Source organism: Jaculus jaculus, chromosome 16, assembly GCF_020740685.1.
Source record: "Jaculus jaculus isolate mJacJac1 chromosome 16, mJacJac1.mat.Y.cur, whole genome shotgun sequence".
Classification (NCBI taxonomy): Eukaryota; Metazoa; Chordata; class Mammalia; order Rodentia; family Dipodidae; genus Jaculus; species Jaculus jaculus.
In genome coordinates this window covers 64,939,695-65,081,811 of record NC_059117.1, presented here as the reverse complement: position 1 = coordinate 65,081,811, position 142,117 = coordinate 64,939,695, and the positions used below count along the sequence as shown (strand labels likewise).

Genomic DNA, 142,117 nt, shown 5'->3' with positions numbered 1-142,117 from the left:
CCATGCCTCCACAGGCTCCAGCATCTTGTCAACTCGTGCTAGATGTTAACAACTCAAGCCTTGCAGATGTTCTGTTTGTATGCATCCCTACATCACAGCTGGCGAGTATGATACGATGTGTCCCATGACCACTCACAGCCAAAGATGTTCAATTTAAAGGAAACAAATGCTGGGCTGGAGAGATGGCCTGCGAAACCTAAGGACCCAGGTTCGCTTCTCCAGGTCCCATGTTAGCCAGATGCACATTGCAGCATATGCATCTGGAGTTCGTTTTCAGTGGCTAGAGGCCCTGGCAAGCTCATCCCCCCGCCCAACTTCCTCTGTATTAAATAAATAAATAAATAAACAAACAAATAAATAAATAAATAAATAAATAAATAAATAAATGAAACAAATCCTCCTTTCCCTCCATCTAACCCTAATGTTTCTCTCTTTCTCTTCTCTTTACCCCCTCTGTCCGTCTTAAAAGCTTCAATCTCTATAATAACCAAAATTTCCAACTGCTTCTGTTCTCTCCACCTAGTGGAACAGGAAATATTCAGCAAAATGGGGCAGAGGTGTACTGAATAGTAGATTTCTACCAAAATGGCCTTTTCTCAAAGAGAAGGCTTTGGATTGTTGAATTTACATTAGACTGCAGTGCTGCAGACCACCACCTCTCATCACTACAAATGTTTTTCTCATAGGCAATGATGGTCTACACAGGAGCCACAGTAAAATAGCAGCCAGCCTCATTTTCCCATTTTCTTTCATGAGCTCTCAATATGAGACGGAGTTGAGATTCGTTTGTTGTTTGTTCTTATTTGCATGTGTCTGTAAGAGAATGCTCATCTGGTCTTAATGTGTGTGGCTAGGGAATAGAACCTGGGCTATCAGGCTTTGCAAGCAAGTACCTTTAATTGAAAAGCCCAACCCCTCCAATCGTTCTTTGAAAGAGAAATTACGTGTAAGAATATGGCGAGCTTCCTTTACATCACACATAAGATAAGGAACAGAGGGCTGAAGAGATGGCTTAGCAGTTAAGGCGCTTGCCTGTGTAGCCTAAGGACCATTGTTCAACTCTCCAGATCCCAGGTAAGCCAGACACACAAAAGTGAGGCCTTAACCACTGAGATATCTCTCCAGCCCTCACCCATAGACCTTTTTTGTTTGTTTGTTTGTTTTTTTGGGTTTTTGAGGTAGGGTCTCACTCTGACCCAGACTGACCTGGAATTCACTATGGAGTCTCAGGGTGGCCTCAAACTCATGGCGATCCTCCTACCTCTGCCTCCCGAGGGCTGGGATTAAAGGCATACACCACCACACCCGACTTACCCATAGACTTTTGACTAGTTTTCCATAAACAAGCATGTTCTTTTGCTGAAACAACTGGCGTACATGATTGAAAACTTCTTTTTATTATCTTCTTAGCTTCCCAAGATCTGTTCGTACTTGTTTGGAGCAACAAAGGTAGGGTCCTGTCCACCATCTGGTAAAAGAGGCTACATTGTATCATGCTATCCTTTGTTGGTCTTACTGATTAGAAAAACTCCTTGACTATCAAGGACTTTAATTTTAAGAAACCTTCATGACTAGAAAAGAAACTCCAAGAAGTGATAAATTACATTGTTGAATAAAATCCCAATGTCAAGGCTGAGGAAATGTCTTAGCACTTGCAAAGCCTGATGGTCTGGGTTCAATTCCCCAGTGCCCATGTAAATTCAGAGGGACATGCACCTGGAGTTTGGTTGCAGTGGCAAGAGGCCCTGGTATATCCATTCCTTCTCTCTCTCTTTCTCTCTCTCTCTCTCTCTCTCTCTCTCTCTCTCTCTCTCTCTCTCTCATTCTTTCATTCTCGTTCTCTGCTTGCAAAATAAATAAATAACTTAAGTCCTAGTGTAAAGGTATGCTCCTCCCTACAATGTCTCTGAGGTACCACAAACTATAAAGTCTATCATAATTTTTGTTACTAGGGCTCCAGAACTATTATTTGAAATGTGAAGACAAATTTTTCAGGACATGGAGAAATCAAGCTGGAAATGAGTTGGAAGCTCCCTCCCTATCAGCTAGCTTTTTTAATGTTCAAAGGCACCATGCATAACGCAAAAGTGGAGTTGTGCCAGTCCAGCTTGCGTGTAGATCCTGCTATAGTACCAACATGTCAGGCAAGATATGCCCACTGGTGTAATGGTGGCATTACTGTTACAGGTGCAACTCATTGATCTTCAGTTGAGTTTATGGCCCACTCCATAAAAGGAAACTCATGTTTGTTAATGTTTGATAGGATACAGAGGTAATAGAACCCAGTGTTTTGTGACTGTCAAATTTTCTTCTACACATTTGTGTTTATACCCATATATTACTGCCTCTGTCTGCCTTCCTCATGGGAGGAAACATTTTTTGCAATGGGAGGTAGCTAATGCATAGTTTCATTACTTTGATTTTATTTTTTTATTTAAGAGAGAAAGAGGTAGGTAGGTAGGTAGGTAGGTAGGTAGATAGATAGATAGATAGATAGATAGATAGATAGATAGATAGATAGATAGATTGGCAGAGAGAGTGAGAGAGAGAATGAATGGGCATGCCAGGGCCTCTAGCAACTGAAAATGAACTCCAGGCATGTGCACCACCTTGTGCATCTGGCTTTACATTGGGTACTGAGGAATTGAACTTGGGTCCTTTGGCTTTGTCCGTAAATGCCTTAACTGCTAAGCTATCTCTCCAACCCCGTCACTTCCATTTTGTTTAAATTTAAGATAGCATTTCTTCCATTTTAAGTATAAATTGTAACCATCTGTATATGTGCCACCTTTAAATTAAAAATAAATAAATAAATTTGAAACAATTAAAAAATAGTCAGTTAGGGCTGGAGAGATGGCATAGCGGTTAAGCGCTTGCCTGTGAAGCCTAAGGACCCCGGTTCGAGGCTCGGTTCCCCAGGTCCCACGTTAGCCAGATGCACAAGGGGGCGCACGCATCTGGAGTTCATTTGCAGAGGCTGGAAGCCCTGGCGTGCCCATTCTCTCTCTCTCCCTCTACCTGTCTTTCTCTCTGTGTCTGTCACTAAATAAATAAAAAAAAATAGTCAGTTAGCATAGGTATATACTTAAACTTGTATTAATACCTTGAATATTGTGATTAATGGTAAATAAAATATTGCAAATGTCTTTCCAGGACACCAAATATTGTTTTTTTGAAATATATAGAGTAGTATTGAAAGATAATAAAGTAACTTTTGGACAATATCTTCCTAACTCTAGTTCTAAGGAGACTTTCCCATTTTCATGTGATATTCAACAATTTAAATTCCCACAACAAAGTTTCCTTCCTCCACATCTTTCCAGAAACTTATACTTTGATAACAGATATTTTAGTAGGTGATAAGTGACCTCTCATTATGGTATTAATTTGCATTGCTCAAATGATTGAGATCTCTAGCAATTTTTCATATGTTTGCCATTTCCATGACTTCTTTTGAAAAATGTTTACTCAAGTCTTTTGACAATTTAAATAACAATGTTATAACTATTGAGTTATTTGGGTTCCTTGTATGTAATATGTATTTACATCTTGTTAGATATGTGTAGTTTGAAATGATTTCCATCCACCTTGTAGGTTGTAATTGCACTCTGATAATTGTTTCCTTTGCGTGTCAATTTTTTTCTGTTGTCTGTACTTTTTCTGTCTTGTTTAAATGATTCTTTGGGACTTTTCTCACATAGTGTCTCTTATGCAGTTTTTTAGTTTCTGATCTTCCTTTTAGTTGCTTTTTGTTGGGGCGGGAGGTGCTTTTTCAAGGAAGCATCTCACTTTAGTGTTGGCTGACCTGAAACTTACTCTGTAACCCAGATTGGCTTCGACCTCACAGTGATCCTCCTCCTCCTTAGCTTCCTGAGTGCTGGGACTAAAAGGCATGTGTTACCACACCATCCTTAATACATTTTGACTCTAGGTATACTTAGAAATTCTTAGTTACATTTTTCATGTACTACTCTCCAAGCACAGTTAATTGTAGAAACTGTCTTTTCCATAATGTGCGTCACCTCTACCAAAAAATTGGTTGATTGTAAATGTGGGCATCTGCTTGCGGGGTCTCTGTTCAACTCCACTAGCCCTGTATCTGTTATGCCAGTAACATGTGCTGGACTACTATAGCTTGGTGTAGTATGGATGTTAAAAGAGGATTATTTTCCAGCCTTTGAATATAAAATACCTTTTTAAAATTTTTTTTTGTTCATTTTTATTTATTTGAGAGTGACAGAGACAAAAAGAGGCAGATAGATAGAAAGAGAGAGAATGGGTGCGCCAGGGCCTCCAGCCACTGCAAATGAGCTCCAGACGCATGCGCCCCCCCCCCCCCCGTGCATCTGGCTAACGTGGGTCCTGGAGAATCGAGCCTTGAACCGGGGTCCTTGGGCTTCACAGGCAAGCGCCTTAACCACTAAGCCATCTCTCCAGCCCTAAAATACCTTTTTTTAAAAAATGTATTTTACTATGTTTTCGAGGGCTCTGAGGGTATGCACAAGACCTGCTTCCTCTCCATCATCCACCCCCACATGGCTCAGTAGCCATGCCCAACTGAAGTGACCTCGGGGAACCAAGGTCTCCTTTGTCAACCTCCAAGGCTGTGGCCTTGAAATCTGAACACTATCAGGGTGTGATCCCCAAGGCAGGCTCCCCGTGAAGACCTCAGCACCCTCGCGTGCACACGCACAGATCCACTCCTAGCTGAGCTGGCTGTGGTTAGCACGTAAGTCCCGCTGACTTTCCCACACAGGATGGAGCCCAGGCTCAAGCTGAGCTGGTGACTGGCTGACCTTCACTCCTGCCGTCTTGATCAAAGCTCGTGGGTTGGGCTGGAGAGATGGCTTAGTGGTTAAAGCACTTGCCTGCAAAGCAAAAGGACCCAGGTTCGACTCCCTAGGACTCACGTAAGCCAGATGCACAAGGAGGCACATGCATCTGGATTTCATTTGCAGTGGCTAGAGGCCCTGGTGCACCATTCTCTTTCACTCTCTCTACCTGTCTATTTCTGTATCTCTCTCTTAAATAAATAAACAAATCTAACAAAAAAAATGTATTTTTAAAATACAACACCCACATTTAAACAAAAATGATCATGGCTGCTGTGGTGGTTTGATTCAGGTGTCCCCCATAAACTTGGGTGTTCTGAATGCTAGGTTCCCAGCTGATGGAGAATTGGGAATTAATGCCTCCTGGAGGCAGTGTATTGTTGGGGGCGGGCTTATGGGTGTTATAGCCAGTTTCTCCCTGCCAGTGTTTGGCACACTCTCCTGTTGCTATGGTCCACCTGATGTTGGCCAGGGGGTGATGCCCACCCTCTGCTCATGCCATCGTTTTCCCTGCCATCATGGAGCTTCCCCCTCGAGCCTGTAAGCCAAAATAAATACCTTTTTCCCCACAAGCTGCTCTTGGTTGGGTGATTTCTACCAGCAATGCGAACCTGGTTGCAACAGTTGCTCATACCTGTAACCCCAGTGGCGAGGTGAGTAGAGACAGGAATATCACTAAGACTCACTGATCAACTAGTCTTGCCAAAATATAGGCAGTTCTAGGTTTGGTGAGGGCTTTGGTCTCAGGGAAATACGGCAGAAAAGCAAGGTAGAGCATGTGCCACACAGACGGCACAGACATGTGCAAGCACCAAACACACACAACGTACACACAAACACCACATAATGCACACTCACAAAAGAAAAAATAAGATGAAATCAGTTGAGTTGTTTTCAAAAAATTAGTTGAAATAAAATTTAAAACATACCTACTTCTCTTTGTTAGGATTCATACTTTGTTTCATGAGACACTTTACGCACTTTGTGATTTAACACCACGAGGTTCTGGTTCTGTTACAATAAATGAAATGCCAGATGGTGCTGCTGGACTTTCTGGGTTTCTTTCCAAGGACAGAGGCGTTACTAGGTGGAGCTCAATGGCACTCATTCCTGTTCAGAATGGCCATCACCATGAAGCCTCAAAGCCACACCAGAGGGCATACACTGGAAGATTCAAGGCTAACCTTCTGATTGTTTTGAAGTAATTATGAAAATCGGGTGCTTCTCAAGCCTGGGAATCCATCAACGAGTGAATCTAGGCCACCTTCCAGTGTGCATATATAAGCTCTACATTGCTGTGATTTACATGTGGCTCTGCATACTTTTTGCTGGGTAGAAAGTACATTTTTAGCAAACTGGAAAAGAAAAACTTGTGTTTCCTTCAATATATTTCATCAATGGCTCACATCCTTTTCTCCCAGTATAATAATAGTAATATATATATATTCATGAAAAAATAGATATACTTCATTCCTTCTATAATAATGTCCAATATTGATGACCATGGTTTAAAAAAAAAGTTGGAATAATTGGTCCTTTGAGAATCCTTGTAGCTCTGATGGTAAATGAAGTAACTCCTGTGGAGAAAATACCCTTTCTGACTGAGGAAAGTATGTTCTTTATTTGGTATTATTCCCAGGGTATTCCTTCACTCAACTCAATGAGAGTCATTTTAAAACAGAAAGAATATGGGAATCGGTCCATAATTCTATGACAAGACTGCATGAGATCATGATCTGTAGCTGAGGAAACTCACTGAAGGTCACATCATTCTTGCTTATAACTTGATTCTGATGTCTACTGCCTTTTGTACCTGAGCCAGATTTCTATTTCTGTAAGTGCCTTTAATTTGTGCTAATAGATTTTTCTCTGAAGTTCAGAAGAGACAATGTTAGTTAGGTGAACAGAATAAGACTGGTATGATTAGCAGAGATCTCCGTTCCACCCCCAACTGTTTCCTTTAAAATAAGTCCTTTGCTAAGAAGGAGAGTTCTGTGTCCTGTTTCAAAAGGCTTTTATGAAGGCATTTTGGATACAACTCAGTCTGTCTGAAAATTGTGGAATGAGATCATTCATGTTCAAATTCTGCTTCCGTCCACATGTAAACTAGAGCTAGTAGTGTAACCATCCCACAGGCTGGATGCCTTCTTCTTACATAACACAGATATAATTTACGATATGTCATGACTAAAAACATCTCAGACTGTGACTCATACCGTTTAGTTCAGGATGTGGCTCATACAGCTAAGTCAGGGATCTCAATTTCCTAAAAATAGTGTATTTCTCAAATAAAATCATTCCTTCTTTTGAAAAACCTAGCAGAACAGACTTTCCTGGGTGCTCTTATGTTGATCCTCACAATTTTTGACACATCCCTCTTCACGTAATCCAGAGATTTAACACCTTAAGCATTCAAAATAAAAGGGCAGAAAATTTACTCGGAATTTGTTTGGGAGCCTGAAAATATTTTCAGAGGGTTATAAAAGTGTAAGAAGCTTCCACTTTATTTAGATTTGGATTTACTTTCACTGGTTTATCTGAACTGATGTGATTTTGTAAAATCCTAATATGCTGTCATGCTCAAAGACAGTGAAGACATTACCAGAGTTCCTAAGCGGTGTCTTCCTGCTTTATACTATGACCAATGAAGACACGCATGGACAATGTATAATCTTAATGGGTCTTTCTAAACAATATACATTAAGAACATGTTCTTGCTGGGCGTGGTGGCACCTTTAATCCCAGCACCTGGGAGGCAGAGGTAAGAGTATCACCGAGAGTTTGAGGCCACCCTGAGAGTACATAGTTAATTCCAGGTCAGCCTGGACCAGACTGAGACCTTCCCTCGAAAAACCAAAAAGAACATGTTCTCACCCTCTTTGAACTACTTACATATCTTACAGGTCTTTCTTTCCATGTCTTTAAGATTCTTCAATACTGGGGTCTGGGATACATCTAGGTCTAATCACAGTGAGCCGCAGTGGGAAAAAATAGCAGATGCAGGTATTGGACTAAATGCATTCTGTCTCCCTCACAGCTTGGGAACAAAGACAGAAAAATTTATTCCCACACCTTGTATCTAGAAGCTTAGTCTAATCTTGATTCTACCTTTATTCATTTAATAATATTTAAATCTTTCACATACCTCCCTTCTCAATTTATTTGTCTTTTCTTTCTCTTTTATGGTGGGGCCACTTGACTCAAACCTTCTCCCAATAATTCATACGTGTACTAGTGAAATGGCATCCCATGTGTCTCCAGGCTTCAGAAGTGACCTTGTGTGTTCAAGTTGCTAAATTCAACATATACATTTCAGGACAGTCACCTTTATGCTATCTCTGTGGGCATGTTGTGGCTCAACAGATTTATTGAGCTACATTTCACAAAACTTTTAAAAATATTTTATTTCTTTATTGAGAGGGGAACAGGACAAGAGTGGGGCACATACCAGGGTCTCTTGCCACCGAGTGCATCTGAAGAGAAGCCTGTTGGCAGGCTTTGCAAGTAGGCACCTTTAACGCCTGAGCCATCTCCCCATCCCTCACAAACCTCTCTCCCAGTATAAGATTCAGTAGTTTCAGTACATCCACAGGACTGGGCCACAACTGCCTGTGAAGTATTGCTGTTACCTCAAAAGGAAATCCATTACCAATCTGTGCCCCTCTCCCCAGTCCCTAGCAAGCCCTAATATAATTTCTATCTCTATATAGTTGCCCATTCTACACATTTTTATGTAAGCGGAATCAAATTCATGATTACTTGTGGCCTTTGTGACAAGCTTTTTCTGTGCTTTTGCATGATAATTTCATAGCTCATTCATATTTCAGTCTGTGTCATAACATACATTTTGGCAAACATGCCACATTTTGTTTACCCCACGTGCTCACAAGCTACTTTCTTCCCTTTCTATTGTTAAGTAATAACTTTTTATGGACACATCATATGTCGGTACCATCATTCCCCTCACCCCTACCCCCACTCCACCAAGGGCCAACCTTAGTGTAATCACTGGTATTTACCATGGAGGTGCAGGCGATGAGCTGTGAAAGCAGCAGTCACTGCGGGGAAGGCTAAGGCTAAGTCTCTGGATAGTCCTTCCCACCCTGTGGCTCTTACATTCTTTCTACCCCTCTTCTGCAAACGTGGCTGAGCCGTGGCGGGTGTGCTTTAAGTCTACTTCAGTGCTGAGCTCTGAGCAGCTTCTGGATTTCTGCCTTGGTGCATCTTGAGCATCTTCGGTGTCTGTCCGCATCACCCTGGCCCAGGTGATCAGGTTCGCTGTGGAAGCACCTGGTTTGCTCGTCTTGCCAGTTCTCTGTGGTGTCATCTGGGCCCTGGCTGCTGTGTGAGCTGTGGTCCATCTCCTGTCAGGGAGTCAGCTATGTCTTCTTGTCTTGTTGGCAGATTATGGTTGTCAAGTGCTGAAGTGTACTTTGCTGTTAGAAAGAGGGTAGAGAAAGTTGGACCCCTCATCCCATTGCACATAATCTCCAGCTCCAACACCATCCAAGTGCCACCTTTCAAACCTTCGCTGCAGAGAATCAGCTTTTGCCCCGCTGGGTGCTGAGCTCCACAGGGCTCACATGGTTCCTCAGCAAGATCTATTTTCCTCCCGTTAGTTACATCTGCTTTCTAAGATGTAGTCACTTTATTTCCAACATCCCTTCATCATTCCTACTTGGACTTGCTCAGCTCCTCTGAAGCACTTGGTGCCTTCCTTTCATTTTGTCAGGGAGACCATATAGGATGAAAGATAAATGCATGGTGGGAAACTATTGCCTCAGCATTTGAGAATACTTAAAACACAAATTCAGAGTACTGTTTTGAGAAAAGTAAGTAGATATAAAAAAGAAAGATGAAGCTGTTGTTAAGAACTTATTTTCATGTCCAGAAACTTATAAATTTGACCCAAGAGATAAAACAGTGGAAAAATCAACAGTAACTGAAGGGAGCAAACACTATTAAGAGAAAAATACAAACTATGTCCAGTGAGCTAGACTGCCATCAGACATTAGCTTTCAAACTCTAGCTTGTATCAGAATTCCCTAGCATGATGGTTAAAAGGCATCTCTTTGGGGCCCACTCCCAGAGATTGTGGTTTATAGTTCAAGGAGGGGTCCAAACATAGCATTTCCAGCAAGCTTCCAAATGAGGCTGGTTCTTCTGTGTCCAAGGTCACAAAATAAGAACCAATGATGAACCTGGAAAGAGAAAATTGTACGAGAAATCAACTATTTGCTCAAAGTATCAGTGAGAATTGACTAAAAGAAGAGAAGACAGATCATTCACATTGGTTAATAGAAAATTATTTGTAGGGCTGGAGAGATGGCTTAGCAGTTAGGCGCTTGCCTGTGAAGCCTAAGGATCCTGGTTCGAGGCTCAATTCCCCAGGTCACATGTTAGCCAGATGCACAAGGGGGCGCACGCATCTGGAGTTCATTTGCAATGGCTGGAGGCCCTGGCACACCCATTCTCTCTCTCTCTCTATCTGCCTCTTTCTCTTTCTGTCTGTTGCTCTCAAATAAATAAATAAAAATAAATGAAAAAAATTAAAAGAAAAAGAAACTTATTTGTAAAGCTGGGCATGGTGGCACACGCCTTTAATGCCAGCACTCGAGAGGCAGAGGTAGGAGGATCGCCATCAGTCTGAGGCCACCCTCTACATAGTGAACTCCAGGTCAGCCTGAACTAGAGAGATACCCTATCTCAAAAAAAAAAAAAGGAGAAGAAAAGAAAGAAAGTTATTTGCAAAATACTGGTTGTTTAATTTGGTGGTCTGTCATTTGTTTGGTTTCATAGGAACAAGGTGGATTGAAAGGTAGCGTGCAGCTAACACCCACTTAGGAAGTCTGAAGTTTATGGAAGGACATAAGACATAAGACATCAGAATAATGTCCAGATAAGGATAAGGCCATGAGAAATGCTTTTGGGGATAAGAAATCAATGTTGGTCATTGCTCTACATATAATGGATTTAGATGGAGCATGGAATGTCAAAGGGGAAAGTGTGGGAGGGGAGGGAGGGTATTACCATGGGATTTTTTTTATAATCATGAAAAATGTTAATAAAAATTAAATAAAAAAATAACAATGGATTTAGAAAAGGAAATTTTCACTTGCATTCTACAGCGCTACTATGGCCCTTTGTCATACAATGCACATGATATATTCATTTAATCATAGATAATCACCTCCAAGTAGAAGCTGAGCTGCCAGTATTTTTTTCTCAGAGCATATGCACTATTTGTATAAGACCATATTATTATCGTGTGTAGTAATTTGAACAATGAAATTCAAGCTTCAGGAGAGGAAAGGAAAACAAGAAACCCTTGGATTAAGAAGAATGGATTAACAAGAAAAATGTTTAGCTCAAATGATCAGTAAGGTATTTCAATAAAAAACATTGTTAGCATTCACTGAGCACCTAGTTACTAGATGATGAATTGAAAATACAGGGGCAAATTCTGAATTAAATTAATGTGACCTTATAGAGGGATCTCAGATAAGTCCTCTGCTTATAATGGCATTTATAACATGAAACATGTTTTACCAGGGCTCACCAAGGACACCCAACCTGTCATACTGCATGATAACTTCAGGAAGGAAACTTTTTTCCACTGGGACAAAGGGAAAGGAACAGGAAAAGGGGAAGGAACAGGAAATCACTAAGAAGAGAGCAGCTATGTGGGGAAATGCTGGGGACACATGGTTCCTTCCATGTAATTGACGTGACAGCTCACAGGGAATAGGAAGCACAGGGCACTGGGAATCCTCAGGACACCTACATGAAATTCCAGAAGGACTCTGCCTGGGAACTGTGTATCCACTGGAAGCTGTTGCCTTAATTACATTGTTTGCCTAAAGCCCCATGACTCAGTGGGGCAGTTCTACCATGTGACAGAACTATCACAGGAATTTTCTCAGATTATTAACACTTCAGATTTACAAGACATGGGCTTAAATGTTATAACACACGATTCATACGGATCATTCCTATCTTTTCCTGTGTCTTGGATAAATTATCTAATTTTTCTAAGATTGATAAGTTCTTCTCATAAAGTTTGAGTGTAAGTACCAGTGTTTGATATCCATTTCAGGTACTAAAGTTTTGTTTTTGAAAGAGGATGAGGTCATGACTTTCATATGAATATAGACTATGTGTGTTCTGAACTAGTTTTCCCTGTTGAGCCACGCATTTGTGCCCATCTAATCCCTTTCTATCTCTTCCCTTCTCAGAGTCTATTACTCACATTTTTTAAAATTTTTATTTATTTATTTGAGAGCAACAGAGAGAGACAGAATGGGCACGCCAGGGCCTCCAGCCACTGCTAACGAACTTCAGATGCATGTGCCCTCTTATGCATCTGGCTAACGTGGGTCCTGGGGAATCGTGCCTCGAACCAGGGTCCTTAGGCTTCACAGGCAAGCGCTTAACCACTAAACCATCTCTCCAGCCCTGTTACTCACATTTTTTGAGGAAGAATCTCACTCTAGCCATTTTTTTTTTTTAGGAGGGATATTGCTTGAGGGGATTTTTTTTTTGAGGTAGGATCTCACTCTGTCTCAGAGTGGCCTTGAATAAAGGTGTGCACCACCACATCCAGCTTATTACATTTCTACTCTATTTTTTTAAATTTATTTATTTGAGAGTGACAGAGTGAGAAAGAAGCAGAGAGAGAGAAAGAGAATGGGCTTTCCAGGGCTTCCAGCCACTGCAAATGAATTACAGACATGTGGGCCCTCTTGTGCATCTGGCTAAGGTGGGTCCTGGAGAATTGAGCCTTGAACCGGGGTCCTTAGGCTTCACAGGCAAGTGCTTAGCCACTAAGCCATCTCTCCAGACCCATTTCTACTATCTTCTATGACATTTCTTTAGTTTTCATAACTATGAGATGACAGGCTATTTGCCTTTCTATGTCTGGCAAGGTGACTGTATAAAAGTCTACACATTACTTCAAAATAACCGCAAAATATATATCAACATGTTCTCGATCCATAGAACTGTTTGCAGAAATGCATGTCATTATTGTATTTGATCATTATATAATTTATAGACAAAGCCTTATTCATCATATTCTACCTATATGAATGTACAGATGTATGTCCCAATAAAAAGCACATGGACCAATGAGTTTATTTAAATCTTTAGTTACTAAGGTAACTGGAAATGTATTAAAAAAGGTTGAGGTAAGAAATCAAGGTATCACACATACATGGGCAGCTAAAAAAGGATGAAATTTACAAACACGTGTAAGACGAGACTGCAGAACAAGAAGTCAGCTATTACATGATAATATAACTAACGTTTATTCTGTGAATAAGTATAGCTTTCATTAACACTATTAAGCTAATTCTAGAACTGCAAAATAGCTCAAGAAAATAAAATGCAATTTACATAAGATACTATTTTTCCACAGATTATGTTAGGTACTATTTTCTAAATGGGGCTGGGTGTTGAACCAGAGCCTCATGTGTGGTAAATACTCATATGACCATGGGTGTGCATTCACCCTCAGCCTCACATTTCATATCTTGTATGAATTATATAATTGAATTGCAATAATGATCAGATGGAAAAGCTCATTACATAAGTAGAGAAAACTGATGCTTAGATAGTCTATCCAGGTTATAAACTTAATGAATGCCTCAGCTAGGATTTTGATTTGGAACTGATAGCTCAAAAAGTACAACTTTTCTCATATGTAGATATATATATTTTGGTTTTTCAAGGTAAGGTCTCACTCTAGCCCAGGCTGACCTGGAATTCACTATAGAGTCTCAGGGTGGCCTCGAACTCACGGCAATCCTCCTACCTCTGCCTCCCGAGTGCTGGGATTAAAGGTGTGCGCCACCACGCCCAGTTTTCTCTTATATATTTTAATACATACTATAAAAAACTTTATTTGGAACAGGAGTATATTGGGCTTTAATGTACATAAAACTTCCAGGTGGAATATTTGGACTTAACTGGCATACACAGTGTGATCACCAGGATTAAATAAGTTCATAGTCATTTATGCATCCCGACATTAGTTGCACGTGATTACAAATTTTCTCACAGAAATATATGTAAATAGGAGAATAAGCAGCTAAACAAATGGGACCATCAGAGGATGCAGTAAGAGAGAATAATGGGAGGAATGAACACACACAAATTGCAATGGTATACATGTGTGAAAATTCATAAGGAGGCCAGTGTATTGGCATAGTAATAACAACAACAATATTAGCAAACTAATATAGCTTTCTCTGAAAGGAAAAGAGACCAGCACACAGCACTGAAGCATTTTCGGAAAGTTCCTGTTGCTTCCTTCATCTTTTAGAGTAACTGAATAAATGTCTAGAAAAATGGGTAACGTCACCCCCGAGAGCTCCTTCTTCCTCATGGGCTTCTCAGATACCCGAGAGGGTCGGATCATGCACGCCCTGCTCTTCTCAGCAGTTTACCTGATGTCCCTCCTGGGAAACCTGCTCATCATCATTCTCACCGTCGTGGATCGGCAGCTGCACACACCCATGTACTTCTTTCTGAAGAACTTATCCTTGCTTGACCTGTGCCTAATTTCCGTCACTGTTCCCAAGTCTATCACAAACTCTCTGCTGAATAGAAACACCATTTCATTCTCTGGATGTGTTTCCCAGGTTTTTCTCTTCTTTTTCTTAGCCACTACAGAAGTAGCTCTCCTCACAGTCATGTCCTATGACCGCTACGTTGCCATCTGCCATCCACTCAGGTATGACATCATCATGAGCCACCAAGCCTGCATGCAGATGGCTGCCTCCTCATGGGCCAGTGGATGGGTCAATGCAATTCTGCACACAGCTGCCACGTTTTCTGTCCCAATGTGTGAGTTTCCTGACATTCACCAGTTTTTCTGTGATGTCCCACAGCTACTTTCCCTGGCCTGTTCTTACAACTTAGGAGAATTCACAGTCATTGGGCTCAGCCTGGCATTGGATTTTGTTTGCTTTGTGTTCATTGACATTTCTTACGTTCACATCTTCTCTGCTGTACTAAAGATGCCTTCGAGAGAAAGCAGAACCAAAGCTTTCTCCACGTGTCTCCCTCACCTCACTGTTGTGACTCTTTTTCTCTCGTCTGGGTTTTTTGCCTATTTACATCCACTTCCCAAATCTCCATCAACTATAAGTTTGCTAGTTTCAGTCTTCTACACCGTGGTTCCACCTACCATGAATCCCCTCATTTACAGCCTGAGGAATAAGGATGTGAAGATGGCGCTAAGGAGACTGGGAGTGAGTACGTGTTGTTCTTCAGGTTAGAAGAACTGCTCTCACACACTCTGAGGGCATGAACTATCAGCTGACTTGATGTAGTGATACTGGCTATATAGTAATAATTATATGGTATAGTATAAAATATAGTAAAATATATAGCAATAATGTTCATGAAATTTCTGGTTGTGCTTGTTAAGGTATAATCAGAAGAATGTGGTTTAAGGGCTAGAGAGATGGCTTAGCAGTTAAGGCATTTGCCTGCAAAGCCAAAGGATCCAGGTTTGATTCTCCAGGACCCACATAAGCCAGATGTACAAGGCCATGCATCTGGAGTTCGTTTGCAGTGGCTGGGGGCCCTGGCATGCCCATTATTTTTCTCTCTCTCTCACCCTCCTCTCTCAAATAAATAAACAAAATATATTTTACAAAAGAAAAAAATAATGTGGTTAAAATGATTTTATATTATATAAATTTTTCCCTATAAGCAAACCAAAACTATTCCATTTTTGGCTGGAAATAGTTCTCATTTGTTCTCTAAACATACTATACGATGTGTTTTTCTGTATGTATGTACATGTGTATGCACACACACACACACACACACACACACACACACACACATGCATGCATGTGAAGGTCATAGGAGAACACTGGGTGTTATTCCTCCAAAAACTACATTATTTGAGATAGGGTCTCACATTGCCCTGCAGCCTACCAATTAGACTAGAATGACTGGCCAGAGAGCCTCAGCTTGTCTCCCCAAAGTCTAGCTTTTTGGCATTGATTCTTAAAATTGAACCCAGGTCCTTGTGTTTACAAAGCAGGCATTTTGCTGAGTTATCTCCTCAGCACTACTGCATGAATTTTTCTGACACAGTGTGTAAATGAAAAGAGAGAATTATGTGCAAGTGCAATATTTCTATATGAAATAAAAGTCACCAATATTTCCATATGAAATAAAAATCATTGAACACAGTTGACTTTATAATGACTGGTTACAGATAGACAGTGTAGTTGTTTTTAAAAGGGAATACCTAAGCTTTACATTAAGGGATGGAAAAGATTGTTGTAGTCAGCTCCAAGTTGTTAGGATGAACATCTACCAGGTACAGTTAATGGAGAAAGGGGTTTGTTTCAAGCTTACAAATCCATGGGAAGTTCTATCAATAGAGGAAGAAGCTGGCTCCCATTCACAGATCCAAGCAGACAGGAAAAAAAAAAAAAAAAGGCAGCAAACACTCAAAACAAGCAAGCAGCATGAATGCCAAAATTCAAACTCCTTTCCATACACCTTTGGGCAAAAATTCAGATCCATTCCCAGTGACACACCACTTATAGCAGAAATCTGCCTTTTGGGGGCTGGAGTTGCAAACTCCATTTTAATAAAACACTCAGTTTTTTGGGCCATAATTCACAACTACTACAAGGATAAATAAAAAATTATTCTAAAAGCTGGGTGTGGTGGCACATGCCTTTAATCCCAGGGTTTGGGAAGCTAATGTGGGAGAATCACCATAAATTTGAGAGCAGCCTGGGGCTACAGAGTGAATTCCAGGTCAGACTGGACTAGTGAGGCCCTGCTTTGGAAAATAAAAAGTATGGTGAAAGAAGTGGCAGGGTAAAGGACAAAAACATGGCAAACAAAATCCAGCAAAGACAAAGAGAACATAGCGGGGGTGGTTTCTAAGCAATATCATTGTTGCAAAACACAGCTCTTGCTCCGAAGGAAATGAAAGGTACTTTATTCTAAGCCAAATATGAATATTAATTAATTATGGGGACTAGAGTGACGGCTCAACAGTTAAAGACACTGCTAGCAAAGCCTGAAAGCAGAGGTTTGATTCCCATATGCAACACACATAAAGCCAGATGCACAAAGCGGCACATGTGTATGGAGTTCATTTGAAATGGCAAAAGTCCCTGGTGTACCAACACTCACTCTACTTTCTTTCAAATAAAAATATCAGAAAGAAAACATTGGGCTGGATAAATGGCTTAGTGGTTAAGGCAAATGCCTGTGACGCCTAAGAACTAATGTTCAAATCTCCAGGTCCCACATAGCCAGATGCACAATGACACAAGCATGCAATGTCTCATACGCACCACAAGGGGGTGCACACATTTGGCATTCATTCTCAGCAGGCTGAAGGTTCTGGCATACCCATTCTCTCTGCCCCATCTCAAAAGTAAAGAAAAGTAAACATTATGGCTCAAAAAAGTAAACATAGCAGATGAAGGAAATATGTATCCTAACCAACAAAAATCTCCTGCTTGCATCATCATATTATATGTTTCCCCTGGTGTCTGCAGCCATGCATATTCTATGAAACAACTAATTTATATTTGGAGTATTTGAAATAAATTATCTTTCAATTTAGGTTTTGCTTCTGAGAACTTTGATTCATATGAAATGAATAGTTTCAATTTTTTGAAAGACTGGTCTTTAATGTCCAAATTATTTTAATTCTTATTGATGGCTAATTTTGTTTACTTTTATTGTGACTTTTCACCACATCTTAGTTTGAAGAAGTAAGTGGATAGTCTCATCAGAGAAGAAATCAGATAATCCCATGGTATCATTTTAAATCTCTTCCCAAGAAAGTCATCCTTGACCTATATAATAAATATTATTAGGGTTAGGAGTAGAAGCAAGAGAATAGACTTGAGAGAAACAGGGTCACATAACTTCATAAAAATATGACTCTGTATTTCCTAATCAGAAAGAGAAACAGAACTCTAATAGGAGTCATTTTATAATACTAACCACCTACTTCTCTAGAATAAATTTCTAGTCCAATGCATATACACCCAGTGAAACCACTGTTTTTAATATATTCTCCTTGCTTTCTTTGAAGTAGTAATATGGCCAAATAAGAAAGAAAAGGAATACTGAGGCAAAACTCTCTGCCTTCTAGTCTTAGATATGCTCATTTACTTACACATAAATAGACAGATGCTGTAGCTACCTTCTCATTGATGGGGTAAACCACCTGACCAAAAGCAGCTATTGGAGGAAAGTTTTTATTTTGTCTTACAGTCTCTCAAGGGGAAGTTCCCTGATGCCAGGCAAAAGCATAGTATGAACAAAAGCTGGAAATCACCTGTGCCACAGCAGGTGGAAGACAGTAGCAGGAGAGTGAGTTGATGTCTGACAAGGGGAGCTGGCTAAAGCACCTCCGAGCCTGCCCCAAACAACACACCTCCAATCAAGGCTCCATCTCAAAAGTTACTGCCAGCTTGGGACCAGGCATCAAAAACACCACCACAACATATAGCACACATAGTTACAGAGCAATATACACAAGCTAAGAGCTAGGCTATTTTATTGATAATTTCCATAAACGCAAACAGTATATCATGATCCTCATCCCTCCTATTATGCTCCATCCCACATGCCCCTTCCACTGAATCCCTTCCTCTTTCAAACTAGTCTTCTATTTTGATGTCACCATTTTTTCCCAATAGTATGCGAGGCTGTGGAGGTGGCATCAGCCTATGGTAGGTCAGGGATATCAGGCTGCTTTGGGTCTGGCCGACAGTACTGCAACCACTCTTCCCCTACCTTTGGTGCTAACATTCTTTTTCACTACCTCTTCCACAATGGCCCATGAGACTTGGAGGGTGTGATAGAGATGCCTCATTTAGTGCTGAACACTCCACTGTCACTTCTCAGCACTTTGGTGAGTTTTGAGTCACCCCAGTGGTCACCACCATCTGAAGTGAAAACCTCTAACCAAAAGTCAGAGCAGCATTACTATATGGGCATAAACTTAAGTGTGTAGAGGAAGTTTGGTGGGCAGAATGGATCTATTCAACCAGATAGCCATAGTAGTCGGGAGGTCATAAACCCTACGGGGACAACCACTTACTAGGTTTTCAGTACCAGACATGAATTCCTTTCTGTGGAACGGGCCTCAAATCCAATCAGTGAATAATTGGATTCCCCCATAACAGGCATGTCACTATTCTGCCCGCTGATACATTTATCCTGGCTGGTCAACTGTGAAGCTTATAGGATCCACTGCTGGTTAATACCATTAGTGACTTTTCTTCCCCAATAGGCTGCATAGGTCTTCTGAGCATCCTGTCAGCTAGTAATTTTTATACATATATAATGTATATTGATCAAAATCTTCTGCCATTACTTTCTCTTGTCCACAACTCCCCACCACCTTGTACTGAACCTTCCTGTGTTCTAAGTAGACCTCTTCTACTTTGATTTTTTTTTCCTTCGTATTTGTATGATCTACTGAGCTTAATTTGGGTTACCTGCATGAAAGTGGGTGGGTTATTATTTCAGAGCACATGTAATTTACAGGTGGCTACACCAATGCAGAAAATATCCCCCACATTCACAGCAACCAGGTTATTATCATCTACTTATACCTCATTAATTTTTTAATAATTTTTTAAAGATTTTATTTTTATTTATTAATTAGAGACAGAGAGAGGAAGAGAGTGAGAGAGTGTGTGAGAATGGACACATCAGGCCTCTAGGCACTGCAAATGAACTCCAGATGCATGTGCCACCATGTGCATCTGGCTTACATGGGACCTGGAGAATCAAACCAGGGTCCTTAGGCTTCACAGGCATGTGCCTTAACCACTAAGCCATCTCTCCAGCCCTCATTAATATTTTAAAGCACTTAAATACCACATTTCTTCCCACAGCCTTCTGGACCACCTACAGTTCCCTAAAATATTTCCTCAATCCATGCTCTGCACTTTTAAATAGCTTTAAAGTCATACATAAAATGACACTATCTGGCATGTATTAGTAATTATTGAATGATTTTAGAGAAGGATAACATTGAGTGTTATGATTGGGAGTCTCAATTTATTGATTTTATGCTTTCAATATTTCTTTTATTAGGGAAATCCTAAAAGGTGCCATTTATTTTGCTATTTTGTGAAAGATATTTACATTAGACTATTTAATTTATATCCTTGTGAACCTTTGAAAGATTTTGGCTTCTACTGCACAGAAAATTGGCGGAAGAACTTGAGAGATGGCTTAGCAGTTAAGGCATTTGACCACATAGCCTAATGACCTGGGTTCAATTCCCCAGAACCCACATAAAGCCAGATGCACAAAGTAGTGCATTTGTCTAGAGTTCATTTTCAGTGACTAAGCCCCTGGCATACCCATTCTCTCTCCTCTCTCTCTCTCTCTCACACACACACACACACTCACTCACTCTCTCTCTCTCCCTTGCAAATAAATAAATAAAAATAGTTAATAAATAAATAAATAGCAAATAAATACATAAAAATAGTCTCAGAGTGGATATACTTTGACAAAAACTTGATAGAACTGTATATGATCTGAAGCATAGGACATAACATTGCAGATGATGGCCTTCAAAACACTCTGGTCCCTAAGGGATCAGAAATAATGAGTCTCATAGTCCCTTTGCCTCAGGTCATTATAGGCATATTGGCCTAAGCAAAAATAACACTTCTATCAAGGCCATAGTAGTGGTGGATTGCAGACAAGTGACTTGTGAAGGATGTGGGCTACCGCAGTGCTCCTTTGAGGACTGACTTGTCCAAAGTACTTAGTGGATCTCTGAAAGGCTTACTAAGTTATCTTTAGTCAGCCATGCTCTCATGAGTATTTATGTGACCAGTATTTCTTCTTGCCTGGGGATTGTGATCCAAGGCTATTGAGTGGAGGACTCATGGGTGATTAGCAAAAGAACAGCTGTCTGACGTACAAGTCCCCAACAAAATGAAAAGATAGTGTCCCTTTTCCCTAAAGTAGGAAAGTTGCAGTCAAGGCACAATTCAAGGAAAACTTAATTAAACCCTTGAGATTGAACCTACTTTATCTGCTTTCACTTGACTTGCTTTAAGTTGACTACAAAAATCACACTTTTAAAAGTCAAGTAGCTAAGTGATAAACTATTAGACTCTCACCAGCTCAGATACAGATAACAAACAACTCTTACAGGAGAGGAGTGATAGTAATGACCGAAGTTGTTCCTAGGGACTTCAGGCCACTTTTGGTTATCTCAAACCAGTTGAAACCACTGACCTTCCATTTGCACGTGCAAAAGTGTCCTGCTTAAGTATAGCTCACATAGCCTCTTTCTTGGGCTGGTTTTTCTCACTCCTGGCAGTGTGCTTTGGCAAACATTCCACAATCCTTGAAATTTCGGTTTCCTTGTATCTCTATTGCACTGTGGGCATCACACTCACAGTTTTATGCATTAAACCTTGGGGTGGGGGGATCTGAGGGCTGAAAACCCTGATCTCAATCACACTAACATTTCTGAACAGACCTGCTATGAAGAGTCATGTGGCTTGATTACACATGTACAAACCATTGACATGACTTTGCCTTACCTCTAGTCAGATGTCCCCTCGTCTTAGACACCATGTTTCTTTGTCCATGAATAGCCCTAAATAATATATTCAGGGAAGCATATTTGAGACTCGGAGTCCTGTCTTCTTACTTAGTTCCTCTACTTTTCACAAAACGCTGTCTCAGTGATTGTCACTCACAATGAATAAACGAGTCAGGTTCAATAAGAAAGGTTCTAATTTAGGGCTGGTCATGCTAGATCCAGCAGAATTGAAGGAACCATCTAGATATTTCATGGACAACTGCACAGATCCAGATGAACACCAGAACTCCAAGGCCCTCAGTTACTTCCCTAGACCCAAAGATGTGGGTACAAACTCAGGAGCTCTGCATATAGCTGGGCTCCAACCCAAGGTTGAAGCCCACTACTAGTAAGACATTAAAGCCTTAAGACTCACATCATACTCTAGACGTGTGAGACAAACCTCACACTCTTCCAGTTCTAAGAAGGTACTTTCTGATGTCAAGTCTTCATTTCATATCGGATTTTCCTTGACAAGATAGATATGCTAATGCTGTGCCTATTTTAGCTCAAAATCTGTATTGTTCTATCACTAATAAACTATCCCCAATATGTGTATACACAGGCACAGAAATAACAGCCTCTATCACTAATGAAATCATTCCTGATATGGGCATCCACAGGCACAGAGATAAAAGGAAAGTCAGTCAGCCTTCTGGGGCAATATGAAATGATACTGCTTCCAGATTTATGCAGAAAATCATAGAGGAACAACTCACGAAGTGTTCTGGTCTAAGTGCTTCATTGGTTTCAGAAAAAAAAATCAACATGACAAAAAGAATCATTATGTTTCCTTTTTTAAGAAAACTATCAACAAATTAGAAATAAGACTGTCCTTTCTCTAGTATTTTTGCCAAATCACTGAGTTACAGATGTGTGAATTTTTTAGGAACTATTCTTTTGCATTGGTCTGTATCTTGTTTTCTAATACCTTGATTTTGGTCACTATCATTCTCTCTTATGTCTTAAACTCATGCAGGATAATCCATCCCACTATCTGATATTGTTCAATATTATTCTGTATATTTATGATATTTTGTGTTTCCACATGAATTTTCATGTTACATTTCTTTGAAGAATGTCATTGTAATATTAATTTTATAAAATGAAATAAGAAAAAACAAAAATGGAAAGTTGTGGACAGTGAAAACTAATAAAACCTCACAGTCACTTAAATAGACCTATAACAAGTATGGAGATCCAAGCAGTTATAAAAAAATCTCCCAACTAAAAAAGCCCAGGCCCAGATGGATTTACTGGTGAATTTTACCAGACCTCAGGGAAGAACTAACACCATTGCTTCTTAAGCTTTTCCATAAAATAGAAAAAGAAGGAATCCTACAAAACTCCTTCTACAAAGCCAGCATCACCCTGATACCAAAACCAGGCAAAGTAGAACAAAAAAAAAAAAAAAAAGAAAAGAAAATTACAGACCAATCTCCCTCATGAACATAGATGCAAAAATTCCCAACAAGGGCTGGAGAGATGGCTTAGCGGTTAAGTGCTTGCCTGTGAAGCCTAAGCACCCCAGTTCAAGGCTCGGTTCCCCAGGTCCCATGTTAGCCAGATGCACAAGGGGGCGCACGTGTCTGGAGTTCGTTTGCAGTGGCTGGAAGCCCTGGTATGCCCATTCTCTCTCTCCCTCTATCTGTCTTTCTCTGTGTGTCTGTCACTCTCAAATAAATAAATAAAAAATGAAAAAAAAATTCTCAACAAAATATTGGCAAACAGAATACAAGAATATATCAGAGAGATCATTCACCCCCAACCAAGTAGACTTTATCCCAGAGATTCAGGGATGGTTCGACATATGCAAATTGATAAATGTAATACATTATATAAATGGACTGAAGGACAAAAATCACATGATCATCTCATCAGATGCAGAGAAAACATTTGACAAAATCCAACATCCCTTCATGATAAAAGTACTGCAAAAACTAGAAATAGAAGGAACATATCTCAATATAGTAAAGCCTATTTATGACAAGCCAAAAGCCAACATATTACTAAATGGGGAAAATCTGGAAGTTCTGGAAGCTTTTCCACTAAAATCAGGAAAAAGACAAGGGTGTCCACTGTCCCAACTTTTATTTAATATAGTACTGGAAGTCTTAGCCATATCAATAAGGCAAGAGACACACATAAAAAGGATACAAATTGGAAAACAAGAGACCTAGTTATCATTATTTGCAGATGACATGATTCTATACATAAAGAATCCTAAAGACTCTACCAGCAAACTGTTAGAGCTGATAAGCACCTACATCCATGCATCAGGATATAAAATAAATACACAGAAATCAGTAGCCTTCCTATATGCTAACAACAAACACAAAGAGGATGAACTCAGAGAATCACTCCCATTCACGATTGCACCAAAAAATAAAATAAAATAAAATACTTTGGAATAAACCTAACCAAGGAAGTAAAGGATCTCTACAATGAAAACTTTAAAACTGTCAAGCAATAAATTGCAAAAGAAACTAGGAAATGGAAAAACATCCCTTGTTCCTGGATCAGAAGAATTAATATTGTGAAAATGGCAATCTTACCAAAAGCAATCTACACATTTAATGCAATACCCATTAAAATTCCAATGGCATTCTTCACTAAAATAGAAAAAATAATCCAAAAATTCATTTGGAATCACAAAAAATCTCAAATACGTAAAAAAAATACTGAGCAACAAAAATAAGGCTAGTGGTATCACCATACCTGATTTTAACCTGTATTACAGAGCCATAGTAACAAAAACAGCATGGTACTGGCACAAAAGGAGACATGTAGACCAACGGAACAGAATAGAGGACCCAGATGTAAGTCCAGGTAGCTATAGCCACCTGATGCTTGACAAAAATGCCATAAATACTCATTGGAGAAAAGACAGTCTGTTCAGCAAATGGTGCTGGGAAAACTGGATATGTATCTGTAGAAGGATGAAAATAGATTCTTCTCTCTCTCCATGCACAAGAATTAAATCCAAATGTACTAAAGATCTTAACATCAGGCCTGAAACTCTGAAACTGCTAGAGGAAAAAGTAGGGGAAACCCTTAAACACATTGGTCTTGGCAATTGGTCTTGGAGGGGAAGCTCCACGATGGCAAGGGGAAAAAAATGGCATGAGCAGAGGGTGAATATCACCCCCTGGCCAACATAAGATGGGACACAGCAACAGGAGGGTGTGCCAAACACTGGCATGGGAAAAAACTGGCTTTAATACCCATAAGGCCTCCCCCAACAATACACTCCCTCCAGGAGGCATTAATTCCCAAATCTCCATCAGCTGGGAACCTAGCATTCAGAACACCTAAGTTTATGTGGGACACCTGAATCAACCACCACATTTCGCCCCTGACCCCCATAAACTGATATCCATACATGATGTAAAATACAATGCATTCAGTCTGACTTTAAAAGTCCCCATACTTTTTATCAATTCCAATGATGTTCATACATCCCCATAGTCCAAGATCTTTTAACTGAGTCATAATACCAACAAATAACCTCAAAAAACCCATAATGACACAGAATAAATATTCACACTGCAAAAGATGGCATTTGGCATAGCAAAGAAACATTCAACCAATACAAGATTTAAAACAACCAGGGCAAAAAAAAAAAAAAAAATTTAAAAAAAAAAAAAACCAGGGCAAATATCAAACTCTGTAGCTTCAAGTCCAGCAACTCTAACCAGTGACAAATCTTCCAGTCTGATAATTCTAACCAGCAACAAGTCTCTGGTATGCCAATTCCGCCCCTCCAGCTAGGCTACTTACAGTCCTGGGAAACTTCATCGGGGCCGGCAGCTCCTCGACAGCCATCTCATGGCCCCGGCATCTCCTCTGGGTCTCCACTGCAAGCCACGGTTCATCCTCATGGCCCCATGGGGTCTCTATGCAAGCAACCAGCAAACCCGCTTCACACTGTCCATGGCCATTTCCAAAACACAAGACCATGTTGCAAACTCAATGACCCTCTTTCCAGCATTTCTTATACTCCACGATACCAGGTAGGGTGCCAATTTGTTAATCCAGTGGGGAATAAAGCAGACTTTGAAGAACAGGACACTCCTTGAGCACTCAGGCCCCTTCAAAAGAGTCTACATTCTTCTTGTTGCCCCAGCGCAGGTCAGCTAGCCCAGTCTCAGTTGCAGCTGAACGGGCAGCAGTTCACCCAAAGATTTTTCTTTCTGTGCCATATCCCTCTGCACACACTAGTTCATTTCTATGCAAAGCAACCCTGCACAACTTTTCAGGACACAGGCATAACATCAAGCTTTTCACACAAACTGCTAGCCCAGTCCAAGCAAAGTTCTTTCTCACCCTCATAAGCCAAACCTCACAGTCCATAGTTCTTACTGCATTCAGGTCTTGCAACTCAGACCAGAACAGTCCATCAAGCTGTACTTACAACACTGCAAGGCATCTCTTAGGCCAAGGTTTCAACTCTTTCCACATTCATCTTGAAAATCAGCTCCAAAAGTCCGAAACCACATAGTCAGGTGTCTAGCAGCAACCCCACTCCTCGGTACCACTTTACTCTTGCAGTCCGGTTTTGGCTTAAAGGCTCGAGGGGAAGTTCCATGATGGCAGGGGAAAACAATGGCCAACATAAGGTGGGACACAGCAACAGGAGGGTGTGCCAAACATTGGCATGGGGAAACTGGCTTTAATACCCATAAGCCCGCCCCCAACAATACACTCCCTCCAGGAGGCATTAATTCCCAAATCTCCATCAGCTGGGAACCTAGCATTCAGAACACCTAAGTTTATGGGGGACACCTGAATCAAACCACCACAGGCTGCAAGGCCACTGAGAAATCCTGCTGGAACTGAGCTGATAACCTCCTCCATGTAGACCAGCTGACAGAAAGCTGGAAGAAGCCATTCTGCATGCAGTTCAATGGGAGAAAGAGAAAACACCAGTGAAGACTCTCAACAGTGGACACTGCAAGCCTTATATTTGGCCAGCCAGGCCAAATGAGCCAATGAGTGCAATAGTGGCACGTCTGTCATGGTGGAAATCAACTGCCCTCTAATTGGACTGGAGGTCTGCTCCATGGGAGGGAATACATCCCTGATACCGAAAACTTAAAACAGGGAAGTCAGGAGCCCTAGGGGTGTAACATCTGCTGCTGTCTGGTTAAATATATAAACTATGCTTATCAAACTGTCCAGTAAGCACTTCTCTTAATGTTCATACCCTTATATTAATGCTACTCTCACTTTTGGTCGAGAATCTTCTCTTTTCAGATGGCAGTGACCTTGGGATGACTCAAAAGGCATCATGGTGCTGGAAAGAAGTGACCAGAGTGTTCAGCACTGCAATACCTCTATCACAGCTTCCAAGACCCAGGGTCTATTGTAGAAGAGGTTTCAGAAAGAATGTAAGAGCCAAAGGAAGGATAGGACTCCTTACATTGTGCTTCCCCCAGACACAAAATGGCCTGGATATCCATGACCTCACAGTGCTTGACACTACATACATAAGACCATCATAATAGGAGGAAAATATCATGACATCAAAATTAGAGAGAGACTGATTGAGAAGGGGAGGGAAGATGATGGAGAATGGAGTTTCAAAGGGGAAAGTGGGGGAAGGGAGGGTATTACCATGGGGTATTTTTTATAATCATGGAAGTTGTTAATAAAAAAATTGAAAAAAAGGAAAAAACTCACAGAAAATAATTAACAAATTATCAAACAAATACACAAGTATTCCTTTGTGGTTGTGGTTACTCAGTGTGATTAGGAGATACCAAAATTGAGAGCTCCCTGGTACCCATATGGAGGCCCTTCCCTACCTCAGCCCAACATGCCTGATGTGCACTGAAAGCTGTGGCCTCTTTGTTTCATCCGAGCATGTTTTCTCCAGGTTTTATGACCAGGCAATAAGAGCATCATCAGTTGGCACGCTGATCACTGAACACAGTGGAAATGTGCAGGAATGTGAGTCCTGAGTGAAGACAGATTTGCATGAGCAGTGGCTACTCTTGGAGGCCAGAGAGTGGGGGGATAAGATACAGTTCACTGTGGTTATGAAGCTACTCCTCTCTTACTGCATGGTGGGGAACAGGCCTTTCTGTAGCTCCCCAGAGTGCTGCTTCACTGTGAGATCCCACAGGCGACTTGCCATTGACAGCTATCCCAGAACCAATGACTGGTGTCTACCGTCCTCTCCCCACATGAGCTCGCCCAGAAGACGTCCCCCTCTGCCTTTCCTGGAGTATCTGCTAGACTTTACAGCACCCTCAGCCATGGAGTCAGTGTTAGTGTCCATGGTTCATCCTGGTTCCAGCAAAAGCCAGATTTCTCCTGGGTACCTCAGAGAAGCATGGGGCCACCATTGCCTCTGTGACTCCCGAGATGCCTCAGCTGATAGAGGCTTCTCTCACCCTTGGGGATTTCCTGAAGAATGAGGTAGACTTTGGCCAGAGTACCTCTTCATGGCCCAGACTTTGGCCTGAGTACCTCTTCATGGAAAATTGTGTATGCGAACACTTGTCTAGGGGAATTTCCTATAACTAAAATCCTCCATACATAGAAGAATAAACAGATAACTTCTGTTTGTAACAGATTTCTACAGATAGGTGAAAGGATACAGTGTGAGGTTATATGATGATTTAAATCAGTTGTCCTCCATAAACTCATGGTTTTTAAATGTTTGGTCCCCAGCTGGTGGCAATTTAACAGGTGGTGCCTAGATGGAGGAGGTGTGTCACTGAAGGCGGGCTTTGGTATGCAGTGGCCCAACTTCCCCCTTGCCAGAGGTCAGCTCATTCTGCCTTGCTGCTGTTTTACATTTGCTGTGGCAAAAGCTGATATCCTGCCTCTTCTTCCAGTCCATCCTTTTCCTGCTGCCGTCAAGCGCCCCTCACGACTGTAAGCAAAAATAAACTCTTTCCTCCCATCAGCTGATTTTGGCCAGGCGTATTGGCCAGGCAGTGCGAAAGGAAGGCTGCAACAGGCTACATACACATCCTGCTGTGTTAGGCTGACAAGAAACACTACTCTCAGCAACAGGAAATTCCGACTGGTACAGCCATGTTCGCTATGGTATTGACTTCAAGGTTGAATTTCCATTAGCGAATAGGAACTTTGTAGAATGATTCTGGACTCCTTCTCGAGAATAATTCTAAAACATCAGGTCAAGGAAAAGCGTAGGAGTACCATACAAAATGGGCTGGGTGATATCTAAGTATCTCCCTGAGACGGAGATGGCAAACCCTGAATGAAGGTGGCCGGAACATTGCAAGCTTGAGACAAAATATTCAAATATAACGTATGACCTGAGAATGAACTATGCAAGTTTTTACTAAATGAAGATATTCTAAACCAATATTTTAGAAAAATTAGTGCTAAAATCTCCATGAGATAGTATATGAAGATGCGGTAAAATGTAGGGCATTTGTTTACTGGCATTCAGCTTTATTTTAGTTACTATAAAATCTCTGCCATTTGTGCCCATTTATTTATATAGCCAAAATGGAGAACTGATACTTTGAAGAAAAAAAATTAATCATCCCCATGTAGTTGAAGGAAGCAATGACCCATTATTTTAGTATACAATGGCATTCACTTGAACTTTTATTATATATGAATTAAGCTATTATATCTATATTCTATGCATCTAAAACCATAATTGTGAGGTGTTATCTTGTATTTAAAACAAGTAATAATGCAATAATGATGCCAAGTTTCATTTAAGCCAAATGACAGTGGATCATTTCATGGTATGAAGAGAAGGAAATATATTGAGTTTTTAGGAAATCATTTCCAAACAAAATTAACTATTTTCAGACAGAGAATTGGAGTGACCCACTCCACTCCAAGCTTTGACTTTATGGCATCTCTTTTATTTGTATTTGGATGATTGCACAATGCCTCCATCTTCATTATCAAGGATGTCATTCTCCAAAGGTCTCTACTGTTTGGGAAGAAATTACTAAGGACATCATTATCAGCTCTTAAAAACTAAAATATCAACTAACTCCCCAAAATTACTTTTGCTTCTAATCCCAAACTCCCTATCTTAAAGTTGTCCATGATGTATACTATTGTGTCATGACAGTAGCCCAACACTTTTCAAGTTCTCGCATCTCTTTGCATACTTCCAGTTCTCAGTAAGTTTCAATCTTATCTTTCTCCCTCCAAGATACGGTCAAGAATTGCAAATGCCATGCTTGTTTACATACTTAGGCAGTAAATAACATATGCTACATATACTTCTGAGCTAGTTTTCACTAAAGTTACACACACACACTTAGATCTGTGCAAATGAAAGGTGGTTGCTTTAGACAGAACTTGCCACCATGGGAGCCGCACCAAATCAATGTGCCGTTGAGACTAAATACACCACATGATAGGGATCATGACAAACTTCTTATGGTGGTTTGAATGTAAAGTGCCACACCCTCCATATCCTCCTGTGTTTGAACATTGCTCCCCAGCAAAATGGCTATTTGAAAAGGCTGTGGAGTCTTGTAGGAGGAAGTGTGTCACTGGGGGAGTGGACCTTGAGGTGTTATAACCTGGCCTCAATTGTTGCTTTCATTCTCTCTCTCTCTCTCTCTCTCTCTCTCTCTCTCTCTCTCTCTCTCTCCCCCTCCTTCCTCCCTGCTGATGTGAGAATGTAACACTGGCTTCCTGCTTTGCCATGCTTTGCTCAACATGATGGACTGCTCCCTCTGGAACTGTAAACTGAAATAAGCACTTTACTTCCCCCAGAACGTAGAAAGCCCCTACACCCAAGCCATTTCTGAGGGAAAATAACAAAACAAAACAAAATAGGCATAACAATATACAAATTCAATACTATAAGTGACAAGAGCAGAGTAAACCTATACCCCTATCTCTCACAATGTACAAACATAAATCAAAATGGATAAGGCACATTATTAAGTGTATGATCAAAAATTCAAACTAGGGCTGGAGAGATGGCTTAGCGGTTAAGTGCTTGCCTGTGAAGCCTAAGGACCCCAGTTCGAGGCTCGGTTCCCCAGGTCCCACGTTAGCCAGATGCACAAGGGGACGATGCGTCTGGAGTTCGTTTGCAGAGGCTGGAAGCCCTGGCACGCCCATTCTCTCTCTCTCCCTCTATCTGTCTTTCTCTCTGTGTCTGTCGCTCTCAAATAAATAAATAAAAAATTAAAAAAAAAATTCAAACTAGAAGAAAACATGGAGGGTATTTTAAAACATTGAGTCCATGCAGACACTCTGCAGGGGTGTGGGAGAGAGGTATCACACCAAAACCACAGTAAACATCAATGGAATTATCCAAGTGAGAATGAGGAGGGTAAGGGAGAAGAAAGTTCAGTGGATGAAATACTCGACACTCATGCAGACCTGAGGTTGATCCCCAGAACCCTTATACATAAAATGCCAGGAGTTTGGTGCTTCCCAGTCATCCCAGCAAAAGGGAGGTGGGGGATCCCTAGGTCTCTCTAACCACCCAGTCTAGCCTAAGTGGTGAGGTCTCTGTGGAGGGTGGGCAAGAGGGGATGATGAGGTGTTAATATGATAAAATCACTGAAAATTTAAAACACTAGATTGATGATGCTGAGAGTTCAGTGCCTTCAACCTATTCCATATGTGATGCTTGGTAAGGCATGATTTTATTGATTGATAATTTTACATTGTTAGAATGACATGGAGCAATTTTCAGAGACCAAGAGAGTGTTTTTCTGGAAGGACTGTGTCATTGGTCCAACCTGCTTGTGTTGAGCACTATCGTTCTAGGATTTTCCAGTCACAGCCCTCACTTGGATTCTATGGAAGGAGGTATGTCTGCCTAGAACTTTCCTGAGAGCAGCAGCCACATCTCTGTTTCTCAAACTGTAAATGACTGGGTTCAGCATGGGAGTGAGGATTGTGTAGAAGGCTGATACGACCTTATCTTTCTCTGGTGTGTGGTAGGAATGAGGCAGTACATTGGTGTAGAAAGCTGCCCCATAGAAAATGCTCACAACCATAATGTGGGAGGAGCACGTGGCAAAGGCTTTACGACGGCCCTCAGCTGAGCTCATCCGGTGGACCGTGATGAGAATGCGCGTGTAAGAGACAGAGATGATGGCTATTGGGATAAGCAGCATCAGCACACAGCATGCATACATCAAGGTCTCATAGAGCGATGTGTCTGTGCAGGACAGCTTCAGCACAGCTGGAATCTCACAGAAAAAGTGATTGATGTCTCGAGACCCACAGTAGGGGAAACTCATGGTGACAGGTGTTAGCATGAGTCCATCCAAGGAGCCACCAGCCCAGGAGCCCAGCACCATGAGCACACAAACCCTACGGCTCATGAGGACTGGGTACCGCAGAGGGTTGCACACAGCCACATACCGGTCATAGGCCATGAGGCCAAGCAGGAAGAATTCACCCCCAATCAAGGTCAGGTAGAGAAATATTTGAAGTGCACAGCCCACAAAGGAAATGGTCTTTTCTTTGGAAAGAAGGTCTTGCAGCATCTTGGGGACAGTAATACAAATGTAGATTGTATCCATGATGGACAATTGGCTGAGCAAGAAGTACATAGGAGTGTGGAGATGGGAATCTATATGAATGAGCATGATCATAGCCACATTGGCTGTAACAGCCACCACAAAGATGGAAAAGATCACTGCGAAGACCAGGCCTGGAGACTTCAGATGGGTGATGAGGCCCAGAAGGACAAAGTCAGTGGAGTTCTGCAGAATGGCCTCCATATCCAAATGCATGGCAACTTCTTGGGCTGTAAAGGGAGAACATTGGTGGGTTAACTAATTGCCCTATGCTTACAAGTGCTCAGCACTAACAGTGTGTCAGAAGCAATGCATGATAAAGGAAAGAATGTTAACCTCAGAGTCCTCTGACTGTTGGCCTTAACATGAATGATAAGACATTATACAAACTAATATCTAACCTCAAGTGCATCATTTGTGAAAGATATCATAGATATAAACTCTAGAGGTTAGATGAGAAGTAAATGTGTAACAATCTTTAAAATACTTCTTATAGTTTCAGAGTTATTCTGATCTTGAACCATTTTTCACATACTTTTTGTAATCTTATTACTCCAGGCTAAAAGTCCTCTGATAAGCCACTGTGCCCACTTCTTATAATTCGTGAACATTGCTTCATTTGCTTAAAATTTCTGTCTGCTGCTAAGATAACAACATTGTTAAGGTTGCTCACACATCCATTTGTGATTTTAATAGCTATAAAATGAACATGTATATAAGTTTTGTAGATAAATTTCATTTTTTGGTGACTAGTATTATTAAACATTTATGTGTAGGTTAAGATATCAAGGGTTGGCAAGGCAATGCTCACTTCAAGGGAAAGTTACCCACATGCTGCCCCATAGTTAGATGTTTGCTCCAAAGAAAGGTAAGGTCTGTTTGTCCTCACAGGAAAATTTGGAAACAGTGCTTGGATTCTGCAATATGGAGGTTTTTCTGGCTGATATGAAATCAGCTGAAGTTTCATGACTATTGTATTTTCACACTCAATAATAACCTATACTTCTTTATATTAGTATCCATGAAAAATATTCACAAGTTTTCCTAGTAGAATAGTATTCCACATAAATTAGAATGTCATATTCAGAATCCATTCCTAGCAGGCACTTTATTATTTCACTCTACTCTTGATCCATGTTTATAAATAAAAATAACTTCAGATGATAACAAAATTCCTAAATCTAAAGTGAAGTATACAAAGGCATTAAAACTTTTTTGAGTTATTTGGATAGATTCTTGTTTTACTTTTCCCTTGAGTAATGCGAATGTGTAATTCTTCAATATGCAGAGGACACTGTGGTATGAAAGGCCAATTTTCATTATTAGACCATAATGTATTTCTCTCCATGGCAATGGCAGAATTTTTCAAAAAGCCTGTTTCTGCAAAATGAGCTAGAAACATGTACTATTAATCTATATTCATTATTTGGTCCTACAATAATCAACTACATAGTCCCTGAAGCACCAAGAAGAAATAAATTTCCTTTAGGTTGAGACAAAATACGAATAATAGCATCAGTACAGAAATGCTTTTACTTAGTATTTATCAAAATAAAGATTTGTTATTCATAATATTACAAATAAATAAGTAGAATTTAAAAGGCAGGAAATAAAATGAGTTTCTATGTTATTCTCTGATCTAATCTAAAATTTTTTGTACAGTGTCCATTGAGGAAGAGAAAACATTCTCTGAGCATTAAATATTAATTCATGACAAGGTTTCTGTTGATAAAATTGGCTACTTTTGCCTTCTTTTATATGTGCACACAGCTCTAAACCAAATTACATATCAAATAAATTATATTTAAATGTATTCTAAACTGAACTGGATTTCCATTTATAGGGTTACTGTAATACCTGGTTGGAAATCAAAATATCCATGCAAGCAGACAGTAACTTTATGTTGCCAATAATATTTGTTTTTCACCTGGATAAACTATAGATTTCATATATTAATTATTGATAGTATTAATTTATCATCTAATCACCCCTTAAAACACACTTTGAAGTGCTGAAATAAGCAAGTTATGAGTCAAGTTTAAAATTAGCTAGGAAAATATTAAATTGCTTTTGAGGATATACCAATTAGGGAGTCTTATTTCACTGAAATACTGATGTTATACATCTCACAGAATCTAGGAGGGCGCTGGTTCTTTTGAATATTGTCTTAAACGCTTGTGGTAGCATACTTGATTAGGATGCACAAGGTCCAGGTTTCAATCCCTAATACCAAAAGTTAAAAAAGAAAAGGGAAAACTGAAGGAATATAAAGCTATGATTTAAGTTACATTTACTTTTTAACAACCAGAGGTTTACTGAGTAAAAGAAGCAGAAATTAAATCCAGTTCACTTACATATAAGTTGTGCATCTGTGCAATGTGTTCACATGTGTGGCAATTGTGTGGTATGCATATTGCACATGAATGTTCTTGTGTGCATGCATATTTGTGTGGTGTGTGTGCTGAATGCTGTTTATTGAATGTTGAGTATGAACATAAAGAACACATATTTGTAAGGAGCTGCATACCTAACTACTTAGCACAAAAAAGTAATGTATGAAAAAAAGAGTAATGTATGTATTCCAATGATTGAAATGTTCCAAACCGAAGTTGAAATGTGTTTAAGCACATAATTCATATTTCTTTGTTTGTTGGGATGTGGGTTCATACAAGTCAGGAGAGCAGTCTTAGCCTTGCTCTGAGTCATTCTAGGTTGTAAAACACCAGCAGCTTCAGGACGTGTCCTGCCCTGAACGACTCCATTTTTGTATATTTTGTGACTTAAAGCCATTAAAATTGATGTAACTGGTGGATTTCTTTCATTTAGTAAATTATGACATTGTGAAAGACACAAATTTGTCTATGTTACTGTGTTACATAGCTTGCTGAAGACAACAAACATTTAAATGTGAGGTTGAGACGCAGGCATGGTGGTGCACGCCTTTAATCCCAGCACTTGTGAGGCGGAAGTAGGAGGGTCACTGTGCATTGAGGCCATGCTGAGACTACATAGTGAATTCCAGGTCAGCCTGCACTAGAGTGAAGCCATACCTCAAAAAAAACTAAAAGAAAAAAAAAAAAAAGGAAAGAAGAAGAAGTTGGGTTGACAGACAAGATGTCCATGGCTAGTGTAATTGACATGTGTCAGCCTGACACACAGACACTGGCAGGCATGGATAGGGGATGTGAGGGAGGGTCACATTCAAAGGGGATATATTACCTTGGAGAACTACAGAACATGCAGAAGAGACGTTCAAAGGATAAGAGACAGTGTCAAAATACCTAGAAACAGTGTACATATGAGTTATTCCTACAGGAAATGACATAGCTACTTAGGTTAGACATATCTGATAGCCTTATAGTCTGGAAAACAGTAACATTGGTATTAAGTACCACAAATGAGTGTTCTATAGACACATGGGCTATATCCACCTATCGTTTCTTCTCCTTTTACCTTTGCTTCTGTGCCTATATTCCTTTGGTTCTGTGTATAAATTAGGAAGCCATGTGGATACTGTTTCTATATTAAATAATCATATTTGATCTCCCTTTCTTTATGAAAATTTATTGCCTGCTGATGTGAGTTGATGTCTTTCGGATTATCTCTAACTTTCATGATTGTAAATTTTCAGAGATATTTTTCACCTCTATTCATTGTGTGCAACCATTTCTTGACTTTCCCTCACAATTCTTGCTGTCTATTTGGAAATTGTCAAAATAGAAAATTTAAGCATAAAAAAAAAACAAGATGCTTGTTTTGCTTTTTGAAAGTTAGCATTTTAGTGGCATGTGGATAATGCTTAATTGGCCAGAAATTAGACCAGTTATAAGGTTATAGGTTTTAGTATCAGATGCCAACTTACCTAAAAATATCAATGAACTGAGAAAGAAAAAAAAAGTGGGGGGGGGACCTCTGAGATCCTGGAGTATTGAGAAAAGGATCTAGATTCCAAACTACCACTTTCAAAGTGCCAGAAATTTGGCTATCATATTGTTCCACAGAGACAAATGCTAAGCAGTGCTATCAGTCTGCATGGTGGAAAATAGAAATCAAAGGATGTGATGTGTGGTCAAGCTAACCCTCCCAAATAATGACATGGCAAAGGAACTGGAAGGTGAGAGGAGAGAAACAAAGAGACCTAGTATTCCACAATACTGTGCCATCTTTGCAAACTACAATTTAAACTTCCAGTCTGTAGCCACCACCCTGTTCTACTTCATTACTCAGTCTAATCGGCCTCTATAAACCATGTCAGGATGCCTTCTCGGGATTTCTTTGTATCACAACGTTTGATCTTGAGCCATGTGGATATGCCACATAGAGTAAGAGAATAAAAAGAGATATAAAAAGTAACCAAAATGAAAAAAAAAATTCAGCATTCAACTTCTGCATTTCCTCTTGAGACTAATTTCTTCCCCGTAGCTAGTTACACACAAGGAAGACAGCGCTCTCACTACAATCACGCAAATGCACATGCTGCTGTATTAATAAATACTAATTTTGCCATCTGTTTGTTATCACCTGAAAATTACCTATAATGAATCCTGTTTACTCTATTAAATGTAAGCTCTTAGGGCTGGAAAGATGGATTAGCAATTAAAGCATTTGCCTGAGAAGCCAAAGGACCCAGGTTCAATTCCCCAGAACCCATGTAAGCCAGATGCACAAGGTGGCACATGTGTCTGGAGTTGGTTTACAGTGGTGGAAGTTCCTGGTATGCCTATTCTCTATCTCTCTCTCTGAAATAAATAAAAATTTTTAAATGTAAGCTCTTACATTTACTTTCCTTTTCAGTAAATCTTTGTATGCCATTATTCTAACTTCCTTTAATCTCAATTTCAAACTAAATATGACTTTTGTAATGGTCTGCTTGCCAAAGATTTTGTATGTATTAACTCTGCTCAATCTGAACAGGCCTCAGTTGTCATCAGGTAAACTTATTCACAAGTGACCTTATAAGGGCTAGAGAATTTGGCCTAAAGATGAAATCCTCCATGTTTTGGTCATCCTCTTTATATTTTCCATGAAAATCGAAGATCCTACCTCAGATGTGTTGAGTCCAGCCCTTAGTAAGACAGCACTTGGGTGAAGACTCATTAAATGCCTGGCTATGGAGAGAAGGCTAAGTCAAAACAAAACCTGCCATTATAGTGGATTTCCACCAACCCCATGAGGAAGCCCTGTGTTATTAATCAATTCAGGTTTACCTGGTTGACCCTATACACTGGAGAGAGCTTTTCCCCACCTGCCAGAAGGTTATTCATTTCCCAAGTGAAAGGCTGGAATTATTTCTCAGTATTTCATCACAAAACTTATTATGTAATTCTGACATCTCTCTAGCATATTGAACTGAGGGTGAGACACAGTAAATTATTAATTTTGAAATTAAGTATTTTTAATTTTCTAAATTCAAATATAATTAAGTGAGAAATCTTTTACTTCCAAGTCATTGGCCCATGTTCCTTGGGGGAAATTATACTTTGAAATATGTCTGAGTATATTATTATATCAACATCATCCTTCCTCATTTGGATTTCATTTGATACTTGTTTTCATTTCTGTAATTTATTTCCTTAAAAAAATTATTAACAGGAGGCAGAGGTAGGAGGATCGCCATGAGTTCAAGGCCACCCTGAAATTACCTAGTAAATTCCAGCCTGGGCTACAGTGAGACCCTACCTCGAAAAACCAAAAAATATATATCTATTAACTTATTTGCAAGCAAGGAGAGAAAGAGATAGAGAGACAGCAATACAGAGACAATGGGAGTACCAGGGCCTCTATCCTCTGCAAAAGAACTCCAGCTATATGCACAAGTTTGTGCATCTAGCTTTACATAAGTACTGGAGAATTGAACCCTGGTTGTTAGGCTTTGCAGGCAAATGCCTTAACTCCTGAGCAATCTCTCCAGCCCTCATTACCATAATTTGTTTGGGCTTCATTTATTATTACAATCTCTTTGCTGAATTTTGCTTATATATTCATGACTTTTTCCTTCAGTTTCTCTGTTTCATTTACTTTAGAGACTCTCCTGTCCAGGCTTTGAATATTTTTTTTTACATCAATCATCTGATTAGTTGACTTGTTTATTATGGTCATTAATTGTTTTTCTTTTCTGGTTTTTTTTTTTTTGGATGTAGGTTCTAAATTTATTCTCTGGCAGTTCAGCTATCTCATTTTCATCTCACATTATGGAGGAGTTGAGAGGTTGGGAGCACCATGATGTCATGGTTTGTTGTGTTTTAGATGTGTGTGGAACTAATGTTTTCCAATTTTATTCATTCCTTTTTTCCATTTCTATTTGGTTGTCTGATTGTGTGTAAGTCTCAGGGAGAGTTGTCTGCACTAGGGCATGCATTTGAAGCTTACACAAGTTCAGAGCTTTTCAGGATTACTCATCTCCCAGAAATGCAGAACAACATCAAGTTCGGTCAGAAAAGAATAAGGCAAAAAAATCTTTCTTTATTTTCTTCACATGAATGTATTGAGATGTAACTCTAGAAAAATTGAACTCTTATATTTATGCTTTTTTATAAATGGAAAATAAAACAGATATCCTTATTGGGAATAGAGCAACTTCAAAGTAATAATAACAACAACAACATGATTGAATAAATTTCATCCACTGAGCCTGGCAATAGGCATATTACTAACATTATTTCTAGTCACTGAAAATCCATTAGACACAGACCTTCTAACTTATACCCCTGTATTATAGACAATATGTCTTCTTCAAAAACCACAAATTCCATAGTAATAGTTACATAGTATTTTTTCTTTGAAGAATGAGAAATACAATTCAGTGGCAGGCTCTTAAAAAAATTTATTACATGGTCTTCCTAACAAAGAAGCTCATAGTTTTTATAATTTTCAACAGAGATCTAAGTAAAATATAAATTGTTGAACTCTTAATATGAAAACTCAACCTAAATAAAATTATATACTAATGGCCTACCTATATGGGTACTAATTTTTCCAATGAACTGAATACGAAGTAAAACAATAAATGTATTAAGTAAAGTTACATATATTAGTCTTGGTAAAATAGTTTCATTAAATATGGTACACAAAATGTTCTTGTTTCATGGACAGAACATGACAGTTTTGAGAGATTCCTACAGAGTAAAAGAAGCCAAAAGCAGGCTTGTTTTACAACATCATAGTCATTCATAGCAATCAGTTTAGACATATAAAGTATATTTTCCAGGGGTATAATCTTGGAAATCCCCCTAAAGACATTTATTTCACACTAGAGCTAGGACAATCTCAATAGCTGGATCTGTGGGTAAATTACTGGGGGTGTTTAGAGAAATAAGTAGGCAGAATATATGATGGAACAAGACTTCTCCATTTTGAAGAGGAGCTTGAGGTCACCTCTGGGCTCAGTGTCATACAGTCTGTGAACAGCTAGTGTATTGGTCAGGGTTCTCTAGAGGAACAAAACGGCTAGAATGATTTTTTTTTTTTCAAGGTAGGGTCTCACTCTAGCTCAGGATGACCTGGAAATCACTATGTAGTCTCAGGGCGGCCTCAAACGCACAGCCATCCTCCTACCTCTGCCTCCCCAGTGCTGGGATTAAAGGCGTGCACCACCACGCCCGCCTTAGAATGAATTATTTTATTTAAAAAAGGAAATTTACTGGATTAGTTTAAGGTAGCCCGATAGCAGTTGCAGGCTGGAGAATCGGGGAACCTGGTAGCTGCTCAGTCCATGCGGCCAGATGCCTCAGCAGTCCCCATCCAGCACCCCAAACGGCGCCAGAAGGTCTGGAGGCTTCCTGAGGAGCCGCTGGATTTTGATCCACCATCCACGTGGGTCTTCAGTCCGCACTGGTCTTCAATCCACACTGGAAGGCACCAGGCAGCTCCCGGGGCCACTTGCTCTAGGGGAAGGGCTCACTCTGGGGGAAGGACTTCCTCCTTCAATTAATCCTTCCTGGAAGCAACCTCCCAGACCCACCCGAGAGGGATTTCTGTAGATTACTAAACAGATCAAGTTGACAATACCTTAACTATTACAGCTAGTATATTGACATGTCATTCCACTGGCAGATTCAGTGTGGAGCTGAGCTTGATTGCAGACAGAAGGATCCGTGACAGGAACTCTGAAAGTTTAATTGTAGTGGAAGTGCTGAAATTAACTTGAAACTGTCCTTTAGAAGGGTGCTGAAGGAATTGTGTTTGTCCTCATAGGTCCTTAAGTAGAGCTGGATCCCTGAAGTTTTAAATCAGGGGAATATTGTGGGGGCATGTTCCTAGCCAGCTCTAAAGTGGGTAGACTGGTTTTCAATGGAGGGCGTTGGATTATGGGGATGTTTGATCATCATTAGGATTGATAAAAACTATGGGGACTTTTAAAGATGGATTGAATTCATTGAATTTTATATTATGTATGGATATCAGTTTATGGGAGCCAGGGGCGGAATGTGGTGGTTTGATTCAGGTGTCCCACATAAACTTAGGTGTTCTGAATGCTAGGTTCCCAGATGATGGAGATTTGGGAATTAACACCTCCTGGACGGAGTGTGTTGTTGGGGATGGGCTTATGGGTGTTATAGCCAGTATCCCCTTGCCAGTGTTTGGCACACTCTCCTGTTACTACTGTCTACCTTATGTTGGCCAGGGGGTGATATCCACCCTCTGTCCATGCCCTCATTTTCCCTGCCCTCATGGAACATCCCCTCAAGCCTGTAAGCCAAAATATCCTCTTTTTCCCCAAAAGCTGCTCTTGGTCGGGTGATTTCTGCCAGCAATGTGAACCTGACTACAACAGTTATAATTGTTTCCATTGTGTGGATGCAAAATTCGGGCTTAGTGTTTCCAGTACCCTCTATAGCACCCTGGTAAGAGTAAAAGGTGAGCTTGAAGTCTGTTCCTCAAAGTAACTAGTCCCAGGCAGGGGTCAATTAGAGGGCTGAACTTAGAGGCTCAGCAGATCCGGGCTTCCTGGAAGGTTGGTAGGTCAGAGCCACCCACTCAGCTGAGAAGTCACTCAGTGGATGGTCACCAAGCTCCTTGGAGCCAAGAGGAAATAAGATGTGCCCAGAACCTAACTCTGACAGACAGTTTCTCCTGCCATTCCTTGGGGTCCCTGGAAATGTCCTATGGAAAATGTCACTGTCTCGGATCTGTCACCTGGAACTTCAGCCTGGACAGGTGGAAGCCAGTGGGGATATTCTCCCAGTTCTTGCTCCTGGAGAAGAGAGGGTTAGAAGCTGGGACCCTTTCTGAGCATGAGGCAGAATTCTGGATGAGAAGGAAGCAGGCTGGGGAAGAGAAGAGGATGTGAGGATGGCACATGCAGCTGGACTTGTATCACCAGTCAGAAGCTTCGGGTGGCAGCCTTGTCGTGGGTCTTTCTCCCTCTCTCTCTCTCTCTCTCTCCATATATATAGTGTGTGTGCACATACCTGCATGAGATATAACACACACACACACACACACACACACACACACACACACACACACACACCCCACATTACCCACACAAGCACAAGCTAAAAAACTTAGACACTGATATAAAGAACATCAGATCCTACAATGTCCTCACTCAAAATTAACCTGTTTGGGGCTGGAGAGAGGGCTTAGTAAGGTGCCTGCCTGCAAAGCCTAAGGACACAGGTTGGATTCTCCAGTACCCACATAAGCCAGATGCACATGATGGTGCATATATCTGGAGTTTGTTTACAGTGGTTAGAGGCCCTGACATACCATTCTTTCTGCCTCCCTCCCTCTCTCTCTCTCTTTTGCTCTCGCTCTCCCTCAAATAAATAAATAAAAATAAAAATACTTTTTAAAATTAACCTGTCCCAACTGAGCCTGAGTTTCCTTGCCTATGAAATGGAGCCAAATCTAAGATGATTCTAGGCAAGAGTTCTCAGAAGGAGGTGTGGCATTTTTCTTCTTCTGTTTTTATGTAAAACCCACTTCTTTTCCTTACCAAAAAAAATAATAATAATAACTAAAACAGAAAGATTGGTACACCTGTGCCTTCTGATTCCCTAATTGTCAAAACTAAGGCACTTTTGCTTCATCTCCTCTTTATCTTTGTGTCTATCACACTTGTTTGCATGTAGCTTTCCCTGAACCACTTGACATCCACCGCAGACACCCTGAAACTTAGTTTGCATTAAGACAATACATTCTCCTGTACAGCTGAAACATTTTCTTATTTTGAAAAAACTTTAAAAATACTCAGTATCTAAGACAGGACAGGATAACAACCTGATCTAATACCCAGTTTTAGAACAGATTAGAGTGTGGATGGCTGTGACCAGAGAGGGCAAGGCAGGTACACCCACTGCCCAATGTCCCTGAGCACCAAGAACCTAAACAGTATTTCAGCATGCAGTCTCCTCACCACTGGTTTGCAGCTATGCCTTAAACCCCCAATTCCTGTTTTTATTCACTTAACTGCTGCTACAAATTATGTTCATACCCCCTTTTTAAAAAGAGAAACAGGGACTCAAGCACCATAGGTTGAAGATGGCCTTGAACTTTTGATACCCCTGCCTCCACCTTCACCAGTTCTTGATTAAAGGTATGCACCATCTTGCCACCAGCCAGGTTTTTGCAGTGTTGTGAATCTAGTGCAGGGCTTTGTGTTTGGGTGGCAAGGACTCTTGCAACTGACCTACATCCAACCACAATAGCTCCAATAGCCTCTGTGTCGCTATCAATCAACCAATCATCAGTCACGTACTGAGTTTTTAGGCAGTGCTTCGTATTGCTCAAGTTGGCTTTGAACTTGCTATGTAGGGCTGGATCAGTGGCTGAGCAGTTAAAAGCAACTGTTGGCAAAGTCTGATAGCCTGAGTTCAATTTCCTAGTACCCATATAAAGCCAGATACACCAAGTGGAGCATGAATCTGGAGTTCTTTTGCAGAGGCAGGTGTCCTCAGAGCACCCATCCATCCTCTCTCTCACACAGTTTCTCTCTCTTTCTCTCTGTGTATTTCAAGTTTTTTTAAAAAAATATTTTTATCACATATTTGTAAGCAGACAGAGAGGGGGGAGAGAGAGAATGGGCATGCTAGGTAGGGTCTCCTGTCACTGCAAACAAACTGCAGACACATGCACCATCCTGTTCATCTGGTTTCATATGGGTACTGTGGAATCATTCAGGCTTTGCAAGCAAGTGCCTTCAATTGCTGAGTGATCACTTCAGCCCAAATAATTTTTTTAAAAAAAAACTTGCTATAGCCAAGTTTTTTTATACGTAGCCAAGGATGGCCTTGAAGTCCTGCTCCTCCTGTCTTCACATCCCAAGCTCCAGGATTACAGGACTGCACCACCAGCAGGCTTGCTTTATTTATTTGTTTGTTTGTTTTGTTTTGTTTTTTAGAGATTGGATCGCACTCTAGTCCGTGCTGACTTGCAACTCATCTGTAGTTCCAGGCTGGCCTAGAAATCACAGGACCCTCCTATCTCTGCCTCCCAAGTGCTGGGATTCAAGGCATGCACCGCCACGCCACGCTGCTTTATATATTTATTTATCAACCCAAGATGCAGTTCCCACGCTGCATGTGGCTGTTGTGATCTTCTGCAGGGAGGACCCAGGAAGAAGAGCGGGGAAAGCAAAGCGCACAGGGCGGGGAACCAAAGCGCGCGTCCCGGGCCAGGTGCAGTCCGGAGCGGTTTGCGGCCGGAAGTCCCCGCCCAGCGCCACGGCCCCGCCCCTCGCAACCGCCCCTCGGCCCTGGAGACGCTGCTGCGGAGACGCCGGTCGTGAGGCGGCCGACTGCGCGGCGACCCGGGCTCGCGGACGCCGCCTCCAGGCCCGCCTTGCCCGCCCTGGTCTGAGTCCCGACGAGCCGTGGCCAAGAGCGCAGGAGGCTTTAAGCTGCCTTGAGGTTAAGTGCTGAACTCAGCCCACCTTTGGGGGGAAATCCTTCCCCCACGCAGAGAACGAGACTCGACCTCGTCCTCCCTCCCTCTCTCCGTCTCTTCCTCCCTCCCTCCCTTCTTTCCTCCCTCCCTCCCTTCTTTCCTCCCTCCCTCCCTTTCCTCCCTCCCTTCCTCCCTTCCTTCCTTCCTCCCTCCCCTTCCTTCCTTCCTTCCTCCCTCCCTCCCCTTCCTTCCTTCCTTCCTCCCTCCCTCCCTCCCTCCCTCCCCTTCCTTCCTTCCTTCCTTCCTTCCTTCCTTCCTTCCTTCCTTCCTTCCTTCCTTCCTTCCTTCCTTCCTTCCTTCCTCCCCTTCCTTCCTTCCTTCCTTCCTCCCTCCCTCCCTCCCTCCCTCCCTTCCTTCCCTTCCTTCCTTCCTCCCACCCCTTCCTCCCTCCCTCCCTCCCTCCCTTCCCTTCCTTCCTTCCTCCCACCCCTTCCTTCCTTCCTCCCTTCCTTCCTCCCTTCCTTTCTCCCTCCCTCCCTCCCTTCCTTCCTTCCTTCCTTCCTTCCTTCCTTCCTCCCTTCCCTCCCTCCCTCCCATCCCCTCCCTCTCTTCCCACCTTTCCTTCTTCCCTTCCTCCCTCCCACCCTTCTTCCCTTCCTTCCTTTTCCCCCTCCACCTGAAGGAAAGAGCAGGAACCCGGTCTTCATCTGCCCCCCCCCATTCTCTCTCCGTATCTGGTTCACAAAGCTGTGACAGAGACCAACCCCGTTCCTTCCTTTACCGTCTGTCTGTCATTTATCAGTTGATCACACAATGATTCAACAAGTGCATTCGGGGCACCTGCTGTGTGCCAAACCCACCGCCCCAGAGATCAATTGTACTTGAAAATTCCCACCCAGAGGGCCAGAGGAGACAGATGTGCAGACGTCATTCCAGATGCTCAGAGTGGTAGGAAGATGTGGGAACAAAGCCAGGCTTCTGCAGGTGACGCACCCAAGGGTAGGGAGAACCCCACCTCCTGGACTGTCTGTCTGGTAGTCCCAGCAAAAGCTGACACTTCCAAATCCCTTGAAGTCGCAGACCTGTTTGTCAGGAGAGAACTCACACAGTACCCTGGGGTATGTGAAACAGAAGCACAGGCCCTCTTGGAATCAGGGTAGGTAGGTGACTTGGAAGGGCCCTTGCTGGGCTCACCCTCAGGCCCCATCATCTGTAAGCTGCCGTGGAGCTGAGTTTCCTGGGGTATAACTGGTGTGGAGCCAGCAAGCATGAAAAGCTCATAGCCTTGTGCCCACATGGGCGAGAGGCAGGCGGGCACAGCAAGCTGGTCTAGGGCACTGCATATACTTCTGGCTGAAAGCCTTTAGGGGAATGTTCACTAAGTGAGCAAGTTGCAGACCTCCCTCCACCATCTTCCCTTGCCAAGAAGCCTTGCTGACTGAAGGAGGGACAGGAGTGGGCAGGGCAGGAGGTGCTGGCGTGTCAGAATCTACAGAGTGAGCTTTCCTCACGTGGCCCATGATTCCATGGGGCTTGTTTCACACATGGGGCTTCCAGGGAAGGCCACTGTCTCTAGTGGACTTCGAGCACTGTTTGTCCTGTTATGTGTTACCTGATGTAAGGAGGCAGCCTAGCCTTCCATGAATCATGGTGCTCCAGGGGCTGAGACAGAGGCTGGAAATAGCCTGAGTGACCCATGTCTTCTCCTAGAATCTCTTCTGAGACAGTCCTAAGGAGCAGCATGGAGCAGCAGGATAAAGAAGAGCCAGGAGGGAGCCCTGAGGACACAGAATGGTGCCCAGCAAAGATCGCTAGAAACCAAGAGTGTAACCAGGAGAGAAGAGTCTACAGACCAGATTATCATATGGGGAGACTTCTTCCAGGCCTTGACCCCAAGCCCTCACCTTCCTCTCTGCCCCAACCCTCAGATGTAGGGCAGCCCCAGAAGTCATTTCTGACGGGCCCTGAAAAGAAGTACCCACAGATAAAGCAGCGCGGTTTCTACTCAGATATCCTCAGCCCTGGAACCTTGGACCAGCTTGGGGTGAGTATGGCAGCTGTCCTCTGCCAGGCTCAATGTCATTGTATCTGTTCGTTTAGCCTTGTGTCTATACATCTATCCATCTGTCTGGCCATCCGCATAAGCCTCCCAACCACCCTTATCAATGCATTTGGCTGTCCATCCCTCTGTCCATTAATTTTTAATCCATTACTGAGCCCTGCTGTGTACCAAGTTCCAGATTTAGCACTGGAAACACAGCAAAGATGAACCATCCATGTCCCTGTTATGGTGGAGAGATGGCTTTTGGGAGAAGTCTCTTCTCCCCAGTTTTGTTAAGGAAGGGTCTGTGGATGCCATACTGCTGGCATTGAAGAGGTAGATACGCTTTTGCGTGGTAATGTAGGGCCTGGGGGAGGTGGACATATGTCAGGGCAGGGGAGCAGCATATGCAAAGGCCCTGGAGCCCTGAGAGAGCATCTGGACCATGTAAAGAATACAGGTAGGTTATGAGGGGAGATCAAGGGATGAGGCTGGAGAGGGTGGGGAGAAAAATTCAAAGAGCCTATGGGTCCCAGGCAGCCTTAGGAAGGTTTCAGCACAGGAAGGTCTAAGACATGGCAAGAACACAGTGGGGTCTCCAGCCCACCCTTGAGAGAGGAGCTACACCTAGAGACCCCTGCTGGCTCTGCGGTACATGTGCAGGAGCACTCTCTGGAAGGAAAGGAGATGTGTTAGACCCAAACCAGGCAGGGAGAGGCATCCCGGGGAGTCTCAGCCTATCACTCACCATGGCCTTTGAGCAAAGTAAAGTACATGATTTCACTGTTTTTATCTCACCCTACACTCCCGAGGTGCTCACCAGTGATCCCTGGCTGGGGAGTCCCTCCACACTCTGACTGTCCCGAGGATGCTTACTCATACTCAGGGCTTTGGGTCTTGATTTCAGAATGTCTGCCGTGGCCCCTGCACGACCCGGAACTTGATGCGTCAAGCTGACCTCAATAAGTTCACACCCAAAGGTCAGTGCCAGGAGGATGGGGCAGGTGGCCCTTGTGAACATTCAGACTCCTCCAGTCTCTGGGAGATGCACTCTTCCCAATAGGAAACCTCAGTTGCCTCGTGTATTCAATGATGCTAGTAAGAGATGAGGAACTTGAGCTAGGCACATGGCTCAGTGTGTAAGGGCACTTGCTGCAAAAGCATGAGGACCTGCGTTCGCTCCTCAGCACCCATGTAAAAATCCACATGTGGTCACACACGCCTATATCCCCAGTGCTGATGGGTGCAGACAGGAGGATCCCTGGTAAGCAGGTCTAGCAAAAACCAGCAAGCTCTAGGTCCAGTGAAGGACCCTGTATCAAGGAAAAACTGCAGAAGAGCAATAGAGGAAATCTGACCTCCTCCACTGGCTTCCGTACATCTGCACGGACCCACACACATCACAAATGTGCACGTGCACACACAAGAAAGCGGGGAGGAACCTTGCGGAGGCCCAGCTCACAGAGGTGCTTGGTCAGAATCTCAGCAGAGCTGTGCCAGGATGCCATGATGATCTGGGACTACTAAGAGACGTCATCTCTCCATTGGTCTGGGCTCATTGCAGTGTGCACTTTTACCTCTGCTGGTATGTGGGCTTGAGAGAGGCCAGTGCTGTGTCTGAGCTGCTCTCTTCTGGGGCTCAGGACCTGGCAGGGGAGGTGCTTAGGAGAGCTCTGCTGAAGAAGCAAACAAGGGCACCAGATCATGACTGGGAAGAAGGACTGGGGCAGGTCTGCAAGCTGGGACAGACCTGAGGCAGAGAGAATAGATGGTTCTAGCACAACCCCAGGTAGTGAGGAGGAAGCTGGCCTCACAGCCGTCCTCCTTTAGCAGACAGGGTGCCCCATTCATCAGGACCAGAAGTCCCATTGTCACAGCTGTCTACCTTCATGTTCAACCCAGGAAAGGCCCAGCTCCTTCCTGGTATGGCCCAAAGCAGCCCTGTCAAATCTCAAGTCTGTGGAACCCTAAACTGCAAAGAAAATATTACAACTGTGTAATCTGTATATCTGTGTAATTATGCAAGGGTGTGACCTTTTCTCAGCTACTTCACAATTACCTATGACCAAGGAAATAGTAACAGGCCACAGATTTCAGTCTGTGGGGATGAGGGGCATGGTGTCCTACAACCCATGGCATAGACCATGAGGAAGGTCACCAGCTTGACAGCCCTCCCCCAGGAGGGTGAGCGGGGTCAGCAGGCCACAGGATGATCTGCTGAAGCTAGAAGGTCTCTTCAGAACCTCCAATGCCCGTCTGGACTTCTGTGGGACTCTAGAGGGCACCCCTACAGAGGGAGGCCCCAGGAGGTGTTCACCAAAGCCTCCTAGAGCCCTTGGAATTCTTTGAACCCTTCCCCCCAGCAGGAGAAAGAAGGGACCACCCAGTGCCCAGTTAGACAATGGGGAAAGTGGGGAGTGGCATTGTGAGGCATCATCCCACAATCCCTTTCCCCACCTGTATGGTCTTAGTTCACCTTGGACTTTCCACTGAGCACCCCATGCCCCAGGATTATCTCATCTGGGCCAGCTGAGATGCTAGGTCAGCCTGTCTGTGGCTCTTCTCTCATCACCGCCCCCCGATCTGGAATGGGAGCCTCTGTCTGACATTGCCTAAGTGGTGGCAAGCATTCATCCCCACCCAGTCCTGCTCCATCCAGGACATCTCAAACCAGGAAATAACCCAGAGAATGGGTGGGGTTCAGACTTCCGTACACTGTGGGCATCTGGCAGGAAAGCATCCCACTTCCACAGCCTGTCCCTCTGTGACCCTCACCAGTATGATTTCAGCAACCAGCCTGAGCAATGGCCACTGGTGCTGGTGTGATTGGTGGCTTAAGACGGGATGATCAAGCATGCTGGACAGCCAGGGCAGCACCCCTTGGCACCGAGTCTTTCATCTCTCTTCTCCCTGACCTATCTGGCCACAGGCAGATCTGAGCATCCCAACACAAAGAGCATCCCACCTGGTTCCTGCCTGGCCGCGTGCCCTTCGGGCTGACTGGGGTGGGGTTGTTGGCCCTGGTCTGAGCTCAGTGCCGCCTGCCTCTGACTTTCCCTGCAGTCGAAACCTTCAAGATTCCTGAGGACTTCCAGGAGCATGTGCAGCAGCAATGCATTGGCTCCACCACAAAGCAGCTCTCCCAGACTGACTTCCCACTGCAGGCCTATGAGCCCAAGGTGCAGGTGCCCTTCCAGGTGCTGCCAGGCCAGTGCCCTCGCAAGACTGAAATTGAGAGGTACACTGGGAAGGCTGAGGGGGCAGGGACTGTCCCAACTAGGCAATGTCTGCCAGACTTAAGGGCAAGGGACTGCACACGATGAAGTGACAAGCCTCAGAGCAGAAAGTGCCAATGCCCTATCTGCTCCTCTAGCCCTTTGGTCTCTGGATAGGAGCACATGGCTTTCTTTGCTGTGGAGTTAGGAAGGTGGCATATGGGTCAGTGAAGTGGGACTACCAGGCTAGGACAGAAGGAAGTTTAGGGCTCTGGTCCCATGATGACACCCATACAGCCACCTCATGAGCCCTTGTCCTAATACGCCTCCTTGCCTGGCCAGGAGGAAGCGACAGTACTTGAGCCTGGACATTGAAGAGCTGTTGGCCAATGAAGGCATCGACTCCAACAAGCTCATGCCCAGACACCCAGACCTGAAGCACCCCCAAACCATTGAACAGGGCCATGACCCACTCTTCCCCATCTATCTTCCACTGAAGGTGAGCCACACTGCATGGATTGCTGATGGACAGGGGGTGGTCACAGCTGAGGCTCAGAAGTCAGACTCCAAAGGCACCTCTACACCACTCGCAAGCACTCTGGTCAGACAGGGCAATGGAAGAACAATAACCCACCCTAGATACCTTGGGCATCCTGGGTTGGAGCAGGAGTCCCAGGTCACCTTGAGCGCTGGTTTCTGCTTCTTGCCTGGGGGACCTGGGCAGCCTGCATGCCTGCTCACTGTCCTCACCCCAGCCACAGACATTGAGAAGCAGCCAGTTCAGGCTGTGGAGAAGTGGACAGACACCCTGCCTGTGGGTGGAGAGCTGCTTCTGGGCTCATGCAATAGGGAGACCAGGGAAGGAGGTTCAAAGAGAATCTATCTGAAGATGAGCAGACCTGGGCTGTGTCTTCCACTGTCTCCTTACTTCCTCTCTGTGGTCCTTCTCCTTGGCCATACCTGTGAGAGGCCAAGTTGAATCAGTCGAGCATCACCTTATTAAGGGTGATGGTGATTCTGAGTCTTGTTTGCCACATGGTATGGGGTACTGAGGAAATGCCTGAGCCAACTGTCCCCTTGAGCCTGAGCTGGCTGTTTCCCTGTAGTAGGCAAGAAAGCCCATATATACCCTCCTCTGAGACCCTGCATAACTCTCAGCCTGAGCCTTGGGTGGGTTGACTGGACAAGGGCTCAGGGTGGCCCCTCTTTCAGATTCTGTGGGTTCTTGGCAACAGTCTACTCCAGGCTGCAGCCCGTCTTCTGGAGAGAGTGCTACTGAAGCCTCTTGACACGCTCCATGGTGCCTGGACTAGGACAGCTGTTCCTCCACCAACTGTCTGCTTTCTCCCAGGTGTTTGACAATGAAGACTTTGACTGCCGGACTCCCAGAGAATGGCTCAACATGGGCTTAGAGCCAGGATCTCAGAACCGGAAACCTGTACCCGGAAAAGCTCTTCTCCCCACTGATGACTTCCTAGGACATGGTGAGCAGGGCTGCCCTTGGGTGGGAGCACCATCTTGTCCCAGCAACAGCCTGGTCAAAACCCTGAGGCTCCCGGGGACCTGGCAGCTATGGGAGGGAATAGATCTTTTGAGATCCCCAGCTAGCATGGAGACAAAGGAGCTGGCCACACGGAGGCAGGAAAGAAATGTGTATATATGTGCATGTGTTCTTATTGGAAATGCTCAGAGGTATTCAAGAGCACAATTGGAAACCAGACTTCATCCTACACCCAGAAGTCACATTGCTCTCGCTGTCATGTGACCTCTCAGCTCTTGCACTTGCAGGAACAGCATACACTGTCACACATTTACTTGCTCACAGACATACAGATATGCACCTTGTCACATTTCCACACACATTCACAATCACACACCACCCCAGTTGCTACCCAGTTGGCATGTCTTGTCTTTCCTTACGTCTGAATTCTCTTGGCCCCTCCTTTGGCCTGCGGTGTTCCCTGATGGCTGTGGAGGCTCTTTCCAGTTGTCTGCTGTCCATGCCCCGCCACACAGCCATGGCCACTGTCCTGCCTGCAGGGTTGGGTCTATGCAGGCTTCCTAGGAAGGCTGGGGGCCTAGGCTTGGGGTTGGTGGTGGCCCTTCCACCATGTGGGGATGAAGCTACTCCTTAAGGATGGACACAAAGCTGTGGAGTGGGGAGTGTACCCAGTTGGGCAGTCCCCATGTGGGAGACAAGGCTGTTAGAGCAATAGCTGATCTTAAGACTATGCAATATCCTGGAGGCCCATGGTGAGTTCATTAAGCAGGCTGCAACTTGATGGTTTTAATATATTATTTAATTATTTGCAAGCACAGAGAGGAGGGGTAGAGAGAGAATGGACACATCAGGGCCTCCAGCTGCTGAAAACCAACTCCAGATGCATGCGCCATCCGGCTTTATGTGGGTACTGGGAAATCGAACCCAAGTTGTTAGGCTTTGCTGGCCAGTGCCTTAACCATGGAGCCATTTCTCCAGCCCACATTTATGTTTTATTTTTAAAATACCTTAGTACTAGAATTAATTTCTCTGAACTAAATTAGTAACCCAGAATATTCTCTCCACTTTGAACTTAATCACACACACACAAAAATAATTAACTAAGCTGTTCCCAGTTCTGCTGTTCCTGGCAATAAGGCCAGAAGGGTTGGGACTGTACTGACTTTGAGAGCACTGAGTGCCAGCCTTCCTGCTTTACCCGGGTCCTGCCACACATCTCTTTTTTTCTGCTGGTGGCTTCTTGTGACATCTTTATTATGTAAGTGGAGCCAAGATGAGGTCAGCATTTTCAAAGAGTAAACTTCCTTGGGAGGGAAGGGAAAAGTAAATCAGAACCAAAACGGGTGGTCTGAAACAGCGACCTCCTTTACTCGCCTGACAGCTGCAGATAGGGGCCACTTCCCTGGAATTCTAGCCCTTCCTCAACCCAGTCTGTAGAACCCACCAGCCTGTGTGGTCACTGCATGTTAAGGCCTCCTTTGCTGGGCCCTGTGCGCATCTTCCTTCTTCAGCACTTTACTGTATACCTGCTATGCACCAGTGTCCACGCTGTCACCAAAATAAGTCCCTGTGTAAAATGGTGGAGTGTTTGGCAGAACCTTCCCACAACCTCCCAGATTATTTGCTTTTAGATCACTTATAATACCTAATAGTATTTGTGCTACGAAGATATTTGCTATCGTGTATTACTTATGGGGGTGGGTAACAAGGGAAAAAGCCTGTGCCTTGAGCTTGCCATCCTCCTTTCTCTGCTCCTGAGTGACTGGGATTGTAGGTGTGCACCACCAGGCCAGGCTCCCAGCCAGTTTCTTATTTGCTTCTGCCTTTCGTGCCTCCTGCTCCAGGCCCCGTGGCAAGAGACACACACTGTCTGCCCTGGTGGAGGTCATGCGGGGAGCCTGGGTCCTTTTAGGTCTTCCCGTGGCAGGACTTCCTGGGAGGCCAGCTCAGCTGGGAAAAAGCAGGGCCCTTTGCTGGAGCCAGAGGGAGTGTCCTGGAGTCATGGAGGGGGAACACCAACCCAGTTACCTTTAAGGCTGATTCCAAGAACCTGTTGCCACACTCAGAGAACCCCCCTGCAGAGAGCACTGATGGGATTTCCCCTCCTGTTTTAGAGGACCCCAAGAGTCCGGAGCTTGACTATAAGTGGTGTGAGGTTGGCGTCCTCGACTACGATGAAGAGAAGAAGCTGTACCTGGTACACAAAACAGACAAGAGAGGCCTGGTGCGAGATGAGATGGGGATGCCCATTCTGAGTGGAGGGGCCACCACCCAAGGTACAAACTCTAGCCACCAAGCTCAAGGCTGTCCAAGCCTGTGACTAAAGCTACCCTCCCCAAGGACACCGCCAGCTCACTTCTGAATTCTACCCTATTCAAGTTTGATCTGTAGCTCTCTATCCCCTGACCACTAAGATTCAGAAGCCCTAAGAGAGAAGGTGGCCATTGTTGGGCATGTCAGCTGTACACACATGATACTGAAAACCTGAGGCCCATGGATTAATGATGTTCCCCCTTGCAGACACATGGAGGGTGGGCACGTGGACAGCCAACTCTCTGTGACTGTAATCTGCACTCTCACATCACCCATGGCACCATGGGCAGAGGGGGAAAGCCTTGTCCATATGGGGAGAGAGGCCAATCACAGAGACATATACAGGCCGCCACGCCTCCATGCAGCTGACCAGGTGTTCCAGCCCAGAGAGCCTGACTGTTAACCTCTTTCTTCCTCCCATCCTGTTCCCAGAAAGGCCACCCCTTCTGTTCTTTCAGTACTGGGTGCCACGGATCCAGCTGCTCTTCTGTGCTGAGGACCCTCGAGTATTCACACAGCGTGTGGTCCAGGCCACTGCCCTGCGCAAGAACACAGAGGCACTGCTGCTGTACAACTTGTATGTGGACTGCATGCCCTCTGAGGGCCAGCAGCTCATCAGTGAACAGAGCCTCAACCGGATCAAGCAGTGGGCCCTGAGCACACCCCGCATGCGCAGGGGACCACAGTGCGTCTAGGGCCTCTGCCTCGAGGGGCCCTTTCTATAGAGCGGTGCTGCAAGGGTTTGGAGCACCTCGGGGACTTGCCTGCTGCATGGAGACTTGGGCCCCAATCATCTCATTGACCTCCAGATATCTGTTAGCAAGACAGACATGGGTTCTTTTTTTTTTTTATTATTTCATTATGGGTTTTTTTGGTTTATTTTTTTTTCTTTTCACAATTTTTATTAACATTTTCCATGATTATAAAAAATACCCCATGGTAATAACCCCCTCTCTCCCCCCCACACTTTCCCCTTTGAAATTCCATTTTCCATCATATTACCTCCCATCTCAATCATTGTACTTACATATATACAATACCAACCTACTAAGTATCCTCCTCCCTTCCTTTCTCTTCCCTTTATATCTCCTTTTTAACTTACTGGCCTCTGCTACTAAGTATTTTCCTTCTCACGCAGAAGCCTAATCATCTGTAGTTAGGGTCCACATATGAGGGAGAATATGTAGCGCTTGGCTTTCTGGGCCTGGATTACCTCACTTAGTATAATCCTTTCCAGATCCATCCATTTTTCTGCAAATTTCATAATTTCATTTTTCTTTACTGCTGAGTAGAGCTCCATTGTATAAATGTACCACATCTTCATTATCCACTCATCAGTTGAGGAACATCTAGGCTGGTTCCATTTCCCAGCTATTATAAATTGAGCAGCAATAAACATGGTTGAGCATGTACTTCTAAGGAAATGAGATGAGTCCTTAGGATATATGCCTAGGAGTGCTATAGCTGGGTCATATGGTAGATCAATCTTTAGCTGTTTTAGGAACCTCCACACTGATTTCCACAATGGCTGGACCAGATTGCATTCCCACCAGCAGTGTAGGAGGGTTCCTCTTTTTCCACATCCCCGCCAACATTTATGATCATTTGTTTTCATGATGGTAGCCAACCTGACAGGAGTGAGATGGAATCTCAATGTAGTTTTAATCTGCATTTCCCTGATAACTAGTGACGTAGAGCATTTTTTTAGATGCTTATATGCCATTCGTATTTCTTCCTTTGAGAACTCTCTATTTAGCTCCATAGCCCATTTTTTGATTGGCTTGTTTGATTCCTTATTATTTGAGTTCTTTGTATATCCTAGATACTAATCCTCTATCAGATATATAGCTGGTGAAAATTTTTTCACTGTCATTTGCACTGCAAAATCTTTGTAATTTCATGAGGTCCCAGTGATTAATCTGTGGTTTTATTGCCTGAGCAGTTGGGGTTGTATTCAGAAAGTCTTTGCCAAGACCAATATGTTGAAAGGTTTCCCCTACTTTTTCCTCTAGCAGTTTCAGAGTTTCAGGTCTGATGTTAAGGTCTTTAATCCATTTGGACTTAATTCTTATGCATGGAGAGAGAGAAGAATCTATTTTCATCCTTCTACAGATATATATCCAGTTTTCCCAACACCACTTGCTGAAGAAGCTGTCTTTTCTCCAATGAGTATTTTTGGCATTTTTATCGAATATCAGGTGGCTATAGCTACCTGGACTTACATCTGGGTCCTCTATTCTGTTCCACTGATCTACATGTCTATTTTTGTACCAATACCATGCTGTTTTTGTTACTATGGCTCTGTAGTATAGGTTAAAATCAGGTATGGTGATACCACCAGCCTTATTTTTGTTGCTCAGTATTATTTTAGATATTCGAGGTTTTTGTGATTCCAAATGAATTTTTGGATTGTTTTTTCTATTTCCATGAAGAATGCCTTTGGAATTTTGATGGGGATTGCATTAAATGTGTAGATTGCTTTTGGTAAGATTGCCATTTTCACAATGTTGATTCTTCCAATCCAGGAACAAGAGATGTTTCTCCACTTTCTAGTGTCTTCTGCAATTTCTCGTTTGAGTGTTTTAAAGTTCTCATTGTAGAGATTCTTTACTTCCTTGGTTAGGTTTATGCCAAGGTACTTTATTTTTTTTTTTGATGCAATTGTGAACGGGAGTGATTCTCTGATTTCATCCTCTGTCTGTGTGTTGTTAGCATATATGAAGGCTACTGACTTCTGTGTATTTATTTTGTATCCTGCTACATGGCTGTAGGTGTTTATCAGCTCTTACAGTTTGCTAGTAGAGTCTTTAGGGTCCTTTATGTATAGAATCATGTCATCTGCAAATGATAACTTGATCTGTTCCTTTCTAATTTGTATCCCTTTTATTTGTATCCCTTATTGCTAAGACGTGGGTTCTTCCTTTGTTAAAAGGCCTACAAGATGTAACTGCTGTGTTTTCTTTTGTTGTTGTTTTGTTTTTTGATGCTCCAAATTGCCCAATAGAGGTCTCTTCAAGCTAATCCCCATGTCTTTCTGCCATGTTTCCATTGTTCTTTCTTCCAGCACAGCATGAATTATCAGTCTTGTGTTATACTTTCCCAGAGCCTGCTTCCAACTCGGCTTTCCTCCAAGCATCCCTGGCTGCCTTCTGTGGGAAACTCAAAAGCCAGGGTGTAGGCTTTAGATGGCATATTGAGACTTTAGGTATCCATGACAGGCTGAACATCTCCAGTGGCAGATCCCAGAATGTCACACACCAGCACACCATGCTGACTTATCTGCCTGCATCTGGGTGAGTCCTTGTAGTTAGCTCACCAAAGCTGGAGACCTTGATGCCAAGAGCTCACCCTGGCAGATCTCCGTGTCTCCCTTACTCTGTGTGCTCCTGTCCCCTTGTTGCAGATTTTCTGAACTGTATGGGAAGGATCTCTGGGACTCAGTAAATATAAAAGGACTTTTCTTCCATAATTGTCATTGATTATATTAGGCAAGTCACCGAGCTTTCACACATGATTATCAGTTTCACAAGCTTATGTCATCAATATAATCAAATGCCACCACCAAAACCAAGTGGTCTGTATTAGCCATTGGTCACCTCTTTAACATAAGTCTTCAGTGTTTTCACAGTCACTTTCCTGTCCTTGGGCATGCCATGCCACAGGTAATGCATGGCCACTCTGGTGCATCATGTGTGTGTGTGACAAGAATAACACTACTTCGCAAATGGCTTCAGTCAGTTCTGGTCTGAGTTTGGGGAGTGCGTAGTTTAAAGGTCCAAGAATATTTCATGGACCAAGAAGTTCTTAGGACAGCTTCCTTTTGGCCATGGGAGTGAGATTCTATTTGATTTTACCAACAATAAGCTCTACTTTTCCTGCTGTGCCCCTAACACTTTGCCCAGAGTTGGATGACCTGCTGACTTGTACAGTGGAATTGTGTTCCCTTGGAGCGCCTCTGCCACCATATTGCTCTGCTACTGTGCAGTGGCCAATGCTTCTGCATGCCACCACCTTTTCCTCACTCTGATTATGTCTACAATCCATGCTCTACTTCCACACTTTTCGTAGGGTATCTGGCTGTACTTAATTCAACCAGATTATCTCTCAGTTCTTTAAAGGCCTGTTTTCTATTCTTCATTGTCATGATGAACAAAACACTGAATCAGGTATGTAGAGTCCTGTGTGGTACTTTAATTTTCCCTTGCCTCAGCTTCTGCAAGTCGATTATCAACTTCAGTCTTTTTCTTTGTCACAATCTTTGCTTCTTAAACTGTGCTTTGCTCCAAGGCACTGTCAACATCGGTCTGCCAGGGAGCTGCCTGCCCCGCTGGCTCTTTTCGTCTTGTTGACGTCATCCTGTTGAGGCTTCTGGGGTTCCATCAGCTGAGAACCTAGCATTCAGAACACCTAAGTTTATGGAGTCACCTGAATAAAACCACTATATGGAGCATTTGCTGTGCAAGCCGGAGGACCTGAGTTTATTCCCAGAACATGTGCACAAAGCCTGTAATTCCAGTGCTGAGGGGACAGAGACAGATGGATCACTGGTACTCCTGGTAGCCTATTTAGCCAGAAAACATGGAGTTCCAGACTCAATGAGAGACTCTTTCTCAAGGAAATAAGACAGAAGAGAAAAAAAAAGTACCTGAAGTCTTCCTTCTGTGTACACACACATGTGTGCACACTCTACACAACATACAGAGGAGTGGGAAGTCAAATGTCAGGAAGCTATGAAAAGAGCAGGGACAAGGGTGAAGGTTGGCTCAGAGCCAACAGGGGTGTGCCCATGGGTCCAGCATGGCAGCAGAGTTGTGGAGCCCCTGACTCTTGGTCTCCCTCTCCTTGGGCAGGGTCCTGGAGTACATCAGCAACCTGTCCAGAGAAGTGAATCTGGACTATGAACGAAGCATGAACAAGATCAACTTTGACCACATTGTATCATCCAATCCTGATACGTTCTCCTATGTGACTCTTCCCAAGAAAGAGGAAGAAAAGGTGCCTGAGTATGGTAAGGGTTGTTGGACCATGACTGCCTTCGTAGCTGGCTCCCTCACCCATCTTCATCCTTATTTCTAGGATTGTCTGTCCAGCTGCTATGGGCCTCATAACCCTGCGTCTCCCTTGTGCCCATCATATCCTTGGCATTGGATGAATTTACTAGCTCCCTAGAAAGCTCTAAGCAAGGAAGCAGGAGGAAACGTCTTTTAAAAAATATATTTTAGGGCTGGAGAGGTGGCTTAGCAGTTAAGGCACTTGCCTGTAAAACCTAAGAACTCAAGTTTGAATCTCCAGGTCCCATGTAAACCAGATGCACAGTGACACAAGTGCACAATGTCACACATGCACACAAGGGGGTGCAGTGTCTGGAGTTTGTTAGCAGTGACTGAAGGCCTTGACATGCCCTTTCTTTCCCTCCCTCCCCCCCCTCTCTCTCTCAAATTTATCTCCCTCCCCCCCCTCAAATTTATATATATATATGTGTATATATGTATGTATATATATGTGTATGTGTGTGTATGTATGTATGTGTATGTATATGTATGCATATATATATGTATATGTATATGTATATGTATATGTATATGTATATGTATATATCCCAGTAATGCAGAAGTCAAGAGGTAAATATGTGTAAGGCAAACAGGGACCCTGATAATTAGGCTTCAAGAACATACAGGCCTTTTTTCCTTCAGTACAAAGCATCAAGTTGGCATTGATACAGCCATATACGTACACATGGCAGGCCAAGAATTGGAGAAGGACCCTTGGTCCCCAATTCTCTCCTTGCTTTGAGCCCACTGATACATGCTAAGTTCACTTCCTGGCCATACGTGGGCTCTGCCCAGGACATAAGCTGGGGTGTGCACAGCAGGCATTCTGTAGCCTACTTCTTCCTTCTTGGCTCCAGGCTGCTCCAGGCTGACCTCAGGCTCTGTGTCCTGTGAACAGAAGATAGAGACAGGGCCCATAGGGACAGTCACAAGAGATTCTAGGGGGAATCCCTTTACCCGTCCTTGAGCAGGCCACTCACTATGGTACTTGGGGATACTCTAGAAGGCTGTAGGAATAAAAGTAGGGGTTCTGGGGATGAGGCTATCTCTTCTGGAGAGAAAGCGGTTGTTTCCCTCCATCAGACACCTTATAGATATATCCTGACCCCTGGTGTATCCCAAGCATGTCTGACACTGTCTCTTGACCACCCCCTCCCCCGCAGGACTTGTGAGTGTCCCCAAGTACCCCTTTCGGGAGCAAAAGGAGGATTTCACCTTTGTGTCCCTGCTCACACGGTCAGAAGTCATCACAGCCCTGAGCAAGGTGCGGGCCGAGTGTAACAAGGTGACCTCCATGTCACTGTTCCACTCAAGCCTCTCCAAGTACAGCCGCCTGGAAGAATTTGAGCAGATCCAGTCACAGACCTTCTCCCAGGTGCCTAGGCATCGGGGCCCCTGGGCTGACAGGCACAGGCCTGCTGGAGTGTGGGGTGGGGCTCATCTTGCAGGGCGAAAGAGAGCTAGGTAGGCTCTTTTCCACTCACTCAATGCCAGCAAAGGCTGCCCAGGGGCAGGCCATTTGTCTCAGAAAGAGGAACAAGAGCCCCATACTCATGTTAACCCGAGGGTCAGGGTGTGAGGAGAGGGGGTGCAGCCTCTCCACTCCATTCTGTCTCTGATTCCTGAGCTCCCTTCTGCCCACCTTCATCTTGTTCTTTCTTTCTCTTCTCTGTGTCTCTGTCTTTCTCCCATCACTGCTTTTGAACCCCATTTTCCTTCCCTCCTCTCTGAGCATCCCTGGGCTCAGAGGTCACATGAATGTTGGCTGGAAAAGCTTGATAGTAAGTTGTGATGGGGAGGTCCCTCCATAGTCACATGAGTCCTGAGGTGGCCACATCAAGAACCCTAGTCCACAGTCCTCAAGCACAGCAGCTGCAGATGATGGGCCCCATCATCTACATGACACCTGTGTCAACTCCAGGTACAGATGTTCCTCAAGGACAGCTGGGTCAGCACCCTGAAGGTGGCCATGCGCAGCAGCCTTCGTGACATGAGCAAAGGCTGGTATAACCTCTATGAGACCAACTGGGAGGTGTACCTCATGTCAAAGCTGCGCAAGCTGATGGAGTTGATCAAGTACATGCTCCAGGACACGCTGCGCTTCCTGGTGCAGGACTCGCTGGCCAGCTTCTCACAGTTCATCAGTGATGCCTGCTACAGCGTGCTCGACTGCACGGACGACATGGTTTGGGGTGACGACTTAATCAACAGTCCCTACAGGTGGACTTGGCTGGGCAGAGGCAGCTGATCCTAGACATCCCTAGTAGCTGGGTTGGGGCAGCCAGGGTCAGTGTGTCCAGCACCACCAGATCCACAACAGCAGGAAGAACATGGATGGCACTTGGATGCTTGCCAGTGTCCCCTCCAGCTCTGGCTTCTGTTCTATGACCTGTCCCTCAATCAGACCTTGAGTTACTCATTCAATAATATTGAGCCCCTGCCATCAGGAGGCATGGTTGTTTTGGAGTCTGATACAGTTCTTGCTGTCATCAGGTTGCAGACAGAAGCCGTTAACTAGGCACTGTCATTACTGATTTGGTGAGGGACTGTGACAGAGACTGGGCATAGACCTTTGCCATAGGGGCAGGGAGGAGGTAGCATCTGATGCAGGAGACACCAGTCACGGACAGACCACTAGGGGGAGGGACAAAACTGGGCAGAAACACCAAGGTGGAAAGGACTTGGAGTGAGGAAAAGACTTGAGGTAGCACAGGAAGGGCAGGCTGGCAGATAGGGCTAGTGGGCAGGGCATGGAGGTTTGGTCAGGATGTAGAGGGAGTGGTCAGAGGAACCATTTGAGATCAACAAAGTCCTCCTGGAGTCATCACTGGAGGACTGGATCTATTATAAGTGAGTCAGAAGCCATCAGTCAGGGGTCCCAGCTAGGCTCCATATTTGGAGGTAATTGATATACCCCTAAGGCTCATGACCTTCCCTGCCATAGGGTTTTGATTAGGTTTTCAGTACCAGGCATGTATTCCTTCCCATAGAGTGGGCCTTCAGTCCAATTAGAGAGAAATTGGTTTGCCTCAGAGCAAACATGCCACTATTGCACTTGTTCAGTCATTTGGCCTGTCTGGCCAAACTTGAGGTTTCCAGTGTCCACTGTTTTCACCACTGATGACTTCAGTCTCCCATAAGACTGCATACAGTGCAGCTTTTTCCAGCTTTCAGTTGGCTGGGCTACAGGGAGAAGGTTTTCTGATCAGAACCACCTTGATTTCTCAATGACTTTGCCTCTCAGGCATGTGAAGTCTTCAGCAATAGGGTCTTACCATCTCTTTCTTACGGAGAACCAAGGACCTTGGCAATAGCCTATAATATTTTGGAGGCAACAGGGACCTCCCTGGCCAATGACTCACTGGAAGGTATCCCATCCCTGGCACTGAAAATTTTCTAATAGCAATCTATGGCTTCTGGATGTGCCATTACTTCAAGAAAGTAGGTTCTCATATGTCTTATTCAGAATATCTTTGAATTTTGATTCACCACCACCCCAACCCCCCGCTGCCCTTCTTTTATACAGTCTCTTCCCCTCCCAGCATTCAGCCCAGTTGTTGTCCTGCAGGCCCCGGAAAAATGCCCTGTTCATCATAGACTTGGTGCTTGACAGCTCAGGGGTACACTATAGCATGCCACTGGAGAATTTCGAGGTGACTCTGCTCAACCTCTTCGATAAGGGCATCTTGGCCACCCATGCTGTGCCCCAGCTGGAGAAGGTATGTACTACAGTCTGGTCAGGACCAGAGCATCTGTTGCCATGACCTCTGAGAGCCACAGCAGGCTGCCACAAATACCAGAGCAGTTGAACTTCATTGTGGACCTTCTGCTTGTGGGCAGTAGGCTTGGCCCCCTCTAATTCTAATATCGTCTTTAACCCTTAATACTTCTGCCTTGCAGACATGGAGACACTAAGCCATGTGACTGCTAAACGTAAGGCTGGCAAGTTGAATCTGGGGCTTGCTGTAAATCTTGTTAGAGACACATCTGTCCTGTATCCTACCCCTGAGCCCATCCAGCTCCTGGTTCCTCCCTCCATGTCAAGAGCAGACACATGCTGATGTCCACATACAGCTAGTGTCCAAGGCCCCAATAAATTGCCACTAGTACATTCATAAGCTGTGCTTCACCCACTCCCCAGTCCCAAGGGCCTTGACAGGTGAAAATCTTTCTTGATGACCTCCACTGCTAGTCTGTCAGAACCATCTGATGCCTGGTTGTCCCAACAGCTCCTTTCTTTAGACTGGGCTGACTTGGTCCAGGCATTATCTTTCAGTGGCTAAGAACGTCACTGAAGCCCTTCCCTCACCCCCATGCTGGCTCTGCTTGGCCTCATTGCTACTTAGTCTTCAGACTCGCTCCCCTCCTCACCCTCTTAGCCTGCTCCCTGAGAGGGTGCTCCCATCTCCAGACCCTCTCCCTACCTGCCCCGTAGCTCATCTAGCTTGGCCCTTCCCATCTCTCCCCTCTAAGCTGGTAATGGAGGACATCTTTATCAGCGGTGACCCCCTACTGGAGTCAGTGGGGCTTCATGAGCCACTGGTGGAGGAGCTACGGGCTGTTATCACAAATGCTGTGCACAAAGCCATGATCCCGCTGCAGGCCTATGCTAAGGAGTACAGAAAGTACCTGGAGCTGAACAACAACGATATTGCCACCTTCCTCAAGTATGTTTAGTCACATCTGTGTGTCTGTCTGTCTGTCTGTCTAGTCTCAATATGTTTGTGCATACATCTCTACTCACCATCCTCTATTCCTGCATATGCACGCTGTCCTCAGGGCCTACCAGACACAGTGTCCATCAGCAACAGAGGTACGAGAGGTGGTGCTTACCCATCTGAAAGAGAAAACAATCCTCGACAACTCATTGCCTGGCAGCATCGTAATTGGGCCCTTCTACATCAACATTGACAATGTCAAGCAGAGCCTGTCCAAAAAGCGCAAGGCCTTGGCCACTTCCATGCTGGAAGTCCTAGCCAAGAACCTGCATAAGGAAGTGGGCAGTGTAAGTGCCCATCCACCTGGAATCAGTAACCATGGCCAGCTGCAAGAAACCTTACACAAACTGTATACTCCCACTAGCAAGATGCATCAGGCAGGGTTGGAGGTGTCTCACACACCCATGGAAGGGGACAGCAGTCACTCTGCCTGCACACCCATGGGAGGGCACAGCGTCACTCTGCCTGCTCCCTGTCTGCCTGAAGGGAATGCCCCAATGAAAAGCTGATACTTCTATCTTTGGACTTCAGAGATCTGGAAAGTCCTCATAAATGGCACCCTTGGATAGACTGTCATGCAGAGCTGAGGGTGTGCAAATGTGTGCCTCAGAAATGTTGAGTGTGGCCTGGAGAGATGGCTAAGTGTGTAAGACCCCTTCCTGTAAAGCCTAAAGACCCATGTTTGACTCCCCAGGTCCCACATAAACCAGACGCACAAGATGACACAAGCACACAAGGTCACACATGTGCACAAGGTGGTGCACACGTCTGGAATTCAATTACAGTAGCTAATGCCCTGGCATACCAATTGTCTCTCTGTCTCACATAAAGGCCAGTCTTTTGGGCTTGCCCCCCACCAAAAAGTGTTGGGTGTATGAGTACCCTCTCAAAGGAGGCTCCTCTGAGAGGGTACAGCATACTGGGTGACACCTTTGTCTCAGGAGAGACCTCAGCATCCCAAGGAGCCTTCATGGAGCATCCCTCTTGGAAAACATGGGAGGGTATGGTCATGGTGGGACAGTTGCCTGTTGGAGGCCCTGGGGACCTTTAAAGAGACACAAGCAAGGCAGGGCACACCACCATCCCCAGCCCATGACTCAACCCTACCCCCCCCCCACCAGATCTGTGAGGAATTCCGCAGCATCAGCCGCAAGATCTACGAAAAGCCCAATAGCATCGAGGAGCTGGCTGAACTGCGAGAGTGGATGAAGGGAATCCCTGAGAAGCTGGTCATACTAGAGGTAAGGAAGGCACACAGACACTGGGGGCCAGTGTCCAGGAGTATGAGAGGACACATGGGGTGTTGGGGACTAGAGAACACTAGTGTCCAGAGACTGAGGGCTCAGACCACCAGTGGCTAGAAGATAAGAGCCAGGAGGTGAGGTAAGGGAGATGCCCTGAGGACTTGTGGAGGCAGGGGGTTATGGGCTGGGAAATTAGCAGAGAATTGGACCTGTGTTCTTTGGGAGGTCAAGAGGATGGATTTAAGGTAGGGATCAGGGGATTGGAGACCAAAGGTGTGGTGACCATGGACTGTGGAGTGTCAAGTCTGCTGCCTCCTTGAACCAGCTGAGGCTTCTTCTCTTGGGAGAAAGCAGCCCTCTCTACACCCCAGGCATTTCAGAGGGACTGGTCCTGGTAAGTCTCTCGCCAGCGCAGCCTCCATCACTCCCTGCCCATGCAGGAACGGATTGTGAAGGTCATGGATGACTACGAGGTCATGGAAGAATTCTTTTACAACCTCAGCACAGATGACTTCAATGACAAGTGAGTGGGAAAATTGTCACCACGCTGGACAGTGGGTGGTAAGAAGAATGTGGAAGAGTGGGTGCTGAGCTGTGGAGACTGTCAGATGTCCTAGATATTACAAGCTATGAAATATCACCAGAAATGCTCTGTCAAGATGCCATAAGCTGCCGGGCGTGGTGGCACACGCCTTGAATCCCAGCACTTGGGAGGCAGAGATAGGAGGATTGCCATGAGTTCAAGGCCACCCTAAGATGACAGAGTTAATTCCAGGTCAGCCTGGACCAGAGTGAGACCCTACCTCGAAAAACCAAAAAAAAAAGAAAGAAAGAAAGAAAGAAAGAAAGAAAGAAAGAAAGAAAGAAAGAAAGAAAGAAAGAAAGAAAGAAGGAAAGAAGGAAAGAAAGGAAGAAAAAAAAAAACCATAAGCTATGCTCTACACAGGTGCCAAGACTAGGCAGGACCAGGTGGTCAATAGGTAGAAAGAAATCATGTGGGAACAAACTCTTAGCCTAGGACTTAAGGGCATCTCTGACCTTGCCTCTGTCCTGTCAGTGTTATGATACACACATTTGTTCTAGACATAGTAAGACTCTGTAGTTAGGGAGTGGTAAGATAGGACAAAGCTAGCCTGTAGGTAGCCCCTGGACCACTGGGAGCCCCTTCCCCAGTCCTGCCTCATAGATAGGGCTATCATACCATCAGGGATCTTCCCAGGGTCCCGAACACACCAACCTGAGAAGGCATTCTGCTTAGGAGGGGCCTCCCCCAAGCATGGCACCCCTAAGGCCAGCTGCAAGCAGAGGTGTTATATCCTTGTGACACCCTGTGTCACCAGAAGATACAGTTGGTCTGATAAGAAGAAGGCTCACCTGGTGACACTAGTAAGCCACCAGGGTTATGCAGGCAAGAGACTTTGCTTTGGCTCATCTGACGTCCCTGGTACCTCAGGGAAAATGTGGCATCACTCTCCCCTCGCCAGTGTGCCTGACATTCATGGACATACTGGAGCTGCATCTTACTGGATGTTGACTGCAGGCCCAGAGGACAGGGTGTGACTCCCCACGGGTGGCAGTGCCTGCCTCCCAACTTACTCATACTTCCCAGGTGCTCAGTTCCCACTGGCATCAGCTACTATCTGTATTCCCCCATCACACTCCCAACCCCATGTGCTCCCTAACTATACAGGTGCTGGCCTAGGCGCCTGGCCTTTCCACCCCATCATTTCACTTGCACTGTTTCCCCCAATCCCAACCCCCATCCCTGGCAGGTGGGCTGCCAGCAATTGGCCATCTAAGATCCTTGGGCAGATAGAGATGGTGCGACAGCAGCATACTGAAGAAGAGGAAAAGTTCCGTAAGATCCAGATCATGGACCAGAACAACTTCCAGGAGAAGCTGGAAGGGCTGCAGGTGGGGCTTGGCCAAGGGCCTTGTTAGGTCCACACCTTCCACTCATGCACAGTGCTGCCAATCTGGGCTTGAGACTTGCATTCAGGGGTGCCATGTCAGTGTGTGATGGGTGAGTGGACGGAAGAATGTAAACAATGGCTGGAAAAATGAACTGAACACTAGAGAGATGGATTAGCAGTTAAGGTGCTTGCCTGCCAGACACACAGGGTAACATGCAAGGTCATGCATGTGCACCAGATGGCACATGCATCTAGAGTTTGAATGCAGTGGCTGGAGCCCCCTGGCATGCCAGTCTCTCTCTCTCTCAAGAAGATTAACTGAAAGGCCAAAAGATGCCTGGACAGAATATTCCAGAAAAACAAAGAGTAGTGGACCCAACTCTTCTGTTAGGTCCTGGTGGACAGTGAGCACAGTGTTTGTGGGCATCATGAGGCTTGGGGGCATCTGACCCTTGATATTTGGCCCACAGCTGGTGGTAGCTGGCTTCTCTACCCATGTGGACATTTTGCGAGCACACGAAATTGCCAATGAGGTGCGGCGGGTCAAGAAGCAACTGAAGGATTGTCAGCAGCTGGCGATGCTCTACAACAACCGCGAGCGCATCTTCGGCTCAGCTGTCACGAATGTATGCTCCTGCGGGTAGCCTGCCCTCTTACTGCCAAGGGCTGAGGAAGCAGCTTGGGTCTGCAGCCACATTGGGGCCCAGCTACTGGGTGGCAGTGCTCAGGCCCCTTGGGGGCATAATTGAGCCAGCTGCAGAGTAGAGATAATTTGCCTTCAGTCTCAGGCTGAGGAGGCCAATAGAACCAACCAAGAGGCTTCTGAGGATAAGCCTAGACCTTATTTAGAAACTTATTGCCTGGGTAGGGCAGGAAGAAGGGAGTCCAGGCTTGGGTCCATCAGGGACAGGAGCAGGAATTGTGGCCAGGAGGGGAGAGGACCTGTGTTGTAGTTATCTTCTCATTTATGTGACAAAACACCCAACCAAAAGCAGCTGATGAGAGGAAAGGCTTGATTTCAGATTGAACTTTTGAAGGGAATTTTCACTGTAGCAGGGAGAGCATGGCAGGGCAGGAAGCTGGCTCACATCTCATCAGCAGGAGGAGCCCCATATGCTGGGCTGATGAACCTCAAGGCCTCACCTCTTCCACCAACCCTTCAGCTGCCAAAAGCTCCACAATTTGCCCAAACTGCCACCAGTTTGTGTCCAAGTATTGAGACCACATGAGGCTATAGAGGACACTTCACATGCACGCCATCACAACCTAGCCCAAGGGGAGGTCAGTGTAGAGATAGCCAAAGGAGCATCCCAAGAGCCCCAGCCTAGTCCTTTGTTGCTGCAGTACGACAAGCTCTCAAGGATGGTGAAGGAATTCCAGCCCTATCTGGACCTGTGGACCACAGCCTCAGACTGGCTACGCTGGTCTGAGAGCTGGATGAATGACCCCCTGTCAGCCATTGATGCCGAGCAGCTGGAAAAGAATGTCATTGAGTCCTTCAAGACTATGCATAAGTGTGTAAAGCAGTTCAAGGACATCCCAGGTAGCTGAGAGTATTTGCCACAGGGACCCACTTGAAGGTCATGGCCCAGCAGGGTCTATTTTTCTCTGGTCAGTGCTGGCCAGGCAGCATAATAACCAGTCCTTCCCAAAGCCTTTCCCTCCTTCCCTCCATGAACAAATTGCTTCTCATGTCCTTCTGCCTACCCGGCAGCTTGCCAGGACGTGGCCTTAGACATCCGAGCCCGCATCGAGGAGTTCAAGCCATACATCCCACTGATCCAGGGACTGCGCAATCCTGGCATGCGGAACCGGCACTGGGAGATACTATCTAATGAGATCAACATCAATGTCAGGCCCAAGGCCAACCTGACCTTTGCCCGCTGCCTTGAGATGAACCTGCAGGACCACATTGAAAGCATCAGCAAGGTGGCTGAAGTGGCTGGCAAGGAGTATGCTATTGAGCAGGTGGGTAGTGACTAGCAAGCCTGCCGCACCTTTCCTCTCTCTCCTGGTCAGCCTGGTCTCCAGCCCCCCTGCAATGATAGCTACTTGAGAGAATCAAGGTAATGGCTCCTCCTGGGGTTAGGATGTCCAGGGAATGGGGGTTGAGGGACATTCTGCTACCTGAGTTGATGACATAAGTAAACTGGCCTAGTGTGAATCATTGCTGTCAGTCCTCAGTTGCCCCTCTAGAACCCAAGCAAGGAGTTAATAGCATCTCTGTCATTCAGCAGATGTGTATAGGACCTAAGAGTGTCAACAGAGGACTTGACTTGACCTACGACTCTGGGTTTGATCCCCTGCACTACAAAATAAATTAACCACTTAAAAAGATGAGCTACAGCCGGGCGTGGTGGCGCACGCCTTTAATCCCAGCACTCAGGAGGCAGTGGTAGGAGGATCACCATGAGTTCAAGGCCACCCTGAGACTACATAGTGAATTCCAGGTCAGCCTGAAGTAGAGTGAGACCAAACCTCGGAAAACCAAAAATAAAAAAGATGAGCTACAGAGTGAGTGCCATGTCAGTCTGGGCTAGATTGAGACCCTACTCCAAGACAAAACAAAAAAGATGTTTAGCTTAAGACTCAGGGAGGTTCAGCTGTGGCCAAGTTAACATGTTCAATAAGTGTGAGAGCTGGGAACAGCGCACACTCCTAAGTGGCACCTAGCTACCTCACACTGTGTATGTTGTACATGTGCAGCACATTATGAGAGTGGACAGCCTGGCATTTAGACAGGCCAGTGAGGGACTTGCTGACTAGCAAGCTGAAAGAATTTGCCAGTGGGACCAGACCAGGCAAATATTATGGCTTGTTAGGCTCTGTGCTGCCCCGCTGGTCAAACAGAATGAGAGACAGCCCTTTCCCGGGATCCAGCCTTGACTGTTCCCCACCACAGGCACTAGACAAGATGGAGAAGGAATGGGCAACCATCCTGTTCAATGTGCTGCCCTACAAGGAGACAGACACCTACATCCTCAAGAGCCCGGATGAAGCCTCACAGTTGCTTGATGACCACATCGTCACAACCCAGAGTATGTCCTTCTCGCCCTACAAAAAGCCCTTTGAGCAACGCATCACATCTTGGGAGAACAAACTAAAGCTGACCCAGGTAGGTCCTCCTCCTCCTCCTCTCTTGCCTTCCCCCTTCCCTGCCCTCAGAATCTCAGTCTTAAAAATGGCACTGTGTCTGGGTGGGGCTCAAAGCATGGAGTGCCTTGCATCTGTTCACCAAGCTGCTAGCTCTCTGACAGGTCTCCATCCATAAGAAGGTAGCCAGCTTGGATGTGGCCATCCAAATAAGAGACCTAGCTAAAGAGGCAGTTAGAGCTGTGGGTGGAGAGGGTGGTATTTAGTTCCAAAATGTTTCTGTCAAGCTTGGGATAGTTCAAGTATTCAAACTTTGTAGGCTGGATACTCCAAGGCACCTCAGTACCCTTCCCCCCCTGTCCTGAGATTCTATTCCCATTTCATTTGGCACTGCCTTGGGGAGATGGCCATGAAGCTTGGAATGGCTGCTGTCTCGGGCTCTCTCAAGGTTAGAGGCAGGGGCTGCCCACAGAGTCTGGGAAGATGGGCCTAAAGGTGTATCCAAAATCCCCTTCTTTGTGCTCTTGGGTACTATACAGAGACCAGCGAATGCCAGGGGTCAGGTGAGAAGGGCTTCTCTGTATGCCCCTGGGCCAGGCAGAGATGCTTGTTCTAGATAGCATTATCCTTGGACCTTCCTCATTTGCTCATACTGGCTGTTCCCTTCACATGAGTTCTAACTCCCTCCCATTTCCCTTCAAGGCTCAGCATAGGTATTTTGTCAACTCCCTTACACTTTTCTAGTAGGTTTTCCACTGAGGCCTTCAGTCAGTGACTCTTACAGAAGCTATCACACAGGTTGGGACCTTAGTGATCCAAGGTATAACAGCCCCTAGTAGTGTGTTGTGGGTTCCTTGAGGGAAGAATCTATGGCCTCTGTTCTTTCTATGCCATTGTGGGCCTGGCACAAGCCTGTTGCAGAGCTAACCAGTACCCTTCTCACAAGCAGAGATGAATGAATGAATTTGCATTGATAAAGATGAAATAAATCCTGCATGGGTAATTGGAAGGTAGAAGAGAAATGACTCAGTTTTAGGATGCTTTACCATTGAACTAGATTTCAGAGAACATTTTAGGTCCCACTGAACCTCAGAGACTTGAGGCAGTAATCCTCTTCAGGAAGAGGAAACTGGCCTACTCCCCCACATGCCATGTGGCTTCTCTGTCACCTCCAGGTTTGCCTCTCAAGGAAGAGCAGCAGGGCCCTTCTAAAGGCATGGGTGTCTGGGCATCTTATAGGGTGGCGCCATTTTTCATGGACACTGGCATCCCTGCTCTTCTGTCTGCCCTGGCATTCTCAGATGAGAGCCATCTGGAGTTCCCCGGGGACACTGGCTGTGCTACCAGTGCTCAGCGTGACCTGCACTCTGCTGGGATGAAGCGTCTCCATCATGGAGGCCCCACTTTGCGCCCTGGGCACTGACAGACTGTGCCCTGCCTTGCCTGCCCAGGAAGTGCTAGAAGAGTGGCTGAACTGTCAGAGATCCTGGCTGTACCTGGAACCCATCTTTAGTTCAGAGGACATTACCCGGCAGCTGCCCGTGGAGAGCAAGCGCTACCAGACCATGGAGCGGATCTGGAGAAAGATCATGAAGAATGCTTATGAGAACCGGGAGGCAAGTTTGTGGGGATGGGAGGTCATCTGGGACCCCAGGGGGCTGGGGACCTCCTGGCCTCTAATCTCCCTCAATAGAAAATATTGGAGAGTAAACCCAAGGCTTTGGTTGTGGCCCATGTTGTTAAGAATGGGACCCCTTGTTCCAGTGGTGCTCCTCAGAAACAGAACAGTTGCGTTTTCTAATAAAGCTCTATAGTCCAAAGTAGCATCTTAAAATATTTTATTTATTGGAGAGAAAGAGAATGGGTGCACCAGGGCCTCTAGGCTCTGCAAACCAATTCCAAACTCATACACCACCTTGTGCATCTGGCTTTACATGGGTACTGGGGAATTGAATCAGGGTCCTTAGGCTTTGCAGACAAACACCTTTACCACTAAGCCATCTCTCCAGCCTCAAACTAGCATTTTAGAGTTCCCAGTAAGTCCAAAGCAAAGTCCTCAGCCTCGTGTGTGTGCACACATGTATGCACAGGTGCATAGAGGCCAGAGAGCAGCCTGGAGTGTTATCCTTCAGGTTTCGTTTGCCTGTTTTGAGATGGGGCCTCTCTCTGGCATGGACTGTGTGCCTGTTTTGAGATGGGGCCTCTCTCTGGCATGGACTGTGTGCCTGTTTTGAGATGGGGCCTCTCTCTGGCATGGACTGTGTGCCTGTTTTGAGATGGGTCCTCTCACTGGCATGGACTGTGTGCCTGTTTTGAGATGGGGCCTCTCTCTGGCATGGACTGTGTGCCTGTTTTGAGATGGGGCCTTTCACTGGCATGGACTGTGTGCCTGTTTTGCGATGGGACCTCTTGCTGGCATGGACTGTGTGCCTGTTTTGAGATGGGTCCTCTCACTGGCATGGACTGTGTGCCTGTTTTGAGATGGGGCCTCTCTCTGGCATGGACTGTGTGCCTGTTTTGAGATGGGTCCTCTCACTGGCATGGACTGTGTGCCTGTTTTGAGATGGGGCCTCTCACTGGCATGGACTGTGTGCCTGTTTTGAGATGGGGCCTCTCACTGACATGGACTGTGTGCCTGTTTTGAGATGGGGCCTCTCACTGGCATGGAACTTGCCTAGCTTGGCTGGCTGGCCTGCATACCCCAGGGATCTTGCCTGTCTCTGCCTCCCCAGCCCTGGGATTACAAGTTTGCCAACACAGTTGGCTTTTTTTATTTTTCACATGGTTTTTGTGGTTTGAGCTAGAAGCTTACAGCTTGTGAGTCAAGCACTTTACCAACAGGGGTATTTCCTCAGCTCTTAACCCTCTTTTAACCATAGAGTTGGTTCTGTCGGGTTGGCAGGGCTGATGGAGGCAGTCGCTGACTCAGGGACAGTTTCCTGCCAGCTCCTTCCCAGGGCTCACTGAAGGTCTCTAATCGGCATGCTTGCTATCTGGCAAGCCTTCCTACCACCTCACAGTTGGCCCACACTCACTACTGCTTTGTAATCCTGGCCTGGTCCCTACAGGTGATCAATGTGTGTGCTGACCAGAGACTGCTGGACAGCCTACGGGACTGCAACAAGCTGCTGGACCTGGTGCAGAAGGGCCTCAGCGAGTACCTGGAGACCAAGAGGAATGCCTTCCCCAGGTGGGCACCATGCCCACACTGACAGTATCAGTACTAGAGACTCTGGCTCCCTGCCAGCCTAGGGCTCAATCCATGTTAGTGGTATTGGCCCTGCTGGCGAGCAAGCTTACTGACCTCCCTCAACCCCTGGCAGATTCTTCTTCCTGTCTGATGATGAACTGCTAGAGATATTGTCACAGACAAAGGACCCTACTGCCGTACAGCCTCACCTACGCAAGTGCTTCGAGAATATTGCTCGGGTGGGTGACCGGGCTAAAGCTTAGGGCCAGGCACTGGGGCACAGCCTAGGAAAGAGGGCACCTCTCCCCTCATGCCACGCCTTCCTGGTGGAGATGAGGTGGCCAGTAATACTCCTGGTCCTCAGGACACCCCCTGGGACTGGCAAGAGGAAAGTCAGCTATAGAAGCTCCTCCCCTCAGTGCTGGGCACCTTGGGCTCCTAACTCACCCGGGAGCTTCTGTCCCCTCAACATACTGAAGCATTGGTTAGGTAGAGATATATGACCCTCCTGATCTTACCTCACCAACAAAAGAGGTCATACAAGTCTGTGGAGGGCCACAACACACTCAGGCTTAGCTTCTTCCCCAGTGTCTGATTCAAGCCAAGCCTGGTTAGGGACAGGCCACATCAGGGAGGAGGCAAGTACCTCCTGGTGAACTGCAGTCAGGAAAGGCCAGGGAAGGCCAACCCTGGAGTGCTCCACAGTGGTGCTAGCGCCTGCTGAGGTAGAGGGACAGCTGAGCCAGCTGGTAGCTGCGGGCAGGCTCTGTGACACACCAGAGTAACCCTCCTGTGTCTCCACTGCCCACAGCTGCTGTTCCAGGAGAACCTGGAGATCACACACATGTATTCAGCAGAGGGTGAGGAGGTGAAGCTATCCTTCTCCATCTACCCCACCAGTAACGTGGAGGAATGGCTGCTGGAGGTAGAGCGTAGCATGAGGGCCAGTGTGCGCGACATCATTGAGAAGGCCATCAAGGCCTACCCCACGGTGAGCTCGGCCTTCCCGCTTGGCCTCCACTGTGGTTCCTCCTCACCCCTCCTCATGCTGTGTTGCCCACCTTCAAAAGGTCCAGCACTCAATGGCTACGTGTGTGGGGGTGTGCATGCATATATGTGCAGATGTGCACACGCCATACTCACACATGTGCAGGACAAAGACACAAAGTGTCCTTTGTAACTTTTCTGCCTTTTTTTTCTCTGAGATGGTCTCTCAGTGTACCTGGAGCTCAGTTTTTTGGTATAATGGCTGTCCGGTGAATCCCAGTAGTCCTCCTGTCTCTACCTTCCTTGGTGCTGGTTTACAGGCATGCCCAGCTTTTTATGTGGGTGCTGAATATCAGACTCAGGTCCTTACTCTTGTATAACAAACACTTACCCAATGAGCCATCTCCTGGCCCCTGGCTGCTCTCCTGAGGAAATGCTAAAGAGTGTGAAAGGCCAAAGCAACATGATGTTCAAGGGCAGAAGATAAGGTCAGAGCTGGTAACACCTTGGTCAGCCTACCTATGTTGTCTTCCCAGATGCCCAGGACCCAGTGGGTTCTGAACTGGCCAGGCCAGGTCACCATCGCTGGCTGCCAGACGTACTGGACCCTGGAGGTTTCCAACGCTCTAGAGGCTAACAACCTGAGTTCTGAGCTGTTCCCCCAACTCTCCCAGCAGGTAGGAGTACCCTATACCCCAGTGCCTCCACCCTGGAAGATTCCAGTTCTCCCAGGAACTTTTTCCTGCACTGAGCATGGAAGATGCCAGGAGTCAGGTCCAAAGAGTAAATTCAGGCTCCCTGCAATGAATGTCTCACAGCAGCCCCCAGAAGGAGGGCCCTGAGTCCCTAAGGATGGCTCTGGGTCCAGGCAGATGTCCCTTTCCCAAAAGTGAGGTGGGTCCCTCTTGTGTTATCCCTTGAATATCCTTGTTTCTCATTTCTCCCCACATTCAAACCTCCAGCAACTAGCCAACTCTATATCCAGCCTTGAAGGCTCAATGACAGTCTACACTGAAAAGGCAGATGCCTTGTGTGTACCTTCATATGCATTTCTTTCCTTTGTCCAATGTCACCACTCCCATCCCAACAGCTCAGTGACCTGGTGGCCTTGGTACGGGGACAGCTGTCCCGCATGCAGCGGGCAGTGCTATCAGCACTCATTGTCATTGAGGTCCATGCCAAGGACGTGGTACAAAACCTGATCAAGGAGGGTGTGGTCAGTGTGAATGACTTCGAGTGGATCTCACAGCTCAGGTGAGGACAGGAGGAGCCACCCCAAAACCAGAGTGCTCACCAGGAGGGGGCAGAGGAGGGGGATAGTGCAAACTACTCTGGCCCCTGTGCTAAAAAAGTGAGACACGGCCTGGAGAGATGGCTTAGCAGTTAAGGCCCCTGCCTGTGAAGCCTAAGGACCCAGGTTCAATTCCCCATTACCCATGTAACCCTGATACACAAGGTGGCACATGTGTCTGGAGTTCATTTGCAGTGGCTGGAGGCCCTGACACACCTATTCTGTCTCTCTATATCTGTGTCTCTTTCTTCCTTTCCCTCTTTCTCTGTCTCTTTCTCAAATGAAATAAATAAAATATTTTTTAAATGAGAAACTAGGAAGAGGTACTTTTGGGCTTTTATTCCCCAAACGAACCCCCTCTTGTTAGCTCCCTCCCTGCCCAGCAGCCTGTGGCCTCACAGCCAGAACCCTATGTCCCTCCCCTGCCAGGTACTACTGGACAAACCGTGACCTGTACATCCGTGCTGTGAACGCTGAGTTCATCTATGGCTATGAATACCTAGGCAACAGTGGGAGGCTGGTAATCACGCCCCTCACTGACAGGTGAAGGTCTCCCCGGCTGGGCTTGGACTAAGGAAAGTGGGTCACCCTGTGTGTTCCTAAGCAAAGCTCCGAAGGGCCACAAAGTGAGACAGGAGGCTCACTGGGCAGGTAGCCATGGGCTCTAACCCTGAAGCCAGCAGTCAGGGTTTAGAGGGGAGCATGGAAGAGCATGTCCCCGTTCCCCAAGAGGATGCTGCTCCCCAGGAACTGTGGAAAAGCCCATGAAGGGGAGCACCCAGGATGCATGTGACTCATGCCTGCTTCCTCATTCCCTCAGGTGCTACCTGACCCTGACTGGAGCCTTGCACCTCAAGTTCGGAGGTGCCCCAGCTGGCCCAGCTGGCACAGGGAAAACAGAGACCACCAAGGATCTTGGCAAGGCCTTGGCCATACAAACAGTTGTGTTCAACTGCTCTGACCAGCTTGACTTCATGGCCATGGGCAAGTTCTTCAAGGGCCTAGCCAGGTGAGGCCGGGTATGACAGTGGAACAGGACAGCAGGGGAAGGCTGAGCTCTTCTGCCAGGGAAGGACCAGCCAAGAAGAGTCTCACAGGATCATCAAGGGGACAGGGTAAAATGACAGGAGTCAAAGGTGTGGCCCCAGTGGGCACGGAGTTGCATGGGAGGTGTGGGATTGTAGTTGAGTTCGTGAGGATTGCCTTCGTTAGCTTCCTCCACAGTAAAGTCAGGCAGCCCTTGGTGGGAGGCACCAGGTAGGCTGTGAGTGTGTGTCCCTACCCATGTCTGGTCTTGCTTAGCTCTGGGGCCTGGGCCTGCTTCGACGAGTTCAATCGGATTGACATTGAGGTGCTGTCCGTGGTGGCACAGCAGATCACCACCATTCAGAAGGCTCAGCAGCAGCGGGTGAGTCCTAGGTGCCCCACACTTACAGGACACCCCCTGTACACTCTCTTACCCCAGCCACAGCTCCATTACCCTAGACTCCTACACTGCAGGGAGACATGGGCACTTCAGCCTGAGTGGGCCAGGCATGGTGCTGCCCCTATGCATTCACAAAGCTGTATCTAGAGGGCTCTTGTGGTCAGTCTGAAATCCCACATCCTTACCTTGTGGGCAGCCCCTAGCCAAGCTATGACTGATTAGGGGACCCCTTTCTATAACCTGGGTCTTAATCAAAGCCCGATGTACTAGTTCTCTCCCCACGCTTGTTCAAAGTAGCCAGGCATCTTGTATCAGGTAGAGGAGCTGAGAGGCTGGCAGATCCCAGCCAGAGTAGAGCCCTGGGTCCTTGTCAGGTGAGATTCTGTGTAATTCTTTGAAATCTGAGTCAGGAGCTGGAGACAAAGAGAGTTGGAGACCCCCCTCAAGGGCAAGAACAGGAGCTGGGACCCCATGGGTGCTCATGAGGACCTGAAGTATTAGGCTACACGTGGAGAGGTCCCAACCCAATATTAGGGGTCCAGGCTGGCTGACTTCTTTTGCCAAACCAGAGCATGAAGGAGCCCATCCAAAGAAGGTGACAGGTCTGGGCTTCTCCTATCCAAAGTAAGACACCCCCATTCCACACACAGGTAGAGCGCTTTGTGTTTGAGGGCGTCGAGATCCCCCTTGTGCCATCCTGTGCCGTGTTCATCACCATGAACCCAGGATATGCTGGCCGCACAGAGCTACCTGACAACCTGAAGGTTAAGTTCAGACCCCGGGTGACCAGAAAGGGACAGAGCTGTAGCCTGGGCTCAGTCACTGATTCGAGAACACAGTTCCCTGACATCAGAAACTGAGATTCCCTACAAAGTATTCCTAAGCCCCACTTCCAGCCACAGAGGAGAGGCCCCAGGTTTCTCCTCAGGGAAAAAGTGAAGTCTGGGATGTGTACTTGTGGAAGATGGGAGGCCCGTCTGATAGGAGCTGTAGGATGGGCCTGCAGGAAATGGGAAGACAGGGGCTGAGGAAGGCTATCTTCTGGGAGGGACATGGGGGCAGGTTCAGATGAATACCAAGGACCTGTTTCTAATGTCCAGAGCTGTCCAGCCACAGAGGAGTGGAGGTCTCAGCATTAGCTAAGGGTCAGCTATTCTGGAGAGTGCCCTGGACAAGAGTAAGGTTTACCCCCCACTCACATGCATGTTGTGTGCCTAGGCTCTCTTCAGGCCTGTGGCCATGATGGTCCCAGATTATGCCATGATTGCTGAGATCTCCCTCTACTCTTTTGGCTTCAATGAGGCCAATGTTCTGGCCAAGAAGATCACCACCACCTTCAAGCTGTCCTCAGAGCAGCTCAGTTCCCAGGTGAGGCCCCAGCCAGTTTCCACAGTTTCAGGTCTGAACACTGCCATTTGCCTCTGCCTCCAGAGCTGCTCCCAGGTCACCTCCTCTGAGTGAGCACAGCACACTTAATAGGTACACCTACAACCTGAAGTTGGGAGGGTGACAGGAAAGGTGCTAAAACTGCCAGAAAGAGGGATAGCTAGAGAGTGCAGCTGGATAGTCACAGAGAGCCCGCAAGGGTGACACTCCAGCTGCAAGCCAGGTGATGAGGCATGTGTGGTCAGCTACCAAGTGGAAGATAGTGTCCAGCAGACAGCCCGCACATGTAGCCTCCTGCATGGGGTCCACAGGATCACTACGACTTTGGGATGAGAGCTGTGAAAACTGTGATCTCAGCTGCAGGGAACCTCAAGAGAGAGAACCCCAGCATGAGTGAGGTGAGTGCCACCTGAAGGGCTTTGCATGCAAGGGACACACAAGAGCCTCGGTGCTGCAGAGGTTCCTGGCCCACTGCCCTGAAGCCCTTGCTGCCCCTACTACAGGAATTGATCTGCCTCAGAGCCATCAGGGATGTGAATGTCCCCAAGTTCCTGCAGGAGGACCTCAAGCTCTTCTCAGGGATCGTGTCTGACCTGTTCCCCACCATCAAGGAGGAGGAAACTGACTATGGCATCCTGGACCAGGCCATCCGTAAAGCCTGTGAGAAGAGCAACCTCAAAGATGTGGAGGGTGAGGTGCCAGCCCCAGATTCCTGCAGACCCATGGTATCCCAGTCTAAAGAGGGCCTGGCCCAACCACCTTGGAGCCCAGGGTTGGAGACAGGGACAAGGGCAGTGCTGCCGGAGGTTCCCTCTCACTAAGATGCTACTGGGATCCCCTTTCTGAGGCCTCAGATTGAGGTCCTCCTGCCCACCCAAGGAGCCATCTCAGCCCGTGGTCCCCTCTCCAGCTTCACTTCATCTGGTGCTGGCTCCTTGCTGACAGAAACCACCATCTCCTGTCCTCATCTACGTAGAGCCTGGTCAAAGAGGAGGACCTCTCAGCCTGGGCACACACATCCATGCATCTTGGGCTCTCATCCCCATAGTCCCTGGCCCAGCTGCTACCTTCTCAGTCCCTCCCAGCAGGTCCTCAGGGGTGGAGGTTCCCCCAGGAAGTTATGTCTGGTCACATCGTCCCTTCTCTGGGGCCTGAGCAGTTGATGCAAGGCCTCAGCCTTGCAGGCCCTTCTCCAGTGCCTCCCACGCTCGCCATTCCATGTGTGTCTCTAATACTCCCTTCTCCGGCCACCTCCTCTTCCTGGTCCCAGCAGCCTCCTCCCTGCCTCACAGCCTCAGGTCACTTTTGCCATTCCTGGATAATTGTACCCTGTCCCTTTGGCAAGGACCCCTAGGCCTACAGTGCCAGAGCCATCCCACTTCACCCACTTGAGCCAAAGCAATGCACTGCTTCCTTCTGTATGGACCCTACAGCTCCTGGCTGACCAGAACTTGCTCAGGCTAGTGCTGTAAGGAGCCTGAGCAGTAGCTTTCATGACAAAGTTGGTTCTGGGGCCTGTGACAGCTGACCAGAGGGTGTTAAGGGCCATTGGTCACAATAGGAACACTGGCTGGCACCTAGAGAGTTCCTATTCTGTACCAAACTCTGTGTAGGGCTTCACCTACCCTACATATGAAGTAGGTACTACTGCCATCCCCATTTTACACATGAGGAAACTGAGGTTCAGAGTGTCAAGTGTCATCCAAGGTCACATAAGCTAGTGGCAAGCCAGGACATAAGCCCATGCTGTGGCCTGATTTCCTGTGCCTTGTCTGCAGGCTTCCTAACAAAGTGCATCCAGTTGTATGAGACCACAGTGGTGCGCCACGGCCTCATGCTCGTTGGCCCCACAGGCTCTGGCAAGAGTAAGGTAAGTGGAGCCAAGGGAGGCAGTCCAGAGCCACCTAGACAGTTTCCTGAGGGGCTTTGCATCACTATCACACACATCAACCTCCACTTGTACATCCCTGGCCTCTTGAATATCCTTCCCACTTGATGTGACCCAGCCCTCGAGAGCCTTACTCTCCATGGAGGAAGCAGGAGATTCACTCTGGGGTGGCATCTCCCCAGTGTTACAGAGTCCTGGCAGCTGCCATGACGATGCTGAAAGGACAGCCCTCCATCAGTGGTGGTGTGTATGAGGCCGTCAACTACTATGTTCTTAACCCCAAGTCCATCACGATGGGCCAGCTGTACGGGGAATTTGACCTGCTCACCCATGAGTGGTGAGTGGCCCCCGAGACTCTCCAGTGACCACTGTGCTCCCAGATCTCTGGTGCTTATGTGGGGGCCATGGCACCTCACGCTCTCAGCCCAAAGCCTGAGATCTACCCACCATTCCACCGGGAGGGTGTCAGTATATATGAAATCATTAAAAGGAAATGCTAAGGAAGGTTCTAGCTAAACTAACCTCACAGGATTCTTGCTGAACCTCTGGAGTCTAAGCCTTTCTGTGGCACAACCTGGCCTCCTCCAGTTCTTTCCACTTTCCAAAGCTGTGTATCTCCACTTCTGTCGTGGCCTCTTCCCCTACATTATGTCCTAAATACCACTATCATCTTCCTTTTGTGTAACCTCTGTGGAGATTCAGGAAAAAGAATATAAATCTGTTCTCATTATTCCATGTTACACCACAACTGCCAACTTTTCTTAGTATAATTATTAAACCAATGAAGACACTGAAAGAGCAGAGAAGGTGGGAGCCGCTGCCCTGCCTCCCGGAGCCGGCAGCTCTCTCTGCTCTGGTGGCTACAGGACAGATGGGATTTTCTCCTCCCTCATCCGGGCCGGGGCCATTGCCGCTGATTCCAACAAGAAATGGTACATGTTTGACGGACCAGTGGATGCCGTCTGGATCGAGAACATGAACACGGTGCTGGACGACAACAAGAAACTGTGCCTCAGCTCTGGAGAGATTATAAAACTCACAGAGGTGAGCTATCTGTCCCGCCAGCCCACTCTTTTCTGTAGCTAGTTGAGTCTGCACTAAGCTGGCCAGGCCATGTCCCACTCCACCCCTGCTTCACCACAGCCCACCCATGGACCTGTCAGATGGCAGGAACTTGAGCATAACCCCCAGCAACCTGCCAGGCCCATTTTCCCTGCCCTAGACAGCTATGCAGAACTGTCCTTCCAACATCCTACTTCTTGTGACTCTCCAGGCCCAGGGCTAGGGCAATTGCCTGGCTGATGGAGTCTTGTGAATCCCAGGCCCTTATTTTTGCCTATTGCAGCCCAGTCCTGGCAATGTACCCAGAGTCTAGGAATAGGGGCGCAAACCTGGCCACGGGAACATGCTGGGTATGGGCGGAACAATTCTTGAGAAAGAGATCTACAACCTGGACACAAGAGCAGATCACAGAATGTACGCTGTGCTGCACATGGGAGAACAGCCAGCAGTCAGTGTAGACTCTGTGTGCGTGGCTAGGGCTTTGGAGCAGAGTACACAGCACACCGTTCTGTCAGAGCTCCCAGAGCGCCAGGGAGTTCCAGGAGTCTTCTGCTCCAGCTCCTCACAGGCTCCCGGGGGGTGGGGGCTATCATCTCCCACCCTAGCCCTACTCGCCCCCTCGACACTCACAGATCCTTCTTGCAAGATAGACAGCCCTCCCTGTGACCCCACTGCGCTTTCTCTGGCGGGGGGCTTGCAGCTGGCATACTCACATGGAACATTTTGGTGCCAGGCAATGACCATGATGTTTGAGGTGCAGGACCTGGCAGTGGCCTCACCAGCCACAGTGTCTCGCTGTGGCATGGTGTACCTGGAGCCCAGCATCCTGGGACTCATGCCCTTCGTTGAGTGCTGGCTAAAAAAAATCCCTGCCTTTATGAAGCCCCATGAAGAACAACTCAGGACCCTCTTTGCCCGATTTCTGGAGGTAAGCGGAGGCCACCAGTACACCTGGGCAGCAGAGTACGGTCACCGTCAGCCTTGAGAGCTGGACACTTGCTCCCCACAGAGCTCCCTCGACTTTGTTCGTGCCTCAGTGAAAGAGGTGATTGCCTCAACAAATAGCAACCTGACCATGAGCTTCCTCAAGCTGCTTGACTGCTTCTTCAAGCCCTTCCTGCCCAGAGAGGTACAGCCCGAGCAGAGGCTGGAAGCCTGCTGTGCCCCCTCCTGCTCCCTGTGCTCCTTGTCTGCTTGTGCTCCTACCTCCGCATTGTCCCCCAGTGGGTCATGGACCCACCCTATATAATCCACGACAGGGAAACAAAGCTTGTGCCCAGCCTGCTTCCTCAGACCACACAGTCCTGCCTCTAGCTTAGCCCTGCTGTCTCCTCTGTCTCCAGGGCCACAAGAAGGCATCCCCTGAGAAGCTGAGTCGCATCCCAGAGCTGATTGAACCCTGGTTTATTTTCTCCCTGGTCTGGAGTGTGGGTGCCACTGGGGACAGCAACAGCCGCACCACCTTCAGCCATTGGCTAAGGATGAAGATAATGTTGGAAAAGGTAAGAGGAGGCAGCACCAGGCCAGGCAACAAGGGCCAATGGTAGGTAAGCCTCCTGAGCCTTACCAGCTGCTTCTCCCGCCCCAACAGCTCACTCTTCCCTTCCCTGAAGAGGGTCTGGTGTTCGATTACAGGCTGGATGACGCTGGGATCAGCAACACAGAGGATGATGACGATGAAGAGGAGGAGGGCAAGCAGGTGGTCACAGGCCTTGAGGGTAGAACCCACTGGGCAGTGGATAGTCTCAACAGAAAATGGCCACCAAGAGAAGGCCACATTGATGATCACTAGGTCTCAGGCTGAGGGTTTTTTTTTTAATTTTAATTTAATTTTTTTTTCTTTTCAAAATTTTTATTAGCATTTTCCATGATTATAAAAAATACCCCATGGTAATACCCTCCCTCCACCCCCCCCCCCGCACTTTCCCCTTTGAAATTCCATTCTCCATCATATTACCTCCCCATCTCAATCATTGTACTTACATATATACAATACCAACCTATTAAGTACCCTCCTCCCTTCCTTTCTCTTCCCTTTATATCTCCTTTTTAACTTACTGGCCTCTGCTACTAAGTATTTTCCTTCTCACGCAGAAGCCCAATCATCTGTAGCTAGGATCCACATATGAGGGAGAACTGTGTCGCTTGGCTTTCTGGGTCTGGGTTACCTCACTTAGTATAATCCTTTCCAGGTCCATCCATTTTTCTGCAAATTTCATAACTTCATTTTTCTTTACCGCTGAGTAGAACTCCATTGTATAAATGTGCCACATCTTCATTATCCACTCATCAGTTGAGGGACATGTAGGCTGGCTCCATTTCCCAGCTATTATTAATTGAGCAGCAATAAGCATGGTTGAGCACGTACTTCTAAGGAAATGAGTCCTTAGGATATATGTCAGGCTAGGTTTTTGACTTCACCTCATGGATCCTCACAGCCCTGCTAGGTGGTTATCATGATGCCCGTCTTAGAGACAAGGAAATTGAGGCACAAGACTGTCATAGTCAGCTAGATGGTGGTAGAAATGCACTTGAATTTGAGCTCAGAGGCATCATAATACCTCCCTTCCAAAACATGTGCTTCCTCTGTGTGTGTGCCGGACCCAGGGACTAGCTGCCTCTGTTCTGTTCAGCCCCGTTTTCCCTGGTACACTGCTTCTTAAGGAGTACCCTTACTACGCTATCCAGCAGCAAGAGCTCCATTAACCCACCCTGTTCCAGGGTCAGGACCCCAGCCCTGGAGGAGGAGACAGAGAGGTGTATAGGACCTCTGTCACCATGTAGAGTACTGCTGAGGGTAAATTTTGGTCTGATAGTGAGCACTGCCCCTGTGGGACATGGATCTGTCATGTGTGAGCCCTTCTTCAGAGGAGTTCTGCCAGCTGGGCCAGGGGAATGGTAGAGGGATTCATGCAGGCAAGGATGGTGGGAACACAGTACCAGGTAGCCTCTTGGCATCTAGATGATACCAGCTCCCTCATACTTCTTGCTTAGGCTAAAATTGAATAGCAGGCACCTCTGCATTGTGCGTTTTCCAATTCCTAGAGCATCATGTTCTTCCAGAAAGTCAGGACTGGCAGTCTCTGGAGTGCCCTCTCTCAAGACACATGTGTAGGGAAGCCCCACCTCAACAGAGGTGCACTGTTCCTGGTGGTTTGTGCTGGGATTTTCCTACTCCGTGCAGAGAGCAGGCCACAGGATTCCTGTCTGTCAGAATTAGCCCTTCCCCTGGACACTATGGCCCAGGCTCAGCACTGCAGGCCCCTCACCCCCCACTGGGCCTGGGAGCAGGACAACAACCAGGAGTCTGGTGAGGAGGGGTTCTGGGCCCACGGTGAGCCAGATGTGATTCCAGGTTGCCTGGGTGAAGTGGATGGACTCCTCAGCCCCATTCACCATGGTGCCAGACACCAACTACTGCAGCATCATTGTACCTACCATGGACACAGTGCAGATGTCCTACCTGCTGGGCATGCTGCTCACCAACAACAAGCCTGTGAGTGCCCCCAATCTGACACTTCCCCAGCCTGCCCAAGGCCCAAGTTGAGGCACAACCAGTCTCTTACATTCACTGGGCTCTTCCAGGTGCTATGTGTCGGACCAACGGGCACAGGGAAGACACTGACCGTGGCGGACAAGCTCCTGAAGAACCTGCCGCTGGAATACATCAGCCACTTCCTCACCTTCTCAGCCCGCACCTCGGCCAACCAGACCCAGGACCTCATTGACAGCAAGCTGGACAAGAGGCAGAGTGCCCAGCTCCTCCCTCAGCACCAGTGTCCCCAGCCTAGCTAACCCTTGTCCCCACCAAATTACACTCTTGTCTTTGCCCAAAGCCTTGCCGGGGGCGCTGAATGCCCCTTAGGGGGACCTTGGTTCCTTCACAGATGCCCCAGAGCCTTCCCTCCATTCATTATTCCTCCAGATCATTTCAGTGGTCTTTTCCTACACTGGTCATGCAGGAAGGTTATTGGCTCTGTCCTGGAAATGACTGTTGTCCATTTCTCTGGAAGGCAAGGTTTCTTTAAGAGAGCCCTTATACTGATTAGCGAGTCTCAGATGTGCTGACACAGAGGTGACCTTGAGGCCTAGCAATTTGGAAGTGGCTGAAATTGAATGAAGTGCCATCCAGTTGTCCCTAGACTCTGAGAAGGTCGAGTGCCCATGGGTGCTTGGCTCACACCACTCCTCCTGCAGGCGGAAGGGTGTGTTTGGGCCACCACTGGGGCGCAACTTCATCTTCTTCATTGATGACCTGAACATGCCAGCCCTGGAGACATACGGCGCACAGCCGCCCATAGAGCTGCTACGCCAGTGGATGGACCATGGCGGCTGGTATGACCGCAAGGTTATTGGTGCGTGCCAGCCTGGGCCAGTGGGGAGTGGGCTCTGTGTGGCGAGTGGGGGTACAGTTGGACCAGGAAAGAACGCCCTACTGCACTTTTATAAGTCCATAAAAATGCTTCAATTTCTCCTAATACTGGAGAAAATGAACTTTTAGGTCAAATAAATATTTCTATGTCTGTTAACACATTTATATAGCATTACATATTCACTATATAACACATTATCTTTATAATAATACTGTTATGATTTCTAAGATATTTTATTTTCATGGGCAAGGAGCCCACAGAAATCATAATGCAGTTCTGGGCAGTGTCCATCCTGACTTCCTTCCCACTCAGGAGCCTTCAAGAACCTGGTGGACATCAACTTTGTCTGTGCCATGGGCCCCCCAGGGGGAGGTAGGAATGCCATCACCCCAAGGCTGACTCGTCACTTCAACTACTTGTCCTTCATTGAGATGGATGAGGTCAGCAAAAAACACATCTTCTCCACCATCCTGAGATGTTGGATGGGTGAGTACCGCATGGAGGCAGGAGAGGCCATGGGCAAGATCAGAGGCCCCAGCTACAGCAGGGCAGCCAGACAGGAGCAAGTGGCTGAACTACAGTGTGACCCTAGCTTTGCCCTTACTCAGCTGGCAAGCTCATGAACCTCTCTGGGGCCTAGTTTCTTTTTTTTTTTTTAATTTATTTATTTATTTTTATTAACATTTTCCATGATTATAAAATATATCCCATGGTAATTCCCTCCCTCCCCACCCCCACACTTTCCCATTTGAAATTCCATTCTCCATCATATTACCTCCCCATTACGATCATTGTAATTACATATATACAATATCAACCTATTAAGTATCCTCCCCCCTTCCTTTCTCTACCCTTTATGTCTGCCTAGTTTCTTCTGTGTAGCAGGTGCTAATATTAGTATGCACCCCTCCAAGTCTTGATATTAAGTAAGATATGTCATACGGAACATCTAGAATCAAGTCTGTAGATAAAGAAGATACATTTCCACAGGTGTGTGTTTACACCATAAACAGTCACACACACATTAGGTGTGCCTAGCCATTAGAGTGCAATGATGCTGCTTTCGTAGACCTGAAAAAGCCGGCAAGACAAAGAAGTCCTCCCCTTCGTGAGGCTTAGGAAGAGCCCACCCAGGTCACTGTTCCCAGTAGCCCACCTTGCACCTGCACCAGTACTCTCTGCCCTTGGAACTCTGCTTAGCACTGTGCCAGGTGAAGAGTAACAGGTCAAACCTTCCTTCCTGTGGCCTGACCCACCTGCCAGGATCCCAGACATTCCTCCATGTGTTGTTGAGTTTCTCTGAGGAAGGGCAGGAGGTAGATGCTTGAGGAGCTTCTCAGCTGGGCATAGCTGGTCAAGGTGGACAGCAAGAGGTCATCTAACTGAGCTCTGTGTCTCCCTCAACCCTCCAGATGGACTGCTTGGAGAAAGAAGTTACCGAGAGCCTGTACGTAAGTATGACCTGAGCAGGAATCTGGAACAACCTGGGAGGAAAGGAATCCTCATCCCCTGGGTGCACCAGACTAGAGTTGTGCTTAGGTGTGCTGAGGCTAGGACAAGGGGCCACAGCAAGCCCTCTTGGGACTCACATTGGCCAGAAAACAAGTTGGCACCAGCACTGAGTTCTCTCCTAGGCTCCTATACCCACTCTTATAGCCAGTCTGTCCCTTGGTGCCTGGGTCAGGGTCACACTGATAGTAGACATTGTAGGAAATTCAAGGTAACTGGATAAGGAAGAGAGCCCAACAAGTCCTCCCTCTATGAGGATCCATGGCTCAAGAGAGCTGTCCTTCTTTGAGGAGGCAGCATCTCTCTAACTCTGTTAGTCATCACCACATCAGGCTCTGTCCTTTCCTCATGACCACTTCTTCTGTTCCCTCTCCCAGCTGGAAGAGCGTCAGACGCCCCCCTTTTAAGCCTCCACATCTCTGTCTCCAGGCATGGCCCTGTCTTCTAGTCTTAACAGGGAAGGTACTTCCTGCTCCAGGGCAGGCCAGGCTCATGCTCATGAGCCTGCTAGAGAATGGGATCCATGTCTCCCCAAGCACCAGTGCTCCTGCTCCACGGGGCCACTCCATCTGCATATAACACAGAAAGACCTCTCCAAGCCAGGCCCCTGCTCTCCTCACTCTTCTCACCTTGAGAGCAAAACTCCTTACGAATGTTCTTCCTACTACTCTCCCACCCCTTAAGTTGCATCTCCCCCCTCCTTGTTACCAGTGGCCTCTATGGTCATATCAGTGATCAGTTATTAGTCTTCATTGGCCCTACACATGGCTCCTCCTTCCAAATGCTCCTCCCATCCTGGGTGAGTTAGCTTGATTCTTGATAAAACAACTTAGGAGCCAGGGAATGGGGACGTAAGTGAAGGGCTTACAGAGCAGAAGAGTCCTCCTGTGAGGTGGGAGCCTCAGGAAGGCCTTGCAGAGGACCAAGCATGTGAGAAGGTGCTAAGAGGTGAGTGGAATCCAAGCTTGAGCTGGGGAAAGGGCATTGGGGAGAATTCCACAGGAGCCAAAGCCACAAGAGGAGGACCTGAGGAGGCTGCATGGGAGCTTGCTGCCTGTATGACCAAAGCCATTCTCACGTCCCACAGCTGGATCCCCCAACATCACCCAATTCAATGAGCCCCTCGTGGAAGCCACCATCAAAGTGTACGCCACTATCACCTCCCAGCTGCTTCCCACTCCAGCCAAGTCCCACTATACCTTCAACCTGAGGGACCTCTCCAAGGTCTTCCAGGGTATTCTCATGGCTGACCCAGCCAAAGTCGAGGTGAGGATCTGGCAGCCGGCGTCCCTGATGCCCTCACTTGCCCTTTCACCCTCCTCCTCCTGGGCCCCTCTCCACTTTGTGCCTTCCTGCCTAAATACTCATAGTCTGCAGTCAGGTTCCTGGGGAGACTAAGACATACAGGTGTCGGGCCTCTAAGAGCCTGGCCTTTGTGCCACTGGGCCCATCTTGTGAGCCAAAATCATGCCAAAAATAGTGGCCATGGTGTGTGTCATACATAAGAGAAAGACAGGATGATAGGGAAGCAACAGTGTCTGTAGTGAAGGCCTTGGATTATACACAAGAGGGAGTCAGAGAAGACAAGAGAACAGTAGTGTTTCTAGTGGAGGTCCTGTATGTGAGAAGACTTGGGCTGGGAGTGAATAGGGTGCTTTGAGAATCAACTATGCCTTGACAGAAGGACCAAGAAGTGGAGTGTGTAGTGGGATGCTAGGTACACAGGAAAGCAGTGTAGCCAGACTGTGCAGCCTGTGGACTCTAGCATGAAGGGTGATGGGGAACCTTGTGGTACCACTAACTAGACAGCCAGAGTATAGACAGCCCGGGGGAGTGGGGTGGACAGGACAGAAGTCAGCCCTGGTATGGCCAGGCTCATAGCCAGAGAGTCGAGTGAAAAGCCCAGCTCTGCCTGAGGGTAGCCCTATCATTCTAGGACAAGAAGGGGAGCTAGAAGAGGGGACGCAGGTTCAGGTACAAGTGAGGCAGATTCCATGATTGCAGGGTTTGCCAAGTTAGATGTCAGCGTCTGGACAGTGTGAGGGGAATATGACCTAATTCCAGGCCTGGGGTTGGAAGTTAAAAGAGATGGAAGTGAGGGCCACTCCTGACTACCTAGTGGTGCTGGATGCCTGGTGGCCACTGCAGCTGGGCTGAAGAGAGCCAGGCAGCACTTGGCAGTTCACTCAGCCCTCAGTCAGCAACAGGCACACCTCCCAGCAAACCGTGCATGAAGTCCTGGCTCTGGGTCAAGGGAGGAAAGCCAGTCCCAGGAGCTGCGGTTTCTTTTCTCCCCACCACTTTCCATCCCTGATGCTTGGAGAGGCGGTTAAGGGCCTGGGGGCAAGGCTTGCGCTGATGCCAGCTGCCCACAGGACCAGGTGCAGTTGCTTCAACTGTGGTACCACGAGAACTGCCGCGTGTTTCGTGACCGACTGGTGAATGAGGAGGACCGCAGCTGGTTTGATGAACTCCTTGAAAGCCACATAGAGCCATGGGAGGTATCCTTCAGCAAAGTCTGCCCCTTCCAGCCCATTCTATATGGGGACTTCATGGCACCTGGCTCAGATGTGAAGTCCTATGAGCTCATCACCAGTGAGACCAAGGTGAGCTGATGTCTTACCCTTCTGGGTCCTCTTCAGTCTACTTTCTAGGATCCAAGGGACCCGGGTTCAGGGCCTAATGAATGATTCTGCAAGTCTCTCTGTTGATGAAAGGAAGACTTAAGTCCCTTCCCCATCGCCACTAATAGGCTACCACATTAGTCAGGACACTCAGGCAAGTGTTTGGCCTCGCTGAGTCTCCACACCCACCCCATCTTCTTTCCCACCCCTCACACACACCCACAGGTTCATCTGAGTGGCCTGTCTCTGAGAACAAGCCTGGGGTTCAGTTGAGATTGACCCGACAAACAGTGGCACATCAGTCCCATTTGTGGGGCTGTCATTCCCAGCACAGAAAAGCAGAGGGACTCTGGGTCCATAGATCAGTTAGGACCCCAGGAAGAAGGGTAGAGGCCACCATCAGTGACCTCGGAGCTTTGTGGCTGCAATGAGCCCCCTGACAGTTTTACTCACACACACACACACACACACACACACCTAGTGTTCCTAACAGGTGTTTTAACACCAGGGTCCAAGGGTGACTACAACCTGGCAGATCCCTTCAGGCCTGGTGTGTGGACGAGCACCAGCATCCCTCCATGAGCAGGAGGAACAGAGCTGGCTGCAGTGAGTGAGCCCTGCCAAGGAGGGCCTGGAACTCATGTAACCCATAAAGCACACGGATAAAGTCACGCAAAAGCAATGGCAGGGCCTTCTTACGAGGATCTGCCACAAACTGCCCAAGTTGGAGCTGGCTGGGGCCAGAGAAGGGAACAGTAGGGGCCTGAGTGAAAGCCAGATGCGGATGCCAGAGAGCTTACTTACAGGACTAAAAGCATTTTTGAATTTTACAGTATGAGGAGATATTGCAGTATGTCCGCAACTGTGGGGCTTATGGAGCTAATGAGAGTATAAGGACTTGGCTAGGAGCAGACCTCGCTTGTGCATGGGACTCTTTTTAGCATGTTACTTAGCAACCTAAGCCAGCTTATCAGTTCCTGAGAATGACCGAGACCCCCGAGGAAAACCTGCAGCCGGGCAGCTCATACTCCTGGTTTCTGGGTCTGGACAGAAAAGGGGGGTGGGAACTGGGAGAGTCCACCATGGACAGGGTCCACCATTTCCACGCTCCTCCTTGTAGATGATGCACGTGATTCAGGAGTACATGGAGGACTACAACCAGATAAACACGGCCAAGCTGAAGCTGGTCCTCTTTGTGGATGCCATGAGCCACATCTGCCGCATCAGCCGCATCCTGCGCCAGGCGCTGGGCAATGCGCTCCTCCTGGGTGTAGGGGGCAGTGGCCGCAGCTCTCTCACCCGGCTTGCCTCGCACATGTAAGGGGGAATGGTGGACAGTGAGTGGCAAGTGGCAGGCTGAGTTTGATGCTTTTCCACCCTCATAGAACCCTGGGTTGGCCTCATGGCAGAGCTGGGAATGAAAAACTGGCAATGGGGCCTGGACCCAGAGACGAGGCAGCGGCAGTACCCTTCATGGCTATGGGGAAGAAGGCTAGAGGTAGGCACCCAGAGAGTTGGCTAGGAGAGGTGTCCATGGACCTGCTCCCAGAATTGGAGCTGAGAAGATGGAAGGGCAGGAACTCCGAGTGAAGGATCCACATCAGCAAATGTCAGGGGGCATGAGAGCTGGTTCTGGGCCTAGAGTGTCTGCAAGTCCTCCTGAGATGGGAGACTTCTATGGGCCCTGGGCATTGCATCTGCATCCACAGGGCTGGGAAGTGTAAGCCCCGCAGCTTTCGGTGCCCAGCCCCAGGCCTGAGCCCAGCTCTGCCCCCAGGGCTGAGTACGAGTGCTTCCAGATCGAGCTGTCCAAGAACTACGGCATGTCCGAGTGGCGTGAAGATGTCAAGAAGGTCCTGCTCAAGGCCGGCCTGCAGAACCTGTCCATCACCTTCCTGTTCTCAGATACCCAGGTGCCATCACATAGCAGTAGGCAGGGCTCAGGGTGGGCTATGCACAGCACTGGCCCCAGATAGCACCCTGGAAGGTAGCCATTCACACATGCACAGCTCGCTGAGTCCGCCAAAGCCAGGTAGAGTCGCACATGAATTAGTCATGTGCATGGGGCCAAACACACCTTTCAGGAATAATGAGACTAAAATCACTACTCAGGCTCCTAGAGCAAAGCATGTTCTTAAGACAATAGCACACCAAGGGCTTCCCGCCTTAAGGACCACAGAATATCTGGCCTTTGTCCCCATAAGGCCTCTCTCCCTTCCTCTTCCTCCCTCTCCCTCCCTCCCCCCCCCCACGCACACATTAGGCCTCTGAATGAACGAGAAGCCATTGCACTAAGGCCACAAAACAACTGTGCAGCACTTAAACCTGGGTGGTGACCCGTTTGGCCCAAGAATCTAAGCTGAGGCCCTAAATGGTGCCTCAAATCTAGATAAGGACCCCTCTGCTCCCCTTCAGTAGTCACTGAGTCAGTCCAGTGCTGTGTGTGAGTAAACTATGGCCTGGAGGCAGTCTCAAAGAGAGCAAGGAGCTGGAGAGATGGCTCAGTTAAGGCAGTTGCCTGCAAAACCTAAGGACCTAGGTTCAATTGTACAGTACCCATGGAAAGCCAGATGCACATGGTGGCACATGTGTCTGGAGTTCGTTTGCAGTGTCAGGAGGCCCTAGCACACTCATTCTGTTTCTCTCTTTCTCTTTCTCTCTCTCTCTCTCAAAAAAAAATAAAAATAAATAAAAAGAGAGAGCAGGAAGATGTAACACACCCCTACCCTGAAACCAGGGCTGCACCACAGCTCAGAGATTATGTTCAGAGCCCTCACAGTGGGGCAGACCTGGGAACAAGTCCTGGCCTAAGATTTATAGGACCACTTTTGTAGTTACTTGAGTGACCACAGGATCCTCTGACCAGTTCTATAAATGGCTCTGTTGTGAAGGCCCATGGAGACTGCCTGTTCCTGGCCTCCAACAGATGAACAAACCCTCACAAAAGCTTAGCTCCCCACCCCTTGTCCTTCTCCAGATCAAGAATGAGTCCTTCCTGGAAGACATCAACAATGTCTTGAACTCGGGTGACATCCCCAACCTCTACAATGCTGAAGAACAGGACCAGATTATCAACACCATGCGGCCCTACATCCAAGAGCAGGGACTGCAGCCCACCAAGGCCAATCTCATGGCCGCCTACACAGGGCGTGTGCGAAGCAACATCCACATGGTGCTGTGCATGAGGTATTGGCAGCTGTTGCCAGGCTAAGCTGGGGCCCCAGGGATGCCAGAAGCATGCCTGAGGTGAGACATGTCCCCAGCCCTACCCACCAATGCCACTGCAACCAAGCGACTGAGTAGTCACCATGCCACAGGGCTGTGGAAGGGCTCTGGGTCCTAGCGTCCTCACACACCCCCACCCTGAAACCAGTGAGTATCCCTGGGCCTCATGTGGACCCCTGTCCTCCAGCCCAATTGGAGAGATCTTCCGAGCTCGCCTGAGGCAGTTCCCCTCCCTTGTCAACTGCTGCACCATTGACTGGTTTAACGAGTGGCCAGCCGAAGCTCTGCAGTCTGTGGCCACCATGTTCTTGAATGAGATCCCAGAACTGGAGTCTTCCTCGGAAATAATTGGAGGATTGGTAAGTGTCTTCAGTCAGCTGTCAGGGAGAACTGTTTTGCTATGAGCATGGGCTCAGGGTCACTGAGGTTTGGGTAAGAGCTCACCATCAGTGGCAAACATTTGATGAGGTAGCTTATCCTGTCTGTGCCTCAGTTTCTCCTTCTGTGAAGGGGGAGTTACACTGGTCATACAGTGATAAGGAATGATCTACACATAGCTAATATCTCCCTATTGCCTGAAGGTTTCATGCCAGGTTTCTTCCAAGAGCCTCTGACACCTCTTTGAACAAGTCAGACAGGATGGGCTGGATTGATCTGGACCAGTGTCAGAAAGTGATATCCTCTAGCATGAACCCAACACTTCCCTGCCCCACTCTGTATATTTCCTCTTCCTAGACCCAGTCTAGGTGGTGGGGGGATAGTACCTCAAGACTGTCAGAGAGAAGCAGTTTAGGGGACCTGTGACAAGGGAACAGGGTCACACCTGGGAAACAGCTGTATCTTGACCCATCTTGACTTCTGTTGGCCTTGGGCTTTTCATCTGCAGAAGAGGTAACCTTGCCAGGTATAGTGGCACATGCCTTTAATCCCAGTACTTGGAAGGCAAAGGTAGGAGGATTGCTGTGAATTCAAGGCCTGAGCTACAGTGAGATCCTACCTCGAAAAATGGAAAAAAAAAAAAAAAAAAAGAGATGACCTTGATGTTAGGGAGCAGTGAGCCTGACTTATGAAGACTGTGTCATAGCCTCTTGTCAGGACCAGGCTGCAGTGTCTTTGTGGGTGCCTGATGTCTGGTCTTTGCTAGGGGTGCCACAAGACCAGCATCTGTGTTCTTCCTCCTCATAGATTCAGGTTTGTGTATACATCCACCAGTCAGTTGCCAAGAAGTGTATCGAGTACTTGGCAGAGCTAGCCCGCCACAACTACGTCACCCCCAAGAGCTATTTGGAGCTACTGAATATTTTCTCCATCCTCATTGAACATAAAAAACAGGAACTGAAAACTGCCAAAAATCGCATGAAGAGTGGTCTTGACAAGGTAGTCCTGGGAGAGAGAGGCCTTGTGGACAGTAGCTGGCTACCTGTGGTTCTGCCTACTGGGAGGAAGCATTCTTAGATGACATGGGGGCCTAGCATTTCACCCTGCAGCTAGAGGTGCTGAAAAGAATGGCTTCGTACCTTAGTGAAAGAATAAAAGTTAGCTATCAAAGAAGGGTACCCCAGAGATTCTCAAGGGACTAGGCCTCCTCCTCCTCTGTTGTCCACTGAGCAACCTGGGAGGCACACATGAGGGCAGCCCCAAAGGGCCCTTTCCTCAGCACTCTACAGGCATCACCTCCCTCTAGTCCCTGACCTACCTGTTTTATTCCCTGGGACTCCCAATCCCCAGCTGCTACGCACTTCTGAGGACGTGGCCAAGATGCAGGAGGAGCTGGAGGTTATGCGCCCCCTGCTGGAGGAGGCTGCCAAGGACACCATGCTCACTATGGACCAAATCAAGGTGGGGGTGCTCTAAGACCCTGTCTGGTGGCAGATACCTGAGGATGCTCAGCATCTCCAGACTTCAAATCTCTACTTACCTGGGCCTCACTAGCCTCTGTATGCCTCATTTCCCTCTTTCGGCAATCATTCATTCATTTGACAAATGTCTGGGCAGAACTACCATTTTTTAAATTTTTTTTGTTCATCTTTATTTATTTACTTGAGAGTGACAGAGAGAGAAAGAGGCAGAGTGAGAGAGTGGGAGAGAGAATGGGCGTGCCAGGGCTTCCAGCCACTGCAAACGAGCTCCAGACGCGTGCGCCACCTTGTGCATCTGGCTAACGTGGGTCCTGGGGAACCGAGCCTCGAACCAGGGTCCTTAGACTTCACAGGCAAGCGCTTAACCGCTAAGCCATCTCTCCAGCCCCCAGAACTACCTTTAAGCCAGGCACTTGCTAGCCAGGGGATCCATGAAGAGCAAGACAGTTAATTCAAAGAGCCCAAACACCGACAGTCGCAAGCCACACTTAAGTGTGGGATGGATGCAAGCGTGTATTCAGCTTCTTTTTGATATTTTTATTGATTTATTTGAAAGAGAAAGAGACTGACAGAAAGAGAATGAGTATGGGCAAGCAAAGGCCTTGTGCCACTGCAAACAGAGTGCAAACATACACACCACTTTATGTGTCTGGCTTTACGTGGGAATCAAACCCAGGCTGTCAGGCTTTGCAAGCAAGAGATTTAATTGCTGAGACATGGCTGCAGCTGGACCCACATGTGAGGCCTTGTCCTCCCAGCACACACCCCAGGCTGCATGTTCATGGTGACAGCTTTTGGCAGAAGTAGTCAAGAGTCCTGTTGCCCAGGGTCAGGGCATTGCAAATGTCCCCAGACAAAAGGGAGAGGAACACCTCTGTGCCACGCACAGGTGGCCATGTGGATTTGGGGCTCTGTCCTCTTGGGTAGGAATGCTCAAACCTGGAAGTCATGTGGTGGGAACTCAGGATATAGAGGGAGCTTCTGGTCCATGGCCTGTTACAACTGGGAGAGCCCTTAAAGAATGGAAGATTCCACCCTTCATCTCCTTCCTTCTGAGGAGACAGAGGTTCAGAAGGGACAAGGGAAGGATGGCTCCCTGTCTCTGCCACTGGCCACCAGCTGTGCCCTCCCCAACTCCGATCCCTAGGTGGACACAACCATAGCCGAGGAGACCCGAAAGTCAGTGCAGGCAGAAGAGGTCAAGGCCAATGAGAAAGCCAAGAAGGCTCAAGCTATTGCTGATGATGCTCAAAAAGATCTGGATGAGGCCCTGCCAGCCCTGGACGCAGCCCTGGCAAGCCTGCGTAATCTCAACAAGAATGATGTGACAGAGGTGGGCAGCTCGGCTCATCAGGGCACGCACTCATGTTCCTGTCTGGTGTCTACTTGTGTCCTAGGCCCTCCCCCTGCCCATATTTATTGACCATGTGCCACGAAGTGAGAGTAGAACTAGGGTTAGACCCTATCTCCCTGCCCACCCTCCTTGTGCCGGTCCCCAAGGAGCCCTAAGAAGGTTAAGGCCCAACCTCAGAGACAGTGAAGATGCCCTGAGACCTGTGCCAGTAAGAATGAGGTTGAGCCAAGCATGGTAATGTACACCATTATTCCCAACACTTGGGAGGCTGAGGTAGGATCACCACGAGTTCAAGGAGAGCCAGGGTTACAGTGAGACCCTGCCTCGAAAAAGAGAAAAATTTGGTTGACAGGGCCCACCCTTCCTAAGAATAGACATCCAATGATGGACTTCACGGCCTGGCCCACAGGTGCGCGCCATGCAGCGCCCTCCCCCGGGTGTGAAACTAGTCATCGAAGCTGTGTGCATCATGAAGGGCATCAAGCCCAAGAAGGTGCCTGGAGAGAAGCCAGGCTCCAAGGTGGATGATTACTGGGAACCAGGCAAGGGCTTGCTGCAGGACCCAGGTCGCTTCCTTGAGAGCCTGTTCAAGTTTGACAAAGTAAGCATGCAGGCACCGGGCCAGCTGGTGATGAAGGGTAGGGCACGGCGGGATGGTTGCTGGGGAGGTGCCTGCCGCAGCCCATGGACAGGTGCAGTGGTTCCTGTCCTGCCATCAACAGGCACAGGCCTGACCCAAGGAGCTTTCTGGTAGGATGATAGCGCCCCCACAGGCAAGAGTTGACTAGGACCAGAATAGTTTCCTATGCCCACAAGATGCCACCCACAGTCACTCTAAGGCTGTGAAGCCTGGAGAGTCTCACACTGGCCCTGGACAAGATGCATACCTTGCGTTCTTCACCTCATTCAGTCTTAGTCCCTGAGGCGGAGCTTCCTCCGAGTGTGTCTTGGATTTTTTGTGTGTGTGGCAGTTTGTCCATCTGGGGTTCTCAATGTCTGCAGACATACATTTCTGGGATTGTATGTCATGTTTAGGTCAGCCTGATGCCCACAGCCCCTTCAGGTGACCCCTCTTCATCCCAGAAGTTGGACAAGAGGCAGATACCTGTCCCCCATGGGCCACTTCTGTCAACATGTGTCAGTGTGAGGAACTAGACACCTCCCCCTGATGAGCTGAGAGTGGGAATAGTGGCTGGTCTCAGAAGCCTCTGAACCCCTCTGGGCTTTCCTATCCCTCTCCTGCTCCTGTAGTTAGTTAACTAGTAACACCCTTCTGAGGAGCCACTCTAGCCAGGAGGGCTCAGGGCCTGTGCTCAGGCTCCCCCAGGCCCTCCTCAGCTGTGACCTCTGGGAGCTTGCTAGCAGTGCAGCTTCTCAGGCCTTTCACTCACAGCAGGGTTGGACTCTGTGGTAGATTGTCACACAGCACAGAAGCAATCAGGGCACCCCCCACCCAGAGGCCACAAATACCCAACCCCATTGGAAAGCAGTGTGCAGAGAGCCATGGTTCCCACCCCAGGACAACATTGGTGAGGCAGTGATCAAAGCCATCCAACCATACATCGACAATGAGGAGTTCCAGCCAGCTGCTATAGCCAAGGTGTCCAAGGCCTGCACGTCTATCTGCCAGTGGGTGCGCGCCATGCACAAGTACCACTTCGTGGCCAAAGCTGTGGAGCCCAAGAGGGTGAGGCCTGGTAGAGCTGGTGGGAGCAGGCTTCCTTCCCCGAGTACTGGCTGCAAGCTGGACCTCCTTCTGCCTGCAGCAAGCCCTGCGAGAGGCCCAGGACGACCTGGAGGTGACACAGAGGATCTTGGAGGAGGCAAAGCAGCACCTGCAGGAGGTGGAGGACGGCATCACCACATTGCAGGCCAAGTACCGGGAGTGCATCTCCAAGAAGGAGGAGCTGGAGCTAAAGTGCCAGCAGTGTGAGCAGCGCCTGGGCCGCGCTGACAAGGTGGGCCCCTCCACAGGCCCCACAGGCAGGCTGCCCAGCGGAATGAAGGAAGGGGGTGGCTCTCCATACCCCTCCATAACAACCTCAAGGGTCTCTGGTGGGCAGGACCAGCCCCAGCCTCCAACCTGGCCTTCCAGAGCCCACTCCATGAGCCTACCCCTACAGCTCATCAATGGGCTGTCCGATGAGAAAGTGCGCTGGCAGGAGACAGTGGAGAACCTGGAGAACATGCTTGACAACATCTCCGGTGACGTGTTGCTGGCATCAGGCTTTGTAGCCTACCTGGGCCCCTTCACAGTAAGTGTCTCCACACCGCTCCCAACCACTTCGCCCCAGAGGGCCTTCCTTGAGGCCTCCCCTCTTCAGGGGCATCCTGCAGGGCACTTCTGTCCCTCCCTCCCTCCAGCAAGCATGCCTCAGGTCCTCAGTGATCAGGTTGAGGAAGGCAGTGCACACAGCAGTGACCTGACAGCCCAGAAGAGCCACACTTGGGAGTATATGAGAGCTAACACTTAAGCACTTGTGCAGACACATCTCTGAATGTCTCCTTATGTATCCTGTTTAATCCCTACAGCCGTCCTACAGGCAAACATTGTTACATGATCCTTGTTTCACAGACCAGGGCCTGAGGGTCATAGACTAGGCAGTTCAACTGAAGTGGCAGTAAAGGCATCCAGCTCCACATATGAGCTGTGACAAATATGCACAGCCACCAAACAGATGTGTGGCAAAAGGTGGAAAGGGCACTGCAAGTATCTGGTATGGTGGTCTTAAGTCTCGCATCTCCCCAGGGCCAGTACCGCACAGCACTCTATGACCAGTGGGTCACCCAGCTCACCGTCCACCACGTTCCACACACCTTGAAGCCCACACTAATCGGAACACTGGGAAACCCCGTGAAGATCCGCTCGTGGCAGGTACCTACTCCACAAACAGGAGAGACCAAGATGGAGCACAGTGTGGTCCAGGCTGTGCTCAGAGATTCCTGCCTCTTTTCTGCTCGTTTCTTTCTGCAGAGTAGCTTACAAATGGCTTCCCTAAACCCTGCTGGGCACAGCTAGAGGGTATGAAAGGAGGAGGGAGCTGGGTGAGCTGGGCACAGACGCTAGATAAATGTGGAAAGAGGGCTTAGAGGGGTTCCTCTAAGAATATGAATTAGGGGGGCTGGAGAGATGGCTCAGCACTTAAGGCACTTGCTTGCAAAGCCTAGCAACCTGGGTTCGGTTTGCTAGGACCCACATTAAAGCCAGGTGCACAAAGTGGTGCGTGCATCTAGAGTTTGTTTACAGTAGCTGGAGGCCCTGGCATGCTCTCATTCTCTCCCCCCTCCCCACACACACACTTGATCTTAGCCAGACACAACCCCCCTAAGCTCTTCTTGCAAATAAATAAATAGTTGGTTGTTTTTTAGTTATTAAGCTGAGCATGGTGGCACACACCTTTAATCCCAGTGCTCAGGAAACTGAGGTAGGAGGCTCACTGTAAGTTTAAGGGCAATCTGAGACCACATAGTTAATTCCAGGTCAGCCTGGGCTACAGTGAGACCCTACCTTGTAAAACAAACAAAACAAAAAAACTATTAAAATAAGATGATGTAGGGGAGAGAACCAGTGGCCAGGGTGAAGGCTAAGCAAGGTTTCCTAAAGAAGTCATGTCTAAGCAAGGTTCCAAAGGTTAAAGAGGGAATGGAGATGATAGGCAGAGGTCCATGCATTAGGGATACTGTCAAGGTAGTGTTACCAAGCAAGGACTCAGTAAGCAGAAGTGCCCAGCAGAAGACGGCATCAGAATCCCATCCAAGTGCAAGAAGGAGGCACAAGACCTTACCCACACTGCCACCTGCTCCTCCATCCAAAGGGTGCTAAAGCATGAGACTGGAAGTAGCTAATGCCCTGGTCAGAGAAGAGCCCTGACCTAGCGTAGCACATGGCCTCCCACAGATCGCAGGCCTCCCCAATGACACGCTGTCAGTGGAGAATGGGGTTATCAACCAGTACTCCCAACGCTGGACCCACTTCATTGACCCCCAGGGTCAGGCCAACAAATGGATCAAGAACATGGTAAGCCTGTCAGTGCTGCCCCTACCCTGGCCAGCTTCAGATGCCAGGGAACAGCTGGCCTCAAGATGCTCTCAGCTCCCATAGTACCTTCTCCCTACAGGAGAAGGACAATGGGCTGGATGTGTTCAAGCTGAGTGACCGTGACTTCCTACGCAGCATGGAGAATGCCATACGCTTTGGCAAGCCATGCCTTCTGGAAAACGTAGGGGAGGAGCTGGACCCAGCCTTGGAGCCTGTGTTGCTCAAGCAGGTGGGCCTGTCAGGGAGCGGGGTAGCCACGGGCTATGGACGTGGACAGGGGGCTGTTCAAACCACCCTAAGGAAAGTCCAGCCACGGTACCTGCCCTTCCTGCCCACCAGACTTACAAGCAGCAGGGGAACACGGTGCTGAAGTTGGGAGACACAGTGATCCCCTACCATGAAGACTTCAGGATGTATATCACCACCAAGCTGCCCAACCCACACTACACACCTGAGGTCTCCACCAAGCTCACGCTGATCAACTTCACGCTGTCACCCAGGTAAACCTTCACCCCAGGGACCCTACACATCAGCTAGCCCCCTCTTTTTTTTTAACAGCTATCCTTTAGCCATTCTGGAGTTGAAGGGATGTCTTTTCCTGTCCAGCAGCTTGCGCCCAGCCACTCTGCATCCCAGAGCTTTCTGGTCCCTCCATGGTCTCGTCTTAACACCTCTGAACCCTCCCCCTCCCCCCCCCGGCCTGTTCCATGCTTAAGGCCACCATTTCAGTGGCCACAAGCTAGGAAGAGAGGAGACACACATGCTGAAATGTCCCACTGTGTCACTCACAGCTCCTTCCTGCTAAAGAATTGCTCAGAGACCTCAGCATCTAGCTGAGCAGCCCTTGCTTGAATTTCAGGCTGCCATCAAAGGTCTCATTGAGACCCTGTGTTATGAAGGCAGACCCTGCAGCTTAAGGCAGAGATCAGGCCTCCCAGACGGATACTAACGAGGAACATAGGCCCCTGATACTTAGGTGTGCAGTCTCAACATGGGCCCCTGAAGTTCCCCAGGTATTGCAAACAGGGGTCTCCCACCCTGGCAGTGGACTAGAGGACCAGCTACTGGGTCAGGTCGTAGCTGAGGAACGACCAGACCTGGAAGAAGCTAAGAACCAGCTGATTATCAGTAATGCCAAGATGCGTCAGGAGCTGAAGGACATTGAGGACCAGATTCTGCAACGCCTCAGCTCCTCGGAGGGCAACCCTGTGGATGACATGGAGCTCATCAAGGTGCTGGAGGCTTCCAAGATGAAGGCTGCCGAGATCCAGGTTGGTCATGTTTGGCCCTATCTGCTTCGAGCCCTGCTCTCCTCCACCTGTGCCCAAACTCTTCCGCCACCCTGGCTCTGACACCGCTCCACGGTCTGCTCTTCCAGGCCAAAGTCAGGATTGCAGAGCAGACAGAGAAGGACATTGACCTCACACGCATGGAGTACATACCTGTGGCTGTCCGCACCCAGATCCTCTTCTTCTGTGTGTCTGACCTGGCCAACGTGGACCCCATGTACCAGTATTCCCTCGAGTGGTTCCTCAACATCTTCCTCTCTGGCATCGCCAACTCTGAGAGGGCAGGTAGCCCTGGCACATAGGCACAACACACCCACTCAGACATGGATGGAACACACGTGGGCACATCTCCACATGGGGCACACACATGAACTCACACGTAGGTTCATTGGCACATAGTCTCACATCAGATTCTACCCTCCTCAGAGCCCCTTTACTGGGAACACCAGCTGTCTTCTTTGATGGCTGCTGGGAGACTGGGTAGGCTGAGCTAGACCCCAGATCTTCTCCTCCCCTCTTCCTGTGCCCACAATCACCTTTCCACTCTGCAGACAACTTGAAGAAACGGATCTCCAATATCAACCGATACCTGACCTACAGTCTCTACAGCAACGTGTGCCGCAGCCTCTTTGAGAAGCACAAGCTGATGTTTGCCTTCCTGCTGTGCGTCCGCATCATGATGAATGAGGACAAAATCAATCAGGTGCAGGAGCAGGCGGATGGGGGCCGGGGCGGGCTCTCCTAGTGGTCACTCGACTGCAGGCCTGGGAGGAGAGAGTAGACGGCAAGGAGAAGCCAGACGCACAGCGCAGCACAGGCAAAGGGACAGAGGCCTGTGGAAAGAGTCCCTGGGAAACACAGGAGACAGTGAGATAACATAGCTCAGCTGGTGCTGTGAGGAGTTCTGAGGCTTGAATATGCTGCCGAGTGCAGTCTGGCCCAGAGACAGAATTTTCTAAGCTTTCCACACCTATTTTTGCCCATATCTAAAGGGGCAGAGCAGGGATAATAACCAAATTGTATGTTTTTAATAAAAATTTTAAAATATTATTTATTTATTTATTTGAAAGAGAAAGAAACAGGCAGAGAGAGAATGGGTATGCCAGGGCCTCCAGCCACTGTAAACAAACTCCAGTCACAAGTGCCACCTTGTGCATCTGGCTTACGTGGGTCCTGGGAATTAAACTTGGGTCCTTATGCTTTGCAGTTAATTGCCTTAATCACTGAGTCACCTCTCCAGCCCTATTAGTTACTTTTCTTATTGCTTGAACAAAATACCTAATAAGGGCTGGAGAGATTGTTCAGTGGTTAAGGTATTTGCCTACAAAGCCTAACAACCCAAGTTTGATTCCCCACTACCCACATAAAGGCAGATGCACAAAGTGGTGCATGCATCTGCAGTGCATTTGCAGCAGCCTGAGACCCTGATGTACCCATTCTCTCTCTCCCTGTCTCTCTCTGTCCCCCCATCCCTCCCTCCCTAATGTGCCCAACATTTGGGAGGCTGAGGTAGGAGGATCACTGTGAGTTCAAGGCCAGCCTAAGACTACATAGTGAATTCCAGGTCAGCTTGGACTATAGCCAGACCCTTTAAAAATATATATATATATATATATATGTATGTATATATATAAATGAAACAAGCACACACACACACACCAAAAAAAAAAAACCCTAATATAAACAACTTAAGGGGCTGGAGAGATGGCTTAGTGGTTAAGCGCTTGCCTGTGAAGCCTAAGGACCCCGGTTCGAGGCTCGGTTCCAGGTCCCACGTTAGCCAGATGCACAAGGGGGCGCACGCGTCTGGAGTTCGTTTGCAGTGGCTGGAAGCCCTGGCGCGCCCATTCTCTCTCTCTCCCTCTATCTGTCTTTCTCTCTGTGTCTGTCGCTTTCAAATAAATAAATAATTAAAACAATATTAAAAAAAAAAACTTAAGGAAGAACTTACTTTGGCCCACAGTTTGAGGACATATCATGGCAGGGGGATGTGGTAGCAAGAGCTTTAGGCAGCTGGTCTCATTGCATGCACAGGAGAAGGCAGAAAGAAATGAAAGCTAGCACCAGCTCAGTTTTTTTGTTTTGTTTTGTTTTTTGGTTGTTGTTGTTTTTTGAGGTAGGGTTTCACTCTAGTCCAGGCTGACCTGGAATTCACTATGTAGTCTCAAGGTGGCCTCAATCTCATGGTGATCCTCCTACCTCTGCCTCCCAAGTGCTGGGATTAAAGGCGTGCGTCACCACACCCAGCTTTTTTTGAGGTAGGGTCTCGCTGTAGCCCAGGCTGACCAGGAATTCACTAGGTAGTCTCAGGCTGGTCTCAGACTCACAATGATCCTCCTACCTCTGCCTCCTGAGTGCTAGGATTAAAGATGTGTGCCACCATACCTGGCATTTTCTCATTAAAAAATTTTAATATTCGACTTTTATTTATTTGAGAGAAAGTGAGAGAAAATGGGTGCACCAGGGCTTCCAGCCACTGCAAACGAACTCTAGACACATGTGCCCTCCCCAGCCTTGGGCATCTGGTTTATGTGGGTCCTAGGGAATTGAACCCTAGGTCCTTTAGCTTTGCAGGCAATTGCCTTAACCACTAAGCCATCTCTCCAGCCCACTTTCTCCTTTTTATTCAGTTCAGGACTCCAGCCCATGGAATGGTGCTGCCCACATTTAGGATGTGTCTTAACACATCTATTTACCTAATCTAGAAACTCCCTTAAAAGCATGTAAGATTTGTTTCCATGGTGATTTTAAACCCTGTCCAGTTGGCTGCCAAAATTAACTATCACACATGCTTGAGAGATGGCCCCAAGTGACCACAGGGCACTCACCTGGCCTGGCCTGTTCCAGAGTGAGTGGCGCTACCTCCTGTCTGGGGGCTCCATCCAGCTCATGAGTGAGAACCCTGCACCAAACTGGCTATCAGATCGAGCCTGGCGAGACATCCTGGCACTTTCCAACTTGCCAGCCTTTGCTTCCTTTTCTTCTGACTTCAAGAATCATCTCTCACAGTTCCGGGTCATCTTTGACAGCCCTGAGCCTCACCGGTGAGCTGAGTCCCAGAGTGTGGCAGGAAGTGGGGGACATGAAGATGTGATCCTTGGAAGAGGCCTCCCAAAGGCCTTCTCTGAGAGACTACCCAGGATTGCCATAGATCACTAGCCACAGCTCCTGTGCCCCCAGTCCTTGCATTCCACCCTCTCCCTGGCCTCTCATGGGCTGGCTGTCAGGGAGATGTGGGCACTGTTTCAGGGAGCCTTTGCCTGGCATCTGGGACAAATACCTGGACCAGTTTCAGAAGCTGCTTGTCCTCCGCTGCCTGCGTGGGGACAAAGTGACCAATGCTATGCAGGACTTTGTGAGCAATAACCTGGAGCCCCGCTTTATTGAGCCCCAGGTAAGTTCGTCTCCAGGTAGAGCTAGCATCCTGGGTCTCAGATGGCTGGCTGCCTTGAATAAGCTACCTTGTAGCTTTGGCCAGGTCAGAACCCCTACCTAGCCCTAAAGGATCTGGGAGATTGCAGGCCCCAGAAGAAAGCCTTCCTAGGACTGCTACCAGAGCCCCAGGAGCCACTCCCCCTGCCCTGGACCATCGCTTCTCAGCCTCATGTGCTCACAGTATGTCTCCCCATCCTGTAGACAGCCAACCTGTCTGCAGTATTCAAGGAGTCCAACTCCTCCACGCCCCTCATCTTCGTGCTGTCACCTGGCACCGACCCCGCTGCTGACCTCTACAAATTTGCAGAAGAGATGAAGTTCTCCAAGAAGCTCTCGGCCATCTCCCTGGGCCAGGGTCAGGTAAGAGTGAAGGAAAACAAACAAACCAAAGAATGAAGAAGGGGGCAGGCAAAAAGAGATAGGCAGTGCCCCCCGCAATACCAAGTGTTCCTTCTCCCACAGGGCCCTCGGGCAGAAGCCATGATGCGCAGTTCCATAGAGAGGGGCAAGTGGGTCTTCTTCCAGAACTGCCACCTGGCACCAAGCTGGATGCCAGCCCTGGAGCGCCTCATCGAGCATATCAACCCTGACAAGGTATGCCATGCTGCCTGACCCAGACTCACTGGGTCCTCATCTGTCAAGGGACCAGTGAAGCAGGCTTATGTGACACAGCCCTACAAAGCATATGGCTCAACCTCACATATGGTGGGTTTTCAGTAACTGACATGTATACTGTGAGACAGCTATCTTCTCAATAATCCCCAGAGTTTCTGGGTCTCACAGGCTGGTGACTCAATCATGAACTGGTGACCCTGAGACTTACCAAGCCCTATTCTTAACCATGCGTCCATGCAGCCTCCCCTGGCCCACTCAGGCAGAGTGAGCTTGACCCCTTAGCAGGAGGGAGCCTGGGCCTAGGTCTTGAAACTCATGAGGCACCATGGCCACCAGGTACACCGGGACTTCCGCCTGTGGCTCACCAGCCTACCCAGCAACAAGTTCCCAGTATCCATCCTGCAAAACGGCTCCAAGATGACCATTGAGCCACCACGTGGTGTCAAAGCCAACCTGCTGAAGTCTTACAACAACCTCAGCGATGATTTCCTCCACTCCTGTAACAAGGTGAGACTCATCCAAAGCTCCCACCTACTTTCCCTATTCCTGACCCTCATGCCCATCCACCCTACAGGTGCTAGAGTTCAAGTCCCTGCTCCTGTCTCTGTGCCTGTTTCATGGGAACGCACTGGAACGCCGCAAGTTTGGACCCCTGGGCTTTAACATCCCCTACGAGTTCACGGATGGAGACCTGCGCATCTGCATCAGCCAGCTCAAGATGTTCCTGGATGAGTATGACGACATCCCCTACAAGGTAGGCCGGTGACAAGCTGGGGGCCAGCAGTTTGGGCACCCATGGGGGACCTCACTCACCCATTTCATAGGTTCTCAAGTACACGGCTGGGGAGATCAACTATGGAGGCCGTGTCACTGATGACTGGGACCGCCGTTGTGTCATGAACATCCTGGAGGATTTCTACAACCCCGATGTGCTCTCCCCGGAGCACAGTTACAGCGCCTCAGGGGTCTACCATCAGATCCTGCCCACCTATGACCTCAATGTGAGGCCACTTCCAAGGGCCAACAGAAAGGGGCCTACTAGGGAAGGTCCTAGAGTCCCATGGACACCTTGATGCTGGGGTACAGGAGACCTGGCCCTGCCCTCCAGGCTGCCTTTCTAATGAGAAATCTGCCTGACAGTGAGGGGCAGCACAAGTCACATTCTGTAACCCTGCCTCTCCCGTTTTCTGTGAATAATCACTCAGTGTGATGACAGGGATGGACCCAGGCTATGGGGAGGGAGGTGTGCCCTGGAGACATACTTCTGCTGGAATGTGGGAGGAGAATCCTGAGCCGAGGCTGGTTTGGGCAGGTGCCAGTGCAGGGGGACATGGCAGGAGGCATGTCAGGTGTGGGCAGCTGTACAGAGGAACAGGAGCTGGATGGCAATAAGGAGGGGCTAGAACGAGGAGGGAAGCAAGAGCCACAGCACACAGCAGAGGCACTGCAGTGACAGGAAGACACACTGGGGAGGGGAGGGGAGAGCAAGGCTTGCACTTCCACCCTTCTGCCTCCTAGGGCTACCTCTCGTACATCAAGGGGCTTCCGCTCAACGACATGCCCGAGCTCTTTGGTCTGCACGACAACGCCAACATCACCTTTGCCCAGAATGAAACTTTTGCCCTGCTCAATGCCATAATCCAGCTACAGCCCAAATCATCCTCTGTGGGTGACCAGAGCCGGGAAGAGGTAGGTGGGAGCATGCCATCCATCCTGCTTGCCCACTTTGGGTAGGATTCTTCATGTGGAAACTAACAGGCCAAGAGTGGCCAGCCCTGTCCCCCAATTTTGTTAACCCCTGTAGATAGTGGAAGATGTGGCTGAGAACATTTTGCTGCAAGTGCCTGAGCCTGTCAACTTGCCCATGGTCATGGCCAAGTACCCTGTGCTGTATGAGGAGTCAATGAACACAGTGCTGGTACAGGAGGTCATTAGGTAATTCGCTGTCAAACTGCAGCAGAGAATTGACCCCAGGAATTACGACTATGGCCAGCTGTCTTATCAAGTGCTAAACATCTATCCTCTAACCCAATCACATATTCTCATTTTATAGATGAATACAATGAGGTCCCAAGGTTGTGACTTTCTTAGGTCATATGTTTGATAAGGGCCAGAGCTAGGATTATACCTAGCTGCCAGGCCTAGCTCTGTATCTGTACTCAGCCTGTTCTGTCATTGTCTAAAGCCCCAGATGGAGGTGACACAACCTCAGCCCACTCCTACTTCCCTGCCACTGACCTCATAGGTACAACCGGCTGCTGCAGGTGATCACACAGACACTAAGAGACTTGCTCAAGGCACTGAAGGGGCTAGTGGTGATGTCCTTGCAGCTGGAGCTGATGGCTACCAGCCTATACAACAACACTGTGCCTGAGCTCTGGAATGCCAAGGCCTACCCGTCACTCAAGCCACTGGCCTCATGGATCATGGATCTGCTACAGCGCCTGGACTTCGTGGATAACTGGATCCAAGACGGCATTCCGTCTGTCTTCTGGATCAGTGGTTTCTTCTTCCCACAGGCTTTCCTCACAGGCACACTGCAGAACTTTGCCCGGAAGTTCGTCATCTCAATCGACACGATCGCCTTTGATTTCAAGGTCTGGGCACAGTCAGGTCAGGTCAGGTAACAGGTGGGGTTAAGTTCGGGCAAAAGGGGCATTGTGATAATTGCTTGGACATTGAGGCAGCCATGAGCAGGAGAGTGGGAAGATCTGGCCCAGGACAGGCCAGAAGCCCCAGAGAAATTCACAGGGGCAAGGTGCAGACTGCAGGCCACTGGCTAAAATGGAAGGTAAGTGATGGACAGGCAGCAGCTCTCAACAGGGAGTTTGTGCCTCCTGACCAAATTCATAACCTGGATTCCAGTGCAGGTGTGTCTGTGTGCCCACTACAGGTCATGGCCCAGTCAACATCAGAACTCAACCAAAGGCCTGATATAGGGTGTTATATCCATGGACTGTTCCTGGAAGGTGCCCGCTGGGACCCAGTAGACTTCCAGCTGGCTGAGTCTCGACCCAAGGAGCTGTACACAGAGATGGCTGTCATCTGGCTCTTGCCAGTACCCAATCGCAAGGCCGAGCACCAAAACTTCTATCTCTGTCCCATCTACAAGACACTGACCCGTGCTGGTACAACAGCCAGGACAGGAAGCCTACACTATGGGTGGGGGTCCAGACCAGCTGACCAGGAAGGTTGATGGAAGTCTGGAAGAGCCCATAGCCAAACCAGCAAGTTCACAGCCAAGGGTGGACTCTCTGCCTACTTGCCTCCCTGAGAGGATGCAGTGTGTGTCCTGAGAGCCTGGGTCTCCCACCTGTCACTGGAGTTGCAGAAAGGCACAGACAGAATAGGGATGGGTTGGAGCGGGACCCACCAAGGAATAAGCAATGGCACTGGCTCTCCTACCTCATCTCCAGGCTCCAGTATCATAACTCTGGACAACCCTGAGCCTTGGCCACACCCGCTCACTAGGCAGGCAGCCTCTGGGGCCAGGATCCCCTCCCTGCTCCCAGCTGTCTGCCAAACTCCCAGAACTTGCCCTGCCCTGCCCTGCTCATGTGACTGGGCACAACCTAACCTCCGCCTTCCTTGCCTGTTTCAGGAACGCTATCAACCACAGGCCACTCCACCAACTATGTCATTGCTGTGGAGATCCCCACCACCAAGCCTCAGCGACACTGGATAAAGCGTGGCGTGGCCCTCATCTGTGCCCTGGACTACTAGACTCTAAACAGGCAGGCCAGAGCCATTAAAGTCATATTTTCAAGTCACTCCAGCTGTGGCCTTGGTTCTTGCACATAGCCTCCTCTGCAGGGCCACTACTAGTGAGCAGAAGTGGGGCTGTAGCAGCCTCAGCGGAGAATAAAGTCTGCAGAGGGTATGGGGGCAGAGCTCTGACCTGCTACACCTGCCCAGATTCAGCAAGGACCAGACCAGTGCTCCTTCAGGGAGAATGCACCAGGAAGGACTAGAGGCAGCCTGATTTCATTGAACCAGCCAGGAAACCTGCAGGTTGCAAAGCTACTAATGCTGATGGAAGCCAACTTCCTTCCCCTCCTGGTCCAAAGCACATCTTAGGCACCACCACTGGGGTCCTAAATCCCAGGCCATGTCCCATCCCATCTCTGACTCACAAGGCATCACCCCAGGAACACGTCCTTGCCAGCTGTCAGAGCCTTGATCCAGGTCTACTAGATCGCTCACTCCCACCACAGTTGACCGAGCAAGCACAGGATGACTCATTTCTTAGCAGTTTTATTCAGTCACTGATCCAGTATTTACAGGAGCTGGAAGTTATGCTCAGCCTGAAGGCAGCTGCCATACTTGCCAGCCTTCCCCACCCCCAGTCATTATGTACAGATAAGGGACCTGCTTGGAACACCTTCAAAGCCCTCTGAGAAGGCCACAGGGTTGTTTCAGGCTAGAGCTTCAATCAATGCTGAGCCCATTACCCCCTTGGCATGAAAACCCTCTGGGAACAGGTTGTCTTGACCCTGCCATCCTCAACCCTGAGTACCTCACAAAAGGCCAAGGAAGCTATCCTACCAGGGAGAGCTGAAGTGGTGCCAGCTTCCTGCAAGCAGCCCTGTCTCCACTATCCTTAAAGAGACACGGTAATACTGAGGGGCTGGGAAGAGGTTCCTCTGAGCCCCAGGGACAGACAGGAACCCCCAAGACAGGCCCACAGCTAGGGCCACAACACTGAAGGCTAAGAGCCCCAGAGCCTCACTGAGGGCAGCAGCTGACAAGGCTGGCTGGACCTAGACCGTCTACACATTCCCAAACAGTTCAAACTTTTCTTCTGCTCAGGCTGTGGGACCCCAGCAGGCAGGACAGACCCCTGCCCATTCAAGCACAGCAGCCAGATCCCTGAGTTTGGCGCTGTACCAAGAGGAATGAAGAGTACGCCTGACTTCTTCATAGCAGAGACAGGCTGATGGCTGGCCCTATGCCCTCTTGAGTCCCCAGTTGGGACCCTGGCATGACACAAGGACCTGGTCTCACCATGACACCTGCTAGGGGAGAAACTGAGTCAGGAAGCTGGCCACGTTAATACAGTGGCAAGATGAGTTGGAACCCAGAAAAATAGACTTCTCTGATAGGTAAAATATGCATCTTGCTGCCCAAGCAGCAGGGTCAGGTTCTGCTGCTCCACAGCCAGCTGTGGAAGCCACAGCACACTGCTAATGGCCCAACTCCAGCTGCTTCCTGAGCACTAAGGGGCTAACTTGTCAGGCCCCAGAGCGTGATTCAGGGAATGCAGCCCACTGCCACTCCCAGGACCTGGGCTCTGGCTGGAACTATCAGTAATACTGGGAAAAGAAGAGTGAGGCAGAGCGGGGCCCTGGTGAGGGCCTTGTGGCAAGAGGAGGCTTCAGAGTCAGAGCCAGCCGTCCTCACTGGCGCTTGGCCTTGTAGGGGCGGGAGCGTTTCCGCCGGTCAGGTTTCCTCTGCTTGTGAAGACGGCCAATGCTGACCCCTTGGCGCCGCCGCACTGATATATTCTGCTCCACAAGATTGGCCAGCATGCCTGTAGAAAGCAGGAATTCTCAAGGACCTGGCTGGATGCCAGTCTCAGGCTGGAAACAAAGTCTCTCTCAGACCCCCTGCACTCCAGGAAGGAACATGACCCTTAGCAGGATATAGCGATTAAGACACAACGGGGGCCCTCACCTTCCTGAGCCAGCATGGAGATAAAGGTGCAGATGAACTCATCGTAGTTGTGGGTCCTTCTCTGGTCATCAACCTGCAGAAGAGAGGACAAGCTGTGACAGCACAGCCCGTGTCCTTGGCAAAGGACAGAGGGTAAGACCGGCACAGAGGTCGCTCACCTTGAACTTCTTCCTTTTCTCCACCTCCTCCTTGAGACAAGCCTCACAGTTTGCAATCTCGGCCTCCACGCACTTGAGCAGTGCCAGCAGCTCCTGCCGGAACCCAGCATTGCACCTTAGAGGTCTGGCTGGCACCAAAGCTCCACTACCAAGAGGCAGCTAGAGGCAAGGGTGAAGAGCCAGAGTCCATGGGGCCAACTGTGGCCTGTGCCACCACAGGGGACCCCACAAGGCACCTGGCTCCAGTCACCTCCTTTCACAACAAAGTTCCAGCCAACAACCCACATCTGGAAACAGTGCTAGGCCCTCCCCTCTGCCGGAAAGGAGGCTCACCTTGGGCGAGTACTTCTCCCCACTCAAGGGCTCAGTTGGCCTGACCAGCCCAGTCTTCTCTCTGCTGTCCACGGCTTCTACCACCTCCTTTTCCTCCAGGCTGGTACATCCCTGGTTGCCTTGGCCTGATCGGATGGAAGGCGAAGACCCCTTCCCACCATCTGAGACAGATATCAAAAGATACGTCACGGTACAGAACCCTTGGTAGTTACCTAGCCACCTCCCTCTTGAGGTCACCAAATGGCCAGTGAGGCAAGCCCAGTGCCCACCTGTGAGTGCCAGGGGACTCAGTACACCGTCCTCAGCAAGGTGCAGGAGGCCAGTGCTGATGACAGGGCCCAGGTCCCGGACAGCACGGTTGTAGCGTATACAGTCAACGCGCAGCAGGCTGTCGTCCTCTCCAAAAAGCACCTTGGAGATGTGGGAGGCGACAGGACTAGAGGGCCGGGTTGGGTTGGCCGAGCGGATGGGGGAGCGGAGCGGCGAGTTGAAAGCGCTGCCAATCTCAGACGCGGTGTCGGTGCTCTCGTTGCTGGGGGTGGGTGAGGGCTGCGAGTGTGCGGGCACAGCCACAGCCGGACTCCCAGCCCCACTGCTAGTTTTGATGGACAGAGGAATTGAGAGGTCTTTCTGGGACTCTTGAAGCTTCTCAGCCAAGACATTGATGGTGTTGGGCTGCAACACTGACAGCTGCCCATCTGCAGAACTGCTCAGCAATCCTGACTTCCCTGTCCCTTTCCGCTTATATCTGTGGGATCCAAGAGTAAGTGAGCAGAGAACGAGCCAGGTGACCATACCCAGCAGTGCCCAGAATGGCCTGAACACATCCTACTCTTCCCTGACCACTCCAGAACCTCCTTACACCTGGTTCAAGCAGCCTGACCCACCCAGGCCATCCTAAAGGCCATGATGCATCCAGGCAGCCTCAAAGGTCCTGTTTTCTCGCTACCTCATTTCTGACCTCCTTCTAATGCCACACCCTCTAGCACAACTGCTATCCTACCATGATGACCCCATCCTCCAACCTCTTGCTTTCTTCCCCAACCAAACCTTTGAGGTCTAGCTGAAAGATCACCTCCAACAGAACATGTCTTGATATACGCTAAGATGCTCACCGTCCTACAAGCTAAAACCTTATTCCCTCAGCCAGCCTCCCCCGGCGCCCTGCAGTCTGGAGGGCATGCAGTGCTCTCTATGGAAAGGTCTTCTTAGATATGGTGTGGAATATCATCAGGACAGGATCTGAGGGGCCCAGAGTCTGCTAGACTGACAGAACTGGGACTGACCTGATGGCAGGGTTGGTGTTCTGCATGTCATCCTCATCGTCGTCCTCATAGTCATCCTCGTCCTCAGAGTACTGCTGCGGTGGGCGGACTGGAACTCGGCTGCGGCCCACACCTGCTGCTAGGTCTTCCTCCTCCTAGGGCAGAAACCAAGGTGGTTATGAGCAAGGGAAGCCTATCCACGCTGGGTGTGTCACTCACAGCCAAAGCTAGGAAAAGGGCAACATGGCTCTCCCAGTTGAGTCCACTGAGCTCCTCTCTTGCTCCCTCTGGATCCTAAGGAGGCTGTCAACCACTGATGGTGCATAACAGTTACAGAGGATTTCTAAGAGAAACTACCCCACCACATGCCTTCATTACCAGCAGAACCCAGTCAATACAGTGGTACCAATGAGTAGGTCTTGTAGCTTGACAGCCATGTAACTATATTTAAAATCAGAGTAGCTCTCCTGGCCCCTTAGGTCCCTGTTCTTGTGCTTCTGCAGGGACTCTGGGTGTTAGAGGAGCATGACCATCCAGGCCCAAGCAGAGAGTACATACCAAGGAACCACACAGGGTCCCCACCCCTGTGGCCTTCCAGACACCTCGAAGGAAATCCCGCCAGGGGCCTCTCAGCTTACCTGCATGGGGGACTTGGCATAGTTGTGATTGTCTAGAAAGGCTGGCAGCCGCTGGACAATAGGGGTAGGATTGGAGGGAACCCCATTAAGGCTGCTCCCTGGAGGTTTCACCACCAGCTTGGGTTTGCTGGGAGGACTGTGGGCCACAGCTTGTGAGCATGAGCCTGCCACCTCCTCTGTACCATCTAAGACAGAACAAGGAGTACAGGAGAACCTCCAGTCAGATCCTCAAACCTATCATCTCCCCAATTCTGTGACAGTACTGCTCCCCTCCTTTCCCCAAGAAGAGTGGCCAAGTTAGCTGACAGTAAGCTCTAAGTGACGGTCCTCCAATGAGAATGGTAAGAGGAAAAAGATAGTTTTGAAAAGAAAAAAAAAGGGGGGTCAACAAAAAGGCTTCTAGAGAAAAAGAGAGACATGATAAAGGACTCGGAGCTGGTTGAGCAGCAGCCCTTTGAGGGAAGCGGACTCTCCTCCGCGTTTTGACGGTGGAGCTAGAGATACTGGGCCGTCGGGTCTCTTTCAAGAGCCCTGCATCACTGCCCAAGAACACGAACTGCTTGGGCCTCCCCTGCCAAGCTATCCAAGACGGCTCTGAGGCCCATAAGAAGACCCAGCTCCTGTACCTGTGTGGGTGCCCTCAGATGCCGCCGAGGCCCTGCCAGCCTCCAACACAAGGGTGGACTTGCCGCTGGCTGGTTTGCTCTCATCAGGCAGCTGTGATTCTTGAGACTTGTGGGTCTGAATCAGTTCTGGCTGTGTTACTCTAATCAGCTGAAAATAGAACTTAAAACTCAGAGGAGACAGGGTGGAGCCTGGCTTCCACCTTAAGACAGTAATGACCGCGGCCCCACCCACTCACTGTTCACAGGGAAGGAAGATAAAACCACAGCCTCCTTTGAGAAGCTGTTCCCACCCACACCCAGCGTCATCTTTCCCATAAAGGAAGCAAAGGAGAGAAGTGTTTCCTCAATCCAGAGCCACAGGAGACTGTGATTTGGGAATCATAGACAGACGCTGCAGTGTAGGTGCGTGAGCTGGGCAGACAGGAGGGCCTACCTGCTGAAGGGCCTCCAGGACTGTCTGTCGGTTCACCTTCAGCACGTGCAGCCTGGCCTCGTACTTGATCCTGCGGTCAGGCACCACTGCCATCAGGTTGAAGCGGATGTCGTGGTAGGGCTCCCTGCAGTCACAGCCCCAGCCGTGAGAGCAGCTCCCGCCCTAACCCACCACCAGGATGAGGCAGAGCTCTGGCAGGGCTCCCTACAGTTACACCTGCAACTGTAAATACAAGTCCCACCCCAAGAGGCAGGCAGAAGCTAACAAGGGCTTTGCCTTCCCATAAGCGAGCCAGCAAACCTAGACCACCAAAGGCTGCCCCTCCCACAGCCCTGCCAAGAGCAGGCCACAGGCAACACAGTAAGCAGAAAGTAGGACCACAGTTGGAATCCCAAGACTTTAGCTTGATTATGCCAAATTCACCACGTGGCCTTGAAATTTATGCATCACCTGGCCTCTATGTCCCACCCAGTGCTATACAAACTAAACAGCTCCAGAAGGACAGAGGAGAGCAAACTGAGGGCTCTTACCCAGCAGTGGCAAGTCCAATACGTTCCATGATTACTCGCCGGGCCTTGTCTGTCCACTCCTCATCCTCCCCCCAGGGCCCTAGGGGAGACCAAGATGAGGAATCAGCAGGTAGAAAACCTTGCAGTGGGGCAGCCAGACACAGGATGGAAAACAGAGAAGTTTAGGTGAACCACGGACTCATGAGTTGGTGAAGAATGTAGTAAAAGGTGAAATCCATACCCATTTATTAATGCTATTCTCACTTTTGGTTAGAGAGCTTCTCTTTTCAGATGGCAGTGACCTTGAGATGACTCAGAAGGCACCATGGTGCTGAGAAGTGACAGAGGAGTGCTCAGCACTGCAATATCTCTATCACACCTTCCAAGGCTCAGGGTCTATTGCGGAAGAGCCAAAGGAAGGGTAGGACTCTTTACAATGTGCTCCTCCAGACACAAAATGGCCTGGATATCCATGACCTCACCATGCCTAACACTACCTACAGAAGATCATCATAATAGGAGGAAAAGATTAAGACATCAAAATAAAAGATTGGGCTGGGCATGGTGGCACACGCCTTTAATCCCAGCACTTGGGAGGCAGAGGCAGGAGGATCACCATGAGTTCGAGGCCACCCCAAGACTACATAGTGAATTCCAGGTCAGCCTGGGCTACAGTGAGACTCTACCTCAAAAAAACAAAATAATAATAAATAAATAAATAAATAAAGATTGAGTGAGAGGGAGCAGGGATATGATGGAAAGTGGAGTTTCAAAGGGGAAAGTAGGGGGGAGGGAAGGAATTACCATGGGATACTGTTTACAATTATGGAACTGGTCAATTAAAAAAAAAAAAAAATAGGCCGGGCGTGATGGTATACACCTTTAATCCCAGCACTCCGGAGGCAGAGGTAGGAGGATCACTGGTGAGTTTGAGGTCACCCTGAGACTACATAGTGAATTCCAGATCAGCCTGGGCCAGAGTGGGACCCTACCTCAAAAAACCAAAAAAACAAACAAATATATAATTTAAAAAAATTTAATGTAAAATCCAGGCCAGAGTAAGATGTCCTCCGTATCCCCTGTATCCCATGCCACGACACTGGATCCCAAGCACCTAAAGGTTCTGAATCCCAGACACCCAGAAGGAAACAGAAAAACCCAACAGTCCCCTCCTCAGGGTGCTGACCATGATCAATGGGGTAGACCTTCAGTCCATCCAGCTCGAAGAGCCGTCCTGTGATAGGCACATAGCTGACGAAGTGAAACGCTTCCATAGTCCGCACTGCACTAAGGCCATTCTGCTTCTCAGGGAGGTGGCGTGGCTCTGGCCTGGGGAAGGACAAAGTCAAGATCCAAAAATGACACTCTTCCCCACCCCACCCCATGTCAGCAAGCACACAGCTCACGTACCTGGCATGGCTGTTATGTGCCTTCGCCAGTTCTGGGGCATTGCCAATTGCATATCCTTTGCTCTAAGTGGAAGAAAATACAGCTACATGACAACAGCTTCTCAGATGAGCTTGAGTGGGGGACAGAGTTCTAGAGAGCAGATCTGGAGGCAGTCTAGGAGCCTAAGCAGCACATCTGAACTTTTCTGAAAGGCTACTGCAGACAGAAGAGGGCTCTGGAACCTGCAGAGATATGAGCTGTGCTCCCCTTGCACTGTAATCAATAGATACTAGGCTACAACATGGCCTGATAGAAAAAGTCCCAACAGGGAGAGTTCTGACATGGTGTGACTTAAGTCTCTTCCTTTCTTAAGTCTATCTTCTCCTTTCCTAATAGCTGACCCTAAAACCAACTACCTTCCATATCAGTTACAAGTAAATATTAATGATCGTTCGTTTAAAAAGAAACAAGCACTAGCAAATGCCATGTACTGGCAGTACCAGTGCCCTGATGATCAAATCTGCCAGTCAACTGTGAGCCAGAATTTAGGCACTGCAGCATACCTCAGGGCTGAAGCCTTTGGTAAAATCCTTCATGCGACTCAGGGTGGGCCCCAGGTCCACATTACTGCAGTTCAGGAGCACGCTCAGCAAGGCATGAGTGGCGCAAGAATTAGGGATCAGCTGTAAAATCAAGAATAATTGTTTGTTTACACACAGCATCCTTTACCCAAGCTTCCCCACATCCACGCTTACTGGGAATGGGGATCAAAACAGAGTTAAAAATTCTCATCAGTTCTTCTCACCTTTCATGTTTATTGAATGTGCACTAAGTATCTACCAAGTGTCTGGGGACATGGAGAATGAACTGAGACAGCACCCTAATCCAAAGATGTTTCCTTTAACGAAAAGAGCTAGGGAGCCGGGCGTGGTGGTGCACGCCTTTAATCCCCGCACCCAGGAGGCAGAGGTAGGAGGATCGCCATGAGCTGGAGGACACCCTGAAACTACATAGTGAATTCCAGGTCACCATGAGCTACAGTGAAACCCTACCTCAGAAAAAAAAGAAAGAAAGAAAAAAGAGCTAGAGGGCTGGAGTGATGGCTCAGTGGTTAAAGGCACTTACTTGCAAAGCCTGACAGCTTGGGTTTGATTCCCCAGTACCCATGTAAAGCCAGATGCACAAAGTGGCACAGAAATGTGGAGTTCATTTGCAGAAGGATTTTTTAAGATTTTTTTTTTTAGGGTCTCACTGCAGCTCAGGCTGAGCTGGAATTCACTATGTAGTCTCAGGGTAGCCTTGAACTCATGACGATCCTCCTACCTGTGCCTCCCAAGAGTTCGGATTAAAGGTGTGTGCCACCAAGCCTGGCTTAAGACGTTTTTCTTAATTTTTATTTATTAGACACAGGGGGGTGCAGAGAGTGAGAATGGGTGCAACAGCTACCAGCCACTGTAAATGAACTCCAGACACAAGCACCACCATGTGCATCCAGCTTACATAGGACCTAGGAGTATCAAACCTGAATCCTTAGTCTTCTCAGGGAAGCACCTTAACCACTAAGCCATCTCTCCAGCCCAGAATGAGACTTTTTTTTATTTATTTTTATTTACTAGAGACAGAGGGAAGGAGGGAGAGTGAGACAGAGTGAATGGGCGCACCAGGGCCTCCAGCCACTGCAAACGAACTCCAGATGCATGTGCCACCATGTGCATCTGGCTTATGTGGGACCTGGAGAATCAAACCTGGGTCCTTAAGGCTTTGTAGGCATGTGCCTTAACCACTAAGCCATCTCTCCAGCCCCTGAATGAACGTTTTTTAAAAAGCTAGGTTCCCTGCATCATAGGGTTTCTGTAACACCACACCACCTTTGGTACCTATCTCCTCCTCCTCCTGCTTACCTCACTTTCACTTCCCAAGGGGCGGGGAGGAGCCAGCATCCCACCCTCCAAACAAGCACAGAGCCCAGCAGACCTGGTGGGCAAAGAACATGTTATTCACAATATCATCATCAATCACAGACGTATCATCCACCAATGTAGACACCTTGCGACGGGACCTGCGTTCTTCGATCCATTTGAACAGAAAGATGAATCCATACACAGGACTAGGGAAAGAAGAGGCAAAAAGCAGTCAGCACCCACTTTTTCTCTGACCATCCTTCTGCACTGTGTCATGACCGGGGTGCTCTTGCCATGACGCCCTTGGCTTTTCTCAAGACTATACCCAATGTTCTGAGTCTTCACACCCACAGGCCTATCCCAGTCAGAGTCAGGCATTAGCTATGGTGGTCCGGAAGTCCACCCAGTCCCCTTGTGAACCACAGTAAAACCAGAAAAGCACATGAACAAGCAAACTGGTCCCCTCTTTCCCAGTAAATGGAAGCATACTTCTTGGTCAGTAACACAGCAGTCTCCCTAACCTCTACACTACAGATGGCCAGGAGCAGGAGCCCGAGTTTTGGCTCCTGGGAGAGGCCTTGCCATACCAACCGATCAACTCAAGACAACCTCTATGTGGGGTAAAAGGCACAGCACACATGGTCATGTAACTAGTGGATTACATGGATGCACAAAAGGCACTGTGTGTGACCTGGGGCTTTGTGCTGCGGATCTGGAAAAAGGACAGGTGATTGGGTGGGGGGAGAATAGTGTACTTAGGAGGGCAACAAGAAGGAGTGCTGCTTTCTTACGTGACATTTTACAACTTGGGTTTTGCACTACTGCCTTTCTTGAGTTGCATTCCCCCGCAGCCCTCCCGGGGTAAGGGGCGGCCGGGCCACTCACCCTTGGCATTTGCTCTGAAGGTCATAGATCTCCTCCACCTGCACCCCTTTAACACCTGCGATCAGGAAGGAAAACGGTGAGGAAGGGCAGGGCACCTCCCGGCCCTACCTACGGCCAGGAAGCGGGCACGGGTCCCCCCACAGCCGAGGGCGGCAGGCAGGGGCAGCTCTTACCGAAATCTTCCACCAGGAGGGTGAAGAGGCCTGGGTGGGGCGACAAGGGGAGGGGGCATTGTCAGGCAGGCGCGTCCCGGGCCCATCCGGCCTCCCCAGCCCTGGCCCGCCGGGTCCCCCTCCTCACCCGGGTCGCTCTCCAGCTCCAGCCAGCCTTTATTCATCTTCCCGCGGGGCGACCCCTCAGCGCCATGTCCAGGCCCTTGCGACCCGCCCCCCCCCCCTCAAGGCCGGCCACCCCCGGGGTCTCTCAGCCCTGCACACAGACAACGGGCCGCGCCACGTCACCCGCGCGCGCCGCGGGCATTACGTCATCGCCGCGCGACGGCCCGCCCCCAAGCCCAGGGGCGGTGCACTTCCGCTCGCGGGTCCGCGGGCGCGCGCTCGGAGGGCGCACGCGCTCCTGGCGGGAGGCGGGCGCGCCTGCGCGGAAAGCGGCTCGAGCGCGCCTGCGCGGAGGGCGTCGTTGTGAGCTCCGCCCCTCGTCACAATACGCGTGGCCCGGCCCCCGGTCTGCACGCTGGCCTGCTTTGACGGCGCAGTCATCGCGCGGGGCGGCCGCCCGTGAGGTAGCGACCACGGCTTGTGACAACGACCAAAGCCCCCGGGAGCGCAGCGCCGGAAGCGGCGACGCGCAGCACCGTGAGCCCTGGGCGGAGACAGCTCGGGCCCGCCCCGCCCCCGGCCCGGCCCCCGCGACGTGAGCCTGGGCTGCCGCCCGCCCGACGCCCCTTGAGCCCACCCCCTCGTCTCATCTGGCTGTGACCTCCGGGGGGGACGGTGGTGGCCACACCAGCACGTATTTTCCAAATAAGTCGTTTATTCTTGCGGCGACGGCGGGACCGAACACGTTAATTTTTTTATTTTTCGTTTTCCCAGCAAGCATTTTAGCCAACACGCCTTAGCGTTCCGAGGGAGCATCCGCCGGGTTTTAGAAAGTCACGGGCTGAGCAGCTTGCACTGGCCACGTCCCCTCCTCAAATGGTTTGAAGATCGTCGCCTCTTGTAAGCACCAGTGTGCACAGAATCCCAATCAAGGGACGTCGTGGTCCAGCGATGCAAAGAACTGAAGTCCCAAGGTCTATTTCTATTGTAAGATGGTCGGGTTAGCTGCCCCACGGGGACAGCAGTTAGGGCCAGCCCGCCCCACTTTCTCCAGCCTGTCCAAATGTGGTTGTTTGTTTAAAACTTAAATGTCACACAACCACTCTCCAAGGATATTTTATTTGATTTACTTGAGAGAGAAAGAAGTAGACAGAAAGAAAAATGGGCGCACCAGGGCCTCCAGCCGCTGCAAACATACTCCCATACACATGTGCTAACTTGTGGCTTCCATGGGTCCTAGAGGAATCGAACCTGTGTCCTTTGGCTTTTCAGGCAAATGCCTTAACTGCTAACTGCATCTCCCAGCCCCCAGATGCTTTTATTGAGTAAGAAAGCAGCTGGTGTCAACTCATTAAATTTCATCTCCTGGGTTGTAAGACACTGGCTAGTTTTTGAGTCACTGAGTGACTTCTAGTACGTGTATTCGTGCTGAATAGTTGAAAGTCCTTGAAATTTATACACTATGTCTTTGGAGTGGCCTAACTCAACTCTCCTAAGAAATGCCGCCCTCCTTCTCCCAACTTGACAAAGTCCTTCCTTCATGGGGATTTGGACCTTTTTTTTTTTTGTCCCTGTTCCCTTTCAGAGACTTACCACTGGGTAAATTTGAAACCCCCCGCCAAAAAAAAAACAGGCATAGTGGTGCACGCCTTTAATCCCAGCACAGAGGTAGGAGAATTGCTGTGAGTTCAAAGCCACATTGAGACTGCATAGTGAATTCCAGGTCAGCCTGGACTAAAGTGAGACCTTACCTCAAAAAAAAAAAAAAAAAAAAGAAGGTAAATATGTCATCTGCTTACATTAGGAGCAGGAGGAATGACAAGGCGTCTTCATTTTACTTTGCTCAAATCAAGACAAGTGGGAAAGGCTTAAACCTCAGTGGCCATCTGAGCCTGGTAAAAAGTCATTTGCCCTCTTGTCTCTCACCAGAGGGAGGTGTCGCTTTTAAATAGGCCAGATCTCTGAGGCTGCCTTATTTAATGGAGTAGAATGAAGGCACCCACGCTTGGATACACAAGCTGACATGTCTCCTGAGTTCCATGTACTTAGTAAACACAAAGAAATAAAGAGTCATTTGACTGTCAAGCAGTGTTTCCAAGGTCTTACATGGTAATAGAGCAACATGAGGGCTAAGGTTGGCCTCTGGAAGAAGACAGCTTGGCTTCGACTCCCGCCTCGTATCACTAACTCGAGCCTTGGCCAAGGTGCTTACCTCTCCCTGCCTGAGTCTCTTCATCTTGAATTTTTTTTTTCCCCTGGGGAAAAGGGGCAGGGTTGGAGGTGGAGTCTCACTGTAGCCCAGGCTGACCTGGAACTCACTGTAGTCCCATGCTGGCCTCAATCTCACAGTGATCCTTCTACCTTTGCTAGGATTAAAGGCTAGTGCTAGGATTAAAAATGTACATCACCACTTCCAGCTCTGAGTTTTTTGTTGTCGTTTGTCTTTGCGGAAGGTTGTTTTGTTTTTCTAGGTAAGGTCTTACTAACCTGAGCTGACCTAGAACTTCACTTTTGTAGTCTCAGGCTGGCCTCAAACTGATGGTGATCCTCCTACCTCAGTGTGGTGGTTTGATTCAGGTGTCCCCCATAAACTTAGGTGTTCTGAATGCTAGGTTCCCAGCTGATGGATATTTGGGAATTAATGCCTCCTGGAGGGAGTGTATTGTTGGGGGCGGGCTTAAGGGCTTTATAGCCAGTTTCCCCATGCCAGTCTTTGGCACACCCTCCTGTTGCTGTGTTCTACCTTATGTTGGCCAGGGGGTGATGTCCACCCTCTGCTCATGCCATCGTTTTCCCCTGCCATCGTGAAGCTTCCCCTCGAGCCTGTAAGCCAAATAAACCTCTTTTTCCCAGAAGCTGCTCTTGGTTAGGTGATTTCTAACAGCAATGCAACCCAGACTGCAACACTCAGCCTCCTGAGTGCTGGGATTAAAGGCCTTTATCACCACACCTAGCCTCAGTCTCCTTATCTTGAAAATGGAACCAATAACTGTACTTGCCACGTGGGAGAGTTATATGTTAACAGTTCTTGGTACAATTTAATAATTACGCCCACTACTAGCATTGATGTGGAGTACATTCCTTTTAGCCCATCACATGCATTGAAAGGTGAAGTGTATCGTTCCCTTGACCGTGTAGAGCATTACAACCACATGTAAAATTAAACTGCTGACTCGCCTTCTTTACATTTATAACAGGAAGAGCCTGTATTGTCCTCACCATAGAACAGAAGAATTCTAGCTAGAAAAGACAGACAGCAGCAAATGAAGACGATAAAAGAAAAGAAGAAAAGACACCCAAGATTGAGGTAGACTAGGTGACTGACTGGAAGAGTCGGGAGAGACCGTACAGTGGCCTGTGTAGATGATGCGCTTTTTGCTCCCTCTGGCTTGCTTGTGAGGGCTGGAGTTGGACAGTGTCAAAGGAAGCTGCCCTTCCTGTCTGCCTAGCACCATCCCCAGCAGCGCCATGCTTGTGCCTGTTGTGGGACTTCACTGCCCAAGTCCATCTTGTGCCTCTGCCACTTGGTAACTGCGTGGCCCCAGGACATATGCATAATATGCATAATAATCACTCGCTTCTTTCTGTTTATTTGTTTTGTTTTGCAAGGTTGGTCTCACTCTTGTCGAGGCTAACCAGGAATTCGTTCTGTAGCTCCAGGCTGACCTCAGACTCACAGTGATCCTACTGCCGTGGCCTTTCAAGCGCTGCTATTAAAGGCGTGTGCCACCATGCCCCACAGGACTCACTTTTTATTTAGTACTCTGTAGATTCTTTGAGCTAATGTAAAGAATAGTGCAGTGGACATGCTCAGGCATCCGGAGTATGACTTCAGTGTGCTTCAGGGAGGTTGTACTCCTGAGATTCTGAGAGTTAAAAGATGAAAGTCCAAGGGGGTTTGCTCTTGCGCACATTCAATACAGGCAGCAGAGGAACTAAAAAAGACTGTTCTACTTTCAAATACTTAGTGTGAGGAGTGTGTGTGTGTGTGTGTGTGTGTGTGTGTGTGTGTATGCACATGTATGTGCCCATGCAGTACCCCGTGCACTTCCGTCAGGGATGTGCTTGCGTGCATCTGCCTGAGAGCTATGTTAGGTGTGTCACTCTGTACCTATTCTGCCCATTCTTACTGGAGCTGGATGGAGTCTTACTGATCCTGGAGTTTGCTATTTTTTCACAAGCCCTGGCAATTCTCCAGTCTTTGTTTGCCGTGGAGGCAGGTTACAGAAGATCATGACCACACCCAATTTATGTGGGTCCTGGAGATTAAGCTCTAGCCTCCTCAGGACAGGAAGTACTCTTAACCACTGAGCCATCTCTCCAACCCAGTGGGTGTGTTTTATACTGTCAAAAACATGAAGGGCCTTTAAAGGTCCTTCATCAGAAATGTGACCAGCATTTAAGGGAATGTTGTAAGGATTGTCACAAGTCCTCAAAGACCACTTTGTCCTTTTCTTCTCTCATACAGAAAATGTGCCAGGACTAAAAGGGAAACCCAGAGGAAGCCAACAGGGCCTGGTAAGAAAGATGAGGTTGTGCTCAGCTGCCGTTGAAGGCCACCCGTGTGATTCAGTAAACTTGCTTGTCTCACTGGCAACCCTACTTCCTTCCCAAAATCTCTTAAGATCCCCCCCCCAAAAAAAAATCAGTGATTTTGGTTTTAAATTTTCATGCCTGAAGTTCAAGAAAGAACTTAATTAAAGCCAGCTGATACCAAGAAATATGAAGTGTGTGGTTGCAGCCTTTGATATAACCAAAATTATATCAAGACCTGCTACCCAATAAGACCTTCATCCTTGCCAAAATGACCCTCTTCCTGATATGGAAGCTCCCTGACTCAAAATGCTTAGATTTATTTTTGTTTTAAGATGATATAAGCTGGACATGGTGGTTGCCCACTTTTAATCCCAGCATTGGGGAGGCAGAGGTAAGAGGATCACTGTGAGTTCAAAGCTGGCCTGAGACTACAGAATGAGTTACAGTTCAGCCTGGGCTAGAGTGTGACCTTATCCAACCCCTCCCCCCAAAAAAAGATGATGTAAAAGCATTCAATAGGAAACCCGAGTTAAAATTTAGAGTTTTGCAGTGGTTAGGTGCTTCCCTACAAAGCCCAACAACCCAGGTTTGATTCCCTAGTACCCACATAAAGCCAGACCCACAAAGTGGCACATGCATCTGGAGTTTGTTTGCAGAGGCTGGAAGACCTGGTGCACCCATTGGCTTGTTCCCTCTCTCTCTTTCTGCTTGCAAGTAAATAAATAAATATTTTAAAAGAAAACAAAAATTTAAGTTTGAACTTTTCCCAAGCTAGCCATATGTGGTACAGTACTCTCTAGAGTGCTGGTTGGTCAGTCACAAGGAAATAACTATCCACAGTACACTGACAGTGTTGGTAAGCTATGTTGTTGAGCAGGTGAGGTGCTGCAAGTGCGTTTTCAACAACTTAGAGAGTTGATTCAGAGAAACTTTGTAATTAAATGTGTTTTCAACAATCTTGCCAGGTTTTGGTGGTACATGCCTTTAAATCCCAGCATGCAGGAGGCAGAGGTTGGAAGATCTCTGTGAGTTCAAGGCCACTCTGGGACTATAGAGTTCCAGGTCAACCTGGGCTAGAGTGAGACCCTACCTAGAAAAAAAAAAAATGTATAGAGTTGATCTAGATATAACTTTCGTAATTAAATGTGTTTTCTACCGTTTGTAGAATTGGTTTAGACAGTAAGTCTAGACGCCTCTGGGCTCCTTCCTGTTCTTAGGTGGCTGCTCCTCTTCCATTCTTTTTGTTTATTTATTCATCTATTTGAGAGAAAAAGACAGTGAATAGGGGCATGCCAGGGCCTCCTACTAATGCAAACAAACTTAAGATGCACATGCTGGATTGTGCAACTGGTTTTATGTGGGAACTGGGAAATTGAACCAAGGCTGGTGGGCTTTTGCAAGCAAGTGCCTTTAACTACTGAGCCATCTCCCCAGCCTCTCCTCTTCATTTTGTTTGTTTGTTTGTTTTGAGGTAGGATCTCACTCTAGCCAGGCTGTCCAGGAACTCACTGTAATCCAGGCTGGCCTCTAACTCACAGTGATCCTCTTACCTCAGGCTTCCTAGTGCTGGGATTAAAGGCTATTTCACCACACCTGGCTGTACTGCTCATCCATTCTTTTACTCATTTACTTATTTTTGGTTTGGTTTTTTTGAGGTAGGGTTTCACTCTACCCCGGCCTGACCCTAGTGTTCACTGTGTACTCATAGTGGCCTTGAACTCATGCTGATTCTCCTCCCTCTGCCTCCCAGGTGCTGGGACTAAAGGTGTGCACCACTATGCCTGGCTCCTCTTCCATTCTTAATGGTCAAACCGAGCCAAGCCTGTAGTTACTTCTCTTTTTTCTTTTTTAAATTTTTACTTATTTATTCATTTGCAAAGAGAGAGGGCAGGGAGAGGGGAGATAATGGGTGTGCCAGGTCCTCTGCAAACGAACTCCAGATGCATGCACTATTTTGTACATTTGGCTTTACATGGGGTCTGGGGAATCAAACCCTTGTTATTAGGCATTGTAGACAAGTGCCTTAACTGAGCCATCTTTCCAGCCCTGTAGTTAATTCTTAATGTTCATTCTTCCAGTTTGCCAACTATGCCTTCAAGAACCTGGGGATCCTGAAAAGCTAGGAGACTTTCTTCAGAAACACAATATCAGTGTGCATTATTTCTGTCTTGTGAGTATAAGGCCTTCATTGCTTTGAATGTCTTTTGTCTATGGCTATACAGACTGTTCCTGTATCAAACCTCAATTTTATATCCCTGTTCATCTCTCTTCATTTTTTTTTGTTGTTGTTGTTGTTCTTGTTCTTGTTTTGTTTTTCAAGGTAGGGTCTCACTCTAGCTCAGGCTGACCTGGAATTCACCATGTAGTCCTAGGGTGGCCTCAAACTCATGGTGATCCTCCTACCTCTGCCTCCTGAGTGCTGGGATTAAAGGCGTGTGCTACCACACCTGGCTTATAATTTTTTTTCCTTTAAAATCTATTTTAAAAAAATATATGGGGCCGGGGAGATGGCTCAATGATTAAAGGTACTTGCTTACAAAGACTTAACTGCCCAGGTTCGATTCCCTAGTATCTACATAATGCCAGGTACACAAAGTGGTACATGTGTCGAAAGTTCATTTGCAGTGACTGGAGGCCCTGGTGCACCCATACTCACTCTCCTCTCAAATATTTTCTAAAAACTTTTAAAAAATGGGCTGGAGAGATAGCTTAGCAGTTAAGGTTCTTGCCTGTGAAGCATAAAGACCCAGGTTTGTCTACCCAGAACCCACATAAGCCAGATGTACAAGGTGGCACATGCGTCTAGAGTCCATTTGCAGTGGCTAGAGGCCCTGTCATGCACATTCTCCCTCTCTTTCTCTCACAAATAAATAAATGTAATTATTTTTTAATATTTTATTTTTTTAATTTATGTATTTGAGAGGCAGAGAGAGAGAAGGGGTAACACCAAGGCCTCTAGCCACTCCAATATACTCCAGCTACATGTGCCACCTCATACATCTGGCTTCTGTGGGTACTGTGGAGTTGAACCTGATTGCTTAGACTTTGCAGGCAAGCACCTTAACTACTAAGCTATCTCTCCAGCACTGCCCCCCCCCCAAATTAAAAAATTGAAAAGCCAGACATGGTGGAGCACACCTTTAATCACAGCACTCGGGACAGGAATAGGATGATCACTGTGAGTTGAGGCCAGCCTGAGACTACATAGTGAATTCCAGGTCAACCTGGGGTAGAGTGAGACCATACCTCAAAAAAAAAACAAAAAAACTTAAAAAAAAAAAGTTGATAATGTATGACATATTATAAAATCCTAGCTGGTTGAAGCAGTAATTAAAAGCCCTATCCCAAAATAACATACCTTATCTTTCTTCCTCTCCCTAGAAACAAATGTTGTCAACACTTGGAATGTCTTTCCAGTTATTTTCTTCCCAATGAACTGTTTTTAAAAATATTTTATTTATTTATTTGAGAGAGAAAGAGGCATAGAGAGAAAGAATAGACACACCAGGACCTCCATCCCACTGCAAGTGAACTCTAGATGCATGCACCACCTTGTGTCTTTGGCTTACATGGTTACTGGGGAATTGAACCTAGGTCCTTAAGCTTCGCAGGCAAGTACCTTAACTGCTAAGCCATCTCCATCTCTCCAGCCTCTAACGTGCTTTTTATTAGGTATAATTTGTATACTGTAAAATGTAGGGCTGGAGAGATGGCTTAGTGGTTATGGAGCTTGCCTGAGAAGCCTAAGGACCCATGTTCAACTCTCCAGGTCCCACATAAGCCAGACGCACAAGATAATGTAAATGTGCAAGGTTGCACATGTGCACAAGGTGGTGCATGTCTGTGGAGTTTGATTACAGTGGCTGGAGGCCCTGGAACACCAATTCTCTCTCACTTGCTCCTGCATAAAAACATATACAATTCTAAGTGCACAGTTTGATAAGTTTTAATAAATTATATAACCCCATATAATCACATCCCAATAAAATTAAATAGATTCCCATCATCTCAGAAAGTTAACTTTCCTGCCTCCTTTGAGTAATCGCTGTTAGTCAACAGACTACTTTTGCCTGTTATTTTACTTCATGTAAAGTGAACTAACAATTATATTCCTTCTTATCTTTTTCCCTAAAACAGTATTTTGGAGATTCATTCATGTTGTTTTATGCATCCATACCTTGTGTGTCTATTGCCAAAGCTAGTCTGTTACATGACTTGTTAAAGTTGCTCATCTCTTCTCCTGTTGATGGACATTTGAATTGTTTCCATTTGAGGACTATGAATAAAATTACTATGAACATTCAGTACAAGGCTTTTTGTAATATGCATTTTTACTTGTCTTGGGCAGATGCCTAGGAGTGAAATTAATTGTTGTTTTTATAAGTAAATATTTATGTGCCATTCTCAAATCATTTTCCAAAGTTGTACCAGTTTACACTCCCATGAGCAATTTATTCAAGTTCCAGTTGTACAATTTTGTTGCAAAACTTGGTATTGTCAACCTTTATAATTGTATCCATTCTGCTGGATGTTTATTGGAATTTTATTATGGTTTTAATTTGTACTTCTCTGAGAACTGAAGATACGAAGCTTTTTCCATGCTTATTCACATATTTTTGTTTCTGTATAAATATTTTTGTATGTGTTTAAAACTAGACTGCCTTGTTTTATTGGTGTAAGAATTGATTATATATTTGAATACAAATTATTTTTCAGGCACATACTATATATATTTTTCTCCCTAGTTTTTTTGAGAAGGGGTGGTTTCAAGGTAGGGTCTCACTCTAGACCAGGCTGACCTGGAACTCTGGAACTCCCACTCACAGCCATCCTCCTACCTCTTCCCCATGAGTGCTTGGATTAAAGGCATGTGCCACCATACCCAGAAGAATTATTTTCAAGCAGAGAGAGACAGAAAAGAAAGAATAGGCATGACAGGGCCACTAGCCACTGCAAGTAGACTCCAGGTGCATGCACTGCGGTGTGGATCTGGCTTTACTTGGGTACTAAGGAAGCAAACCTGGGTCACTAGGCTCTGCAGGCAAGCACTTTAACTGCTGAGCTATCTCTCCAACCCCTAGTGTTTCTTTTTTTTTGTGGGGGGTGTTTTTTTTTTTTTCAAGGTAGGATCTCGTTCTAGCCCAGGCTGATCTGGAATTCACTCTGTAATTGAGGGTGGCCTAGAACTCATGGCAGTTTTCCTACCAGACCTCCCAAGTGCTGGGATTTATTTGAGAAAGAGAGGGAGAGAGAATGGGCTTGCCAGGGCCTCTAGCCACTGCACATGATCTCCAGACGCAAGTGCCACCATGTGCATCAGGCTTTATGTGTGTTCTGGGGAGTCGAATCTGGATCCTTAGACTTTGCAGGCAAGCACAAACACTAAGCCGTCTCTCCAACTCTAAGGATAAGTTTTGTTGTTGTTGTTTGTGGTTTTTTTTGTTTTGTTTTGTTTTTCCCAAGGTAGGGTCTCACTCTAGCTCAGGCTGACCTGGAATTCACTATGTAGTCTCAGGGTGGACTCAAACTCATGGCAATCCTCCTATCTCTGCCTCCCGAGTGCTGGGATTAAAGCCACCATGCCCAGTTTAAGAATAAGTTTTTATTTTGATAAGATTGTGTTCATCAGTATCTTTCTTTTATGTTTAGCACTCTTACTGTGTCCTAAGGGTCCTTTAGGACCTTTGAGTTACTTAGGTGCCTTTATCCAAATATAGGTATGTGATCTAGATGGTCTGTTTATGTCACTGATCTGTATGTACCTATCCATATACCAGTACCACACTGTATTAATTAATGTGGTTTTACAGTGTCTTAAATACAGTGGGGCTGGAAGGATGGCTTAGTGGTTAAGATGCTTGTCTACAAAGCCTAATAACTCAGGTTCAGTTCCCCAGAGCCCATATAAGCCAGATGCACATGATGGCACATGCATCTAGAGTTCGTTTGCAGTGACTAGAGGCCCTGGCATGCCCATTTTCTCACTCCTCCTTCCTCCCCCACTGCCTCCCCCCCCCCCGCTCATGTACTCATTCTCATAAATAAGTAATTTTTTTAAAATTTTATTTATTTATTTATTTATTTATTTATTTGAGAACGACAGACACAGAGAGAAAGACAGAGAGAGAGAGAGAGAGAGAGAGAGAGGGCGCACCAGGGCTTCCAGCCTCTGCAAACGAACTCCAGACATGTGCGCCCCCTTGTGCATCTGGCTAACGTGGGACCTGGGGAACCGAGCCTCGAACCGGGGTCCTTAGGCTTCACAGGCAAGCGCTTAACCGCTAAGCCATCTCTCCAGCCCTTTTAAAAATGTTTTTATGAAAGAAAGAATTGGCATGCCAGGGCTTCTAGCCAATGCAATTGAACTCCAGACACACATGCCACCTAGTACACATGTGCACCCTTGTACACTTGCATCACCTTGTGCAGCTGGCTTACAATGGACCTAGAGAGTTAAACACGGGCCATTAGGCTTCACAGGCAAGTGCCTTAACTGCTAAGCCATCTCTCCAGCCCATAAAAAATTCAAAACAAAATTAAATATGGTAAGCTTTATAGTCTTTTCCAAGATTATTTTGGCTATCTGTTCCTTTCTTTCCTTTTCTAAATTTTTATTAAGGTTATCAACTTTTCCTTTTTTAACAAATATCTACAGGGCTGAATGTGTGGGCACATACCTTTAATCCTGGCACTCATGTGGCAGAGGTAGGAGGATCCCTGTGAGTTCCAAGTCAGCCTGGGCTAGAGTGGAGACCCTACCGTGGGGGGAGGAGTTGCGAAATGACCTACAGGGATTGTAATTAGGTTGTGCTGACTTTACCTTTCAGTCTGAGAAGCATTGATAGAACCTGGAATCCACTGATGTGTGATTTCTCCACTTAATCTTTTAAAATTTCTCAGCAGTGTTACATAGTTTTGTGGTTTTGTTTGTTTGTTTGTTTGATATTAATTTATTTGAGAGGGAGAGAGAGAGAACGGCCACACTAGGGCCTCTAGCCACTGCAAGTGAACTCTAGATGCATTAAGCCACCTTCTGCATCTGGCTTATCTTGGAACTGGGGAATCGAACCTGGGTTCTAAGAAGTCTTACATATTTTTGGTTAAATGTTTTCCTAAATATTCTGTGGTTATGTTGTTGCAAATGATATTTTTAAGTTTCATTTTCAATTTTGTTGCTAGCATATAGACATGCAATTATTTTTGTATGTTGACTTTGAATCCTACAACCCTAAATCCACTTATTTGTTCAGTGGTTGTATTTGTTGTTTTTTTGTTTTGTTTTGTTTTGTTTTTTTAGGACTCTCTTGTGTCCAAAGTCCAAGCATGTGAAAAAAGACAATTCTAACTTCCTTTCCACCTTTTGGTGCTCTCTCTTCGTTCTTTCTTCCCCTCACTCTCTATTTCACTCATTCATTCTCTACTTATCTCTCTGTAGCTCTTTGCATATGATTGTCTTTCTCTTTGATTTTTTTTTTATTGTTTTTTATTTGATAGAGGCAGAGAGAGGGAGAGATTGAGAATGGTATAACAGGGCCTCCAGCCACTGCAAATGCACCCCAGACACCTGCACAACCTTGCATATCTAATTTACGTGGGTCCTGGGGAATCAAACTTGGATTCTTTGGCCTTGCAAGCCAAGTGCCTTAACTGCTAAGCAATCTCTCTAGCCCCTATCTTTCTCTTTGAGAGAGAGTCTCATGTAGCCCAGGCTGACCTCAAACTCACTCTGCAGCCAAGGTGACCTCAAACTTCTGATTTTTCTTGCCTCAAGTTCCTAAATGGTGGGATGGTGTTTACCACTGTGCCTAGTTTTTTAAAAATTAGCGTGTGTGTGGACGTGCCAGTGTCTCTAGCTCCTACTTATACCACTTTTTGCATCTGGCTTTATGTGGGTACTTTGGGAAATTGAACTCAGGCCAGCAGGCTTGGCAGACAAGCTGAAGCCACATTCTCAACTCTGATGTCCAGGTTGTTTTTTTTTTTTTTTTTTTTTATTGAGGTAGGTTTCACTCTTGCCAGGCTAACCTGAAATTCACTGGGTAGCCTTGAATTCTTAGCCATCCTCCTACCTCTGCCTCCCCAGCACTGGGATTAAAGGCATGTGCCACCATGCCCAGCCTGATGACCAGTTTTTATGGGGTGCTGGGATCAAATGTAAGGCCTCATGCTATCTACCACTCTACATCCCCATTCCCCAGTTTTTGTCTTTCTTTCTTCTTGCTGCACTGGCTAGGACCTTTAACCTAATGTTCAACAGAAGTAGTGTAAGCAGTCATCCATACCTTGCTCCCATATTCAATGACAGCATCCAATTTCTTACCATTATAAATGACACTAGCTTTTAATTTGGGGGGAGGGGTAAATTTTTTATGTTTTTTATTAACAACTTCCATGATTATAAGAAATACCCCATGGTAATACCCTCCCCCCCCCCACTTTCCCCTTTGAAACTCCATTCTCCATCATATCCCCTCCCCCTCTCAATAAGTCTCTCTTTTATTTTGATGTCATAACCTTTTCCTCCTATTATGATGGTCCTATGTAGGTAGTGTCAGGCGCTGTGAGGTCATGGATATCCAGGCCACTTTGTGTCTGGCAGAAGCACGTTGTAAGGAGTCCTGCCCTTCCTTTGGATCTTACATTCTTTCTGCCACCTCTTCTGCAATAGACCATGAGCCTTGGAAGGTGTGATAGAGATATTACAGTACTGAGCACTCCTGTCACTTCTTCCTAGCACCATGATGCCTTCTGAGTCATCCCAAGGTCACTGCCATCTGAAAAGAGAAGATTCTCTACCAAAAGTGAGAGTAGCATTAATATAAGGGTATGAACATTAAGAGAAGTGCTTATTGGGCAGTTTGATAAGCATACTATATACATTTAACCAAACAGCAGCAGATGTTACACCCCCTAGAGCTCATGACTACCCCGGTTTTAAATTTTCATTATCAGGGATGTATTCCCTCACATGGAGCAGGCCTCCAGTCCAATTAGAGGGCAGTTGGTTTCCACCATGACATACATGCCACTATTGCACCCATTGGCTCATTTGGCCTGGCTGCCAAAATATAAGGCTTGCAGAGTCCACTGTTGAGTATCTTCACTAGTGAACTGTATGCAGAATAGCTTCTTCCAGCTTTCTGTCAGCTGGGTTTACATGGAGGAGGTTATCAGCTCAGTTCCAACAGGATTTTTCAGTGGCCTTGCAGCCCAAGTATGTGGAGTCTTCAGTCAGAAATAGGGTTTTGTTTTATTTTTAAGGTTTCTTATTTTCCCCCCCCCCCAAGGTAGGATGTCACTCTAGCCCAGGCTGACCTGCAGTTCACTATGGAGTCTCAGGGTGGCCTCAAACTCACAATGATCCTCCTACCTCTGCCTCCCGAGTGCTGGGATTAAAGGAGTGTGCCACCATGCCCAGCCTTGTTTTTAAGTTTTTCAAGGTAGGGTCTTGCTCTAGCCCAGGCTGACCTGGAATTCACTATGTAGTCTCAGGGTGGCCTTGAACTCATGGCAATCCTTCTACCTCTGCCTCCTGAGTGCTGGGATTAAAGGCATACACCACCACACCTGGCTACATTAGCTTTTGTGTGTGTGTGTGTGTGCGCACGCGCCTTGTGTTGCGTCTTTGGACTTTGTCAATAAAGGAAAGTGAAAGAGAAAACCTCAGAGAACCCTTTCAAAAAAATAAATAAATAAACATCTGGGCATGGTGGCACACACCTTTAATCCCAGCACTTCGGAAGCAGAGATAGGAGGATCTCAGAGAGTTCAAGGCCACCCTGTGACTTCATAGTGAATTCCAGATCAGCCTAAGCGTGTGAGACCCTACCTCGGAAAACCAAAAATAAATATTCAGAGGCTGGTAAGATAGCTTAGTGGTTAAGGTGCTTATCTGTGAAGCATAAGGATCCAGGTTCAATTCCCCAGTACCCACGTAAGCATATGCACAAGGTGGCACCAGTGTCTGGAATTTGTTTGCAGTGGCTAGAGGCCCTGGCATGCCTATTCTTTCTCTCTCTCTCTCTTTCTCACCTCTTTCTCTCTGTCTCACTCAAATAAACAAATAATAAAAAAAAATTTTTTAATAGGTGCACAGGGATGGAGTGATGACTTAGCAGTTAAGGCGCTTGTCTGCCAAGCCTAAGGACACAGGTTCGATTCCCCAGAACCCATGTAAGCCAGATGCACAAAAGGTGGCTCATTCATCTGGAGTTCATTTGCAGTGGCTAGAGGCCCTGATGCCCATTCTCTATCTGCTCCCCCCTCAAATAAATAAAAATAAAAATACTAGCCAGGCTTGGTGGTGCATGCCTTTAATTCCAGCTCTCAGGAGGCAGAGGTAGGATTGTCATGAGTTCAAGGCCACCCTAAGACTACATAGTTAATTCTGGGTCAACCTGGGCTAGAGTGAGACCCTACGTTAAAAAAAAAAAGTTTTTAAAAAATATGCAAGGGCTGGAGAGACGACTTATCAGTTAAGGAGCTTGCCTGCAAAGCCTAAGGATTCAGGTTCACTGCCCCAGTACCCATGTAAGCCAGAAGCACTAGGTGGCACATGAGTCTGGAGCTCATTTACAGTGGCTGGAGGCCCTGATGCCCATTCTCTTATCTGCTCCCTCACTTTCTTTCTCTCTCTCAAATATATACATATTGAAAAAGAATACTCAAGCCAAGCGTAGTGACACACACCTTTAATCCCAGCACAGGGAGGTAGAGGTAGGGGGATTGCTATGAGTCTGAAGACACCCTGAGACTACATAGAGAATTCTAGATCAGCCTGGGCTAGAGCATTCCTTACCTCGAAAAACCAAGATAAATAATTAAATATTCACTATTTTTCTCATTACACATTTAATTGAACTACTACAAGAAGCCCACCACATTTCCCAGAAACAAAAGGCCCTTTAAAATGTGTTTTTAGGGCTGGAGAGATGGCTTGGCGGTTAAGCGCTTGCCTGTGAAGCCTAAGGACCCTGGTTCAAGGCTCCATTCCCCAGGACCCACGTTAGCCAGGTACACAAGGAGGTGCACACATCTGGAATTCATTTGCAGTGGCTGGAGGCCCTGGCGCACCCATATTCTCTCTCTCTCTCTCTCTCTCTCTCTCTCTCTCTCTCTCTCTCTCTCTCTCCCTCCCTCCCTCCCCCCCCTTTCTCTCTCTGTTGGTTGCTCTCAAATAAATAAAAATAAAATATTTTAAAAATGTGTTTTTAAAGAAAAGTACAACATTTTTCCCTCTTCTATTAATGCACAATGGCCATGGAGGATTTAAAAATCCTCTTTAACTTGCTGTAATAAAACTCTGAAGAAAAAATGCTGTGTACTAAAGGGCAGTCACTACTAGATGGCTCATGGGTAGAGTGCTTTCCCCACAGCTCAAGAGCAGCTAAGTTCAGATCCCACATTTTCAAAAAGCTTGCAGTGGGTTGGAGGAATGGCTTAGCAGTTAAGGCGTTTGCCTGCAAAGTCAAAGGACCCAGGTTTGATTCCCCAGGACCCATGTTAGCCAGCTGAACAAGGGGGCACATGCGTCTGGAACTCATTTGCAGTGGCTGGAGGTCCTGGTGTGCCCATTCTCTCTCTCCCTCCCTTTTTCTCTGTCAAATAAATAAATAAATAAAATTTAAATTTTAAAAAGCTGGAAACTGTAGTAAGATTCTGTAATTCCAGTGTGGTTATGGCAAGAAGAGAAACAGAGACAGGAGCATTTCTCAGAAGCTCACAGACAGTAGAGCAATGAACAGGAGACCTTGCCTTAAATGAGGCAGAAGGCAAGGACTAACCAGACAGTTGCCCTCTGACCTCCACATGTATACATGGCATGCATGCACCCATACTCACATACCCTAAAGAAATTAATTTTTTAATTTTATTTATGAAAAATGGAAAGAATGGGCACACCAGGGCCTCCATCTACTGCAGATAAATTCCAGATGTATGCACCACCTTATACACCTGGCTTACGTAGGTTCTGGGGAATAGAACCTGGGTCCCATAGGCTGTGCAGGCAAGCATGTTAACTGCTAAGCCATCTCTCCAGCCCTTATTTATTTTGTTTGTTTTGTTTTAGGTTTTTTTTTATTTTAAAAATACTTAACTATTAGAGAGAGAAAGAATTGGAGCCCCAGGACCTCAGCCACTGTAAATGAACTCCAGACATATGTGCTACCTTGTGCATCTGGCTTATGTGGGTCCTGGGGAATTGAACCTGGGTTATTTGGATTTGCAGGCAAGTGCCATAACTGCTAAGCTATCTCACTAGTCCCTTTTTTGTTGTTTTGTTTTGTTTTGTTTTGTTTTGTTTTGTTTTGTTTTGTTTTGTTTTGTTTTGTTTTGTTTTTTTGAGGTAAGGTTTCACTCCAGCTCAGACTGACCTGGAATTCACTATGTAGTTTTAGGGTGGTCTTGAACTCACAACAGTCCTCCTACCTCTGCCTCCTGAGTGCTGGGATTAAAGGCATGCACCACCACACCTGGCTTTTATTTATTATTTTTCATACAAGGTCTAACGTTTTGCAGAGCGGTCTCAAATTTGCCATGTAGCTGACCATGACCTTGAACTTATCCTCCTGCATCCACCTCACGAGTATTAGGATTAAAAGCGTGTACTCTACCCCTCTTAGTTTTATACAGGCCTGGGATTGAACCCAGCCTTTGAGTGTGGTAGGCCAGCACTCCAGGATGTTTTATTTTTTATTTTAAATACTTATTAATTTGTGAGGCAAGAAACAGAGAAGGAAAGAATGTGTATGTCAGGGTCTCTTGCCATTGCAAATAACTCCAGATGCATGTGTCACTTTGTGCATCTATCTTTACATGGGTACTGGGGAAGTGAACCCAGGCTCAAGAAATTAATTCTTTTAAAAATGTAAATGGAAGGCTGGAGAGATGGGTTAGCAGTTAAGGTGTTTTCCTCCAAAGTCTAAAGACCCAGGTTCAATTCCCCAGTGCCTACATAAGCCAGATGCATGAGGTAGTGCATGCATCTGGAGTTTGCTTGCAGGGTCTAGAGGCTCTGGTGCTCCCATTCTCTCTGATATTTTTGTTTTTTGTTTGGGGGGTTGGGGGAGAAAGAGGCAGAAAGTGAGAATGTGTGTGCCAGGGCCTGCAGCCCCTGTGAACAAAGTGCACACGCATGCGCCCCCTGTGGCGCTTGTGCAACATTGTGGGCTCGTGTCCCCTGGAGATTCAAACATGAGTGCTTAGGCTTCGCAGAGAAACACCTTAGCTGCTAAGCCATCTCTCCAGCCCCAAATATTTTTTTCCAAGACATTTTTAATTGAAATGGAGCTGGGTGTGATGGCACACCCCTTTTATCCCAGCACTTGGGAAGCAGAGGTAGGAGGATCACCATGAATTCAAGGCCACCCTGAGACTATATAGTGAACTCCAGGTCAGCCTGGGCTAGAGTGAGATGCTCCCTTGAAAACAACAACAACAAAAACTCTTAGACATAAAGAGCAGTGCGGCAAAAGGCATAAGAATGTGGGTTTTAGGCGCAAATGTAGAGGCCGTCTCTGCACCTTCTGGCCATGTGAGCCCACTGGCCACGTTGCTAGCCACACCACCCCAGTGGTCTGTGAGATAAGGGTCACGGTAGCTTCAGCGTCAGAGCTCTTGTGAGCACTAAATGACTAGAGAAGGAGCATGTCCCCATGTTCTCTTTTAGCTCCTCACCCTCCACACTATTTTCACTAATAATCAACATTGACAGCTTGGTTCTGCTGCTCTCCCAGATCCTATCTAGCAAGCTGCCTCAGAGGGGCCAATCCAACAAGGGTTTCCATGGATTCCTACCAGAAGACATCAAAAAGGAGGCAACCCGGGCTTCTAAAAAGGTTAGAATCCCTTGAAATGGTGCTTTGAGATAAGCTTCTCAAATGGTTTCACAGTCCTTGGGTTTTGTTTTTGTTAATTTTTATTTATTTATTTGCAAGGAGAGAGAGAGAGAGAGAGAATGGACACACCAGAACCTCTTGGCACTGCAAACGAGCTCCAGATGCATGTGCATCTGGCTTATGTGGCTACTGGGGAATTGAACCCAGACTATCAGACCTTGCAAGCAAGCACCTTAACCACTGAGCAATCTCTCCAGCCCTCACTATCCTTGTCTTTGTTCCTTCCCTAGCCACTAGTTTAGAAGTAAAATGATTTTTGGATTTCTCAACTGGTCTATCAGGTTTTTGAGATTTTATTTTTGTGGCTCTGGGAGTCAAACCAAGGCCTGCACATGCTAAGCCAGTGCTGTCCCGCTGGGCTTTACACCCAACTCTTGTCTGCGCAAGACACGTTTTCCTCTGGGATGTCGTGTCCTAGGCGGGGAGAGGAAACCACACCCTGGGAGACAGAAGTGCTGCGGAAGCTGCGCTCCCCTCCGGGCCGTGCAGCTCGTAGGACTGCTGGGGAGAGGGATGCCTGTGGCTTCACTGCATTTCCAGCCCAGAGAAGATGAGCCACAGTGTGTCTGCTTATCTTTCTCGGTCACAGAACATTGTGATCTCATTTGCAGAACTGCTTTGTGTGCAAGAAAAGGGGAGCTGCTATCAAGTGCCAGGAGGATCATTGCGTCAGAAACTTCCATCTGCCTTGTGGCCAAGAAAGGGGTTGCCTTTCACAGTTTTTTGGAGAGTATAAGTGAGTAAGGAAAGAGAAAGTCGGGCTGCCCTTGCAACTTGCTACTTAGCCACTAATGACATCAGAACCCAGTTCTCACGGGCTTGTTTTGATTCACCAGCAAAGCTCTCCCTCCATTCAATAGTGGGAAACAGTGTCTTGACTTGGAAATTCCACAGGGGTTTCTCCTTGCTTCCCATCCCCTTCTTCAATTACAAACAGCTGGGGTTCTTCGACAGCTGCTCAGAACTGAGTAGGGCTTTCAGGAATGGGAGGCTACAGAGATGGTCCCAGGAGCTTTGCTCAGTAGGAGAGCAGCCATGAGAAGGCATGACTGCGCTTCACCATGCTTCTCCTCCCCAGAGTGTGGAAGTTCACTGAACACCAAGCAGATGGCGGTTGACCTTCCTAGGCTAGGCAGTTGGGAGTTGGCATCAGAGATAAGCCAGAAACCAAGTCTGTTTACCCACCACAGATCATTTTGTGAAAAACATCGCCCAACACAGGACATCCAGCAGAGGAATGTGAGGGAGAAAAGCTGCATCCTGTGTTGTGAAGATTTATCCCAAGCGAGTGTTGAGAATATCCAGAGCCCATGTTGTAGTCAAGCTGTCTACCACCGCAAGTGCATCCAGGTGGAGCCTTCTCTGCCCTGGGGGACCTCCACAAATGCCCTGCTTCTGCGCCTGCAGTCAGGGCGCCCAGGAATGCTCAAGCGTGTCTTGAGCTTCAGCACTGCACTGTAGTCCTATGTGCAGGACCGCTTTGGATTCTGTAAGAGGGCCACCATCCCAGTCTCTGGTCATCCTTGGCCTATCACACCTCATTTGTATAAGATTTAGACTGGGACCAGGCATGGTGGCCCACATCTCTGATCCCAGCTCTTGGGAAGCAGAGGTAGGAGGATCTGCTGTGAGTTTGAGGCCACCCTGAGACTACATAGTGAATTCTAGGTCAGCCTGGGCTAGAGCAAGACCATGCCTTGCAAAAATGAAAACACATATCGACTGGAGAAAAATCCTGAGAATTGCCAGAGCAAATGGGAACATCCCAGAATAAGTCTAGGATCCTCAAAGTAAGCCTCATTGTCTGGGATGAAAGTAAAAGGGATCTTGACCCCAGAGATAACAGTTGAGGCATTCCTGAGAACTCCAGCACATTTGCCCCCAGGCCTGATACCTGCCTTTGTAGTTCTCATCCCACATAAACTGCCCAAGTTGAGTGGGATTGGGAAGAAGGTGGTTCATGTTTTCACAAACACAAAGCTTTTCATGTTTCCCTTGCAGAAATATGCCCACACGTCAGCAAAGCATTTCTTCAAGTGTCCCCAGTGTAACAACAGAGAAGAGTTTCCTAAAGAAATGCTAAGAATGGGAATTCATATTCCAGACAGGTAGTGGACGCCACAGCAGGAACTGAGCTAGGGAGTGGGTTGTGTAGGTTGTATGTAGGAGGTAAGCAAGAAGGTACTTAGGAGAACTCTGACAGGCAGTGAAGAGGGAGGATGGGGAAGTGCCTCTCCATTGTCGACGGGGAGAGACAGGCAGCAGGCATGTTCTTGAAGAGGTGCATGGAGGACCAGAATTCCCTGGGCATGGGTTCTTGAATTCCAGAGTGGAAATAAGGAGCCACTTGCCCAGCCTTGTGAGCAGTGTTGAGGCAGCCTGTGAGCCCTCTGTACTTAGCCTGGATTCTTCCTAGCTCCCCTCAGTAGACAGAGGCTCCATCCACAGGTTATGTGTCTCTTACCGTTTCTTTTCCCACTGCAGAGATGCTGCCTGGGAACTCGAGCCAGGGGCTTTCTCAGAGTTGTATCAGCGCTATCAGCATTGTGACGCTTCCACTTGCCTGTATGAACAAGGCAGAGACAGCTTTGAAGATGAAGGGTAGGAAGAAGCTTCCTGTTAGAAAGCTTTTGTCAGTACCAACTTAAACATAGACAGTTGTTAGTGGTGAGAAGTCCACTCTTGTCTGTAGCTCACAGGGTAACCCAACTACCAAGTCCTATTCTTGACGAGTCCTGGCTCATGTGTGAGTGGGCAGGCCTCTTCTGCAAGGTCTGCTACTTGTGCCCAGTGGACAGACAGGGCCATTTTCTTTACAAATCCTTCATGCCAGGGGCTGTGCCTGCTTACAGGTTCTTGGGTTCAGCGCACAGCATCTTGGAGCCATAAATATGTGATGGGTGATATCTATAATAAAAAAAAACCAGGAAGCCCTCCTGTATGACTGAGACAGACCCACAGAGCTGACATCCCAGAGTGGCACTTAATGTCCTGCTTCTCCCTACATCACTCCTTGGCTCTTCCACAGGAGGTGGCGACTTATTCTCTGTGCTACATGCGGGTCCCGTGGAACCCATAGGGACTGCTCCTCTCTTAGATCAAACAGCAAGAAATGGGAGTGTGAGGAGTGTTACGCCTGCTTCAACCACAGGTGTGGACAGAGGGCTGGGCGAAGACGTGGGGTGGGGCTGGGAGATTTGTCTGCCACGGAGAGAACTGTAGGTGGAGTCCTTAGCTTGGGAAGCAAAGCAGCTAAGGAGTTTAAGGACTTGCCCCCAGGAGAAAGGACTGAATTTTTCTTTCACCACAGATCCCATCCCTGAAAATTCAAGTGACAGCCCCTGTTCCAGCACCTTCTACCCCCAGGAGCATTTCTGCAGGACCACCAGCATGGAAGAAAATCCAAGATCTTGGACTGATTGTCCAGGGCCTTCCCTATTAGAAAAACCAGGAGTCCTCTGGTGGCCAGATGGGCCACTTATGGTAGTCCTTGGGAGTCAGACTCAGCAGGAGCTGCAGGAAATCCAAGCAATGCCCAACCCAAGGGGGTGAAATGGTGCTTTGGGAAGATAGCGCTTTGGGACAGTGACACAAGGAAAGAGCCAGCAGGGAGACTGCAAGCCAAGTAAGTCTCAGGGAAGGGTGAGAGCCACGGAGTCCACACGCCCACAACCCAGCATAAGGGCACCTCTGCGCTTTCTCCTCCGTTCTCTCTTCCACCAAGACTCTTCCACCTTCCATCTGGTTCTCATATGTCTCTTCTTACTTCACTCATTTTGTACTTTGCAAATAAAGACTTTCTCTCCACTGGTGTCCCTTGTGAATTCACTCTGGAGATTGGTATACTAAAGAATCTGGAGGGTTTCCAAGGCTCAGGGTCCATTGCAGAAGAGGTGGCAAAAGAATGTAAGAGCCAAAAGAAAAAAAAAAAGAATATAAGAGCCAAAGGAAGGGTACGACTCCTTACAATGCAACTGTCCAGACAGAATTTGACCTCAATATCCATGACCTCGCAGTGCCTCGCAATACCTTCACAAGACCCTCATAATAGGAGGAAAAGGTGATGACATCAAAAAATAGACTAGTGGAGAGAGGGAGGGGGTATTATGGAGAGCAGAGTTGTGAAAGGGAAAGTGGAGGGGAGGTAATTAGTTTATTGTCTGTAAGTATAGAAGTTGTCAACAAAAAAATTATACATTAATAAAAATCTGAGGTTGTAGGGATGGCTTAGTGTATTAAGGCATTTGCCTGCAAAACCAAAGGAGCCAGGTTCAATTCCCCAGGACCCATGCTAGCCACCTGCACAAGAGGGCACACATGTCTATAGTTTGTTTGTAGTGGCTGGAGGATCTGGCATGCCCATTCTCTCTCTCTCCCTCTTTCTCTGTTGAATAAATAAAATATAATATTAAAAAATCTGGAGGGTAGACTGAGGGACCAAGAAAACTTGTTCTTCTGATCCATAAAATTTAGTCACTGTTGAACTTCTAACATAATAGAGATGTGTTTTGGGGAGGGAATTGGCTTGCAAGGAAATTGGCACTCCAGAAGTATAGAGCTTCAACCTCGTACAAATAAGTGTACGAGTGCCCATCAGGGAGGGGAGCCAGCATAGCAGTCCACTCTGGACAGAAGGTGCCCTGGTGGCAAGGCTGGGAGCCTTAGACTCGAATGTGCCAGAGACCACCATGCTCATGTGGGGCAGAAGAGACTCCACTCCCTCCGAGCAGTGGCCTTACTCCAGTCCTCACAGCCCGGGCCTAAGGGCTTCTGTACAGAGTAACTGAATTTGCATCCCAGGATATTCTCATTAAGCAAGGCAAGCTGGAATGGGAATCTGGCAAGAAGCCTGGGAAGAAATTGAATAGAGTCTATCTTACATTTGCATGTTTTTAATGATTTCATGGGATTTGGGATAGTGGGCGAGACACAGAACCATAGCCACAGTGAGTCATTGTCACTGCTGGCAGAGGACAATGTTCTCCTTCTAAATATTGCTGAGTCCTGCAATTTCACATCTAAAATGTGTATGGTGATTTGACTAGATTCACTTGGATCTGAATGGAGGCAATTAATACTGTTTATTTAAAACTTTATTGACAACTTCCATAATTGTACACAATATCCCATGTTAACTCCCTCTGTCCCCCAACTTCCCTTTTGAAAC

At 47.4% G+C, this 142,117-nt stretch overlaps 5 protein-coding genes across 11 annotated transcripts; 3 read left to right on the top strand and 2 right to left on the bottom strand.

Moving 5' to 3' along the window:
• Positions 1-14,179: 14,179 nt before the first annotated feature.
• LOC101611696 (olfactory receptor 14A16-like) lies at positions 14,180-15,112 on the top strand. The gene has a single exon (XM_004661231.2). The coding sequence runs from the start codon at positions 14,180-14,182 to the stop codon at positions 15,110-15,112; it is 933 nt and encodes a 310-aa protein (XP_004661288.2).
• A 16,081-nt stretch (positions 15,113-31,193) lies between these two features.
• Positions 31,194-32,162, bottom strand: LOC101611992 (olfactory receptor 2T2). Its single transcript, XM_004661232.3, has one exon. It carries the CDS (start codon positions 32,160-32,162, stop codon positions 31,194-31,196), a length of 969 nt encoding a protein of 322 aa, XP_004661289.3.
• An 11,577-nt stretch (positions 32,163-43,739) lies between these two features.
• On the top strand, positions 43,740-108,151 carry Dnah1 (dynein axonemal heavy chain 1). Its single transcript, XM_045136015.1, has 78 exons — positions 43,740-43,810; positions 45,498-45,831; positions 46,736-46,808; positions 48,892-49,066; positions 49,386-49,542; positions 50,395-50,527; positions 52,659-52,820; positions 53,290-53,542; positions 57,708-57,865; positions 59,072-59,283; positions 59,830-60,128; positions 61,477-61,627; positions 62,382-62,575; positions 62,688-62,913; positions 63,748-63,867; positions 64,311-64,393; positions 65,643-65,784; positions 66,254-66,409; positions 67,128-67,326; positions 67,498-67,751; positions 68,686-68,898; positions 70,328-70,492; positions 71,945-72,066; positions 72,200-72,305; positions 72,878-73,057; positions 73,590-73,730; positions 74,144-74,307; positions 74,774-74,887; positions 75,165-75,353; positions 75,647-75,752; positions 76,421-76,534; positions 76,989-77,138; positions 77,468-77,554; positions 77,660-77,846; positions 78,935-79,026; positions 79,227-79,381; positions 79,911-80,088; positions 80,840-81,034; positions 81,116-81,235; positions 81,450-81,608; positions 81,698-81,805; positions 83,462-83,602; positions 83,692-83,852; positions 84,304-84,461; positions 84,792-84,965; positions 85,892-85,930; positions 87,076-87,254; positions 88,364-88,594; positions 89,733-89,929; positions 90,390-90,525; positions 91,590-91,798; positions 92,025-92,196; positions 93,023-93,214; positions 93,566-93,676; positions 94,844-95,029; positions 95,460-95,651; positions 96,570-96,737; positions 96,817-97,008; positions 97,174-97,305; positions 97,800-97,925; positions 98,949-99,068; positions 99,169-99,318; positions 99,429-99,589; positions 100,135-100,360; positions 100,468-100,663; positions 100,930-101,081; positions 103,226-103,422; positions 103,628-103,772; positions 104,015-104,173; positions 104,276-104,407; positions 104,765-104,935; positions 105,003-105,182; positions 105,253-105,429; positions 105,947-106,117; positions 106,233-106,363; positions 106,674-107,025; positions 107,322-107,556; positions 108,030-108,151. Exons 2-78 carry the CDS (start codon positions 45,529-45,531, stop codon positions 108,149-108,151), a joined length of 12,768 nt encoding a protein of 4,255 aa, XP_044991950.1. The 5' UTR covers positions 43,740-43,810; positions 45,498-45,528.
• A 515-nt stretch (positions 108,152-108,666) lies between these two features.
• On the bottom strand, positions 108,667-118,662 carry Bap1 (BRCA1 associated protein 1). 7 transcript variants are annotated; one of them, XM_045135880.1, is made up of 18 exons: positions 118,539-118,646; positions 118,412-118,441; positions 118,239-118,293; positions 117,499-117,559; positions 117,354-117,426; positions 116,016-116,135; positions 115,474-115,535; positions 115,250-115,392; positions 114,085-114,163; positions 113,555-113,678; positions 113,122-113,269; positions 112,496-112,680; positions 111,879-112,012; positions 110,862-111,340; positions 110,593-110,753; positions 110,260-110,418; positions 110,102-110,174; positions 108,667-109,958 (listed from the first exon to the last, which is right to left on the bottom strand). In XM_045135880.1, the coding sequence occupies exons 3-18, from the start codon at positions 118,261-118,263 to the stop codon at positions 109,825-109,827; spliced, it is 2,160 nt and encodes a 719-aa protein (XP_044991815.1). In that variant the 5' UTR covers positions 118,264-118,293; positions 118,412-118,441; positions 118,539-118,646; the 3' UTR covers positions 108,667-109,824. The 7 variants fall into 7 exon arrangements, with proteins under 7 accessions (XP_044991815.1, XP_044991811.1, XP_044991812.1 ...); XM_045135876.1 differs by lacking the exon at positions 117,354-117,426 and having other exon boundaries at positions 117,427-117,559; positions 118,539-118,662; XM_045135877.1 differs by lacking the exon at positions 117,354-117,426 and having other exon boundaries at positions 113,555-113,624; positions 117,427-117,559; positions 118,539-118,662.
• Positions 118,663-119,251: 589 nt separating this feature from the next.
• Positions 119,252-140,757, top strand: Phf7 (PHD finger protein 7). Its single transcript, XM_004661234.2, is given in 13 exon segments — positions 119,252-119,490; positions 121,714-121,823; positions 122,985-123,034; positions 125,131-125,222; positions 136,789-136,890; positions 137,562-137,686; positions 138,141-138,300; positions 138,952-139,058; positions 139,435-139,551; positions 139,979-140,081; positions 140,083-140,101; positions 140,261-140,400; positions 140,402-140,757. Coding segments are annotated over 12 exon segments (1,197 nt in total). The 5' UTR covers positions 119,252-119,490; positions 121,714-121,779; the 3' UTR covers positions 140,540-140,757.
• Positions 140,758-142,117: the final 1,360 nt, after the last annotated feature.

Bases quoted from the DNA above. Each gene is read 5' to 3' on its own strand.
- LOC101611696 (XM_004661231.2), top strand. From the start codon at position 14,180: ATGGGTAACGTCACCCCCGAGAGCTCCTTCTTCCTCATGGGCTTCTCA.
- LOC101611992 (XM_004661232.3), bottom strand. From the start codon at position 32,162: ATGGAGGCCATTCTGCAGAACTCCACTGACTTTGTCCTTCTGGGCCTC.
- Dnah1 (XM_045136015.1), top strand. From the start codon at position 45,529: ATGGAGCAGCAGGATAAAGAAGAGCCAGGAGGGAGCCCTGAGGACACA. The intron at 75,354-75,646 runs GTGAGGCCGGGT...GGTCTTGCTTAG, and splicing joins TTCTTCAAGGGCCTAGCCAG to CTCTGGGGCCTGGGCCTGCT. The intron at 103,423-103,627 runs GTGAGCTGAGTC...GCACTGTTTCAG, and splicing joins GACAGCCCTGAGCCTCACCG to GGAGCCTTTGCCTGGCATCT.
- Bap1 (XM_045135876.1), bottom strand. From the start codon at position 118,575: ATGAATAAAGGCTGGCTGGAGCTGGAGAGCGACCCGG. The intron at 118,442-118,538 runs GTGAGGAGGGGG...CGCCCCACCCAG, and splicing joins GGAGCTGGAGAGCGACCCGG to GCCTCTTCACCCTCCTGGTG. The intron at 115,536-116,015 runs GTATGCTGCAGT...TCTTCCACTTAG, and splicing joins CCAAAGGCTTCAGCCCTGAG to AGCAAAGGATATGCAATTGG.